Consider the following 139,258-nt stretch of genomic DNA (forward strand, 5'->3'; position numbering starts at 1 on the left):
CAGAGCTACCTTCAATGCTTACATCAGTGACTGTCTGACCCAAGAGAACAATAACAACAACTACAGTGCATCCAAGTCACGTAAAAGGGCTTTTGAAGCAGGATCATCCCAGTCCAGGGCACCCGTGACAGGGCGACAGCAGTATCGTCCCCCTGCCCCAGGTGCTAGGTTCCGACCGCCGCAGAGAAGGAACACTGGACATCCGACACAGCAGAAGCCGTACAAGGTGGCGATAGCTCCTGCCAAGCCAAAGGCAATTCAAGCTGCAGCACCTGCCGCCAACAATGCGCCCAAGGGTCCATGCTATAACTGCCACAAGATGGGACACTTTGCTAAGGAATGTCCCTACCCCAAGAGGCAGCAGCCAACATATCCAGCTCGTGTGCATCATACCTCGATTGAGGAAATCCCGGAAGGAGAACCGGTAACAGCTGGTATGTTTTCTGTCAACCAACATCTTGCAGTTGTTTTGTTTGATTCTGGGTCGTCGCATTCATTCATGAGCCAAGCATTTGCACAAAAGCATAGTCAACCAGTTACAGATCTGGGCTATGGCTACCGCATCAGCTCAGCAGGGGCAGATGTGTTGACCAATAAAGTGGTCCGAGGGGCAACCCTGGATGTAAGTGGCCGAGTTTTTCGGGTAAATCTAGTGGTCATGCCTGGGTTAGTTTTGGATGTTATCATGGGCATGAACTGGATGAGAGAATGGGATGCGGTCATAGATACTGGAAAGCGGATGTTATCCCTCAGAGAACCACAGGGCAGTGACTCTTTTCAAGTACCTCTGCCCCGTCGTCTTGACTTTGCTAACATCTCCTGTGCTACGCACGTGGTTCCTTTACCACAGATCCCAGTAGTCTGTGAGTTTCCCGATGTGTTTCCCGAGGAGTTACCAGGACTTCCCCCGGATAGGGAGGTAGAGTTTACAATCGAGTTGATACCAGGTACCGCACCAATATCCAGAAGGCCGTACCGGATGCCACCAAATGAGCTCGCAGAGTTGAAGAAACAACTGAAGGAGTTATTAGAAAAAGGGTTCATCCGGCCTAGCTCGTCGGAATGGGGTTGTCCAGCGTTGTTTGTGAAAAAGAAGGATCAGTCGTTGCGCATGTGCGTGGACTATCGTCCACTCAATGCAGTGACAATCAAAAATAAGTATCCCTTGCCAAGGATTGATATCCTGTTTGATCAGTTATCCAAGGCAAGAGTGTTCTCTAAGATAGATTTGAGATCCGGGTATCACCAAATCAAGATTCGTCCGCAAGATATCCCGAAGACTGCTTTCTCCACCAGATATGGGTTGTACGAGTATCTTGTCATGTCCTTTGGGTTGACAAATGCTCCTGCATACTTTATGTATCTGATGAATTCAGTCTTTATGCCAGAATTGGATAAGTTTGTTGTGGTGTTTATCGATGATATCCTGGTGTATTCAGAGAATGAGCAAGATCACGCCGAACATCTGAGAATCGTGCTGACACGATTACGCGAACATCAGTTATATGCCAAGTTCAGCAAGTGTGAATTCTGGTTAAGGAAAGTTCCGTTCCTAGGGCACATTTTGTCTGAAGAAGGGATTGCCGTGGATCCATCAAAGGTGCAGGAGGTCATGGACTGGAAGGCACCAACTTCGGTCTCGGAAGTTAGAAGTTTTCTTGGTCTAGCCGGGTATTATCGTCGTTTTATACCTGACTTCTCCAAGATTGCTAAGCCAATGACAAGTCTGCTACAAAAGGACCATAAGTTTGTCTGGACGGAGGGGTGTGAGTTAGCCTTCCGCACCTTGCGGAAGTTGCTAACCACTGCTCCCGTTCTGGCACAACCTAATATAGAGAAGCCTTTTGATGTGTTTTGTGACGCATCGAAGAGTGGCCTGGGGTGTGTGTTGATGCAAGATGGCACGGTGATAGCTTATGCTTCCCGACAGTTAAGGAAACATGAAGTCAACTATCCAACGCACGACCTTGAGTTAGCAGCTGTGGTGCACGCTTTGAAGATCTGGAGACATTATCTGCTAGGAAATAAGTGTCACATTTACACTGATCACAAGAGTTTGAAATACATCTTCACGCAGTCTGAGCTGAATATGAGGCAACGACGGTGGTTAGAGCTAATCAAGGACTATGACCTGGAAGTTCACTATCATCCAGGCAAGGCTAATGTGGTCGCAGATGCTTTGAGTCGCAAACCGCACTATCAAATGGTTCAACCGTTGTTTGAAAATGGGTTCAATCTTATGCATCCTGAGGTCTTATGCCATATACAACTCAGTTGTTCCCTCGAGAGTCAAGTCATTGAAGGTCAGAAAACAGACAAGGGTATTTTCCACATCAAAGAGAAGATCAAAGATGACCCAAAGACTCAATTTCGGGTTGATGAGAAGGGGGTACTATGGTTTCAACAGAGGTTAGTGGTCCCGAAAGATCGGGAGTTGAAGAATCGCATCATGGATGAAGCCCATCTCTCTAAGCTGTCCATTCATCCTGGCAGCAGCAAAATGTATCAAGATCTAAGGCCCCACTTTTGGTGGACCAAGATGAAGAAAGAAATAGCAGCTTATGTGGCCCGTTGTGACACGTGTTGCAGAGTTAAGGCCATCCATATGAAACCTGCAGGTCTGTTGCAACCGTTATCAGTTCCGGAGTGGAAATGGGAAGAGGTCAGTATGGACTTTATCACGGGTTTACCAACCACAAGGAAGGGGAATGACTCGATTTGGGTAATCATAGATCGATTGACCAAATCGGCCCATTTCATCCCTGTGAAGACTCGTTACCGACCTCCTGAGTATGCCGATATATATATGGCTGAGATCGTCAGATTGCATGGTATTCCCAAAACTATCATATCGGATAGAGGACCGCAGTTCACTGCTCACTTCTGGGAGCGCATGCATAAGAGCTTGGGGACCAGTCTGATAAGAAGCACGGCGTATCATCCCCAAACTTCAGGTCAAACCGAGAGGTTAAATCAAGTGTTAGAAGATATGTTGAGGGCCTGTGTGCTATCATCCAAGGGATCATGGGAATCGTGGTTACCTTTGGCTGAATTCTCCTACAATAATAGTTATCAAGAGAGCATCAAGATGGCCCCGTTTGAAGCTTTGTATGGTCGAAGATGTCGGACTCCGTTAAACTGGGTTGAACCTGGTGAAAGAAGATACTATGGTATCGACTTTGTGAATGATGCCGAGAAAAAGGTGCAGATTATACAGCAACATATGCAAGCAGCGCAGTCACGACAGAAGAGTTATGCTGATAAGAGAAGAAGGCCACTTGAATTCAACATAGGTGACTATGTGTACCTCAAGGTTACGCCAATGAAGAAAGTTCAACGTTTCCGAGTTCGAAGCAAGCTTGCACCCAGATATGTGGGACCGTACCAAGTGCTAGAGAGAAAAGGCCCGGTGGCCTATAAGATTCAATTACCTGAAGAGATGAGCTCGATCTTTCCGGTCTTCCATGTGTCGCAACTACGGAAATGTTTGAAAGTGCCTGAGCAAAGAGTTGAACCTCGAGGGATCAAGATAAAAGCAGACCTAGAGTATAAGGAGCAGCCAGTGGGGATTGTGGATACCAAGGAGCGAGTAACCCGAAACAGAATCGTCAGAACATATAAGGTGGTGTGGAGTCATCATGACGATAGGGATGCCACCTGGGAAACAGAGGATTACTTAAAAACAGTTTATCCAAAATTTCACAAGAAATGGTTAGTAACCCTAAGGGGGGAAGGGCTGTAACACCCTAGGTGTTAAGCATGCACTTAGCATCACCAAAGTCATGCATAAGCATTTCCATCAAGCATAAGCATCATGAGCATGACACTCTTGTCAAATTATGATTTTATGTGCTTCATTTCATGTGTTTTAAATATGTTAAAAATATGATACTTGCTTCTAAAATTGTGAAAAATTCAAATTAGGTTGATTTATGTGTGAGAAGCATTTAGAATATTTTTGTGCAATTTTTGGAGCTATGGAATTTGAGAAATGGAATTTATACAAAAATATCCAAAAAGAATTTAATTAAAACCTAGAACTGAGTTTTAACTTGTAATTCAAATTCTGTTTGGAATTTGGTTTTGCTTGTTAAAGCAAAGTGGTAGAGTTTTTGTTTTGGAACAACTTTGTTTTTGGGAGCAAGAGGTGAAAATGATTTTAAATTGGTCCAAATGAATTTAGAAAGAATTTGGAGAAAAGAAATTAAAAAAAAAGGAAAGGGGGCAGGCGCTGCTGGGCCGACCCGCCTCCCTTCTGGCCCAGCTGGGCAGCGCGGCCCGCTCCCCCCTCCCCTCTCTCCCGCGCGCGCGGCGCCCGCCTTGCTCCACCCGGCGCCGGCCACGTGGCGGCCGTACGCCGGCGTTGGACGCGCCGCGGCCGGCCTCCAACCCCCCTGGTCGGGACGCCGGCGCTGGCTCCCAGACCACTCGCCCATTCTGTCTCCCCCGCGCTCTCCTTCTCCTTCCTCCTCCGCTCGCGCCGCGCAGCAGCAGCCGCTCCTCCGCACGCCATTGCCGGAGAGAGCTCCGCCGCTCGTCGCCGGCCACACCAGAGCATCAAGCTCGACGCCGAGAGCACCAGGGCACTCGCCGTCGCTAGGGTAAGCTCGTGCGAACGTTCTACCGAGGTGAGAGTCCGTCGAGCACCGTGAATCGCTCGCCGGAGTTACCCCGAGCTCGCCGGAGTACTCCGCCGCGGTGGATCTAGCGTTTCCCTGCATCGTTTCGCTCGTTCTTTGTCGCGCTAGGTCGGTAGGAAGGTGAGGAAGCTCGGAGAGGCGTTTGCGCACGCTCTACCGCGCCGGAGCAGCCTGGCCACGGCGAGCAGCGCCGCCGTGCCGCCATGCATGCTCGTCGGAGGTGTTCCGGCCGTCCTCTGGTCGATCCAAGGGTACCGCTGGGTGCGACTCGCTGCGGGGAGCACGTTGGTGCTCACCCCGTGGCCGGAGGCCTCACCGCCGGCGAGATCCGCTCGTCGGAGGTGAGCTTCCTCTCGGTCTGACTGACTGGTGGGGTCGGGGACCCACTGTCAGTCGCAGGGGTACCGCAGTGGGTGTAGATCTGGGTGAGCGTAGCGTTTTTCGTCGGTTTTCTTGAAAAAGTGTTTTCCAGAAATTGATTTAAAGTTTGTAAAATCCATATCTTGAGTTCTACAGCTCCAAATTGAATGAAATAAATTTTGGTGTGCTCTATATTTTCAGATCTACAGTTTGATGTAATTGCATGTCATGTTTGAATAACTTTTCTGTGTAAGTATAATTAATCCATGTTTTTGTTAAACTTGGAAAATGCATAGTAAATAGAATATGGCTCAGAAAAATGTGAAACTTGTTTTGCTGGCTCTGCATGTGTGTTTACTCCCTGAGAAAATATTGTTACATATTATTTGGTGTATAAATGAAATTATGGTAATTTAAATGCTTGCATGGCAGTGGTTTAAGATTTTTAATAATTAATTGGATCATGCAATAAATCTGGAATATTTTGTGGGTGTTTCTTATGATATTAGACAAATTGTAAAAATATGAAATCTGTTGTTTGACACTTATATCACAGTAGGGTGATTATACTTACTTTATTACTTAATCTTGTGATTTTTTGTGGTTCAAAATAAGTAACCGAAAATTATGAAAAATTTACAGTGGGCTTTGTGATTAACTAGTAGTCTCCTGTAATTTTTCTGGAATTTATTGATGAACAGAATTGCATGTGATTTTTAATAGGCTTAGAAATGAATAAAGAAAATTTTGAATGGTTGTGTATATGGGTTGAATGGATTAAGTTGGGTTTGGTGTATCTTTGAAGCATCATGTAGGTTGCTGATGTCAATTGAAAAATAATTATAGAAGAGAATGTAATAGATGTTTGATTCAATTGTTTATTCTTGGATGATGATTGACTACCTTGTAATAAGCATGACCAAGTGCATTACCTATGCATCATGACATGACTCCTTTGGTACTCTCTCATATAAGCATCCACTCGGGCATCCCGCACTCCACTCATGAGCATATATGCATCATACAGGCTCGCAGGAGAACGGAGTGGGACCCGAGGAACCCGAGGAGCTTCAGGAGCAGGAACCTCCGGAAGCACCAGAGCCCGGAGAGGAACTGCAAGAGTGCCCGGATCACCGACCCAGCACGTTTGAGAAAGGCAAGCCCCGGAGCATTCTAAGTCTCCCTATTCTCGCTAACTTATATAAAGTGCTATACTTATTCTACTATATTGCATATTACGTGATAGGAGTTGCCTGATACCGTTGCTGCATATGTACTCCTTGTTATCCCTACTCGTTACCTACCTTGTCCTATGTAGATAGGCGCGGAGTCTATGCTTAGCTTGCTTAGTCCGGTAGAAGTCGGGTGATGTCCTGTCACCTGCGAGATATAGGTGGATACCTGCTTGATTAAGCAGTGGTTGCTGGGAAAAGAAATAACCAAGGGTGGAAAGTAATTGGAGACCGGGCAGGGTCTTATGGTGGGTTGCCCATAGTGCCCCTGCCTGTGTCGGTTAAGGACCGATCGTTGACGGCCCTCTTGTCATGTTGAACGCATGCCCCACACTTAGCTGGAAGGATAAGTCGTTCCGACCGCGAAGCCTGAACACTATCCGGGCCGGGAATCGAGCCGCCATGCGCTGTATTGGTGGTGGTTGAGGAGAACGACGAGGGCGCGGCGCGCAACCTTGGTATACCTTGGATACCTCGGTCGCCGGAACGGTCCTCGGGTACTGGCGGTGCCTGCCGAACCCGCGAATTGGTCCTGGATAGTGTAATATGGTGATCTGTAGCTCACTTGATCAGTGAGTGTGGTTTGTGTGGGGAATACCTCGCCAGCTGGTTAGAAATCGATTCGAATCGCCATCGCTCCTGGATAGTGAGCACTTGACATGAGCCCTGTCCTCGTAGTAAGGACTATGGAACACTTGGGTTATAATGAAACGGATTTATGACTACTGTGATGAGGTACTATCATAGTCTCATACTTGCTTGTATTAGCACAGGAGCAAACCTAGATAATAGATAATGATACTTTCAACTTGAGCAGATTAAAAGAAGAAAAGATTTATGTAGATTTGGGTAATAAAACCTTGCGGTCTCTGCAAAGTTGTTGTCAGCTACCCCACTAAATAGCCTTCATGATCCTTGATGAGTCCTTATTTTAAGTTTATGACGGGTAAGTCTAGCTGAGTACCTTCTCGTACTCAGGGTTCTATTCCCATGTTGTTTTGCAGATGGTCAAATGTACTATGGTTATTGCATCCTCTGTCTGTACCCAGCTATGGGTGATGACTAGACCAAGGGCGATGGTCACTCCGTCTCTTCTTTTGCTTTTGTGGGAATGACCGAATTATGGCACTGTATCAGACTTATCGTGTGTGTTGTATTTTCGAACTATGAAGCTTCCGCTACTTGAAGAACTTGGTTTGTAATAACTTTAAGCACTCCGATGTATTTATGAATGTTGTAATCTGGATGTGCTTGTGGATGGCGACCGCTAAACTTATTACGATCTTGGCTGTTATGCGATGTGTGGTTTGAAATCCTTCGAGATTTCACGGACTACCGGGGTTATATGGGCTTAAGCGTGATGGTTCGACTATGCAAATGGTCACTATTAGGCTTAATCTCTTATAATTTGGTCGGTTCTGTTACAGTGTCTGCTAGGATGGTGCCCACGAACTCGCGATCGGAGACGGAGAGACGCAAGGAGACGGAACGGAACGGAGGGTTATGGAGGGAGGGGGATTTTGGAAAAAGTTTACGATTAGCACAAGCTAGGCGGGAGTTAAAATGTAAAATTATCCCACCTCTATGTATAGCCATCGGATGACGATCCTAGGAGCCAGATTGTTAGTTTACAAGTTTACACGGAATGCCTGGTTTGCATAGGATCCGTTGCCTTTTACATTAATCAACTTAACCCTCAAGACCACATTTGTTGTTTGATATTTATCTAAAAAATATATCCATTTGTCTCTTTTCAAATGTTCCACGAGGCACAAATAACTATACACATGAAAAATTGCGTTGCTAATATTTAGACATTTTTTCCGTTGCAAATGCGCTCCCCCCCTAGGCTCTAATAGAATAAAAGCATCCTCAAGGCCGAGACAAAATTCCAAGCGAATTGGGCAAAAAGGCAAAACAAGCAAATATGGCAACATGTTTAAAAGCATTTAGGCTCCTAATTATGGCTAACGTTTACAGCGTGTTATTATTTAGTGAGGTAACCCAATGCATATTGATTGGGCTTTTATGATTTTCATGCCTCTAATGATGGGTTTTAATCAGTTTTCAAAGGATACTCCCTCCATATAGAATCTAGATGTCGTTTTGGATAAGATTTGGGTCAAATATTGGGAATATAAATTATCAATAACTTTTAAATTGTTGAGTTTGTAAATGTGAAAATTATATGAATAGATTTGTCTTGAAAAAAATACTTTCATAAAAGTATACGTATATCATTTTTTCTAAATATTTTTATAAAAATAAGAGGTCAAAGTTGTATTTTGGAGACCGTATCGCTGTCATAAGCAATATCTAAATCCTATACGAAGAGAGTATGTGTGAAAGCTAAGGACAGAGCTAGTTGTAAGTTTCATTTGACATTGAGAGATACTTTAGTAGTTTAGGTTCTTAATTATTTTCTCATTTGGACATAATATCACTAGAAATATGAACATGTTTGACCAAAGTGAGTCTAGTGAGTAGATGTGATTCGCAATTGTGAAAACTAGTAGGAAGAAATAAATAATATGATTTTGTGCAGGCAAATAAGAATAGACCAAATGCAAGTGATAAAAAGAAAAATGGACAAATCACAGATGAAAACATAGCAAATATTATGATTTTGTGTAGGCAAATAAGAATATATCAAATGCAAGTGAATAAAAAAATAAACAAAGAACAGATGGTGTGCATAGACCAAATGCAAGTGATGAAAAGAAAAAAATAAAAAATTAAACAAGGCAAATAAGAATAGATCAAATGCAAGTGAATAAAAAAATAAACAAAGAACGGATGATGTGCGTAGATCAAATGCAAGTGATGAAAAGCATAGACCAAATGCAAGTGATGAAAAGGAAAAATAAAAAAATATTGATGAAAAGCATAGACCAAATGCAAGTGATGAAAAGAAAAAATAAAAAAATAAACAAAGAGCCGTTGGTCCCGGCGGGGCTTGAACCCGCGACCTTCGGCTCATAAGACCAACGCTCTGACCGACTGAGCTACGGGACCAGCTGGTTAAAATATGCCGTGTATTCTATTAGTTTTATTCATCAGATGAAGCTCAACAAACAGCCAAGAACTAATACAACTCAATTAAATAGAAGGTCCTACTTCATAATCTCTACACCTAAAAGACTCCAAAGTCATCATCTACCGGGTGATACTAAATTTGGCCCCTGCTTATGTATCCGCGTTCCGTACAAATCATGCTCTACTTAGAGCTTATACGTGCACATTCTATACTATGGCCTTGATTACTTCCACTCAAAAACCCAAAATTTTTCAAGATTCCATGTCACATTGAATCTTTATACGCATGCATAGAGTATTAACTATAAACGAAAATAAAAACTAATTGCACAGTTTGATCGGAATTGACGAGACGAATCTTTTGAGCCTAGTTAGTCCATGGTTAGAAAATAATTACCATAAACAAACGAAAGTGCTACAGCGTCATGCATTCAATAGTATACATCGTTTTCATTGACAACGAGGTGTCACTTCGTCAATCTCAAGGATTTTTTGCTAGCTCAGTCTTTAAAGAAGCTCATAGCGTAGGGTTTGCGTATGTGCGTCCATAGGGGTAGATGTGTGCGCGTTGTGAGCATCTATATTGTACCGTGTGTATTTTTTAAAAAAAACAATCAATCACGAATAGTGTTTTCTTTCTGATAAATTTGCAGTGCCACCCTCAAGAAAAAAGACGTTCATGCATTCATTCACTTGTTGAAAGGAAGCATTCATTGGAGGTCTGCCCATCCCTCGCCAATGGCAGCCTGAAAGCAAAGTCTCCATCCAGATGACTGTCACCAATTTCTTTCCCTTTTTTGTCTTGTGTTTGCAGGTGTTGCACTTCCATCCTCATTATTTATTGCCCAATTATTCAGTGGTTATAATATAACTATTAACTTGTTTTTACTTGGCTTATAATAACAGGTTTTCCAGATGGAAGGGCATGGGAACCTGGACTCATGCACATATGCTGTCACAATACATCTTGCCCATGTATCAGTACTATTTTGCTTTTGCTAATACTCTCTAGATAAGCAAAAGGTAATTGATTTGGAAAGCAAGTAACCTGATGGAGTTGCTAATTCAGACAGAGCACACTGCATCAGATGACCCACATGCGCCCATAAATTGGGTAGGGCTGGGAGGTGGAGGGGCCCTTGTCCATCTCCAAGCACAAAAAGGTCCATTCCTTCACACATCAAGCACCCATTCATAGCAATGGACTCTTTCCTGAGCAACAGAGGAAGCTTGTGCAAGAATCAGGCAAAGAGGTTGGGTGGATGCAATTGACCTCCATTATTACATTCATGTCATGTGGCTCCCATTCCTGGCTAAAGGATGTCAAGTGCAGTGAAACTACTGCCAGAAGGTGAAATCATGGAGAGTCTGTGTTGAGCAGTTGAGGTGTCTTGTATATAGAACCATGATTTTTCATGTGCTATATAATACTTAGATATACTCTCTAAGTCCTAAAATAATTGCACATCTCGTTTTTTTTAGAAATCGCTTGTTTTTTTAGAAGTCAATTTATTTTAAAGTTTGACTAAATACATACAAAAATATATTAATATTTATAATATGCGATAATTATCATTAGATTAATAATAGAATATATTTCTATAAAATCTATTAGGGATATAGATGTTGATAATATTTTCTATAAATACAGTCAAATTTTTTTATAAAAAAAGTAGTCCTAAAAATGAGTATGTAGTTATTTTTTGATGGAGGGAGTTTTTTTTGCAATAAAGAAAAATAATATTGTCACAGGGTTTTGAAAGCTGGACAGATATCAACGGGGTCTGTAACTGTGCTTGAAACTGGAGCATGCATATATCTTCTGTCGAAATCAAGCGTTGACACACGACTCATTTCAACATGCCCTGTATGTCGCATGCAGTCATATTGCACACTGGTGACCAGAACATGAATCCATGTGCCACCCCTGCATTTCTTTTTCTTAATTTGGAGGTTCCAACAATATGTCGTCTTTGGTAAAGGGATCTAAAGTTGCAGCGAGCCTTGCAATACGAGCAAGCTGCTTCTTGAACACTCAAGGTCTCCAGGTCCAGGGATGACGATGTGCTTTGCATTGTAGAGAGCTTTGTGGCGAAATGGCAAGTCTGAATCTATCGAGCCCTCTAGGAAAGGAGATGCATCAACTAGTACTTGAGCAGCACTAAATTATGCATGCGTGACTTACACATTCTCGGTGCATATTCATGTTTATATAAATAGGCGCCAGTGCCTAACTTGCCATATGATTAGCAAGACGGAAGTTCTAGAAATGATGTTACCACAAGCTCCACAACCTGTTAATTTGCTGGAATTGGTCAACACTAGCTTCGGTTAACCACATGATTAGCCCTAAGCAAGAGATATGCATCCATGATCCATATGCATGGTCGCCTGCATGCATGTTGGTAGTAGGCTACCGTTCCTTTAATTTTAGTAGACTTGTCATAGAAAAAAAAAAGACATCATGCATATCGTTTGTTTTATCTACCTTTATAGCTGCCTCCTCCGTGGTTTGTTCAAATTATTCATAATGTCACTCCATTTATTTTACAGTTATTAATATTCAGCATTTCATAGATTTCTCTATCTCTAGTTGCCTTTGTCTCCTTCCATGGCGGTCTGGCATTGCTTGCACATGTGGTCACCTATGCAATGGAATGTGGTAGACTTGCTGGGGGAGAGGGGGAGTCTAATGTTATACGTTGAGCCTCTATACTCTGTCTGCAGCAGCCACCTTACAACCACCTCATACCAATGTTACCCAGCCTTGGCCCTATTTATACAGTTGTTATCAATTAATCACACGTACAACAACAACGTTATTGTCTCCATTCCTTGCTAACACACTCCCTCCCCTCCCCTCCACCCTACATACCAATGCCGGCCTTCCTTCTAAGCTCGATGATCAATGTCCTTGGTGAAAACCCCCACCCAAAACCCAAACCCTAAACGTTTTTCAAGGGTCAAGAGAATCGAATACTCCTAGGGCACGACGTCGCTAGGGACTCGCTAAGTTAGAGAATACACCGAGGCATATGGAAAGAGCGGGGAGAAATCGAGTGATGGGGTCGGCAATGCATGTGTTAGCGATAGATTTAGTCTTAAACAAATGTAAAGCAAAAGTGTCACGACAGATACACTGAGATTTGGCTTTTGGGATGTTCTGCAAAAATACCTATATACGGCTTGATTTGTGACTCAAACATGGGTTCTAAACCCTACAGTACATGTGCCCAAAAATTCAACGCTTTAGCAAAAGTTGGTTGTTAGTGCGGCGGGCAATGTGCTTATTATGTGCACGCCACAAAATGAATATGATGTGTAGATATGCACGCTAAGGCCTTGTTTAGTTCCCAAAATTTTTTGTTTTGAGATACTGTAACACTTTTATTTTTATTTGGCAATTATTGTCCAAATTTGACTAACTAGGCCGGCTCAAAAGATTTATCTCGTGATTTACAGATAAAGTGTACAATTAGTTTTTTTATCTATATTTAATGCTCCATGTGTATGCCGCAAGATTCGATGTGACGGAAAATCATGAAAAAATTTTGCTACATTTTGGAAACTAAACAAAGGCCTAAATTGGTACTAATACATGCCGTTGTTTTCCTTAATTAAAAGAGGAAATCGAGGGGACTGAAATGCATATGCACACACACGCCATGAGTGAGCAGCAGTGGGCAGTGGCACACAACCACTTACTCCCCTTCTTTAAAAGGAAACCACGCTGCACCCGAGGCTTCTCCATGCAGTTGCCCTATCTTTTTCCTCACCCCGTCCCATCGCCTAGCGGCAAGCCCTGATCCCATCATCTCTATCTCCCCCAACCCCCATCTCTCTCTCTAATTTCATCTGGTCCATCGATCGATCGGTAAGAACATGCGTTCTAATTAGATATATAGCTCTGTGTGTGTGAATCGATATGCATGATGGATCTGCCCTCGTTTCTTTTCCTGGCCATTTTTCCGTTCTTTCCTTGCTGTTTCTTTGGGGGTGCACTGGTGCAGTTTCAGTTTTGCCGCAAATGGGGAGCTGTACGTAGAACTGCGACTAGTTGCAACGGGGAAACGAACTGCAACAACAGCAGCTGCGCGACGCCCTCTGATGAGTATAGTAGCTAGATCTTTCGCGTGTAAATTTGTTGGATTTGGCTTGCTATTTTTGCCTCTCCATATACAGATCTGGCTATATGCACAACAACTTTCTTGCTTCTCTTCTTGAATTACGTGCTAGCTCCTGCTTAATTATGTCATCTCCATGGGTCTATTATCTTTTGCTGGATGTTATTACGCTTCTTCTCATAGCGCCTTATCTCTGCTAGATCCTTCAGATCTATGCTGACTTTACAAAGTTTTCTTAGAAACACAGCATGTTAATTCTTAAGGTCTATTTGATCTGAAGACTGAATGAAGCAGCAGCTATAGCTGTGCGAACCTTTGAGCCATGAATTGCTGAGAAGCTTTGTGTTTTTCCTCTACACAAGATTTTTCCCCTTTTAAATAAGCACAAAATTGATGTGACATCTCAGTATGCGCATGCTAGGGATCGGAAAATATGTTTGTGCTTTTAGGTTTAGATTTGTTCCTACATACATATACATACATCTTGCAAACAGTAACGTTGAGTTGCTGCTTAGTTTAGCAGGTACACATAAAACTAAACCAAGGTCCCTAAATCCTACTCCTACATCGGAAACCAAAGTTGCTGATTGTCACTATCTTCTTTCTTCCCATCATCATCAGTTCTGTGTATGAATTCATTGTCAGATTCAACCATGCATGTATATGACAATGGAATATATACTAATTGTTCTTATTGTAACTATTTACGTACATAAAAGGAATAGCGCTGTGAGACTATAACAGTACTGCTTGAGGATGGGGAGGGGAAAGATTGAGATCAAGAGAATCGAGAACACCACGAGCCGCCAAGTGACCTTCTGCAAGCGCAGGAATGGGCTGCTGAAGAAGGCCTATGAACTCTCCATCCTCTGCGACGCTGAGATCGCTTTGGTCATCTTCTCTAGCCGAGGTCGCCTATATGAATATTCCAGTAACAGGTGAGTACGTATATATAAGTTATGGTTTGCATTGGCTAATTAATTATCGTTTCATTTTATGTTGTATATCTTCTTAATTCAAACGAAACTGCAGGTGCTATATGTTAGTTTTGGCGGTATAGTTAGTAGATATATCTTGAATATGCAAATCATGCATTTTTTTATATTAGTACAGCTTAATTAGGCGTTTGCGTAGATCATCTAATAGTTACAGTTAAACTAGTAAAACTACCTTATATGAACTTCCAAATAAAACAATTAGTATTATTTTCATGAACTCCATGATCATTAGTTATAATTTAGCTAGTTCCCTTTTGGATTTTGGCATCACAAAAAAAAAGAAATCACTGATCGATGTGTTAATAAATTTTGAAATCAATTTAGTGGTGATCTGAATAGTCGATCAGCAGTAAACTATATTCAAGATAAATACTCCATTTTAGGTTAATTAACAAAGCCATTTATATTAGCACACTTGTATAGATAACTTTATTTCCATCATTTATGAGAAGCACTTTATTAATGACTTATAGTAAGGCTTTTTGTGACTGATCATTTCGATTTTTCGTCACTGTGTGGAGCCCATTTGGATTAGCGAAACTTTTTATAAGATGCAATATAGTTATAGAGAGCTAGTTAATAGCTTTTTATAAACTGGGTGGTTGAGAGAATAGTTCAAAAATGGGTTACTATTAAGCTGAATTGTTTGAATCACCTAGAACTTCTTCAACAGTTAGATTTTGGCTGATCCAAAAATGGCAGTTTGTGCAGTGGATATTAAAGAAGCATACTACTTGTGTGATAGTTTGGGACTTTGGTCGATCATCACTTTTTCATTCATGCACGAAACGAGCGACATTGTGGTATAAACCAGTTTCACGCACAGTTGCAAGTTCTGTCCTTGTTGGCAACTTTATCATTCTGTGCCATGCACTGATGAATCATCACATGCATGCGGCCCTCGATCAGCTCCCTGAAAAGGTCGTTGTTTATTCATTTCATGCGCCCACTGTACAGAAATCTCTCTCTAGAGCATACTGTACATTGCATGGAGATGGAAACTGTAGGTTCTCCCTGCCTTCCTTCCTTGGTGATGCTAAGGAGTTAAAGAACGCCTTTGATTGCTGGTCGTTGTGTTTTTGCACCGCGGGAAACCTCTATATATATATATATATATATATATGCTGGAGCTGGACTCACCATTATTCAAAATGATGATGATGTGCATTTCTTTGGGGCTTTTTGTTTGCATCTTTTTGTGTGCAACATGTGTGTCGTAATAAGACAACCTGAATATACGTACATACGAGAATGAAGGTTTTGTCGATCAGCACAGCACTTCTTTTATGTACAGAGATATCTACACATGCATATTAGTTCCTGGTTTGCTGTATATACATTATTCTTCTACTCTAGCTTAATGCATAGGTGGAACAAGTACCCTTTTTTATCTCCTTATTATTATAGTATGGATATTATATATAGTAAATTTCATCCAGATATAGATAACATCATACTGATAAACATATGTGTTTCATTTCACAAGACAACCTGTGTACACTGCTGGTTTCTTGTACACTATTTTTTTTATGGAACGATCTTGTAAACTACTTTTCATAAGCAAGAGCCTAATTTTATTTGACAAGTAATCAACATTATTTTATCAGTGTAAGGTCGACGATTGAGAGGTACAAGAAAGCATCTGCCAGCACTTCAGGAACAGCTCCAGTGATAGATGTCAACTCTCTTGTAAGCACTGTTGTTTCCATGATTTTCTCGATTTAATTTGTTTGCAAACGTTAAATTGTATATGATCACACACCTTATCGATCATATTAACTAACCATCTGCATCAACAAATGTTAAACAACTTTTAACTCTGGAATTTTTACAGCAATTCTTTCAGCAAGAAACGGCAAAACTGCGCCAGCAGATACAAACCTTGCAGAACTCAAACAGGTAAGCCGCCTAATAACTAGTCGTTCCTGTAACTGTTCTAATTTTATTCGATCGTCTCCATAGGATAGGCATATACTGAAGTAACTGTTCCTTTGGTAAATAATACTTTGTCAGGCACCTGATGGGTGAATCAATTGGCAATATGACCGCAAAGGAGCTCAAGGGCCTTGAAAACAGGCTTGAAAGAGGCATTGGCCGAATCCGGTCCAAGAAGGTAATAACGTAAACCACTAAACCTAGTATATAGCTAGCTAGCTAGTCGGCTGATTATTCATATGAATTTGGGAATCGCAAATTCAAGGACACCTCGCTCTTGAATCCTGTAGTAATCTATTTGCACCTTTGTGTTTTTCTCAGAACGAGTTGCTACTCGCGGAGATCGAATATATGCAGAAAAGGGTAAGCTCGTCATGACTCATGACAGCATTCTTCCTGTATATTAGTAGTATTATATGAAACATGAACGTGTGGAGAATCTCACGTGCATTTTGGTTGACAGGGCTCCTATTTAAATTGCTCTGATCTTGTCTATATTATATTTGCAGGAAGCGGATCTGCACAATGAAAACATGTTCCTACGGGCCAAGGTATACGACTGATGACCATTCACTAAACTAACACAGTCATTCAGGGCTCAGGAATAATATTTAAAGTCAGTGCTGCTGCCTGCTAGCAAGTACTAGGGGGGGTATTCTCTTGATCAAAATATGTACTTACTGCGCTGTAATTTGCAACAGGTTGCAGAGGTTGAGCGAGCTCTGCAGCAGGAGGCGGCGGCAGAAGACCAGACGATGGCAATGGGGCCGGCGGCCGTCGGCGGGGCTACGACGGAGCTGAAAGCGCTGCCGGCGTCGTTCGACCCGCGTGGCTATGGCTACTACCAGCAGCAGCAGCAGCAGCATGTGCTGGCCGCTGCCTCCGCTGCCTCGTCGTCGCAGTACTCGGAGCAGCCCCAGGGCCAGGGCCAGCAGGAGTACGAGTACCACCACCAGACTGCCCTCCACCTCGGCTACCATGTCAAGATCCACTCCGCCGCCGGCGGCAAAGGCTTCCTCTGATCTAGAGCCGCTCGCGCGCATGCATGCATCTCGATCACCTCATCAGAATCTGACGGACGGACGGGCCGGCAGTGACCGTCTTTAATTAATTAGTTGTGTCTCCATCAGCTAGCTAATTAAGAACATTTAATTGTTGTGTGTGCAGAGTTTGCAGACTATATATAAGCTACCAAACAATATTGTCGTGAATATATAGCTAGATTGACTATATGCATGTACGGTGTGGATGGAAGAATAAATATATATAATATATGTGTTGTGTGCCTACTGCCTAGATGATTTGCCTGTATATATACACATGTATGCTACGTCCCTTCTTCCGTATATATGCAATGAAATTGGGCACGATCTTGTGCCGGTTTCGTTCAAAAGAAAATGCATGCCACATCGAAATACTGCAACTCTGAAATCGTATGATAGCATATGTTTCCATCGATCAGAAAAAAGAAACTATATAACTGTACTATCTATATAATGGTGGGGCGTAGCTCTACCGCCTCTCTCGATCCGTGACTCCAAAATTTGTACCCAAAATCTATATGAGAGCCATCCTTGCGTGGTCTGATGAGATGATGATAGCGAACGACCGCTCCTTCTCGTTCCAAGAACCGCTCTACATCTGCGATGCGGCCGCTTCTGGCCAGCGTGGCCTTGTGGCGGTCAGGCCCACGAATAAAATCTGTTGGGTTTGTTAGCGGGCCGGGCCTGATTCGATATCCAGACAAATTTGGTCCTTCAACTAGTTTATAAAGGTCCCTAAAAAAACTAGTTTAAAGGTAGTTGCCTACTTTCTAAAAACAGTAAAATGGTCTGATATTTTTAAAAATATAAGTAATCTATGTTAAATTAAAATAAATATATGAAACTATATTGCTTGTAGTCATGTTTGTTATTTATTTAAATTGTTATTTTTTACTCTACTTTTTGTTGACCACATGACTAGTTGATTGCATGATTTTTTTAGGCGCTACCTTGTTTGAAACCTACAACCTAATCAATCACAATCCGTCAACATAAAGTAAAGCGCTATGTTTATATTATGTGGAGCACGGATTCCCAGAGGTTTGTGTTTTTTCCACATTCTTCTATGTACTCATGATATGCAAAACGATTATTTAAACAAATGATTAGCACAACTACGAGTAATAAAAACAATAATATAAATAAATGAAGTTCCAAATAACTATAAATAGGTTATCAACATATACGTTTCCTTTTTTAGAAAAAAATGGTGATATATATATATATATTATTTAAAATAACTCAGTTATGATATTTTAGATATCAAGCTAGACTTTTATTATTTTTTGAAAATAGAAAACCACTCTTGAACCTAGCTAGATGACCAAATTTGTCAAATTACAATAGTTAGAGGGTGAATCTTTCAATAAAAAAAAGTTAGAGGGCATCTGCGTCCTATATCTTATAGTTTAGGTTTGAAAGTTAGATTGTCATGTAAGTTGAAGGTTGAAAAATAAAATTTATGGATTAACTGATGTCTAGACTAACTCTTGATTTGGCAGCTCTTGATTAGTAGATAGGCCAATTTTATATTCAAAGATTTAAAGACTAGAAGTCTTTGGTCCCATTTGGATCCATCCAACTAATTATTTGTTTGGTACATTAGAAAAACCAGCTAACAGGTAATTATTAGTTGGGTGGTAGGTAACACATTAGCTGATTTATTAGTTAACGATTCAAACAGAGTCATAGCTAATTATTAGCAGCTTACTTATATTAGTTAAGGATCCAAACAAAATCGCATAATTATTAGTGGCTTATTATAAGTTACATGAGATCCAAACAGATCCATCTATTTGTTAATAAGACGATTTGATTCAAACAATGCTGCTTAATTGGAAAATATGACAAGGGTGGTATATATATATATCCATGAACTGAATTGTTTCAAAAGAGCATCCCACATGTTTCTTTCGCCGAACACATCGCCAAATTAAACATTTTTCAAAAGAAAAAAAAATACAATAGGAGAAGTTCCTTTTGTTTAATTTGAACATTGCCAAATCAGACAGGAGTACCATATTTTGTACTGCACGCATAGTAAACGCTGTACTTAAAACTAAATACCCCCGCGCGCCCTACCTGTTATCTGTAGCTGTCAGTAAACGATCAGGCACGGTTAATGCTAAATGCATGATGCATCGAAAAGGACTGTGCACATGCATGCACGAAACAGTGCAGGGCCGGGAAAAAAATCCCAAGATGAGAACAAGTCGGATCCACACCTAAATTATGCTGCACTAGCTAATGGCGACAGTTTAATTTCAAAAAAAAAAAAGATAATAAACCCAAATTAAAGTGACGGGTTTCCTGCTGCTGTCGTCCATGGTGCCCAGCTGGACGGACAACTCAGAAAATAACGGATGTGTGTGCCTGGTAGAAGAATGGAAATGTACAGGTCACTCCATCAATTAGTAAATCTGGCATATCTTTAATTACAGCCGTCAAATTTGAACAAAATTTGGAGGTACGTGATCCAGTGCGTTTGATTTCCTTGTGGGACGATACGAAACGTGTATGAGCTAGCTGGTAAAATTTGGAGTTTTCCGAAGCAGCATTTGATTCCCTAGCTCAAAAAATTGTTTTTAGTAATTTACAGCTAGTCGGTCAGTATACAAAATCTGTAACACTTAATATCCTAAAAAAAATACAAAATCTGTAACACTTAATATGCTAGATCTTCCGCAGTAGCACGGACGTCTCCATCCTCCAGCGATCAAGCTGCTTCTCCTCTGATCAATGCTTGTTTGGGCTGCTGTTCTAAATAAATAATTATCCTATATTTAATGTATTATTATTAGACTATGTGATCAAGCTAGCTAGCCTACTCCATTAGCCATGATTTGTCATGATGATCCATGCAAACCCATAGCTAGCTGTTCAAGGGAAACGAGCTCGATCGTCTCCAGGTGCCTAACTGGAATTCGTGTATCCTTGTGGCCGCTGCCCAACACGCCATCAGTGTGGTAATATACTAATGCAGGCGCGTCATTTGTTTGTATGCCTGAACTGTCTCCAGTGCATACGTGTATATTTTGGCTGCCAAATGATGACCTGGCCAACTATTGATCATCACCAGTTTAGTAGTTGTTGAGATTACAAACTCTAGAATCGAAAAAACAAAACAGCACAAAAGGCTCCCAAATGTGTACAAAGTTCAGTGTTTTTTAGGCCTAACTCCAAGGAAGGAAGCGGCGGCCGCGCAGGGCTAAAATAAGCTGTTCGAATGATTGAAAAACGCAGACAAATTTGTGTGCTGAAATGAAATGTTTGACAGCCCTGCTCGGTCGCGAGGTGATGAGTACTAGCTTGGACGCGTGATGAACGGCCCAGATGGAGCGGGCCTGGCGCGGGGGCGGTTGCGCTTAGTTAGCTGGAGGAGTCAACGCTCCTCAAACGGACACCTAGATTCCGTTAACTGGATGAGTACAATGATTTTCTTACTACGACCTGGCTAGGGGTACATGTGGGAAGACCCCCAACATGTTTTTTGTCAATGGTTTTAGCATGCCAACTGCCAAGTTATATACTGTGTTCGGATTAATATATCTTATTACATAGAAAAAACTATACATCTAAAAAGTCAAAGCGTCTTATAATTTAAAATGAAAGGAGTATTATTTTCTATGATACGTATCAAATAAGATCATTGAATTAATTATAGAATATATTTTTATAGTAAACATATTTGGAGACATAAATGTGTTACTCTTTTTTTTTATAAATTTGGTCGAATTTAATGAAGTTTGACTATCATAAGACCTAGAATTATAATATTTTGATGAAGAGAGTAGGCATACGTATGACTAATAATATTACAAATTTAAATTAACTTTTTTAAATGTAAATACCTAAAAAATATATTACATCCACGGACAAATTAATATTCCTCCATAGATTGGTATGGTCACAATAAAAATATTAGCAATGTATTTCGTGAACAATACACTCATATATCATTAACTTGAAAATAGCATGCGATTGTGACCATACACTTTGACGGCCTCTAGCACGGAGTATGTGGTTTAGCACAGTTTTTTTAGTTGGAACCAGTGATGGGTGCACGTATCAGAATGGCTAAAGGGACCACCAGAAAAATACAAAACAAAATAATACTTGACTGAAATGAAAGGAGAAAAATTACAGAGCAAACTCGGCTCAAGAGACCTCAATCATCTCTGGATTTCGGCGACATATACTGGAGGGAGAGAGAATCCAAAGCCCTCCTTTGGGTTTGTCTCTTCCTCTCTCTCCTCCTTCTCCCACCCACCCCTTCTCCCTTGTTGTGGGTGTGCTGTGGAGAGGAGAAAGGAAGGAGAGCAAGAACCAACACCAACAAGAGCTGCTGCCAACTCCTGCACAGCCTGGGCTCTCATCACTGATTGCCCACCTATTACCTTCCTCTTTTGTGATTTAGAATCACCCATCTATCCCTTATATATCTACCTTTTCTCGGTCCTCTGTAAACTCTCTCGTCTTCTAGGTTTCACAGGCCTCAAGATAGGCCTCTGGACCTAAGCTTGCAAGCAGCTGCTGTTCTTGGTTTTCTTGATTCTTGGTTTTGTGGTTCTTGGATTTTTGGGTTCTTAGGTTTCTTGTATCTTCCCCCAATCTTGCAAAATCTTGTGAAGTTTCTTTTCGCTGTTTGGGGACCATGGACGAAAGGATTCCGCCGCCGTCCCTCTTGCAATACTCGCAGTCCCCTGTTCATTCTTCCCCTCACCCCCTCAATTCTATGAGGTATTCTTCCTCTGAAAGAGAAAGGTGAGTGGCTGTTTCGCTATTTTGTTCATGATTTTTTTTATTTGTTTTCCACGATTGTTTTCCTATATGTTCTTGGTAAGTTTTGTTTAGTTTTTGATCCTGCCCTTTCGGAATCTTTCTGAGGAGCGATGCTGCGGTGGAGATTTCCGCTTAATTCTAAACTTCCGGATGCCATGTTTCCCCTTGATCAATGCTGCCGATTGTGATGGAGTAGTGATCTGTAATTTAGGGACTTTTTTTGTGATGGCTCGCTGATAGATTTGTTACTGCTGTTCCCCAATGGGCTAGTTGGCTATTAGTATAGGAGCTGTATGTTTGACTCGCTGCTAATGGGTGTAAATTTTGTGTGTAATAAATCGCTCATTGGCGATAGTCACATGTAAATTTTAATTTGATGGATCGTTCTGTATAAATCATATCAAAGTTCTTCCTTTACATTTCATTTTTGTGGGATTATAGTTGTTTTAGATCCTTCAAATTATGCTTCTTCTTTTGTATCACGTGACTAATAAATTCAGTATTGGCTACTGTTACACTAACGTTGATTCTTGTTTGGCAGATATCTGGCTGAGTTGCTTGCAGAGAGGCAGAAATTGGCCCCATTTGTGCAAGTTCTTCCTTTCTGTACCAGGCTGTTGAACCAAGGTTTGTCTCCTGTGCCTCCACGCATTACTAGTGTTGTCATAGTTTCTTTAATTACTTCAACTATTTTGTTTGTTAATGGTGCAAGACATTCACTATCATTAGTTGCGATGTTTAGATTTTCTCCAAGTCTTTTAGTTTGGGGCAGTTAATCCTATATTTGTGTGAGGTTTTGATGATTGCCTCTGCACTTTTGCATCCTTGGGCTTGTTCTGATCATCATGTATTTTACTGTTTGTTGATCATAAGATATTAAGATTTCATTAGAGCATTTTTTTGTGGCTGGGTTTTGTTGTTCATTCATTTCTCATGTACCCCATTATCCTATTGCCTTTTACTTTGTTTATGGTGATAGAAAGGTAATACCCCATTGAGTTATGACTCTAAGCAATAACTCAAGTTCTCATAGTTGACAATGGCTTCCGTTTATGTCAATCACAAATGACTGCTAACAATCTAGTAAACTGCTTTTTATGTCAACCATTTTTTTTATCTTGAGGATGGTCACTGGCTCACTGCAGCTTATTCCTATTTTTAGCTAAGTGGATGTTTACTATCTAATTGGTACAATGCAGTTGTTCATGTCATTGTACAAATTTAGAAATCCCGAGCAGGTTGCATTTGCCCCATTTTAGTGTGGCATGCAAGTATTGATCACATTATTGTTTCTGACTTGTAGTGTAGTTGTCTAACTGAGTTCTTATCCTATTTAATGCAGAGATTTTGCGCGCATCTTCTATGGCGCCTAACCATAACTTTGTTGATCCTGAGAGAATTGAGCATGGTAGCCCATTAAGGTTACCTGGCCACCCAGTGAATGGTCAGCCAATGGATCTGGAGGGCTGGACAGGGATTCAAACAGAGGTGCATATTCTGGCATCTGTTGTTGTTGTCTTTCTTTTGGTATTACATGCTTGCCTGGTCAGTGGATTGAAAGCACAATTTGCAAATCGGTGGTAGGATCTTGTATTTAGATTTGAGCATGCTGTTCATTTTACATTGGATCTGCAACTAATTGCGACTAGTCTGGTCTACCTATAGAATATATATTGACTTGTAAATTGTAATAACATGAGATAGGGTGAAGATTATTTTTCCATGTCAGATTTTATTCCTGGCAATCATGAAGCGTCCTGTTACTATTAATGGATGAGAGTAGGTGTTGTTGGAAATATTTTTGTTGAGGACCAAACTTTTATATTCTGCCTTAGCCTATATTGTCGCCTTCTCTTAATACGGTCAAATGTTCTCTTTCTCTCAAGGCTTCTCAGCATATGGGGGTTCTACAAGCATCATCAATGGGCTGGAATGGTGCTCCTGTACTCGCTGCCACTCCTGTTGTCAAGAAAGTCATGAGGCTGGATGTTCCGGTGGACAAGTATCCTAATGTGGGTAGCTTTCGTAAATGTTTTCCTTTTAACTTTCTTTAATATGCTATGTCATATTGCCATATCTTGAATGCTTTTACTCTTTGGTTGTGATCAGTACAACTTTGTTGGTCGTTTATTGGGGCCGCGAGGTAACTCCCTGAAAAGAGTTGAAGCTTCAACCCAATGTAGAGTTTACATTCGAGGACGTGGTTCGGTGAAAGACTCTGTTAAGGTAGCTAAATGACTATTTCACACTCTTTCTTATATTTCTGATAGTAATGATATATATATAAATTGGAATCATTTGGCACTTTTTGAATATACGATGTATTGTTGCAGTACTCTATGTGAAATTTTAGGAGTTCATTATATTTGCACATTATTAACTAGCAAGTACTTAGTTAATTTTACTTTTGGCTGGACAAAATTGTATATTGCATGGTTCTTACTGATTTGTGGTTATATACTCAGTTAATTTCACTCTTTCACATTACATAAAATTTGTATTGTGACAACATGCTATGATAGTGGCATTGGAGGAGTTCTGGAGAATTCTAATCAAGGTTAACATTGTACATTTTATTTTTAGTGTCAACTGATTGAGTTGTTTCTAGTATCAAGCTGCAATCTGGGCTCAGTAAAGGATGCATTTACTATTTAGGACTAGTTACTGTGTGACCCACAAAACTATGTAATGTCAACATTTAAATTTTACTGGGTTTCATTTCCAGTTTAGATGTAATAGAGCATTTAAAGTTAAAGTTTATTAATAAGTTGAGTAGAAATGTTATTATACTTTAGACGTCATGGCTATTTATGTGATGCAGTTTAGATACATTTATATAATGACTTTATTTATTCTCAATCGGCACACAACAGTATGATTTCATCAATGGGGTTTCCTGTATTTTAATATTATTTACCTCAAAAAATCTATAGGCATTAACAAGTTTCAAGGATAACAATTTACCCTTGGTCTCTGTTTTTATATTAAAAAAAATCTGTGGCAGCTAAGAAAGGAGTAAGATATTATGATCATGGTTTTCTTGTTATATCTTATGCATGGCTCAGTGATTATTGGTATATTATTTCTCTATACTTCTAATTTATCATGTCCACCCTGATGCAAATGTTCTGAGAAACATGTATGTTCCATTCATAGGAAGACAAGCTGAGGGATAAACCTGGGTATGAACACCTTAATGAACAACTGCATGTACTTGTGGAAGCAGAGTTTCCAGTAGATATGGTTGATGCGCGCCTAAATCAAGCTGTCTCCATCCTAGAGGATCTCCTCAAACCAATTGTATGTATCCTTGTTCCTTATTGCTGTCATCATCTCTTAGTAGTTTTGATATATACTGTTAGCTAATAACTGGAGCTTTTGGCAGGACGAGTCCATGGACTTCTACAAGAAGCAGCAGCTGAGGGAGCTGGCAATTCTAAATGGCACGCTGAGAGAGGAAAGTCCAAGCCCTCACCTCAGCCCTAGTGTGTCCCCCTTCAACTCCACCGGGATGAAGCGCGCAAAAACAGGGCGGTAATCTCTGTTCCGAAAGCTCCATCCCCCAAAATCAATCATGGTTCAATGCCCAATTACAAGCAACTGCTGTACTGCTGGAGATGATTGGTGAAGCATATGCTGGGATCATCAGTGCTGCTGGCCTATGCCTGTCATGATCTATGCTTTTTATCAACACACAACATGTCTGTGCTTGGACGAATGGTCTCTGGGCTTGTTGTTTGACTCTATTATTATTTATTCTTTGTGCTTCTGACTGCCTAAGTATTATTAACATTATTGGTTTGGGTAAGTTAACAAGGCCCGGTTGGCCAGTCACTATAGAAGCTGGGGGGTTCGATGTGTCGGACAATAATAAGGTTTCGTTGGTGTAGCTGAGATAGTTGTAATATGTCACTGTGCTGATGCTTTTGTGTGGTGCTAGTACAAGACAACCAGACAGCTATAGTTGAGGCAATGATTATTTTTCATTCATAAAATGTTTCGTTGTCGTGCCTACTTCATGGTTCATCTACCTGAAATCAGTGCAAATTCTCTGTTTGAGCTGTTGTGTGCCAAATGGTGGATGGAATCAATGTAAATTCTCTGTTTGAGCTGTTGTGTGTGCCAAATATAATAGTGGATGGAGGTGCACTATATATAAGCTTAGCTGCAAGCTTTTGTTTCCATGTTCCATGGGCAGGTTGTGGCCAAGATCTCATGTGCAGGACGGCAGTTTGGGCTATTAAAGTGCCGGCAGGCCAGGGGTACAGCCTACAAGACCTACAAGTGGGGCGCAGCGCAGAGCCGATCTGGCATGAAAGGCCAGTGCGGCAGCAGGAAGAAAAAGGCTCAATCATTCGCACGGGCGTTTTCGGGACCTTGCCAGGGCAGCCCCGCTTCGCGTAAAACGTCATGGATCTTTCGCTGGATTACTTGCCCCGCCACCTTTTTCGCTGTGGTCCACCCATGAATCAGCAATTGCTCTTTTTTTTTTGACAGCAATCAGCAATTGCTTTTGAGTCTTGCAAATTCTCGTCGCTTCACTTCTTTTTTTAGACGATAAGTACTGGTTTGATTTGGTGGGATTTGAAATTGACATGGCTTTTGAGATCTATGGAGAGCTTGGTTTTAGTGCTTGAGCAGGATAGGACAAAGACAAACAGGCAACCATTGTAGGAATATGAGATGGCCGACGAATGGACTATGACTCCAAGGATAACTACCAGTTCTATTATTATCCTCGAGAGTAGCATGGAAGAAGACGATTTCGCCGTCGTCTTATTCGACAAGCTGAAATGGACGTGTGCGTTAAAATGACACTAATCAATTGCGGCCTCTCCCATAGGGTAGGAAACACCTATTCTAAAAATTTTCTGAAACATCAGCTGCATTTCGCTTTCTCCCAACGTCGGAATCGTTTGGACTTTGCACCATTATAGAGGGGGCGCGATCGCGTTCAACATTGATTCCGCGAAATCAGGATTTCCTTCAACAAGGCAGCAGCATTATTGTTAAACACAACACAACACAAAACAAACACAGCATGATTAAGTTGATAAAGACGGAGAAGACTACTTGCTTCCGTCAACATATGGGCGCGACGATAGAAAAATACGTCCTGCCAGATATTTCGATACGAAAAATACTGGGGCGCTCCAGAAGCGCACAAGGGTTTCGACGGCGACGTCGTGGGTGATATTTCAATTCCAGGCGCCGTCGCGATCACATGGTGTCGCACCCCAGCACATGGCTGGGAAAACTAATGCTTTTGAGCATCGGCATCCACAGGCCAGAGTATCAGGCAGCGTATCTCATGAATCGCTGAAATATTCGCTGAAACAGCAAACGAGCAAAAGGCCAGTTTGGTTCCGATGGACACAGAGGCACGTGTAGTGCCTCGACAACTTTTGGTTTCTGATGACTATACGCAGTTCCTATATGCGCTGCTCGCTCTACATCCGCCTCCACTTGTCGATCTCCTTTGATGTTGCTTTGATCAGCTTCCTGGTGCTCTCCATCAGTTCATCAAACATGATATCAAACTGTTCACTGCAAAATGTGGGACATAATCTCATTAAACTAGGATATAGACTGTTGTAAATTGGTGCGTACGCCACAAGTTCACAAAAAGCAAACTTGGGCACCACATTTTGATATCTCTAATCGATTGAAACTACTCAAAAGAAAAACTCAATGCTTACGATTGCATTCAAAATAACAGGAGATGAAGTCACTTTGCATTTAGCATGAAATGGATCTGTTACTACTTACTCGTAAGCAATGCTTCTGGAGTTACGAAATGGTCTCCTGATGTTCAAATACCTTCCGCTTTCATCATATGCAACGCCTTTTCCAAAGCCATAACCAAAACCTATTCCTATTCCACATCCAGCTCCAGCTCCGAATCCCAATTGTAAACCGGGGAATCCAGCTCCAATTCCTGCACCTGTTAAGATATGTATGAAAGAGCAAGAAAACTGGAGATTCAGTATTATGTCAGCCAACAAATCATCCAAACTAAGATGGGTTCTGCCATTCTAAAATTGAGAAGAGACAAAGCAACATAATTGGAGATTTTGTTCCACCATCCATCAGAACATCCAAACTAACATGCATACAGCTGTTCCCAATCATAGTGTTACAATGTTCTTGGAAATGGTACCTATTCTGTGATTCTGTGTGAAGTTCACTTCATTCTCTAATGGACACATAATCATGTATATAAAATAAAAAGGGCAAAGACCAAAGAACATAACTTAAGTTACTCACAATCACAATAAACATTATGCATCGCAAACAAAACCTCAACATTAAAAACGAGCACAGAGTACAGACATCAATGATAACAATCACTTCCCATCAAGTACATCCAATAATATCCGCAATGGAATTCTGAACTCAAAGCAATATAATATATTGCTGCACCTACTACACTTGCTGCCCCACTCCTAAAATAGGATCAATTTGAGAATAGCAGTGGGACACATGACTAAACAGTAAACACATTATCAAACCCAAGTAGATCATGACATCTCTTAATTCATCAAGAGCTGGGTTTGATGGGGAAGATTTGCATTCTTGGATGAAACAACTGTTGATCTCTAGGATATTCAGTCTCAATTCAGCTTCAGCACCCATCTGCACCAGTAAAAGAAGTTCCTCCTTTTTTTTTCCTCAACCTACTTCTTAAGGTCCACCGAGGGATGCCTGCAAAGACATGACTCACACGACTCTCTGACACTCGAGGAAGTCATTGGCACTAGTTGTTTCCACAAGCACCTGCACCCACGCAAGTAAGCAGATGATTCTTGTTTGGTGATTGAGGATAACCACGGAATCAGGGCCGGAGGCACACACTACTCCACACCCTGTTTCAATGTCTTCGACCATGCAGAATAGGCTTTGTTGATATTGCGGGGTGGTGCTTGCTTACAAGCATCAGCTCGTTACAGCACAAAAGGAATAGGAGTATTATTAGTTAAAAGCACTTTATCACTCGTGTAATTTTATTCATATGCTTATATATCATCTAGCATTGCAGACTGAAAGGATATCCAGAAGTGGATTTCCAACTATGGAATGTACTAGGAACCTGAGGTTTGTTTCAAAATGCATGTTTCATTACTAGTAGCTTCTTGCCATAATTAACACAACTGTGCTGTGCAACGTAGTGAGATATTTGGTTTGATGTAAGTTACCACCCTTTTGTGACCATTTCTAACTCCACCGCTGACCAGAACCCATGTAGAAGAGGCAAAGATGAGGTGGCCATAGGCAGCCGGAGGTTAAGCCTACCTCTGCAATGGACGAGGACACTTGAACAGATGGTCAAGGCTGCAGCTGCAGTCATGGAAACACACAGATTATGCAACATGCATCTTGCTAGCAGATTGAAGAACGCTGCTCCTGGACACCATGACCGATTGCAAAATCTATCCTAGATTTCACCCTCCTATGATGTATAGAGAAGTATGCAGCGAAATAGTAGCAGTTTCCACCACTGCCACCATGTCACCTAATCCTATGATATGATCATATCTATAAGTGGCACCTCTGTGTACAACAAGCGCGGATTTCTCATCACTCGATCAAAAGACAAGAAACAAGCATTGATTTCGACGTTTTGTTGGCAGGCTTTTGCCATTCGTTCGGGTTGCCTAAACTGATCCTGAAGAGGAATGAACTCCTACACCCTACACCCTACACCCTCCCGAATCCCATTCCATATTCACCAACGACACGAGGAAAAGTGATAATCACAACCATTCCAAATTTCCAGTGCTTGCAACTCTAACAGCGAACAAAAAATGAAAAATAAATTACACGGCTCCCGGATCAAACAATCCAACCCCAGAAATAATCGCCCCTAGCTCAACCGTCAAAACCATCGAGAGCACTCCAGTTCGCCGGTCTGGTACGGTGCTCCGTGAGATCATGACGCGTCTATGGCCGGGACACTCGAATCAGGAGGGAGACAAGTAAACGTCGGAGAAGGGTACACACGCACCTCCGATGAGGCCGAAGCCGACGCCCACGCCGCAGCCGGCGCCGATGCCGAAGGCAGGGCCCAGCTTGCCGAGCACATCCGACCTCGCCACGGGGAGGCTCCACACAAGCCCCCTCCTCCTGCCGCCCGACATCTCTCTCCCCAGTCCGTCCCTGCCTCGCCGCTTCGTCCGCCCGCCCGCCCGGTGCGCGCGGCCTGCGCAGTGCACCCCCACCCTTCCAAAGCAAGGGGAGGATAAGTTCCAGACCAGACCTCTCGAGACGAGACTCCCAGGCCCCAGCGCGTCCCGGGCTTCCATGGGGCCCATCGCACGGAACAGAACGGGAGACGAGAGGCCGAGAGAGGCCCAATTGGCCGCGCGCGCCTCGCCGCCCTATGACCCGCAACCCGTGCGCGAGAACGGACAGCATTGCTAAGGCCCACTCGTCAGTTGCCACTTACCACTTCCGCTAACGGAAAAGGATATGACCGGCCCAAGCGGGCCTCTTAGGGCCTGTTTAGATTTGAAATTTTTTGGCCCAAAGAGAAAAAATTTTATGGAATTAGGGCCTGGGAACTAAACGAGGCCAAAAAATTTTGCGGCAAAAATTTTGGGTTGCAACTGTGCACGCACTTACATAGAAGCCTACCAATGACAACTGCAAATGCATGCAGCTCTAGTTATGTCAGAAATTTTTTTTGCCAAACTAAACACCTAAAATTTTTCGAGTGTTCTAACCACAAAAATTTTTAGGACTTTGGCCAAAAAATTTCAAATCTAAACAGGCCTTAAGCAGCGGACCGTGTCTTGTATGTGTGTAAAATCAACGCGACCATTAGGAACTGTATCAATACGCCCTTTTGCTACCATCTTTGGGGCGGAGTGTTGTACACTTTTCATTAGTATACTTCGCATTAGTTCTCACTAATCACTAGAAACTATATGTAAATAAAGACTTCTAAGCTAATTCTAAATTGTTGTTCTCTTAATATAAAAATAATAAATTTAAATTTTGTCTTTCTCTAACAATCTCCTAAATAGTTTACTAAACAAATTTTGCCGTGGAACCCTGTAATATTTCTAACTAACCAAACATTTTAAATATTTATTTGTCTCTTACCGCTTTCTTATTTGAAAACCTTTATTTTTGGAATTTATGCATCCATCCAATTTACTCTAATCTTCCTAGAAAAATACAACTCGACTGCGAAAACTTACGAGTTAGAGAGAATATTTGGCAACATTTTATCTTTAAGCTGACATAAAGATTTGACGGTGGCTCTGCCCCTTCTTGCAATCACATGCATTGTAGTTTTATGACACATGATTTTTATTTCTCACATGCTATTTGTTAAGAAATAGTCATGTTTTTTCTTATGCTTACTAGTTGCATAAATGATAGAGATTTTCGATAATGTATTCCGCATTTGGAAACTGATTCAATGTGAGATTTGCATGAATGTTTCCAATGGTTATGCCAAAGGGCTCTAGCTCAACCGGTTAAAGAACTCCGGCGACACCCCTCTAGGTCGAATTTTAGGTTGGGGGTAAAAAAAAACTCCCCTCGTCTACCCCTGTCCAAAGCCAGGTGAGATCTGTGACGGCACCCCTAGGTCCTAACTTCAACTTCTTATGAGAGCAAATTTTAGGTTGAGGGTAAACAAAGCCCCCTCGTCTACCCTCATGTCCAAAGTCAGGTTAGGAGTCCGACCCATGCTGCGTCCGTCTCCCGAATAGATGTCATTCTCACTCTCTAAAATTTAATTTATTTAAATTTTTTTTGACCAATTATATATTAAAGAATATTAATATATAATACATAATTAGTATTATTAGATAGATCGTTGAATATATTTTTATAATAAACTTATTTATAGATATAAATATTGCACATATTTTCTACAAAACTTAATCAAAGTTGAGAAAATTTAACTGATCTCATCACGTCATCTATTTTAAGATTGACGAAGTATGCCCAAGGACCGTCTTACCCCACCAAGTTTTTTTTCCCACTCGGTATATTTCTACTCCCTCCATTTCGTCTTTCAAGTGATAAGTGGTATTAAGTTGGTCAATTTTTTAAACAATTAACTATACTTAGAGAAAATACTAGCAACATTTATATCTCTATATAATTTTATTACAAAAATGGATTCAAGTATCTATCTAACAATATTATATGTATTATATATTAGTACTTTTCATATATCTGGTTAAAGTTTGGTAATTTGATTTTTCTAGGAGTAGGAAGGGTAGTTAACTTCTAACGAATTCGGGTAATACATCAAAGGCCACTAATCGCTAGCTTACCACCAACATTACATTTCACGACGACGACCAGCAATTACAATCAGCGACTCGAAGTCACAGTCACAGACCACACACTGCCACTCCACTCCAAAAACATGACACTGCTGCGTTTCCACGCGGGAGCCGTGCGGTTCAAGGCACCCGCGCAGAGAAAGCAGAGCCCGTGGGGCCCGCCACGCCACGCCACGGACTCGCCGCCACAAGCAACCACTCACAGTCACTGCTCCAGTGCCCACTGGCCACTGCTCTAGCAGCAGCAGTTAATAATAAATAAAATACTAGTTTTTTACTTGGATGCCGCTGGGCCCCGCTGCACGGCCGCCCACGCGTCTCCCGCCAGTTCCCGCCTCGAGCGCCCAAAACGGCGCGCGTGTCCCGCCAGTTCCCGCCCTGGGCGTCCGGCACGGCACAGCAGGCCGAGGCCCGATCCCCGAGGGGGTGCAAAAGGTGACGCCGTCATATCACGCTGACGGCAGCGCCGGCTGACGCCGTGAGGCCTGTCGCCGTCACGAAGTCCTCGCCCTCCCACCACGGCAGGCAGTCGAACTCCGCCGCCGCAGCCGCCTTCGACGGCGCCGTCGCTGCGCCGAGGTCGCAGAGCTCACCAAGCCCAGAGTAGAGGAACTCGAACGCCGGCAGGGCGGGCGCGGCCGGCACCTCGTCAGCGGCGAAACGGAGAACGGAGGTCGGCGACGTGAACGGGCAGATCAGAGCGGTGCCGTCCTCCGCCTGCGGATCCAGGGATGCGGGCGCCGCCGCCGGTGCCGGGGCCGGAGCCGAGGCGACAGCCTCTTGTCTCTCTTCCGCGGCACCCTCCGCCGTTTCCAGGGGTTTCTCCCGGCGAGGGCGGAGCCTCGTGCGCGACCAGGGGGAAGAAGGCGCCTCGGCGGGGAACTTGGTGACGACGTGGGAGCCCTTGAGGCGGAGCGCGGCGTCGTCGTACGCCGCGGCGGCTTCCTCCGCGGTGTCGAAGGTGCCGAGCCACAGCCGCTTCCGCTGGCGCGGGTCGCGGATCTCCGCCGCGAACTTGCCCCACGGCCGGAGCCGCACGCCGGGGAAACGCCGCCGGAACCCGGCCCCGGAGGCGCGGCGCCGCACGAGCGCCGACGCCGCTGCCTGGGACGGCAGCCGCCGCTTCTTCGGGAGCACCAGCGCCTGCGCCGCCCGCGTCGGAGCCGAGGCGGCCTCCACGTCGATGTGGATGACCTCCCGCACGCGCCGCTTGGCGCGCTCGTCCTCGTCGCCGGAGGAGTCGTCGGTGTCCGTGGCGTCGGCGTCCACGAAGTAGACGTGGACACGCTTCGGGCGGGGCAGGGGCGGCCCCTCGCGGCGGCTCCGGCCGGAGGTGAGGGAGTCGACAGAAGACATCGCCGTAGGCCGCAGATCCACCGCAGCACCTGCCAAGCCTCCGCCTCAAAATCTCATCCACCAAGAACCTCCAAGAAATCCCCAAAAAACCTCGCTCAAATCGAGCAACCTAGAACCAAAATTGCGCCCTCAAAAAGCAATACTTTCAGGGAGAACAGCATGAACCTTTCGAAAACGAATAGATTCGGAGGCTTTGTAGTGGTTAACGACACAGATCTGCTAACGACAGCAGTGAGCTAACGACAGCAGCGCACACACTCCAAGTAAGAGCCGGTCAAACAAAAGCAAAGGCAACCCAAGAATCCCCAGCACCCAAAACCTCAAAATCGGAAATGAGACCTATGAAATCGGGCTCGAGGGTCCTCCGTCTCGGTCACCCCGGACAGATCGCGGCGAGAAGCCAACAACGCGAGAAATTTTGAGTATGACGCGAGGGTTTAAAGAGGGTTTGGCAGGGTGCTTAAGGGCGGGAAAGGTGGGTAGGGGAGGAGATGGGCGCGGAGAAGCGGTCTATATTTATGGCCCTGCGAGGTGGAAACCACTACGGGCCCCCTCGGCCTCGCTTGTCTTGTTGATCTTGAGGTTTTACCGTTGTGCCCCGGGCGTGACTGGGACTCCCCCCGCTCCAGCACTCCAGCTGGATTTTTCTGACAGCGAGAGGGGGCACAGGACCAGATGCCTCGATACTTGGGGCAGTCTGCATCAGATAGGATTTACAGGGCGTTCCCAATATAATTTAAGTTATAAAAAAAATTAATAATACTTAGTTAGTATAATAAATATTATTAACTTATTATATAATTTTAATTAAATTTAAGATACTTTGACTTTCTAAAATTTTTAGAATATTTTATAATTTAAGATAGAGAGAGTAGAATTTTAATATAGTATCATGATTTAGTAAGCTAAATTCGATCAATTATAAATAAAAAAATATATAAATATTAATATTTATGATATCATATAAATATTGATAAAATTTATTTTTATAATAAATTAATTTAGAATAGAAAATGTAAATAATATTAACTAGAAACTTGGTTAATATAAATTATTTTATGGAGAGAGGGAGGATATCCTTTCCTCGTTGCTACAGAAGAGGACTGGGGCGTTGTTTAGTTCCGAGAAGATTTCGGATTTCGGTACGGTAGTATTTTCGTTTTTATTTGACAAATATTATCTAATCATATACTAACTAGGCTCAAAAGATTCATCTCATGATTTACAGTCAAACTGTGTAATTAGTTTTTGTTTTCGTCTATATTTAATGCTTCATGCATATACCGCAAAATTCGATGTGACAGAGAATCTTGAAAACTTTTTGGATTTCGGGTGAACTAAACAAGGCCCTGGAATTGAAATTCTTTTCCTCGTCCGCACTTGGATGCGTGCTGATGGACCCACCGTTCATCGATGCCATCAGGTGCAGTGCCCATTTCTCTGCCCCGACTGGCCCTCTTCCGGTTCCTTCGCCTCCCTCGGCCTCCTGTCTCTCCGACTCCTCGCCGCTGGTGAACCTGCTTGCGGCTTCCAAAGGAAGGTGAGGTGGTACCCTCCATCATCTCCATTCTTCTTTTCGCATTGCCGAGCGCCCCCGCCCGCTGTCTGTTCGACGGAATGCCTGAGGGGCCAGCGGCCAAGGAGCCGACCAGTCCGGCCGGCGCCGCCGCGGGTGACGCCTTCGCCGCCCTCCCGGACGAGATACTGCAGCACGTGCTCTCCTTCCTCCCGGCGCAGCCGGCTGTGCGGACGTGTGTCCTGGCTCGGCGCTGGCGCCGACTCTGGGAGGGCGCGGCGGGCCTGCGCATCACCGCCGCCAATGCGCCCGAGCCGCCGTGCGCCCCGGACGACCTGGTGTCCTCGGGGGAGCTTCGGGAGTTTGTGGACCACCTGCTCCTCCTCCGTGGCGGCGCGCCGCTCGACAGTTGCGAGTTCTGGTTCGATGTGCGCGACGACGTGGACGTGCCACACGTCAACCTCTGGATCCGGCACATCGTCCGGTGTCAAGTTCGGCGGCTCGTGCTCAGTATCACCCGGGAGAATGATGTCAGGGGCCTTCATTTTCATGTCGACAACCTGCCTCTTGTCTCACGGCACCTGAGGAGGCTAGAGTTGTACGACACAAAATTGAGTGACAGCTTCCTTGATTTATCAGGCTGTCCAGGACTGGAAGATCTATATATCGACAATGGTGACTTTGGCAATGCCAAGAGGATCTCGTCTAAATCTGTGAAGCACCTGAGTGTCACCAATTCCTGCTTCAATGAGCAGATCCGCACTATAATTGATGTCCCAAGTACTATTTCACTGTGGCTAGAGAGCCCATGGGACAGGACTCCTGTGCTTGGGAGCATGCCATTGTTAGCAGTGGCATTTGTCAGATTTGGCACCGATTGTATGTCGTTGGATGAGTGCTATAATTCTGAATCTGGGGACTGTGATGATGAGCACTGTCAAGGGTGTTATGGCCTGGAAGGTGATAATTTTAATGGTAGCACTGCCAATGTCGCCAAAAACAACAAATCAGTGCTTCTGAATGGTTTATCAGGAGCTAAGACTTTGGTCTTGACAGATGAATCTCAAAAGGTATACTTACATTTTATCCTTTAATTCGTTTTATATTACATGTCAATGACTCATTTCTTCAGCAGTATTTATATGGATTGTAGAACATTGATGAATCTCATCTATACAGACATTTGTGTTTTGGATATATTGCCACTAGGTTGGTTCTTAAATCATTATGTTCACTGTAAAGTTTGCCTGATATTTTTTGTTTGTACTTTCTCCAGTTCATTTTCAAACGAGATGTGAAATGGTGCCCCATGTTCAGAATGTTATAGACTTTGCTACTAAATGAATATTGGTGTGTGCCTCCAGACTTCCGTGAATTAGCTTGTCTTCTTGAACACTCACCAGTTCTAGAGAAGCTCACTCTTCAAATTTTTTTCCAAGGTACATATATTTTCTGCATGACAACTGCTGCTTACAGTATTTTGTTTCATCTATTTATCTTGTTGAAATGTTTTTACCATAGGGACCTGAACATAAGTTTGAAATCATTGGAAGCTACAGTCAGATGGAGGGATCTCCTGCAATATCAGAAAATCTTAAGATTGTTGAAGTCAAATTTGAAGTAGCTGATGAGGGAGTTCTGAAAGTTTTGTTCTTCCTGGAAACACTTAACATAGGTTTTGCTTTCTACATTTCTGCAGTTTGTGATCGTATTTGAAACTAAAGCAAGCTAAAGAAGAATCTCCTGAGTTTGTTAGGAAATTGTCAAATATGAAATAAAAACTGTCTGTAAATGCTCTTAATGTTTCTGCAAATATTGTCTATGAATCTATGCATATAGGTGTATTGATAGTGTACTCCCTCCGTATAGGATTTAGAAGTCGTTTAGGATAGCGACATGGTCTCCAAAACACAATTTTGACCTCTTATTTTTATAAATACATTTAGGAAAAAATGATATATGTATACTTTTATGAAAGTATTTTTCAAGACAAATATTTTTTTTCGGGTATTTTTCAAGACAAATCTATTCATATAATTTTTACATTTGCAAACTCAACAATTTAAAAGTTATTGATGATTTATATTCCCCATATTTGACCCAAATCTTGTCCAAAACGACTTCTAAATCCTATACGGAGGGAGTATTGAATTATTGATGTCTTGCTTAGTTCTCAATCAGCAACATGTTCGTCCCAAAATGTTGAGATCTTGGTCAATAGAAATGGTTGCGCAAATCAGTTTTTTCTCCTTGCATCATGCTGCTGTTTCCATAAGTTAAATTTTTATGCATCAAGTTCTACATATTCAGTTCAAGTTTTCTTGCCAAGTGACTCAAATATCTTGTTTCTCATATGCCACCCCTGTTACTTATTGTGCTTTTCATATTTGCATAGATTTCAAATTTGACGAAGAAGAGGAGACTTTGGTAGAAGATGTATCTACTACTACCTCTTAATTACTGCATTAAGAAATGGAAGGCTGAATTTGCTCTGGCAAGGGTTCTGATGTTTTGTATGTGAACTTTTCATGTTACTTCTGCTTGTAATAAACTAGGACTACAACTTAATCGGAATCAGTATGAGCTGTTTAGGCCATTGAGATGGTCCTAATATACTGCGCTATGTTCGGTTTTGTATCTATCTCCGTTTATGTGCCAAGGACAGTGCTTTACCGTTCTGTGGTACATTAAACTTGTTGATTGTCCTCCTAATGATCGAATGTACTGTCCTTGGTCCACGGCTTTGTTCCTCGTCCTTTATGGCTCACATTGGCAAGTCGGTTCATCGACGAACCTGTACTGTGCGATTTGAATGTGAGATGGCGTGAATTTGAGTTAAGAGTTCCATTGTTGCCAGCTATAGTAATCCTTTGTCAATGGTAACAAAGGGAAGATATATTTTTGGACAGCAATGAAAAAATTGCTATAGCTTCTAGTTCTAGTTGCAGTAAAGGGGTTCTTTCTTGAGTCGACTAGGTGGTCCTGTTCATTTTTGGAGTTTTTACTACATATATTTTATAAGCACGGAACATTAAGGAGTGTTAAGCAAGAAAGTGGAGTTACCGTAATAACACTTCCATTTGTAACTGAGTACTGCTGCTAGTAACTGAACGTGTCATTGTCCATTTACACTATACACGATGCCTTTGATAAAAAAAAAACACTCAGATTTTATTTTGATAAACAAAGTTTTTTTCTTTTGGGTACATCTCTACCTGCATGTTTCCTTAATCATTCACTCTCTTTCATACCCATCCTGATGCAGAGTCCAATCCAAGACGAAAACAGTGTTTTAATGGTCTGTCACACTCTTCGTGAGCAATATGTCCAAACACGGAGTAAAGTCCGACATAAAGCTGAATTGAGATATACAATAATTAAATAAACCTCTAAAGCTCACATGATCATAGTTAGAGCAGCACAGACATCAGAATGCATGTTGAGAACATTGAATGAATCTCTAAGCCTCGAGTCGAGTGACTATATGCACCAAGCATATCCAACGGGTGAACAAATTTGCTAGTAGATTCTGAAACCTACCACGGACAGAGCTTTGGAACACTTGATCTGGTGTGCCCTGTGAAAGTGCACCTTCTTATCATATCAGTAAATTGATGATCTTTACAATTACAACTGTGCCAACCACAATCGAGCTGCCCAGTTGGGGCAGCAGAAAAATGGGGTTGCTCAATGAAAAGGCAACCCCTGTTTACATGAAAATGGTGCTCCGGATCTATCTGCTCGTCAGAGCTCAGAAACAGAAACAAATTACAGGTGACTTGTGAGCAAAAAGTAGCCGGTCTGTGTTGGGGTAGGCATGTTACATGATGTACGAAGTTGGTCAGAACTGAGCATATACGCTTCCTCCAGCTTTTTTTTAGTTACAAGCTAACAATTCTAGACAGCATGTATGCTTCCTCGAGCTCCCCGGCCAAACCATCGTTAGTTTCCTGCACTCGATAGCAGATGTTAGTAAAGCAAAAGAAAAGCTCCATTTCAGGGCTAATTTTCACCAAGAATATAATAAGGTGAAAATGAGTGGAAAGTATATATGATCTTGATCTCCTAGTCCTAAGCTAATAACAAAATTTCATGGTATTAGTGTTTCTTGCTTGACATCAGGTATCATACCCGTAAATTCATCACATTGGTTCTTGTTATGTACTGGTCCAACGCACCATCCCCTCGGAGAATTTTAGCCCCACAACCTGGCCTATCAACAGAACCAATCGCCTCCTCATCCACCACAACAGCGTCTACTCGCTCATTTCCTGTTTTTTCGTCTGGAATCTGCTTACACAGAAGATTCAGGATGCATGGTTCAACTTTGCATCTTGTTGTGTAACAGTTCAAGAGGCCTACCTCATACATGGCCTCCAATAGAACAGTTTCCAAGATGGCTCTTAAACCACGAGCACCAGTGCTTTTAGCTATTGCCTTCTTAGCTACCAATCTAAGTGCACCGTCAGTAAAGTGCAGCCTAACCTGATGAACCAAAAGGTGCAATATAAGATCAGCAATTGATTGATACAAGATATGGTACAGTAATAAGTTTTTCTGGGCTCACTTTGTTCAGGTTAAACATTTTCCTGTATTGTTTGGAAAGTGAATTCTTCGGTTCTGTCAGAACCTGAAAGCAGATAAAATAATTTTAATTTGCTTCAGCAATGCAAGAGACCTTTTTTTCATGAAAATCATGTAAGAGCTGCTTCTTGACTAATTAGTTTTCATCATCAATATAAAAGCTGAACAAGCTACCTGAACGAGCTGACCTTCATTCAGAGCTGCCAAACTTACTAGAATGGGCAAACGACCAATGAACTCTGGAATTAGACCATATCTAACAAGATCACCACTCTCAACCTGCCAATGCAATTGGATCATCCAGTTAATGAGTATGCAAGGAACAATTATTCAGACATGAAAGACTATCATAAGATTGATGCACAAGAAATCGACCATATACTTACAGATTCTAACAAAGTTGAGGTAACCATTGGACAGCTAGCTCCAGAACTTCTCATGTTCGTACGGACAGGTGCCCCAAATCCTATAGATGAATCTTGGCGCCTGATTCACGCCAAAAGTGGTTTAGTTTCTGTGTGAATTTCTTTCGAATAGCCTATCTACACATGGAATCTGCAATACCTTTCAGAAATAGTCTTTTCCAAGTCCACAAAAGCACCACCACATATAAAAAGAATATCTGTCGTGTCTATCTGCAGCATCATGATTCATGAGATTCTGTTACAGGCATGTCGCACTGAAAACAGTGAAGTATCATGATGGATTTACAATGCCCATAATATCTAAGCAAATACAGAGTGCCAAACATATACTCCCTCTGTCCTGAAATACAAGGTATCCAAGCGATTTTCAGATAAAATAAGAATCTTGGCAAAAGACCACCTTGCCCCTCACTAATTAGGATGGAGGGAGTAGTTCAGTTGTTATTTTCCTTAATTATTGAGTGGTTGTTTTGGGTGACACCAAGTTTAAAAGCAATATCAATATTTGCTACCAAAAAAGACAAAGGAGAGAGGGGGCTGAGGACCCAAAATACGTGTATTTTGGTACAGATTTTGAACTCTGGATCCCTTATATTTTAAGACGGAGCGAGTAGAATATTTACTTCTTGCACACTTTTAACACAACCAGTGTGTTTGCTGTTATCTGGTTGTCGATGCTTTTGAGGCAACACTTCCTCTGTTCACTATGTACTCTAGTACGGAGTGCTTATGACATAAAAATTAAAGAACTTTTTTCATTCAATTGAATCCAAATTTGACCCATATAATATACAGTGCATGTATTCATCAAGGACCATATAGAGTATGTAACCTGTATACTATCATTGCGAGAATTCTTGCGCGATCCTTTCTCAGGAATACTGACAACCTGCATTAGGAATACGAATAAGTAGGCAACATACAGAGGATCACTACTGTAGTTTATTGACGGGCAGTTAAAGTCAATCAAAGATCCTTATAAAAAAGCCAATCAAAGATAGCTTCTAAACTCCTAATTCTGCAGCCACAAAATAAAAAGGCAATTGTAGTCACATACAGTTCCTTCTAGGATTTTCAACAATGCTTGTTGAACACCTTCTCCAGATACATCTCTACTAACATTTGCACTCTCTGCCTGAAACATGGTACCGTTTAGAAATTATAATAAATAAGCTGCCCAACAAAACATTAAAAGAATCAGTACCTTCTTTGTTATTTTATCTATTTCATCTATGTATACTATCCCTTGTTGTGCAGCCTGAACATTATACTCAGCAGCCTGGACAAAATTTAGAATGTCATGAGGATCCTGGAATAGTTATTTTTTTCTTTTTTCCCCCTATTTGTGAATCTATATGAACAGATAAAATGCAATTCAACAACAAGAGTAAAGGCACATAATAGCCAGCCACACTTACCACAAGTAATTTTTGCAGTATCGACTCTACATCCTCCCCTACATATCCAGCCTGTATAATGCAGCAAATTTTAAATTTTGGTTCCAACTCGAACTCATACATTCTAGTGTAACAGCATATATCCAATTTCTCCATATAGCTTCAATACAACTAATATCGCCACAGGTCCACAACAGCTGAATTATGATAAAAAGGAGGAACGGATGCAAATAATAAAGAAAAATGCCAGTTCCCAGTACACAGATGCTTGATCAGAATTACTTTTCACTTAAGCTCAAAAGCTAGTGGTAACATGTGATGCTGAAGAATTGTGTGAAACAAGAAACTAAAATAGTGAAAGAGCACAAATAAAGTTAGCAGCAGTGCCGTGTTTTGAGAATTTTCAGAAATCAGTTTAATGCATTTCAGTGGGGCTCTTCCAAGACATTCTAAAGAAAACAATGTTTGTAAGTCAGTAATGAACTTGCCTGCGTTAATGATGTCGCATCAGCTATAACGAATGGTACATTTACAATGCGTGCTAATGTTTTTGCAAGCAATGTTTTTCCTGTCAGCAGATAGGATGGAAAAAGATTTAACTGTCAGCTCCAACTTATAGTAACTCTAGTTATAAATGTGCAAGGCGTCCTCGAAGGTATGCAAGATAATTTTTAAAAAATAAAGGAATACGAACCTGAGCCAGTTGGGCCCATTAGGAGTACATTGCTTTTATCTATTTCTACAATATTTTGATCATCATGTCCAGCATCAGGAAGCCCAGAATTAGCAGCAGATCTGGATACAGCAGCAACACATACATGCAAGAAAAAAGAAGGTATGACATAGCAATCAGCAAATTTAATTTACATGCGACCATATGACTCACCCATTGCAAATGTTTAACAAAGCTTAGTAGCTTGTTTATGATATTGCAGAGATATGTTTCAAAAAAGCAAAACTATGGCAGGTAAGTTAAAGGACAGAGACTAACTCTTTCTGTACATTTGCATTATATATTCTCTTGTAATGGTTGTACACAGCTACAGATAGCACCTGCAAGGAAAAAGTATCTGTAATAAGCATGTGAAAACTATGGTTTGCTCTTAGAAAAAGGATCATGGTGCATGAGCGTTTACATCTTTATTAACTCCTCTCCATGATTGAAAAGGATGCATAGTAAGGAATCATGCTTTTAGCAACATGTGTCACTAATTACTTTCTTTTCAACTAAAAACTAGTGCGGATATTGGTGACACATGTTGCTAATTGCCACCTACTCTCTGCCCTTTTCAAAGGTTGCTTCAGAAAAAAACACACTAATAACTCCTGCCAATTTAGTCACTTATCCGTAAGGACACAGATATCTCATACAGAACAAATTACCGCATACTGTAATCGAGCTATTGATGCATCAATAAAGCCATCTAGTTTCCACGTTAGTTTTCCACAACCAAGTATTGAAACTACTGGAAACCATAGCAAACCACCACCAAAGCCCATCAATCAAGATGTGAAGTTACTACCTAACTTTTAACATCAGAAATTTGAAAAAGGGGCACAATGCCAATACTAGCATAGGATGAACAATGAAGAAACTGTGCTGGTTGCCTTGGGTGATGGTGACGCACTTGCAAATTCCATCATAGCTCATCAATTTTCTGGAAAGCCCAATCAGATATCTAAATCACATAACAGAAGTCCCATCAGTTCAAAAGGGGTGCATTCCCTAGTCTACGGGTGTTTGGTTCGCAGCCTCCCTTGGGAGTCACGGCATGGCAAGCACATCCAACCCCATGCATTCAAAATCAAACGCTTGGCATCGCTGCCTGGTCCAGACAAGATTTCCAAGGTCCGAAGCAAACACCCCCATCTGCATGTTAATGAAACATTCTCAGTTTAATGCCAAAGAAGCAGGAACTGAGATGCCTTCCATGGTCACCTACCATTCTACCACAACAACCATCTCCATCTGTACCATCTGTGCGAAAACCAGAAACTTAATATTGGAACATGGAAGCAGATTGAGATCTATGGAGGGTACTGATTCGCATTCACATCTAACATCCCGAAATTCGCCAATTCAGAACTGAAGGATCCACACTGAGCTATACGAGCTATACAGCCTACGCTCTACAGCATCGTTTCACTCAACAGAAATAAGTCACATTTTAACCAAAATTCGCAGCATTGTTAAAAAGGAAGGCAGAATTGGGGACATACGGGACACCTTTTTTGCCTTGGCCTGGCCGATGACGAACTCATCAAGCCTCCGGCACATCTCCCGAGGGGTGGGCAGCTCATCGCCGAGGCTGGCTCCACCCCACCACTCCCTCTTAGGCGAAGCGCTAGTGCCCTCCCCTCCCGAGGACGAGTCCCCGCCGTTACCGTGACCTCCACCGCCTCCTCCTCCTCCTCCTCCTCCTTCCTCCCTCTGTCTCCTCCGCGGCTTCCGCCGCGACTGATAGTGCGGCATCTGCATCGGGGGCGATTGCGGCAACGGGGGGAACTCGTCGGGCGGGCGCTCCGATAACATCCTCTTGATCCGATCGGCGAATCCTCCGCTCTCCGCGTCCTCGTCGTCGGCCCCGACGCCGCCGGGGATCTCGAGGAACGCGCCCCGGAGCGGGTCGATCCGCTGGGCGCGGAACAGGAACGCGCCCCGGCAGGCCGGGCACACGCCCGCCCCGTCGTGGTTGTGGTGCTGGGCGGCATCTATGGCCCCGGCAGCGGCCGGAGGGGGCGCGGGAAGCTGCTGGAGGGAGAATTGGACTGACATGTAGGCGTCGCAGCGCGGGCAGTTGGCCTCGGCCCGGATCCCGCTGCCGCTGCCGCCGGAGCACCGCCGTACCGCCGAGGCGGCGAGCGGCAACGCTGCATCCCGAAGCTTCGTGAAGGTCCGGAACATGGCTTGATGGCTAGTAGGTGGGTAATAAGGGGCGGAGCCGGAGAGGAGGGCGACGATGCGGAGGTGGGAGAGGATGGTGGAGATAGGGAGGGAGGGAGGGAGGAAGAGGAAGTGGGAAGTGGGTGAAGGTTCCTGGTTTTATACGACGGGAGGTAGTGGGAGACTGAGATTTGATTGGGGAATCTGCAGCCGTCGGATGAGGTGACGTGGAGGAATCCGGAGGCGTCGGCTCCTCACCAAACCGTCCTGCGGCCCGGAGCGGTTAACGGCGGGAGAGTGTCTCGCGAGGGAGGCCGACGTGTGGGGCCACCGGCTCACGGGAGAGATCCTCTGCCATGTGGGGCACGTGAGTGGGGCCAGCCATCAGCCGCTTGCACCGGATGCGGAGGAGGAACCTTATCTGTTGCGTTTGCGTACCCGCGAGGGTTGCGCGTCATCGCCGGGGCGACCGTCATCCCCTGCAGATGTGCCGTGCCGGCCGGAAGCGCTTCTTTGCATGGCCTCTCATGTCTCGGGGCTCAGCAGCTGCTTAATTAGGAAATGGGGAGAGGTAGTCCTATGCATTGTGGATGGCTTACTTAATAATACTTAAAAAAATACTGTACTCTAATCTAATAAATAAAAGGTTCAATTGTACGAAATGAATTTCTAGATCTCTTTTTTTCTTCCACAAGCCCGCGAGACCGCAAAGCCATCATCTTCGCCAACCTTTTCGATTGAACTTATATGTCGAATTTGTCAGGCCGAATCCTTTCGGCATAGTGTGGAAGCTGGCAAGTTAGCCAAGCGAACAGGAATCCTTTCGGCATGCTGTGGAAGCTGGCACAAGTTACCGGCTGCACAAGGAAGCCCATGCATGTTTGGATTAGGAATAGAGTTTGTCTGCTAGTTCTAGAAAAAGGAAAGTAGCAGTGAGCGCCGAGCAGTCCCTATCTTGAACGGAATTCAGGGGAGTGAGTGTGTTTAATGCCTACTAAACACTGATCTTCATTCATGTGCAAGTGTCAACGTCGTGAACAGCACGAGTACAGCGAAGTTTTCGCTTTCCGATGTGGAATGAGTAGGAACCAAGAAGCATATCCGAGCTGAGCCATTCATCATTCATTAGATAAAAGATGACAATCTGGCTAGTATATATATTCGCTTTTTCTTTTTATTTTGTTACATAGACTACACACTTGTATTTTTTACATCACGTGCAAGCACATGACATGAGGACTGGATCTCGATCTTCTGGGTCCAGTCGCATGTTCGTAAACCTGGATTAAGAGAGTTGGACGTAGGACGCATCCACTTGGCCATTATTATTACTCCCTCCGTCCACGAAAGAGTCAATTTCTAGAGTTGTCCTAAGTCAAACTTTTTAAACTTTGACCAAATTTCTAGAAAAAAATGCTAGGATTTATAGTATCAAATTAGTATTATTAGATTCATCATAGAATATATTTTCATATAATGTGTATTTTATATTATAGATGTTGTTACTCTTTTCTATAAAGTTAGTCAAACTTTAAAAAGTTTGACTGGCACGGATCCTAGGAATTGATTCTTTCAGGGACGTAGGGAGTACTATTTTTGGTTATCAGGAACCATTAGCAGTTGGACCACATGGCATGCGTGAAGGTTTTCTTTTTGGGAGATGAGAGTGTTGTATTAACACCCTGAATCCCTTATGACTAAGTAGTGTTGTTTTCTTTTTGTCAAAAAAATAGTGCTGGTTTTAGATGCCAAATAGGATGGTTATAAATTTGAACTACTTATGGATTACTATGAGCTGATATGGGATGATCGGTGGAAGTTTGTGATGATTAGACTATATGTTTAGCCTATTATCCCGTCATAGGCTATTTTTTAGTCCAATTGTCTAAATATGTGCTAATTAATCAGTTAGCTAGATCAAGCCTGATCAGCCAATGGACACACAAGATGCATTTGTGTGCCAAAAAACATAATAAAACCCCCTAGCTAGTTTGAGCTAACTCATGAACAACTTTGTTACACTATCTTCTATTTTTACCAACTCTGAACTCTGCCAAAAGACTCAGCATGGATCTGATCTAGAATGATCTGTCTTTAATAGTTGAGTGCCTGAGTTGATGGGAACATCGTTGTTACATGGTCATACTCGATGATCATTGGCTTGTTAATCCATTCCATCGCAAGCTCTATTTCTATTCCATTCATGTGTACCATAAGCTTAACTTCCTCCATTGAAGCACAATTCCTAATAATGCGCCATGAGGACAGAAGAATGTAACCATCATAACCTCGAATTGGCCACATTTGATTGTGCTACTCACAGAAGGAACCATCAATTAGACAAAAGATGTGACCATCTAGCCCTCTATCATCCTGAGAGGTAATGTTGCATACCATTTGATCTTTCTTTCATCACCTAATTATCAATTCCTTACCCGTGCGGCGATCCTCCTACCTTGATGTCAGAATTGCAACAACGGGTTCTGGTAGTTCTAAAGGAAATGAATTGAACCCACTACAGAAGATTTTCCTCTGATGGTATCATTTCTTAGGTACTAGCAACACCATAAAAAGGAACACAACTTATGCCCTCTCATCCACATGTATATCTGCCAACAATTGAAACATATGATGAGAGAGAGAGAGGTGGTTTCCTATGAATACACGGACTCTAGAGGATTGGAACCCTAGTTTCCTATGAATGATGAAACCCTTTGAACTGGCCTTGTTTAGATCCAAAAAGGTTTTGGATTTTGACACTGTAGCACTTTCGTTTTTATTTGATAAACATTGTTCAATTATGAAAGTAACTAGGCTTAAAAGATTTGTCTCGCAATTTACAGGCAAACTGTGCAATTAGTTTTTGTTTTCATTTATATTTAATGCTCATTACATGTGCCGCAGCATTCGAAGTGACGAGGAATTTTTTGTTTTGGGGGTAAACTAAACAAGGCCAAAGGAGTTGGTTCCTATAAATTCTAGTATGAAATTCCTAAAAGATGGTTTGTTTCATACCAAGAGGTTGTACCAAATAGAAAATGTTTCCTTTGTGTCACTATCTTATAACTGGCAGTAGTTGCAACTACAGCCAGCACTACAGATACTCCCGTAGGTACCAACAATAACAATGCTAAAATTCCGATCCCTTAGATTTTCGTCTCTTATGGATGAATATTTTAGTTGTATAATAGTAACATAGAACGTGGAGGCGCTTTTCATCTCCTTGAATTGTTTACATCATCGTGATCCCGCAAATCTACGGCTGCAACTTGTATATACGTATCACCCGTGGATGCCAAAGCCGTTTTTTTAAATTTTCAAATCAGATCTCATCCTTGGTCGTATTGGGCTTTCTGTGGACTGTCAGGCCCGAACGTAATAAGAGTGTTTTCTCGGGAGGCCCATCTGCGGTTGTGACATTGACATTAACTTGGATGCATTTCTGTGGAAGAATGAGAGAATTTCGCATACTGGCATAATAGTGGCATGGAATGGAAGGCTCGTGTCAAAAGTTTCGGTGACGGTTTCAGCTTGGGCCCCTTTTCACGAGATGGAAGCGCAGGGACCTTGATCTGACCTGTTTCGGTGATGGTTTCAGCTTGGGCCCCTTTTCCCTTGGGACCGAAAGAAGTGTAGACGAGCCTCGAGTCATCGACGACCTGCTCAGTTGAGTGGAGAGAAGAATCTCGTTCGTTTACTGCCCGTGGGGGAATGGACGATAGGAAAGGTGCAGTCACGTTCAAGTGCTCAACTCAAGTCACGCTCGAATCGATGTCCTGTCAAAGAATCTGCTCTGTATTTTGTTTACTTCTTGGGGAAAATATATATTTTTTGTTTACTGATTATTTCAGCACTGTTTAGTGAAATTGGGGGGAAAAAATGCTTGTTGTCTGCTTCTCTTGTCCACTATCATCAGCTTGACAGGTCAAGCCCATTCCCTGTTCGGCTGGCTTACTGCCAGCGGTGTGGCTGCTGATTCGCACTATGCGTATAGGGAATCGGTAATGGCTGTTGATTTCTCGTGCTTCAGCCTTGTTGAGATCCAAAATATGTTTGCATTTTGACACTGCCAACGGTGTGGCTGCTGATTCCCACTATGCGTATAGGGAATCGTTAATGGCTGCTGATTCCTCGTGCTTCAGCCTCGTTGAGATCCAAATTTTTTTAGATTTTAATATTATAATATTTTCGTTTATATTTAATAATTATTATTTAATTATGAACTAATTATATTTAAAAGTGTAAGTTACCATGTACCAGGATCCCTAAGTTAAATACTATAAAAAGCCTAGGATCCTTTTTCAAAGAACGTCCCAAGCCCAAAATCGCCTGACTCCAAAAAAAAAGAGAACAACTGGACCACACTGGGAACATCGCCAGACTAGACCAGAACCACTCTACTTCAGCCCAAGAGAGGCCTCGAGCGACAAGAGCCATTCCCCATCTCGCCCGAGGCTAGGGCTCAAGCAAAACCCTCCAACTCGCTCGAGGCCAAGGCTCGGACGAACTCTCCGACTCGTCCGAGCCCAAGCCTCAAACGGATTCTCCGACTCGCCCGAGCTCGGATCCCCCCTCATGGCTACAGTACCCATGCTTCTTGTGCACGACTGTCGTACTACAGATGGGACGCAAGACACGTCCTCACGCCCATGCTTCCATCACTGCAACACCTGACTCCTGTCATTATGCGCACGATCGGGTCAGATAGGATTGGATGATGTCAAATCCTAAGCACTGCAGCCACGAGTCCCATTAACACTCCTATACACAGGTTAGGGAAGGAGGCCTCGGGAGATAGACCTAAAGTAGAACATGGCTCGGCATGACGAGAACAGGGCAAGACATCAAGTCTATAGCATCAGGCGTGGCTCGACAGGAGCAACCACGCCGTTACCACAATCAAGCTAGAGCGTGAGGGATGGACCACCTTGACTCCTCTACGACATCACGTCCAAGCCCGCACTTTAGAATAGCACCATAGCACTGTAAACCCAAATACATGTACCCCCTCCACTCCCCTTGGGTTATAAAAGGGGAGGAAGACCCTCATTCGAGAGAGAGGCAATACACGCCCAACACATATTCACCGGACCACTTGCTTGGTCAGCAACGCCATAAGCACGAGCAAAGTCTCATTCGTTACGTTAAGCCGAGGCCTGGGACACATTCCTTCTCTCGCAACTCGTTTGTAACTCCTACTACAAGCACTCGAGTACACGATAATACGACTCTCCTCCTCACACTGGACGTAGAGCACGCTTGCCCTGAACCAGTATAAACCTTTGTGTACTTTCTGTATCACCATCTGGATTTACGAGCACGTAGACTCACATTACTCGATAGTGCATAGACCACGAGTCCAGACACCAATAAAAAGATTCACCTCATAAAATACAGGTAAAAATTATTTTTTCTCTATATTTAATACTCAGTATATATGTGATAAGATTCGATATGATTAGAAATCTTAAAAGTTTTTAAATTTTTGGGTAATCTAAGGCCTTGTTTAGTTCTAAAAAATTTTACAAAATAGGAATAGTAACACTTTCGTTTGTATTTGACCAATATTGTCCAATTATGGACTAACTAGGTTCAAAAAATTTGTCTCGTCAATTTCGACCAAACTATGCAATTAGTTTTTATTTTTATCTATATTTAATACTCCATGCATACGTCTAAAGATTTGATGTAACGGGGAATCACGAGACGAATCTTTTGATCCTAGCTAGTCCATGATTGGATAATATTTATCACAAACAAACGAAAATGCTACAGTACCGAAAACTTTTCACTTTTCGGAACAAAACAAGGCCTAAAGGCGTGTATAGGTGCACGGCAAAGTGACCATTAATGGGTCTAGAATTTTAATATTAAATACAAAAATATAAGAATGCAATTTAGTAAAAACCATTTGGTAATTCGATAACCATTATAAAATTTACAACGTGATTGGATGCATATGCACTATATAACATGATAGGCCTTAAATTCAAAGACTAAGTTTAAAACACTTACTGCGAATTACAATATAAATAGATCATACACCTTATTGATAATTTAAAATATAGGTATATGGAAGAGAGTAAGAATCGATTTATTTATTTGGCTGATAAGCCATGATAGAAAATATTGTTGACTGATTTGTATGAATGAAAGATACAGCTGAATAACTGATAGATTCGCCTGATAAACTCAAACCAATATATTATTATAATACTACTCGTCTACCTTCTTTAGTCGACACTTTTTAATGGATATGAAAGTCTCCGCTTCTCTTTGGAAAACTCACGTGTGATTGCGATGATAGAATCGTAGTTCATAGAATCACACATAATCTGTTATAATTATAAAACTCACATGATAAGAATATATTTATTTTACGACATTGATGTTTGGTGAACTAATCCCTACTGATCTCGCTGGTGTCCTTGATAATTAGGCACGTTTCTTATTAGAAAGTAAGAAGATTAAATATTTCTTTTGCAATACTGTTACCTGTCAGATCTCGCTGGTCTTCTTTTCTATCTCGTGGTATCGAGACACAATCAGACCCACACGTATATACCGTTCCCGGCGAAAACTCATCTGCCCGCTGGTGCCGACACGTTGTTCGGGCATGGAGACGACGCAACTCAGCTGGGGACGCGTCTGGTCGGTCAGGTCAGCTACTCCGAAAACCCGCGATGCCCATGCCGCGCTCTCTTTATTACTAGTGGAGTTTTCTGTCCAGGCAAAATCCATCAGTCGACAGCTCGACACGCACGCGTGTGAACGAATAAGGGAAGGGATTAGAAAGGGTAAGGGCGGCGATCATCAGCGGATCACAGCTCACAAAGCATGGGGTTCGTTCTGGAATTGCCTCCAGGTGTCAAACGGTGCGTTGCGTGCGTGCGTGCATGCCTACGCGGACGATGTTCTTCAGCTTCAGAGTTCAGAATCCAGATGCAGGCGGCGCGCCCAGACTGAAACTCTGCAGTGGATCGCACGCACCTGTTCATTGACCGCCTCGGTACGGTTCAGATACGAGCGGCCCGGCTACGTCCGCCGTGCCCGGTCATGCCGTTCTCGTCAGGCTTGACTTCCTTTCTTTTATTATCATTACTAGCAAATATGCCCGTGCGTTGCAACGGGATATAATCATCAAATGAATGTTACATATCTATTTATATTTATCTTTTTATAAAATTTAAAGTCTAAAATTTATTTTATTGATAACCATAACATCTCTGATATTGGATAGTTAATATTTACAATAATATATAGCTCGGAGATATATTTATTTAATAACAAAAATAAAAATTAGTTAAACATTATCTTACTCTAATATTACGGTTTAATATAGCTTAGTATTATGTTAAAACATGAGAAGTTTGTTGCTAGCTTTATTTTTTTATTTAGATTAGGATTTCTATAAAATATGATATATCAGTTAAATGTATATAGATTATAAACACATGGGCTTATGAAGTGTTCATATGACATAACAACACATCGTGCAAAGGTAGTGGAAGCATCCTCAAGCATAAATTTAGGTAAATTAGTAAATTAGTGAGATATGCAGGAATGGTGCTAAAACTTTTACCACAAATCAAACATCACATTAAATAGCCTATTATAAAATTTTCATAATAATTGGAGCAGATAACTACAATTTCAATTTTACACTAAAAAGTATAGGCAAACATCTCCAGCAAAAAAAATTTACTAAAATTTGTGATATTTTTTATTTACTGTATGGATCTATATATGTGCAGCTGAACAAAATTTATTTTGTAATTTTTAGATTTTGGTATGAATTACTACGCATTTATAAATTTTCAACTCATCAATTTTACACTAAAAAGCATAGGCAAGCATCTCCAGAAAAAATATATTAAAATTTGTGATATTTTTGTTTACTGTATGGATCTACATATGTGGAGCTGGACAAAATTTGTTTTATAACTTTTAGATTTTTTTATGAATTACTACGCATTTATCAATTTTTAATGTGCTTTGATATGTATAGGAGATTTTGTATTGGGAACCTTAGAAAATTTCTAGACAAAGAAAAGTAGGAATACTTAATTAGTAAATTAGTGAGATATGCAGGAATGGTGCTAAAACTTTTACCACAAATCAAACATCACATTAAATAGCCTATTATAAAATTTTCATAATAATTGGAGCAGATAACTACAATTTCAATTTTACACTAAAAAGTATAGGCAAACATCTCCAGCAAAAAAAATTTACTAAAATTTGTGATATTTTTTATTTACTGTATGGATCTATATATGTGCAGCTGAACAAAATTTATTTTGTAATTTTTAGATTTTGGTATGAATTACTACGCATTTATAAATTTTCAACTCATCAATTTTACACTAAAAAGCATAGGCAAGCATCTCCAGAAAAAATATATTAAAATTTGTGATATTTTTGTTTACTGTATGGATCTACATATGTGGAGCTGGACAAAATTTGTTTTATAACTTTTAGATTTTTTTATGAATTACTACGCATTTATCAATTTTTAATGTGCTTTGATATGTATAGGAGATTTTGTATTGGGAACCTTAGAAAATTTCTAGACAAAGAAAAGTAGGAATACTTTGCACCTAGGCCCTTATACTTTTCTTGTTTTCAATGTGTTTTGATGTGTATAGAAGATTTTGCATTGGAAACTCTAGAAAAGTTAAATTTAACAAAGGAACTAAACATGATTCAAAATCCAAAGAACCAAAATAAAAGCGGTGTGCACACAGTACGCACCGATGGCACATGCTACCGCGCATATCGTCTCTGATTGGACAGGTAGAGAGGGCTGTAGCCTGTAGGTTCGCACTCCAGGTGTCAGAGCAGCAACAGGGTGGGCTCCACACCTTGCCTCACGCTCACGCGAGGAGCCCGGAAGCCCGAGCGCGGCGTCCACCAAAACACCGTACACTGCCACCTCCTCTTCATCGTGGACTCGCATCCCCTTCCATGCAGAAAACGCCCTCAAGTCCATACACCACGTGCACGCACTTCGGTCCCCCGCCTTGTGCAAGCGGAATCTCTCGCGAAGGCGGACTCGAAAGGCAGAAAAATTTTTTGGCAGACTGAAATTTTCACAATTTAGTAGTAGGTATAGATTATTACTCGCTTTGCAGTGCCCGCGGAATTGAATTGACCATGGGAGTAAATAAAATGCAGTAAATATAGTACTACCCCAATGCTAACAACGTCGTCGTTTAGGGCACTCAGGGCAGTCCCAATGGGTAGTTTCTTAGGGCAGTTTCCAAGAGAGAATTAAAACAATTAATGTACTATAGAAACTATCGTTCCCAATGCATGATTTCTACAATAATTGCTATACAAGAGGTGACTTAAATGCAACACAAAAAAACAATAGATCAACTGTGGCAAGCAACAGTATAGCCTGATTGCTTTTGTACCTCAACAGATCAAATATCTCGTAAGTCACAACAAAATTACAGGAATACAGTACTCTGCTTGTGCTGCACATATAGTTTCCAGAATCATATATTCATAATCATACCAATCCAGAAACTTAAAAGATAAATAGGCTGCAACATCTGGTTTCATCACCAGGTTGCGCATGCAACAAAACAGTTCAAAAGTATCATCTCAGATATAAAACTAAAGTTCATGATATAAGAACAGGTTGCAAAAATCTCAGATAGTCCAGCATTGCACAGCATCATCTCAGATAGTTCACAAGTCCACCTGAAGCCATCAGGTTGCAAAAATCCTCCACAAACCACAGCATTATCTACAAGTGCAAAAAAAAATTAGAACATAGACTCATACTCAAAAAAAAAAAAATTAGATGGTACTAGTGTTCAGACTTGCATTAAAAAAAGCAATACAAGTTGAGGGCAGATTAGCCATTCTCATACCCTAATTATTTTGCCTATATGAATTCCCAAACTTTTGCCAAATATGATCAATCAAATCAGATTGAAGTTGTCTATATGCTTGGCGATCATGTAAGGCGGTATTTCTGTTAATTACATCTTCCATCTCTGGGTTTTCTCCATGAGTTATTATAGCTTCTTGAATAGTATATGTGCTGCCTTCCTCATTCAAATCAAGTGGAACCTGCTCTATATCTTTCTCATCTTCAATTATCATGTTGTGGAGAATTATACAAGCAAGCATGATATCCTGAAGATCTCCTTGCTCGTAGAGACGTGCTGGTCGACGTAAAATACAAAAGCGAGACTGTAAAATGCCAAAGGCGCATTCAACATCCTTCCTTGCCCCTTCTTGCTTCTCAGCAAAAAGTTTATGTTCCTCAGATTGTGGCTGACGTATAGACTTAACAAAAACAGGCCACTCAGGATATATGCCGTCTGCTAGGTAATAACCAATATTATATTGTCTTCCGTTGATAGAATACTGCACCTGAGGAGCTTCTCCTCTCAGCTGCTCGACAAACAAATGTGATTGGTTAAGAACGTTGATATCATTGTTCGATCCAGCAACACCAAAGAAGGCGTGCCATATCCAACGATCGTGCGAAGCTACTGCCTCTAGAATGACTGTAGGCACACCATGATCACCGCGGGTATACATACCCTTCCACGCATAAGGACATTTTTCCCAATGCCAATGCATACAGTCAATGCTGCCTAGCATGCCAGGGAACCCACGACGCTCACCAATCTCCATTAAGCGTTCAACATCTTGTACTGTTGGCCGCCTCAAATATTGCGCCCCAAATATTTCTTTCACTCCCTTCACAAATAACTTCAAACACTCTACTGCGGTACTTTCACCAATCTTAATATACTCATCAAGCTGGTCTGCTGGGCTCCCATTTGCTAGCTGCCTTATAGCAGCAGTGCATTTTTGGATTGGCGATAGGCCAGGACGATTAGTAGCATCAAATCTTAAGGTGAAAAATGGATTCCACTCACTGAGGGCATCGACAATGCGTAGAAACAGGGGCCTTCTCATTCTAAACCTTCTACGAAAGATTGTAGAATTATAGATAGGGTTCTGCGTGAAATAGTCCTCCATAAGCCGCTGATTGGCTTCTTCTCGAGGCCTTGCAACATACCTCCTTGGACCACTGATGCGTCTCCTCCCTTCTTCTAGTGCTTCAATATCATTCTTTAGTTCTGCAACCATTTCATCTTGCAGGTCTTCTAATACATCTTGCTCCGCTTCAAATTCCTCAAGTGTGTACAAATCTTCTGGGTCTATGCCGCCTTCCTCGTCATGAGGTTCAGTATCAGATGGTGGTTGCTGAGACATTAGGAGTAGGCAGAGAGAGAACTAGAGATGGAGTAGGCAGAGAGAGAACTAGAGATGGAGGGTAGTCCTGGACGTGCAGTCCATATATACACACACTAGAGGCACAACATCGTGGGCTGTTCACACCACAGATGTAGTTTCAGTTTCACACCAATTAGTGCATTCACACAAATAGTACAGTTTTCACACCAAGAGGCAGTGGTCTGTGTTCACACTATTTTTTCAGTTTCTAGAAATGTAGTGGGCTGTGTTCACACTCTTTTCAGTTTCTAGAGATGTAGTGGGCAGTGCTAATTTTACAGATAACAAGTACTAATAAATATTGCAGTTTCACATCGAAAAGAGAAAATACCTTAATTAGTATTTAGAAATAGTATTTAGAAAATACCTTAATTATCAGTAGCAAATAAGGCCAACCTCATACTCTCTAGTGCTTTCTCCCTCTCAGTCAAAGCATGAGAATTCATATCAGTTGTCGTTGCTAGCAACAGCTCTCTGTAAGTGTCCAACATTTTACACTTCAGCTGCTTTTCTGCTGCCTCATCATTCAACCTAGCAGCTTCAATCTTACTATTTGCCAAAATTTTCTGCGTCTCTGCCATCTTCGCACGATCCTTCCTAGCCACCATGCTTACTTCAATGAACTTGTCTAGCTTCTCACTAATAGCTGAATAAGCTTCAGGTGTCTTCTTTTTCCCATAGAGTTCATTCTTAGCCTTCTTATGACCCATAGGACGAATGTCAGGATTGTCTTCTAGATTCACCACTTCAGCTGGCTTATTAGTTGCACCCTTGTTCTTTTCTTTTTCCTGTTCCTTTTTAACATACGCAGACCACTTTCTTTCATTTTTTACAACCTTCCAAAAGTGCTTCAGCATGAAATCTTTATCACTATGTTCACTAGCATACATCTTTTCAGTAATTTCCATCACCTGGTCATCACTCACACCACTTCTGTATACTTTGTTGGTTTTAACCCAACAACCATGAAAATCCATGACTGGTTTCTTAACACGATCCCAACGGATCTTCAGTTGGTTTCGGTTTCTCCTGCGGCAAAGCTCTGTTGTTTTATTGTATTCTTTAGTGACATCCCCCCAATATTGGTCTGCCTTCCTATCGTTTCCATCAACTGGGTCCTTTGAGTTACGCAACCAAGCAGTAGCCTACATTCAGAAAAAAAAGATCTCAAAGTTTACAACCAAGCAAATTTTCCGCTAAAGTTGAAGCTTAAAGTTCACAAACTAAGAAAGGTTGCTTACCAATCTAATGTCTTCATCTTTCGTCCAGTTCAATCGCCTCTCAGTCCTCTCGTCTTCATTGGTTTCATCTGCATCAACATTGATTGTTTGTTTGTCCTGCTTATTGCTTTCAGCTGGTAGGGTTCTTTTCATACTTGGTGGAGTTGGTGAAATTGTAGCTTTGCTTCTTGTATTGCCAACTAAATGAAAATTTTCAGGACTGATGTTTGACTGGAGAATGTTGGTAAATCCTCCTGGTGGGTGCATCCTGAAATTCCATGTAACAGATTAATTACAATTCTAAAGCTTTTATTTCAGACATATGAGAACAAGGAGATGCAACTTTGATAACTTGCAGGAGATTTTGATACTGCGGCCTTATGTTCAGGGTACAAGCTTGGCTAGGTTCAAGGCGAGGTTCCACTTGGAGAATCTGAACACTGACCATGTGCACACCCCAAGTGTTCTGTTGTTCCGGGCATACGACACAACATGGGCTACTTGTATAGCAGCTGAGATCGCTGGGGTATCCAGGTTGGCTATCTGGGTGGCAGAAATAGTATTGAGCAGACATGGTGTGTCCGCAAACAGAAGAGCTTTTCTTGATTTAATTCTCAACACAACATTTTAAGAGATTGTGCACGTGAACATGAAAGGTGCATTGGGAGTAGGTTTATGGACACCACCACTGTCTTTGCAACCACAAAAACTAAGTAGAAAAGGATATAGCTTTGACAATATCAGAAGATCTGTGTTCTGGAGAGAAGATACAATAAGGGCCTCTAAAGGGAGGGAGAAGACAGGCTTTCCACTTAACCTTGACACTAAACATTCACTTAACCTGTGTATATGTCGACAAAGGACTGGACATGGAAAATTGACTACTGCTCATTCCATCGGAAAAAGAATAAAAAATCTGGTATATTATCCTAGCACTCCATTTGGAAAAATAGAATTATAGTACATTATCAAATAAATCTGAACACTACAACGCTTACCCTTCACTGGAGCCCATCGGAGAAGAACTTATCCACCACGCAGGAAAGCCGGCAGCTTGAAAACTTAGAAGTGATGGAGATGCAGCAGCCAAGGCAGCGTGATTACCGTCAGTAGAGTTGGATCCATGGGCGCCAGGAGCACTTCCGTCAGCAGGGGCGGTAGGAGAACGGGCAACCCTAGCAGAACTGGCAGCGACAGCAGCGAGAGTACCAGTGCCTCGCCTGGAACTTGAACTCGGATTCCTCTTCAGCTGATTCATGTTCGCTCAAATTTGGGATGGATTGGGGACGGACGATGCTAGGCCTTGAGATTGAGCGACACACCTCACTGGAGATGGAGATTTAGCGGCCTATGAAAGGGGAGTTGGCTGCGGCGCGCGGGAAGAAGAACGTGAGCGCGCGCGCGTGGTGACGAATCGCGGGAAAGCTGAGGCGGGAGCGAGGAAGATGGCGGGAGCACGCTGGAATCGCGGGAACTGGAGGCGGGAGCGCGCTGCGCGTGCAGCGGCGGTGGCGATGCAGCGGATCCAGATAGACTCGAGTAGTTTCTCCCCAACGGCGATTTGGTCGCGTCTATGAGCCTCGTTGCGAGCGTCGACCTGGTTCCGTGGAGTAGAAACCGTTTCCTTGTTTTGTACTCTCTTTCCTCATTAATTCTCTTGCCACATCGTCAAAAAGCTGAGCTGTCAACTTAATTAATAGGGATAGAAACTACCATAAATTTCCCATTGGGACTGCCCTCACAATGCAAGACTCTATCACAGAGTCCAAGACACTTAATTACATATTATTTATGGTATTTTGCTGATGTGACAGCATATTTATTGAAGAAAGAAGTAGAAAAAATAAGACTCCAAGTCTTATTTAGACTCTAAGTCCACATTGATCGAGGTAATAAATAACTTTAGACTCTATGATAGAGTCTGCATTGTGAGTGCCCTTAAAAACAGGAAGCGATTCCAAAATCTTGGGATCTCTGTGGTTCACTCGCCCCGCACACTTTAGCGATGACATAAGTGATGATTACTGCTTCGATTGGCCGCATGCGCGGCGGTGACGGCAGGTAGGGTTAAGACTTAAGACCATGCTTTGGTTTAATCGCTGAGCGTTAGACTAAAGGATGACGACCGGTGCTCCGCCACCGCCATCCGACGCCAAGCGATGGCATTACAAAAATGATGGAAAAGATTCTAAGGTGACAAAAAATGGTGGCTTTTCTTCGTCTCTTGCCTTGCTTCCATCGTTTATATTATTGTTAGCTCAAGAAAACATCATCGGACGATGCGGTGTAAGGAACCGAGTCATTTTAATTCGTCCGAGAAATCTAAGCGAAGTTGTCATCGAATAAGCATTTCTAGTGTACATTCAGTCCAACGGAGGAGTATTTATATATATTCTTCTCGTTTTTTCTGGGTATGCAACGAGGTAGCTTCTTCCTTGTGATCCAAGACAGAAAAAGAGAACGAGGGGTTTTTGTTTCATAGAACGAACCATAATTTTGTTCTGATTGCCCGCGGACAACGTGACGTGTCCATACAGATACAGTCATCACACACAAAACAGAAATCAGGCAGTGTTTATCCTCATCCCGATCGAGTGAACCGCAAGTTGGTGCTAGCACTAGCAGCACAGCAAAGTGTGCGGGGCGAGGGAACCACAGAGTCACACCGAATGCGCCGGATCCGATAACGCGTGGAGCCCGGAAACAGGTTTTGACCATGCCACCACGGCTCTGCGCCGAAACCCCCGCCACCAAACTTCACCTAGCCCTTGTTTTTCTCGTCACATCAAATTTTATGGCACATGCATAAAACATTAAATATAGTCAAAAACAAAAAGGAAAAAGTCTACGTAACCCCCAAACTATCTAAGCTAGAATACTTTACCCCCCAAAGTATAAAACCGGATATTTTACCCCCTAAACTTTCAAAACCGGTCAAATAACCCCCTCGAGTGGTTTAAAAGGGTGGTTTTGTCTTTTCTTTTTTATTTATTTCCGCTGAATCTTTAAAAAATCATAATAAATCACAGAAAAATCATAAAATGAAAAGTTCAATTTTGTTGGACTTTTGATGAGTAGATCTACACAATGAATATATAATATGGTATACTTTAGTACAAAGTTTTGGTTGTAGATTTAAATCTATGTTTTTCTATAATTAAAAAGAATAATTCATATATGTAGTTCCAATGGTTCAATTGTGGTAAATTTTTTATGGTGGACTCATTATTGTATGCTTGAACTATGATAAAAGTTTTGTATCCATTGGATCAAGTAAAATTTAGTTATAGATTTATTTAGCTTTATTCTTGTTAAATCTATGCTTTATCTATAACTAAGTTATATGTGATCCAATGAGTATGAAATTTTTATCATAGTTCAAGCATACAATAATGAGCCTACCATAAAAATTTTACTACAATTGGACCATAGGAACTACATATATGAATTATTTTAATTAATTACAGAAAAACATAGATTTAAAGCTACAGAAAAAACTTTGTACTAAAGTATATCATATTATATATTCACTATGTAGATCTACTCATCAGGAGTCCAACAAAATTGAATTTTTTATTTTATGATTTTTATGTGATTTATTATGATTTTTCAAAGATTCAGCAAAAATAAATAAAAAAGAAAAAAACAAAACCACCCTCTAAAACCACTCGAGGGGGTTATTTGACCGGTTTTGAAAGTTCAGGGGGTAGAATATCCGGTTTTATACTTTGGGGGGTAAAGTATTCCAGCTTAGATAGTTTGGGGGATTATGTAAACTTTTTCCAAAACAAAAACTAATTACACAGTTTAGCTGTAAATTACGAGACAAATCTTTTGATCCTAGTTAGTTTATGATTGGATAATATTTGTCACAAATAAACGAAATGCTACAGTATCGAAAACTTTTCACTTTTCGGAAGTAAACAAGGCGCTAGTTCTTGTGCGAGTCAATGCAGTGCGAGGGTCGAACAAGCCAAGTGAAACTCGAGCAGCAGCCAGTGCCAGGCGATCGATCGAGCTTGGACGGCGTCAGACATGAGAACGAGCGAAGCCGATGAGCAACAGCTAACTACCAACCGCGACCGTCGACCGGACCGGACGAGGCGAGAGCGACGGATGGGCGTCGGCCATCGGTCCAGCCCGCGCCACGGCGGCGTGCCGATCGAGCGCTGACGGCAAGAGGGGAGGGAGCCAAAAAAATATCAGGCGCTCGCGGAGGGCGCAGCGCCACTTGGGGCGCGTCTCGACGGGAGCCGGCGGTGCCGCATCGCCACGAGGCCACCTGCCCCGCCCGGGCCTGCCTGCCCGCCCGCCACCTAGACCGCGGCGCGACCGTCCGTGTTGCTGCACAACCTGTGCTGCGCTCGTGAGGGCGCGCGTGCAGACTGCAGACTGCACAGCGGTGTGGCCCTTTTTGGGGGGTGTGGTGCGGAGCTGGTCGGCTGGATGCGCAACAACGCTCACACGTGACGAGCCTGTTGTGAGGCCCCACACCTTGCTACGTGAACGAGGATGACAGACGGGTGTTGAGCATGTTTTGCAAGTTCTCGCCTACTGTAGTAGTACGTACCGTAAGAGAAGAAAACGCAACGAATCGATAGTGGCAGCTGTGGCTCACGTTTTTGGTCGATCTCTCTACGCTACAGTAGTGCCGTACACTACGGTACACAGCTGCACACGCGACAAGCTCACGGCGGTGCTCACCTCGTACTTAACGCCCCGCGCGCGGCGCAGCCACGGGTGCTGAATTCCAGGGCGACTGGTCGACGGCGCAGGCCGCCGCCCGCAGCGCCGAGCGGAGCGGAGCGGCCTCACGCCACGAAAATATCACGCGGTCCGTGGATGATGGACCCGGCGAGTTGACCCCTCGCCGCCTCTCCGCCTCCAGACTCCAGTGCTGTGCTGTGCTGTGCTGTGCTTCCTCCACCCGCGCGGTCCACCTGCAGCTCGCCCACCAGGCCACCACCACCTCCATCTCCCTCCCCCGGCTATCTTCCCCTCTCTTCCTACAGTGACACGCTCGATGACTGGTGGGCCATTCGGGTGTCCTACCCCACGAGCCATCCGGATGGGTACAGAACTAGGTTGGTAAACCTTGTACCCGTAGCTATATTATTGTGCTTCTGGTGCCCGACGCCAAGCTGGACCGGTCCACGTCCCTCCTGCGCTGTACATATGACGAGTGGGCCCTTACTGATCTGTCATGAGGGGGAGAATAAACCGTGTAATTGTTTGGTGCACGTAGAGATCAAGGGGAATTATAGCGTTTGTACAACAAAATCGCCGCCAAACCGAGCTGGTTTGGACGAGAAAAAAAAAAGAACATCTGTACTAACGACCAGGAGTTAAAAGTATGGAAACAATTTGCATCCAATTTTGGAATTAAAGAAACCTATTTGAACCGTGAACTAAAGGAGCTCAAATGGTTAGGCTTCTTATAGTACAGGTGATTGGTTTTGAATTTATTTTAAATCTAATAATGTCACTATTCTTCCCATGGTTGTCGATGTATGATGTGATTTATCGATATACTCCTTCCGTCTATAAATAAATATATGTCTTAGTTCTTGAAGAGTCAATTTTTTTTAAGTTTAACTAAAAATATATCAAATAATATTAATATTTATATTGCAAATAAGTATATTATAAAAGTTTACTTAATGCTTGATCTAATAATACATATTACATATGCTAAATATTAGTTCATTTCTATATATATTTGATCAAACTTAAAAATATTTAATTTATCGAGAAACGGGATGTACATTTATTTGTGGACGGAAAGAGTATATTAACTTACTCTCTCCGTCTCAAAAAGACCGTTGTTGTTGATTTTTAGACATCTTATTGACCATCCGTCTTATTAGAACTTTTTTATAAATATCGTCTATTTTGATATGACTTATTTGATTATTAGAAATACTTTAAGAATGATTTATTTACTTTAATATTTGTACAAAAATTTTAAATAAGACGAGTGGTCAAACATGATTGGTCAAAGTTAACAATGATGGTCTTTTTGAGATGGAGAGAGTAGTGTTCAGGAGGTGCTCACAGTGAGATAAAATCGTGTACTCCTTGTGTCTCAGAGAAAAAGAACTAAATTATTTTAGAGCAGAGGAAGTAATTAAAAACAAAACCGTGCTTTGAATTATTAATTAATTTCTTTCGGGAACATTTCTTCAAAAATTTAATTCCTGCCAGACGGGGCCATAAAAGCCGCTCGCGTCCTCTACATCTTGGCATTGTTCGCGTCGTCCGCCTTTTATAACTCTCTCCTCTCTCTCTCTAACCACTGCCAGCCACCTCTGCGCCCATCGCGACCACTCGCCAAGTAATTTTTCTTCCGCCCACCTGACTACGCCTCGACCTCGACCTCGGCCTCGCCCTCGGCGTCGCCTCCGTCCGCCGGACGCGGCAGCCATGGCGCCGGCAGTGGGGCTCAAGCGCTCCGCCACGCAGACCATCACTCTGCCGCCGCCCGAGACGCGGCTGGCTGTGCGCGATGTCATGCGGTCCACGATCCCGTCGCAGCCCGCCGAGGCGCCGGCGTCCACGGAGAGGCCGGCGCCAGCCGCGGCGCTGCAGGGGTTCCTGTGCCTGGAGGAGGTGGACGGGAGGCGGTGGAGCTACGTGGTGGACGGCGGGGCCGCCAAGGGGAGGGGCAGGGGCGGGGCCGCCGTCCCCGCTGGGGCCTCCGTTAGGGCCGTGCCGCTGCAGTCGCCGCTTCCGCCTGCCGAGGTGAGCAGCTGGGTGGAATTGTGGCTTCCTGTTAGGTTTGGTGTTGGTTACGGACTTACGGTTCGCAAAATGACTCTGCTGCGGTTACTAGCGTTTGATTTGGGAGAATTCTTTGCAGTTTTGGAGCAATTGGATTGGATTGTTTGCTAGGGTGTTTGTTCAATTGGTTTTTGTAAATAGAAGTCATATATCAGATTGCTGATTCGATATTTGGGTATTGATCTAATTGGTATGCATATCCACGAGGGTTGCGATAGATGTGTTTACCAGTTCATAGGACGATGCACACTAAAAGTGGAGTAGCCCCGGTAATTTCGAGATAAGTTGACACGGAATTGGGGAAGTTAGTTGTGGTCGTGAATTCCGAGGCTGTGATTTTTTTTGTTTAAGTTGGTTCTCGTGAACTGTAGAGAATTGGAAACTTGGGGTTGATTGATGTGAGAAGATTTATTGGTCTCACTACGTTGGTCCCTATGGAAAAACCAAGTGAGAGATGTTGGCCTCAGGCTCTCAGCCACTTGATTGTTGGAGCCTCATTTATTTTTATCTAGTGCTGGGAAAATTACTTCCAGCTTATATGATAACGACTTGTGTTACTATTAATTTTGGCGTTACGTTATGTTCCAAGTTTTCAAAAAAATGGAATGGAATTCACGCTTGCCTCTTGAACATTTTGTTCTGCATAGTCCCAGGCTTTGTTTAATGGCATGTGGAAATTTATGCTTATTTGTTCCAAATGATCATAATTAAGGACCTTAAAAAATGAAGTATACTGTGGAATACGTTGCAGGAAATAATGGCATTCATAAGATCGTATGTTGTGCCTGAAGGGTTTCCAGACAGTGTTACTCCTTCATATGTACCTTACATGACCTGGAGGGCTCTGAAGGTATTTTGTGGAACTTATGTTCAACAGTCAGCTTTTACTGGTAATCTGGTATTCTAATAATCAAGCGAAACATAATGGTTTGTTCATTATTCAGCACTTCTTTGGTGGAGCGATGGGGGTGTTTACAACAAGAACCTTGCTGAGTTCTGTTGGAGTCTCTCAAAGCAAGGTGACACCAGGTGCCATTGCTATCAACTGGATCCTCAAGGTAAAAATATCATGTCCATTCATGAGCTCTCATTTCTCTTGTTCACCATCTAGTTTAAATAATGTACTCAAGTCAATAATCTAACTATCCAGAAAGAATACCCTTCATTAACGTGTGTTTTTTTTTTGCACACAAGATATTGGCCATATTAACACGTGACTTTGTTCTCGTACTATACCAAACTTTAATGCTTAGGAATCATGTGGATGTCATAGCCTGGCTTCTAATGTAATATGGTTGTCATTGCATCTGTACCACAGGACGGTGCTGGGCGAGTCGGAAAAATGCTTTTTGCACGTCAAGGAAAGAAGTTTGACTATGACCTAAAGCAGGTAAACATTGCATCCACTTTTTTCAATATCCACTTCCAATTTATTGGTCCCTATCAATAATGGAAACAAACTGAAACAAAAATCATATGCAGTTACGGTACACTAGTGATCTGTTGCTGGAAATAGGAGCTGGGATAGAATTAACTACTGCTGCATTCCCTCAGTTTTTCTTGCCTATGGCTTGCGTAGCCAATGTTGTAAAGGTTTGCGCTCACCTGCACCAGCATTTTCAAATTGGACTTCTTCTGTTTTAACAGTATTGATGAAGAACATCCTTTCTGTTTCATGCAACATGTAGAATGTCGCTGCTGTTACGTCAACTTCAACTCGCACTCCAATCTATAAGGCCTATGCGAGAGGAGAAAACATTGGAGATGTCACCGCTAAAGGCGAATCTGTTGGGAACATTGCAGATCTGGTAAAAATCAATTAATCATGCTGTTACCTCTAAATCATTCTTGTTGCATGGCGGCATGCCAAATTAACATATTCATAAAACACACTCTCTTTTTTTTGCTAATATAAGGTGCTCATGTTTGACAAAATTTGGTTTGCCTTCTCACTGCACTACAATCAATACAGAATGGCTTCTGCTTGCTTTCGAATACTATTGTTCTCGTAAACATGATTTATCAGCTATACTGACTCATTTTCTTTTTATTACACCTGAAGCTTGGTACTGGTCTGAGTATCTTTATCTCAAAAAGGAATCCCTCACTGGTGACTTCATTTGCCTTCCTATCTTGTGGATATCTCCTGAGCTCATATCAAGAGGTTCACTTTCATTCCTCTAGTGTATTGCTTCAGAGTTTTGTAAAAAACTGGAACTCTATGACTAATAATTTGATAATGTTGATTAACAGGTGAGATCTGTTGTGCTGAATACCCTAAACAGGGCGAGGTTTACCGTCGCAGTGGATTCTTTCATTAAAACTGGTAGGTCAAACTTGAAAACTTATGTTTGATGCTAAAATACCTGTTTAGTGGGTTCATATTCAATTGTTCTTTGGACCATTGAAGTGGTATTTCATTTGAAAACTGTAGGGCTTTATATATCATATATAAAAGCTAGCACCTAAGATTCTTCTGATCAATGCTGAAACTTGTAGGAAAATTTGCTTATTTTTTAAATGCGATGCTGCAGTGCTGATGCATACTGAAGATGGAATCCAAAGATTTTAAAACACATCTTATTTTTCTTTTTCATTCGTACATAGTCCAGTCTTATTCCAAGCGTGAAACTTGTTTCCGACTTTTCTATATCTCTAGAAGTAATTAATTCAAAAATTTGAATTGTGTTTATCAGCTTCTTAAATCTTTATTTTTCTGTGACGCAGGTCACATTCCCTCCTTGAAGGAAGGAAACTCACAGGAGACGATATTTAATCCACCTTGGCGGCATGAGCCAGTCGCAATAGGTTTGTGCAATTGCAAGTGTTATTCAAATGGTGTTCCTTTCTTGAGATATTGGTGACAGTTTTTTATATTCTATTTCAACTGTATTTCAGGTTCAAGATTTGGAGAAGCATTTCAAGAGCCAGCTTCATTTCTTGCCATAAGACCTCTGTTTGAGGTACACCTTCTCTGGGCACCATCAATTAAAAAACATATCCAGAAACTACTCTGTGCTATCATATATGTGAAGTAATTTTTGCATTTTGAATCTGTTCTTATGACTAACATTTGGTATCTTAATTATAGGATGAGAGATACATGGTGACATATAACCCAACAAAGGATAAAGTATATGCTTTGCTCAAGGACCAAGCAAAATCAGACGACATTATTAAAGCTGCTTTCCATGTAAGCATTTGTTTCAAACTGCGAGTAATTGGTATAGTATGTATTTTGGTTTCTTACCCCTATACTCAATGTGTTTCTGCTGCACAGGCTCATGTGCTACTGCATTTTATTAATGCATCACATGCACGGAGGCTGAAGCAGAAGCAGAAGCAGGCAAACCCTGACCGATCAGAGCATCTGTACTCTAGAAACATGGATTTCCTGGCGCACATCGCTGAATCTTGCAAAATTGTTTCGTCATCATATGGAACATTCAAGAAGAAAGCAAGGGAACAGGTAAAAACTCCCTATCTTTATGATAAATGCACCTGTCCATTATATATGTGAATTAGTTCTGACAGTGACAACCAACCACATTGTGTTTTGTGTTTCAGGGTTGGATAATGTCAGAATCTCTGCTCAACCCTGGCAAGGCTCGATTATGTGCGGCAAAACCACAATGAATCTACTGTTCCAGTATAATTTCGATGAGATGATACCGATCTCATGTTTGTAAGACTAACTTTTCTAACGAGACGGGATGCTCAGTTCTTAGGAACTGAACTAACATATGTTGGGTGCCCAGCTCTAGGCATGAATCAGTGAACCTTCAATCTGAAGCGCCAAATTGCAGGAAGAGCAAGAGTTCTACGATCTGTAAGTTCCATCTCTTTCGTGTCTAGACCTCGTAGGGTGCACGTGCACTTCCAGTTTCTGATCGTTTTTCTGTTTGAAATTGTCATAAACAGGAAGAATGCCTGAACATATAATAAAACATACAGTGGATAGGTGGTGCGCTGGTTCGTGACTCGCGAGTGAAGGGCTCAATGAGATTGACTTCAAACTGCTAACTGCACAGACTAGAGCTTGTATTTATGTTTGCTGCTGTAACCTGTTTCCCGTCCGTGTTGGTCGGCTGCCGAGCTTCTTGTTTGGAAGTCTTTGGAGTTTCGGATTTCTTTTTTCCGCCACTTTGCTGACTTGCGGCACTTGAGAGTTGTTCAAACCCTTCGCTTCTAACTTAGCGCCCTAGTAAACTCCAGTTTCTCAGTGAAGAGTCATCACTCATGTCGTCGATGACTTCTTCAAACCTTGTACATACATGCTCCGTAATAACTGGAAGCCTTCTTTGTGTCGATGTTTCTATGGCGTGGACATGTACCACTGCTGTATTGTTGTGAGTTTGTGTTAGTGTATTTGTGTTTGTCAGATGGGAGAGACCTGTCCTGTCCTCCGAGCACCTCCGTTGGTGAGCAGGTGTGGGGTGTGTTAGATACTGCGCTAGAGACGAGAGGCTTGACCGCTTGAGAGCCGATTTAAACACGGCATGATGATCCAGAGGAAAGCACGACGAAGTCTTGAAAACAAAACGATTCTTCTGACTTCTGAGTCCGTCAAGTTCTCTGATCGGCATGATGATCCAAAGGAAGGCACGACGAAGTTTTGCAAACAAAACGATTCTTCTGACTTCTGAGTCAGTCAAGTTCCCTGATGGCGCTTGAATGCGTTTGCCGGTGCATTATTCTTACTAGTATAGTGCCCGTGCTAACGCCACGGGTTCATCTCAGGGATGCACAACCAAATGACGATAACTTTTTTATATAGTTTAATCCGAAAAACACTCATGCATAGCAAGACATAATAGATCATGTTATCACTCAATATATCAAGTGTCCAATTTCATCCAGGAGATCAATAAGCATCTATTTGAATCAGTTTCACAAACAGTACTTAGTTTCTATTACCAAGCCATGTTTAAACTATCTCGATAAGATTAGACAGAATCAGTTTCACAAACAGTACTTAGTTTCTATTACAAACTTAATTTCAATCAATCGAGGAAAAGACAACCTTAATTTTTTTCATTTGGAGATCAGGTCACCCCACTCCTTCAGGGATCCTTTGCGGCCATGCCAACAGTATCTCCAATTAGGACAATCAAACCGTGGAGTTTATCCAAATGCCAGACTAGGCACAGAAAAGCCCAATGCTTGACCATGAAGAGAATGGTGTAATAGACTTGCCGCCAGAAGCACCACCTGAAATACTATATATAGTCTTCATCAGTTTCCACAATGCCCAAAGATAGGGAGTTGAATAGGAGATTAGCATAATAGCAAGTCGAATGTAGAACCTTGCAATTCTGCAACAATGTAACCAACAAAGAGCATCTATATTTGCATTATGCAGATAACATGTTAAAAAATATAAAGAGCAAAATCAAAGAAATGCAACCAACTTGTTACAAGAAGAATTCAAGTAAAATTCATAGTGACACAAAATAGACAATCACAATGTACACGTGAATTTGGAAGCACTATGGCATTGAACTGTACAGCAACTCTAAAAATGAGTATCAATCCTATACTGTTGGGTCGATGGGCTTCATCAATATTAAGGAGCTTTAATTACGCAAACTAAAGCATGATTCACCAAAATGTTTAAACCAAATCAGTAAAGCTACATACCTAGAGCAATATGGCATAATGCTGATTGGACTGCTTATACATGTAATTGAGTGAACAAAGGGAAAACAGAGCAAGATTTGTAACTGGGTGGTTCAGTCAACACCAGCAGCAAGCAGCTTGACACTCTGCTTCAGCTGCAAATGGTTGTCCGCCTGTCCATCGCCGCTTAAGGCCACGCCACCAAGCAGTTGCTTGCAAACGCCCAGCACTGACACACACGCAAGCAGGTGTTGGCCGTCTCAGAAGCCTGACCCGAATGGATAAAGTCTCTTGTCGTCCAACATACATGCTAGTACTAAAAAATACTGCAGATCATGTCCGATGATTTCAAATTTAGTTATTCGTTAGGATCGTGAGTCCTGATCAAATTGATTGCTATGAATTTTATCTGAAACATAAGGATCGAAGCATTCTCTATCTCAGCTGTTGTCAAGATCATATTCGCATATGTTGTAAAAAAGGTGAGCAAGTTTAGAGTTTTAGACAAAAAGGTGAGCAAGGCAAAAGAAATTTAGGGAAAAAATTGAGACCACAGGTACAATCACCATTCTCTATCTCATGTATAGGGTGTGTTGTGTGTTCATATTACCATTTACATATTTCAATGGATTTAAGTAATCCATCTATGAACCATATTAGGCCACCACAAATTAATCCTTCTTAAAATAAGCATCCTAGGAGGGTGGGTCAGAGAGCATCACCTGGCCTCCTGCCTGAAATCCACACATGATGATGCCTTCTAGCTCTTATCCGTCACACGACCATGACTCTTAGTTCCAGCTTATCCGAACAACACCAGTTCTTGACACCAGCATCTGCCACAACAACACCTCCTGGCTCGTCGCTCCTGTAAAGCGATCTATATTACATATACTTTTCTATTACTCCTAGTGCAACCTAAATGGAACAATAGAGCATCCATTCTGATTCACGCATACTCGTTTATTAATTAGAACAAATAATTTGCCCAATTCACATTGGTTATATTTATATGGAATAAAAAGCTATAGTTCCAACCCTATCTTTTGCACAAAGACTATCCGATTTGGCTCTAGCCAAAAGTTTCACATTCAAGTTCAGATAGCCAAAAGTTAATTGGTCTCGTATGCCTACCTCAGCTTTCTTTAAATGATGAAAACACAGAAAGCCAATAATAGTAAAACAAATGGCAACGGGCACATCCTTCATAGTCAAAAACAACTCCTTGCCTTTCTTTAAAGGATGAAAATAGAGGAAGCTGAGTTTCTAACATCCTCTCTAACTGGTAAGAGAAACTTGCATAACTGTTCAATACATTGAGGGCAAGGGATCATTAAAATTTCCAGGCTGTGAACTAATAGTTGAAGCAAACTTGGAATAATTTCCCATCAAATTAATGTATTATATAAATATTCATATTTAGGCACCAAAAGAAACGTTTCTGATTTATGCATCTTTCAGGGTAAACCAATCAACCACTTTATTTTTTTTCATTATCAATTCAGATTCAGAAGGTCTTATTAGACTTAGCTAGCTAGAAATCAAGCTCTGGAACCTCAGACTTGAACAAGTCCCTCGCTAACACCACAAACCACATCACATAGACTTGCAGAAAGTACACATAAATCTCCAGACTACGTTCACACCTCTATAATTGATGAGAACTCCAAATTGGATTTCCCCTTCTTCCTTCTCCCTTCACGTGTCTTGTATTGTGAAATCCCTGAATCAAAACACAAAAAAATCAGAAAAGCTGACCAACACCGGCGTCCTGCTCTGATGCTCCATTGGCGTCGTGGGACGGTGGGGCGTGCAGAGTGCGTGCATGATTGCGGATCGGGGCTGGGGCTGGAGGAGAACAGCGTCGGTCGCTGGAGATGTCACAGTACGTGAATCCGAGCCTCTCGCTACTCCGGCTTCTGCGCTCCGCCCATTGACCACCGCCGCCGCCGCCCCTCAATCGGAGATCCTCATCCACGCAACGCCCTCGTCATGGTCGTCGGTGACATCGTTACAAACGTCCTGCTCACCTCTAGCAGCACGCTGCCACTTCTTTGTCGCCGAAACCGTAGCAGCAGTGCTGGCCCCTCGCACGCGAACCTCCGGAGGTATAAGGAAGAAGAAGAGGGCGAGGGAGGTAGAGGGGAACCAGATTCGCCCTATCACTGGCTGGCGAGCCGGCGGAGCTTGCCGCTGGCGTAGGACGCGGCGGCGGATGTCGAGAGGCGTGCGGCTTTTGTCGCTCAAGCAGAGAGGAGTTCGATGTACCCTTCATTTTTTCCCCGAGAAAAAAAGATAGGGTGCACGGGATCGAACCCTGGAGGGAGGGATCTTGGCGAGGTTGGGTGCGGAGGGAAGCCTCACGCGATGAGGTGAAGGGCGCGGGGTGAGAAGCGTGGCTTCCCACATCTAATCCTAACCGATGGATTTAGTTTATGTGTTGTGTTAGTCCTTGATTTTAATGGAGACAAATTTCTGTGTGTATTTTTTTGGTACACAATGGTTGAGGACTCTCAGCGAGGGACGTTTTACTGGGTGGACTAAGTATAATTTGAGTATTCCATTATAGTAGAGATGATTGGCACATTGCTTTGGACTACGCACATGGTACTCTCTCTCTCTGTTCCTAAAAGCTTCTAAGAAATGGTACTCCCTCTAAGCTTCTAAGAAATGGTACTCTCTCTGTTTTTAAAGCTTGAATTCTTGGAGTTCACTTAAGTTAAACCTTTTAAATTTTAACTGAATTTTTAGAAAAAAAACACTAAGATTTATAGTACCAAATTTATCATAGAATATATTTGCATAAGATAATTATTTTATATCATAGATATTGATGCTCTTTTCTATAAAATTAATCATTTTTTTTTAAAATAACTGACACGATTCTAGGAATTAAAGCTTGCATCACACGTGATCGTCCTTTGACATGGCTTTTATATGGTTTAACACATATTGAATATTTTTTGTCATCCTATATATTACGGCGTCTGCAGAGAACTGGAGAAGCACATTGTGTTGCTTTTTGAAAACAGCTATGGCTTACTCCCTTTATCCACAAAAGAATATAACTATGTAAACTGTTTTGGTCAAACTAGTTTAAGTTTAACCAAATTTATAGAAAATATTAGATGCTTTTATATCTCTAAATAAATTTATTTTAAAAACATATTCCACAGCGAATCTAATGGTGATATCATCAATATTACTATATTTTTATATAAATTTAGTCAAAATTTCAATTATTTAACTTCTAAAAACGAAAATTACATTTTTTTTGTGGTTGGAAGTGAATTCAAAAATTTTAATCAACTTTGAAAACCCAAGTTACTGCGCATATGATGTGAAATCACGCAGCCTCAAACACCACCGCACCCTAACCAAAATACTTCCTATGATTTTTTTATAAATAACACTCCATTACTATAAAAAGAATGTAATTTTCAATTTGAATAAATTATATTTCTTAAATTTGATTAAAAATTAGAACTTCAAAATTATATTTTCAAACAGTGGGGAAATAAGGACGGCGTGGATTGACCGAAGCGCATAACACACAGGCGATGCTGCCGTCTCCGCCTCCATTCCGGCCTGGCGTCCACCCTTTGTCGCTTCTCTGCAGACCATCGTCACCAACTCACCACCAGCCACCATCCCTCCCCTCGGCCTCGTGTTCGCAGCGGCCAGCGCCTCCGAGATGGAGCTCCGCCTCTGCCTCCGTCTCCACGCACGCCTCCCTCCTTCCGCGACGCCACCGCCTTTCCCGGCGCCCGCGGTGCTCCCAGCCTCCCGCCGCCTTCGGACGGGTAAGGGTTGTTTCAGCCACTTCTCCGTTTGTTTAGGAGTTCGCCCCGTCCAAATGCTGGGCCACTCGCAGCCATCTTCTGTGTCAAAAATTCAAGCGAATTCCGATTGGATTGCTCGTAGATGCTACTACACTGAGAGAGACCTTCATTTTGCTGCGGCTTGTGGTCAGGAGGAAGCTATGGGGTTGCTCTTAGGCGGCACACGAGGCGTTCGAGTCCGGTAATCCGTGCTTCAATAGCCGACGGCGAGCAGGTGCGGGTGACTATCGCGTGCGCTGTTGACTAAGAGGAGAACCAGTGACTGACATGAGTTTTTTTTTTTCCGCCAGGGTGTGTCTGTGAAGGAGAGGAGCGTCTCGGTGATCCTCTTGTCCGGAGGCCAGGGAAAGAGAATGGGGGTATCATGTCTCTTCTGCTTCAAATGTGTCTTCAGTTTTTTGGTCGCAACAGTGCCAGGGCATGCTCTCTAGTTCTTGTGCGTTGGTTGGTGATAGGTTCACCATTTTGATCATTTGGGGTCAATAAGTTTCACCATAACAATTCAGTTCCTCAGTCACTGATAATGGGGCATTTGAACAACACTCTAATTTGAAGTACAAGAAACGTAAAGCATCAAGGTTGTGTGCTCTATTGAACAAATGAATTGAGTTAACAAAAAAAAGTCACTATTGTTGCTATCGATGTAGATGAATTGCAGCGAAATGTTTCATTGAACATTGTAAAAATATTTGCATTAGCTACCTGCAAATTTAGTGTGTCCTTCCAATGGTTGCTTGACCGCTGTGTAAATTCTGCCCATCTTTTTTAACAGGCAAATATGCCAAAGCAGTATCTACCTCTACTCGGACTACCAATTGCATTGCACAGGTTCCTCTCTTTCATAAAAGTTTCGAATTCCTCAAGTCAGCAAGGTGATGTGTGGACACAGGAATCCTTACATTTTGTCCACAGTTTAAAAACATTCTGCCAGCTGAAGGAAGTCAAAGAAGTCGTGGTGGTGTGCGATTCAGACTACAGCGATGTATTTGAAGGTAGCAATATTTCCCACTCATCTATTTTTATCGACTTGGCTATGTTTTTATCTAAAGTGTATTAGAGGCTAAGAGGCAGCAGTTTCTATGACCACTACATTCAAACCATGATACACTGATGACTCAAAGTGAGTTGTCTTAAATTGTTATCTGTTTCCATAGGTTCTATTGAGAACTTGCAAATACCTCTTAAATTTGCACGCCCAGGAAAAGAGAGACAGGACTCCGTTTTTAATGGACTTCAGGTCAGTGGCAAATCACTTGTATCTATTGCTCTTTCGGCTCCTGTGCATGAATATCGTTGAGATCCTGTGTATTGCTCGTTTGCAGGAAATTGATGGGGATTCGGAATTAGTTTGTGTTCATGATTCTGCGAGGCCCTTAGTTTCTTCTGAAGATGTAAAAAAGGTTACTCCTGTTTTCCATGATCATCGTATGTCTAATCAGATTGTTGCTTTAGCTTGTTCTTTCATTGGAAGCACTAAACTACTATCTTTCCCAGCCATGAACCTGCTGGTAACTCTCCCCTGCAAGTTGCAACTTATATTTACTGCAGATCTACTATACGTTGACCGCTTAAAATATTGCCAAATAACTGGTCCTGCTTTGACATTTTTTGCGCTACTCTGAGGGTAGTTCAGGAGTTTCATATTTAATCTGCTGCTTTGTTATATTTTATAGGAAGTGTATTTCCTGAAAGCTGCAGGTTTCTTTTGTGCTTTTTAGAGGGGAAGAAAAATAGCTATAAGTGCTTTACAGTTTGTTCATTTTGATTTTGATTTTATTCATTTTGATTTTACTGACTAGGTCTTAGAAGATGCTGCAGTACATGGAGCAGCTGTTCTTGGTGTGCCTGTGAAAGCTACAATAAAGGAGGTGAGTTTTAACTTTTTATGCCATCTGGTGATGTATCAATAGGATTTTGCAAATAGAATTGCCCATCAATCTTATGCTTACCTTTTGCTGGGCAACTATCATCCACATAATAGCGTTCTGGATGGAATATAACATTCCTTTCCACTTTTATCCCCTTCAGGCCAATAGTGATTCTTTTGTTGTAAAAACTCTTGATCGGAAAACTCTCTGGGAAATGCAAACTCCACAGGTAATCATACTATTATCTCTTTCTGTGTTTCTTGTTTCTTTTCCTGTTCCCACAGACAAAAAAAGGTTCTTTTATTTTGTTTTGTTTTGTTTCTTTTTGAGGAACCACAACATTATAATAGTGTGTTTTCTGATTGTAGGTAATGAAGCCCAAGTTACTCAAAGATGGTTTTGAGCTTGTTAAACGGTTAGCTTTAGTTCTTAGCTCTGAGCAAATGAAATTTATGATACTGTTGTACTGCTCAGTTCTCTAGCTGATTTAATTTTGCCATCGCAGGGATGGCCATGAAGTCACTGATGATGTATCCATTGTAGAATATCTAAAACACCCTGTCTATATCACTGAAGGGTCTTATACAAACATTAAGGTATTCCAGAATAATCTTGAACTATATTTTTCTGAACTGCTTGATTTTGAGAGAGAGCTGTGAAATGTGAATTTATTGCAGGTGACTACTCCTGATGACTTGCTACTGGCTGAGCGCCTGATGAATGAGAAGTAGAGGTGATAGGCAAAATTAACTGTTTGCCTGATTTTACAGACAATTTTGTAGCACGGCATTCATCCACACTTCTACAGTTTTGAAAACCGAAATAATTATGGAGCTCATACACGAGATAGCTGACCTCTTTGTATTCATTCTGTCATTCTTTATATATCAATGGAAAAATGGTCACGCTTTCTGCTGAGTTCATGCTTTGGCGGAAGAACTGGAGCTCGAGCTATGGTTATAATTTCAGTTTTCACGCAATGACAATGGAATCTAAAAACAAATCCATGGTTTATTTAAATTTAAGAGCTCCAATTTGTTAAAAGCATCATCAAACGCTGATAAGAAAACAAAATTATAAGGCAATTGTATACCCATGCGGTAGTTACAGCCAATTCAATCAGCAATTCGGCACAGCCGCCTCAACAACTTTTGGCTGGCAAATACGAGTTAGTGGTTAACAGGAAGATGCCTTGGAAAAAATGGTTCAGTGGTGTTGCCCTGTTGGAGAACATTGAGGTATATGTAATTCGAAACAAGAGATACTAGCTGCCTACTGACCATATTTACGGCAATCTAAATGATGATGAACATTCCTCAGAAACAGCATGAGACACCGAAGGTTTTCCCTAGAAATCATGCCGGCTCACTTCTATGGAACTTGGCACCTATGGGATATGGTTCACTTGAAGCTGAGAATTTTACAAAGGATTTCACCTCAGAGGCTTCAGTCCCTGCAGAGAAAGATAAAACAGTTATCATGATGTTTTTGTAATTAGGGTATTGTATGTAGGAAATTAGTGAAATGAATAATCTTTAAAGCTTGGTCAACACTCAGAACTTAAGGATGCCATAACATAATTAGCCTATGTTATAGCTAACATACTCCAAACCAAATACTCTAATATTTGTATAAATCGGTTGACTTGTCCTGGATATGGGTGGATGGTGCTTGTACATTGTGCTTGCACGTAAAGATTGCTCAAGTGGCAATCAAGGCGTGTCACATTAATGTGGAATTACTAGCCATCTAATGTGCTTAACTTTTTTTTGTTAAAGTACTGTAGAGTATAAGACAACATAATGGACCTGGGCACCTCGCTACCACCAGTGGTCTGTTTAGGCAAGGACTTCATAGTAACATCTTAGCTTAGTACCCTAGGTTACTATGTGATATGATTGCTTTTCCTGGGACTCAGATTTTAGAGCCTAAAGTTTGGAATGTGCTATCCTCTAGTCAATGAATAGGCATTTGCGGCCACATTTTTGCATGATTACCTTCGAAGCTCGCAGTTCATTCGCGGCCGTTCGGAGAGAATCATCTGACAGAATCAGTCTTGACAAAGCACCAGTGCTTAGGCTGCATTACAGTCATAGTTCACTGAGATAACTATCAGGTGGTTTGAATGTAAAACTATAGCGAATATACATGCTGCCATCTAGCACCTCTGTGCATCAGTAGGATATGGAAATAATGTATTACCCTAAAATCTTTGCTGCATCTGATATGGAACCTTCAACAGCAAACAGCAGATCTAATAAAGCTTGCATTCCCTGCCCAGTGATAAACAAAGTACAAAGGGAGGTGTTTAAATATGTAAATAGCAAGGACCAAGGACAGCAAAACCCACACATAATGCATTAGCCATTGACTTATAAAAACAAGAGCATACTGGAGAAAATTTTGAGTTATTTGGACCAATTTGGGGGCCAACATCTTTCCCTCGAACGGTGGACTTCAGGGGTAATATCTGAAGAAGCTCAACAGGTGGAGTGTAGTCATCCAGGTTTATTGGCCTCCTAACTGACAGAACCACGTCATCAATGGTCATGAAACTTAAAACCATCAGGCTGGATGAGAACTTAAAATGGAAGCAAAGTGTCTTAAAAGACTAGTTATTTATCAGCACTTGAGCTCTTATGAAGCTGGGCTATGATTTGTATGCGACTCAATAGTAATATATTTGGAAGCATAATCTTAGATGGCTCTTGAATTAGTTGAACTGATCTATAGTTCCTTTTCTGAAACAAAGCATGACTTGGAGAACATTGGATTCTTTTACCTTTAAGAGCAATCAGGGTTCGAAGCCGAGATAAAGCAGACGCTCGATTCTTATGTTGTGACCGATCCTCCACAGCCTGTGTGGAATTTTACAAATAAAATAGGGGAGTTGCTATAACTTTCAGGCAACAATCTTACACAACCATCTAGCACAATTAAAAGAATATCTTACAAGAGATGATTCATAATTTTTTTTCTATAGCCAAATTATGACAAATTAAATGCGGCCTGAACAACGACAAAAAATCAAACACCTAAAATATAAATAGATAGAAGTGAATAAAATATATTAGCATGCAGAAGGAAATAACTAGTTCTAATGTTCTACTACTATAATAACATAAGAAAGTAAGAAATGGCTGCATCTAGGCAATACAAGAAACTGGGCCAAAAAAAAAAGTAAGCATTCAGTTTGTGTGAAGTTCAACTGATTCGTGATTGATTGCAACTATCCAATCTTCGAGTCATTCAAATTGAAGGAACACATGAATCATTGTATGAAGCGATCGAGTCGAGACAACTGAGAATGGAAAGCTAATTCAGCAACGTTAGCTACCTGGGCGATGATGCCGGTGGGGAGGTGTTTCAGACGAACGGCGGACTCGCGCTTGTTGCGGTGCTGGCCGCCGGGGCCGGACGCCTTGAACGTGCCCATGTCGCACTGCTCCATGAGCTCCTCGTCGCTCATCCCCAAGTAGTCGACGTGGCCGCCGCCGCCGCTCTTCGCTCCATCCTCTTCTCCGTCGCGGCCGCCCCCGCCGTCGCTAGGAGCATCTGAGCTGGTGGACACGGACGAGGGGGAGAGGGAGGAGAGGAAGCGGAACTGAGACTGGGACTGGGAGGGCGCGTGGCGGCGGAGCAGCGGCTGAGGCAGGAGACGCGGCTGGAGGAGCGCGGGTGAGGTCGGGAGAGGAGGGTAGCGGGCTACTCGTAGCAGGAGCAGCGCTCGAGCCATTCCCGGGAGGGGCGGGCGGCGGTGGGCGCAGCGTCACCGGAGGTCCCAGTTGGGGTCCCTGGCGGAGTTGATCTGATAATAGAGATGGCAACGATTTTCATGGGCTCGGCCCGGAGCCGGACGGACGGAGCCACGGAGGCCTGTTTTCCAGCAGGGGCCACGGCCCGCGGGACAAATCGCGTGCTCGGCGGCCCGGAGCGGCGGAGCCTGGTGCTCGCTGGCGGTGCTGGTGCTCTGACCAGTGCCCACCGCCGATTGCGCTCAGACGGTGGAGGTTTTTGTGGCGAGGGCGAGGCCAAAGAGCAGGAGCGACGACGCCGGACGGCCGTGCGCGGTGCGTAGAACGAGCGTGCAAGGGAATGTGCGGTCTTAGCGCAGGGCGCAGCCAGCCAGCCGGAGTGCCCGGAGTCTGATTGCTCCGGCGGCTCGCACACGGCACCGCACTGGCGGTGCACGGCCACGCGGGGCGCCGGTTGTATGCCCGGATGGGTGCGCTGGCGAGCGCCACGAGTACACTTCAACTTGCCGACCCTGCGACTTTGCCGAGAGCCTGCGACGTCGCCCTCTGTGCACTACGTAACACGCAAGCGCACGCGCGTGCTGCGGTTCCCCTCTAAGTCCCAACGCCTTGGCGCGCGGCAACAAGTCATCACGCAACCGCCAACCGCGGCAGCTCGTTCGCGGACGCCGGGCGCGTGGGCGTTCCTCGAATTCATCTTTCACCTAACGCACAGTCATCACGCGAGTGCGCAGAGGCCACCCCGGACAACAAATACTATGCACACGCAACCAACAGCATAGTATTGAGGAAAAAGAAAAGGTTTCGGGTAATCATATTAGATCCACGGAAATGCTATTCGCCATTTCCCAACATCCTTATCCTTACACAGTAAGGTACGCATTTCAGCAATTCGGAACCAGTGCAGATCCTGGCTCAGCAGCCAGCACACACGAGGAACTGGGAACAAAGACTACAGCCACTACTCATTGCACGACACCAACAATATGAAGAAATGGTCAGTTGAGAGGTACCTTCAGTGACAGCGTTTACAGACTAGAGGGAGGAGGGCCCATGTCAACGCTCAGCACAGGAGACATGTCACGTTTTAAGACACTGCTAGGTCGAACAGCTAATGAACAGATATAATAATAACCATGAATGAAAATGCAGGCTTACAGACTAGGGAGCTACGCCATATCTAGGGATCTTTGACGCCAGGAGGGTGCTTTCTTCCTTCCTAGCAAGGTCGCCGATGGGATGCTCGTCGCTCATGCCCTGGCCCTCTTGTTGGTGCAGTCTGGGCACTTGTACTGCTTGATGTGCTCAGCTCGGGCAGGTGTGATCTTGACGCACTTCCCATGGTACCACTTCTCGCAGTTATCGCAGCAGATCCAGAACTGGTCCTTGCCATCATTGGTTCCGCAGGTTCCACACAGGGTGTTGTCGTGCTCCTCCGCCTCCTCATCCCCATCGTCATCGCCGCTCTCTTCTTCATCTTTGGGAACCTTAGCCTTTGAACGAGACTCTGCTCTTGACTGCTGCAGGAACAATGTCAGTGTTATCAGCAAGAGTTCAGGTTGGATGGCAACAGAAAATGGAAGACATTTACCACTTTTGAACTAGGCTTGTTGCTCTTGCTGCTACTGTTAGGTGTCTTCTCCTTTGCCTGCTTCTTGACTGCTCCTGTCACTACCTCAAATATTGTGGGCATGTTGTTTATCATGCTAAAGAGTCGCCTCCTGCATTACAGCAACGAAGTATCAAAAGAAATGCAACTTTGGAAAGTATAGACAAGCATAACCACTAGTGACTAAACATAAAAATGCAAAATAAAAACACGTTTTAAAGTTTAAACATGCTAATGTTCAACAGAGCTCAACCTGACTAGGTAAAGTCTTAGAGGCATGCAAAGTATGTTTTTTTTTGTCAAGATCCACATATTCACCAACAGCAGTAAAGAAAACAGATTCTTTTTACACAATACTCGCTAAGGAGGTGAGATAATCAAGTAGGCAGATATCCATCATGTACTCTAGCAATTTTCATGAATAATCCATGTACTGCAAGCCTATGTAGATTTCTGACAGCCAATTAAGAAAATTATCTTTTGTGTCTTACTGTTCTTCCATTATCCAATGCTCGACCAAGGGAAGAGACGTCCCCCTGATTTTTGTCTTAGAAGATGGTGCCGTGACTCCACTTCTTTGGCGTGTTGTGCTGACCAGTTACACCGTGAAAGTGTTGGCCATTATCCAATGCGATTGTTCATTATTTAAAACTAATGTTGCTATCCACGAATGGTAGACATTCGAACCTGGATGCAATAAGTGGCTAAATAGTTGGAATAAACCCTTTACTGTTGATGGTGAGACAACAAATGAAGTGTTATGATTTATGAATGATAATGTTTATTACTAAAAGGGAAACAATAGGTTACACAATTCAGTCACCCAATACCTAATTCTTAACAGTATACTCCAAATTGATCATTCTACAAGGGAGCTGCTGTGCGTTAACTTTCAATGGTTCTAAACATGAGATTTGCTCCAATCAACTACACTAATTCCATAACATGGTGCACTATATGGTTTACACTCTACGTCCAGTTTACAGTTTCACAATCTGAATTTGCAAAATGTATTTGAGTATCTCTAAATGTGCATCATGTTGCGCTCAGATAACCACATAATGTTACCAAATAAGCAACATGAAAGTAGTATATTTACTCAAGTGCTAACAACTTCATTTCTCAAATTAAATCCATCTTTCAAACAGCAATGTGAAGGTGTGTGCCTATAGTTGGTTTACCAATTACCAGGGCATAGTAAGTACTGAATATCGATGATGCAAGGTCAAAGAGTGAGAGGTCCAGTTTAGTACGGCAAGGATACGGACAGTGTGGTAATCATGGAACTTTATGTAATGTTGATTTCTGTGTAGTTAACTAAACATGTGCCTAATATTAGTAGCATGTGAATCAATATTAGCATCATTTATCCCTACAGGTATGTGACATTTGCATTCACTTGTAGCTTTTTCCTCCATTTGATTTGATGCTTGATAGCCAGTAAATACAGGTTGACAATTTTCTATTGCAACAATGTGATGTTGTAAATATATGACGTTTGTGGCAGTAGAAAGCAGGGTCAAACACAAATTCTGCTATATGGCTATATGGGTGCTTTCACTAATGCATATATTTACTGTTCTAAACACCAATGGTCTTACCTTATACATGAAAGACAGAACTGGATGTAATGTAAGTTTAAGGTTACAGAAGGAATGCAATCTACATTACAACATTTGTTAGGCACTGATTGTTAAGGTAAAGGTGGTGGGACAATTATGCTAAAATGTAATACCCATGTCTGATTTGCTACCCATAGAAAGTAGGTGAAATGATTGCACATGAAACCCGTATGATTAAAAAAATGTTAAATTGCATTTTTTTTAAGTAAAATGGTATTTCTAAAGTATCAGATCTATACACATTATAGTAGAGGAATTCAAATTCCTAACTGAGAAGAGAAATGTAAAACAAGCATAATAACAGAACAAAAGGAAGGAGGAGAATCACCCACAAATACCACGATAGTTACTACAGGGATATGTGATATGGTGACTAGTATTCTACCTAGCTTAACTTGCCAAGTACACAAATGCAATCCCATTTTATTTACACAATCAACACTAAAACATATCTACATATTATGTTTTACAATCCCAACATTTAACATATTGTTCAGTTGTTCAGAATTCAGAATGTAGATACTACTGTGTGAAAGCATTAAGGATTGGTCATATCTTGTGTAATGAATTTGCTCCTAAACTTGGGTGGAAGCCATTTCCATATGAAAATAATTATAAAAGATGCACTAACGTAAGAAATATGTAAACTAAGATGCATATGTACTTTCTGGTATGCAAAATTCAGATTAAAACATGCCAGCATAGGAAGGAACAAACAACAATGACTGATTATGAAAAGTGCTTAGTTCAATCATAGCAGAAGAATTACCTAGCTTCTCTGTCAAATCCAAACCGTGCACCAAAGTAGAATGCAACAGAGAGTAACCAGGAATCGCTGTGGACTGCAACTAGCGCCAGCCAGTCCTTCTCATTCATGCCATCCCTAGCAAAGTTGATTCCTAATGCTGGTTCAGGGATCTCTGGGGGCACTTCCTCAGCTGGCAAGGTCACCTCCCACGTCTCATTGGGATAGCCATAAAGGCACAAGTTCTCCTTTTCTGTTCAAAACCATTGGAATTAGTAGCTATAACAAGATACGGCATAGCATCATCGAGTAGCTATAAAAACCTAGAGGTAGTTCTACACCAACTGGGCACTGCTGCAAACAAGAGTGCAAGGCTGAAGCAGAACTAGGCCATAATATTTAATAATGAGAAGCAACCAAACTCAACAATAATAATAATTACATGAATAGGGGCAAGCAGCCACGCATTCAGCCAGTCGTACAGTGCCATCAATGCACTAAAGAAAAAAGATTTGCTGAATCAGTATACCTATCCACATTATGTCACTGACTCCACTCTCCAGTAAATTGACTGCGCCAACAACTAAGTAGTAGCATAAGAAACAGCAGACAAGACATACTAGTTCAAAGCAATCATAATCATATAGAAACCAAGCACGCAGTAGACCAGTCGAAAATCCCATGGCACCAATCAGTCAAAAATCTCTAGTGATTTTCTGCAATCAAGCTATGAATACAAGATTGATGGCAACACCCATAGTACTAACAACCAAACAGCAAAAGAAATGGCAGCCACTAGTTCCACAGTTCCAACCAACACACCAAAAAAAAAACGCTTTTCACTCGACAAAACTGTCATATTGGGCCCCAATCTCTCACCAAAATCGAACAGCTACAATCCAGCACAAGCACAGCATTAACGAAAGCTATAAGGCCACCAATAATTCGAATCCGAAGCGTGTAGAGCGAGTGAAGGTAGAGGAGACAGAGAAAGAGGAAAATTCTCCAAATTTAGCTTCCAATCTCCCACCAAAGCAACGAAACCCAAGCAGCAAAACCACGGAAGTCTCCTCGGCTACCAATCCCCACCCGCGGGCGAGGAACCGAAGAGATCGAACGCACTCACCGGGGTCACAGAGCTTGAAGAACCTCTCCACATCTGCACAGCACAAGAGAAAACCCCGCATCAATCGCACGAATCCACGCAGCCGGGACAGAATCAGGAGGCCCAATCGGCGGGGCGAGCGGAGGCGTACCGGTGGTGAGCGCCTTGATCATGCCGGCGCGGCGGGCTTTGTAGTCGCGGAAGACCTCGTCCGCGGTGCGCGCGGCGTTGGGCGCCGGCCCGGAGCCCCCGCCGTCCATCGGGCGCGCGGCGCGCGGGCAATGGCAGCCGCTAGGGTTCCGGCTCGGGGACGGTCTGCGACGAGACGAGCAAGCGGTCCCGCGGTGCTGGTGGTAGAGGGAGCGGGGGGTGGAGGAGACGAAGAGGAGTTGGAGGAAGGGGAGGAATGGGTTTATATCTGCTCGCGGAGAATTTCCTGGGCGTTTCGGGGAGGATTTGGGCCCGGTTTATTTGAGGTCTGTGTGGGTGCTCGGCGCAGAGCCAAACCGCTGCCGTCGTCCTCGTCGTGCTGTTCCGTTTACGGCCGGTAGACTCGGTCTACCGTGGACTAGGAGGGTTTCCTCTGGTTTCAATAGGTTGGTTTTGTTTTTCCACGTTCTTTTTTATAACCGCCAAATTAGTATATAGTTGTCCTAGAGTATGTACGTACTCCTTCCCTTCCAAGGTCATAAGTTTGTTTTAGCTTTTCTATGTATATGAACTATATATATACATATTATAATTATAATATATTAAGATACAATGTATATCTAAAATATACATATGAAAAATTACATATTTAAAAAATTAAAATATCATATAATTTAGAATGGAAAGAGTACCCATAATAAAAAGGTTTAAGGCTCTACACCGCTTGTATGAAAGAACACAAACTCTAACAAGGGGTAGGTTGGGCGCGACTCGTCGCCCTCCTTGCGCTCGCCTCCTCCCTCTCTCCCTAGCAAGACCTGTTGCTCCTTGTGCAAGCTCCTTTCCGCACCTACGCTCCACCTTCTCCCGTGGCTGCCCCTACCTGCACCGACGAGCTCCTCCCTCTCTCCCCTCCGGTGGCGGCGGCGCCGGTGAACTCCTCCTCCCTATCTCTCCTCTAGCGACGCCGGTGCCAATGAGCTCCTCCTTGTCTCTCCTCTGGCGTTTGCACGCTTGGTAGGCCTTCTCATCCTCCTTCTTGGATCTGCTCTTAGGGTTCCAGTGAGCCTCTCCCATCTTTCCACTCCTCTTGGATCTGCTTCTTAGAAGGGCTCACCAAGGGGGAGGCAAGGTGGCCAGAGCAGTTGGAAAGGAAGTCGAATAGTTTAGGGGACTTGCTGGTGGTAGCGCGACCGAGCCAAGGAGGGTGTGGTTCCATTGGTTGAAGCTCGAAGCTCCAGCGAACCCTAGCGCCTGCAGCAGGGGGGTGATTGGCAATGGGGGCGAGGACGATGACGGTGCAGCCAAAGCGGGGGGTGAGGACGGTGCAAGATGGTGGGTTACTCGTCTCTGTCGACCCGTCACGCCTTATCTTCCTCCCTAGAAGAAATTAGGCTCACATAATTGAGATAAACAAGAAATACAAGTAATTTAGGGTTTAATGTTGATAGATATAGTTGGCCATGCTATATATCTATATATTACAAGGGTGTGTCTCCTCCTAAACCATCAGTCACTTTCAGCCTCCTAGTGCCTCTTCTCCTAGCTTCTTCTTGCTCTTAGGATAGGCGGCCTACCTCCCCTACCCACGCCTCATCCCTCGCTACCCTTGGCCACACCTGCCTCACCGCCAACCATGCCACTCAATGACCAGTCCTCCCCTAAATACAACCAAGGTCGCTGACGCCGTTCTCGTTCTCTCCTCACACTTGCCTCTACCACCGGCGGTCGACGGTGACCTACCTCACCGCACCACCCACAATCCGCCCCCGCCCCTCGACCCCCCACCTTAACCTTAGGGCAATGCGCTGGGCCGCTGGCGAACTCACCACAACACGCCAGCCCCCCTCCTTGGCTCGGTTGTCTCCACCGCCATTAGAACCCTAACGCCATCCGACAATGTCTCTACTGCCTAGTTAGTCTGCCTTCCCTAGAAACCCCTTCTAAACCTATCGGAGTTGGAGTTTTACTAACCCTAGCCACTGCCGTTGCCGCTTCTTCTACGTCTCTAGTAGCAATCGCCACCTATTCTTCTCCATCTACGGTGTACATGGGCGCAGGAGAATAGGACGTCAAGGATCTCGCGGGTGTGAATGAGACGGAGGAGGCAGGTGACTAACGGATAAATCGTGTACCAGGCGACTGTGAAGGAGCATTTGTGATATTACAAACCGACCTTTTAGTTTCTAACTAAATTTTGGTTTGTTCAAGTTCATCTGATATCCAAAAGGAGGAGTTGAACAATCGAGTTTGGGTCGATTTGATCTTGCTAAGCTTTCAGTTAGCGACGCTATGAACCTGAGTTAGGGTCTGAACACAGGAATTCAGTTGTACTACTCCAAAGGACAATGACGCTCTTGAGGCTCGCCCTGTAAAGCTGTAATAATCGACCCAAAACTGGTTCTTTTAACTTAAGCTAGAGGACTTAAGTTAGAGGAGACTCATCCAATCGACCTGAAATGGAGAAATACTGAATCCACTCAATAGCGCAGATTTGATTTGATACGGTGCTGGATTGGCTTGGTGATAGGAGTAGGAACGAGAGGCGCTAGGGCCAAGGACAACTACTGAAGCCGGGAGGCTCGGCAATGGCAGATTAATTAGCAGCTCATGTCCCTTCCCCCCCTGGTTCCCCTTCATCCTCCCGACCCAAACATCCGAAGCGCACCGCAGCTTCTCTCTCGACCTCGCATTCTCCATCTAACCATCTCAGTTAACGTCAGTTTCTGGGTGATGGCCATACATGGCTTGCAATTTCCCTTTTGGACCAAAGGAGGTCACCCGGCTTGCATCAGGAAAGGTGGATTTGGTTCTGCCATAGCATCAGCAATCTGATTCCTGCTTTCCTTTATCCAAAAGCTGTGCATTCGGTCATACAAAATGTTCGCATTTTCTGCGGATCTCATGTTCACTGACACTGTCGTGGCCTCCACTGTTTGCCGGACCGTTTGCCGAGCTGGGACGGGAAGAACATCAAGAGATTCTTATTTTCAGTTATTATGGACGACAACCAGCATCCTGTAGTAGAGTACGTGTAGATGATCGTTACCATACACCATACTGTCCATACACAATGAAGAGACGTGTCACTGCAGTGTCAAAGGACACCGATGCGGTTCCGAAGCATCTTCCAAGATTCCAAACTTGAATTAATAAAAGAGGAGGCCTGACACCCAAGAAATTACTAAACAACAGTTAAACATCAAGAACACAGTTACACATCAAATCACATCTACCATTATTACTTCTTCCCGTTAATTAACAACATCATCACCACACTGCTCCGGCTCCGGATCTCTTTTGCACTCTCACGTCATGGGCCTCTCCAGCAGAGCCGAGATGTACCACTCGTCGGCGTTGGGCCCCTTGTCCAGCTTCCTGCCGGTGTTCCACCGGAGCTTCCGGAATCCCACACCCTCGATGATGGGCACGTACACCTCGGTCAGCTCCTTCCCGGTGCAGAAGAAGTGGTCCAGCCAGAATATCCCGCCCGGCCGGAGCACGCGGTAGATGTCGTACAGCTCGGCCTCCAGCACCGCGCCGGGGACCCAGTTGCCGAGCACGTGCATCGAGTGCACGATGTCTAGGGTGCCGTCGAAGAACGGGAGACGCCCGGCGACGGCGCCGAGGTGGAGCGGGACGAGCCCGCGGGACGCCACGAATGAGCTGAACGGCGCGCCGAGGTCCAGGGTCGTGGTGACCACGGTGACCCCGCGCTCGGCCATGCGCGCCGCGAACGTGCCCGTGCCGCCGCCGATGTCCAGGCCGATCCGGATCGTGCCCCGCGGCTTGGACGCCAGCACGGTGTCGATGTCGTAGTCGAGATCCCCGCCCTGCCCGACCCACCGCCGCTGCTCCTTGCCGGCGAGGTCGAAGCACGCCTTGCAGTCGAGGTCGGGGTCGTGGCTCCCCGGCGGGCGGCGGGCGCGGTCCACGAGGCACGAGTAGTTCTTGCACGCGTAGGGCGCCCACGAGACGGATTTGTCCGGCGGGATCAACCACAGGCTCTCCGGGAACGGCGTCGGGTCCGGGAACCCGGCGGGCCCGCGCGCGCGGCACCGGCGCCTCGGCAGCGGCTCGCACCCCTTCAGCATCAGCCGCTCCGCGAACGCCGCGTCGGACGGGCAGTCGCCGCTCACGTTGTACCGCATGTACTTCTTGAGCTCGTCGCGGTGGCGGTGGCACGCGGCGCCGACCGCCGGGTACAGCTTGTCGGAGTCGAGGTTCCGGGTGTACCCGAACGGGAGCGTGTGTGGGCCGAGCGCCACCGTGAGCTCCTCGTCCGGCGTCAGCTTCGGCGGCGGCGCGTCCCGCTTCATCTTGCCGGAGTTGGAGATGAGCCTCTTGATGATCGCGTCGGTGGCCTCGATGCGGTTGTGGAGGTCGACGGCGAGGCTCTGGCTGGAGGAGAGGACGCTGAACGCGAAGTCGAGCGCGGAGTCGCCGTCGTCGCCGCTGCCGCCGCTCCCAATGCCGCCGGTGACGTGCGAGAAGGCGACGGACAGGAGGATAGAGATGGAGTTGGTGACGACGAAGAGGAGGAGGGTCTTGGTGCGTCCGGAGTGCTGCCTCTTCTTCGCGGTGGCATGGTGAGGCGCCGGCGGTGCGTGGGTGGTGCTGCTGGTTGCGCCGGCGGGGGTGCCGTCCATCAGAGACTGGTGGTGTTGGGTGTTTGGTTTTCTTGGATAGCCATCCATGATGCCCATCTGCAGTTCATGCAAGAGTGCGTGTTGGTTGCCATCTTCATCTATATATATATATCAGGACTAACTTCTTCCTGTTTCTTTCTGTTTTACGGCAGTGGCGGATCTAGGATTTTAATCATGGGGGTACGAACGAAAACGATATAGTTCATCGATATGAACATAATATAATTAGATCGCTAAACGGTGATAAAATAGTTGTGAATATAAAGTGTTAAGGTTGTTATATAAGCTGAGTAGACTAGCAATTATGTATAACAATGTATTATACATGTATATATTAATATATTATTAAAGAGTATATATATAAAATGTTTTTCAAAAAAATTTGGGGGGACAACTGTCCCCCCATGCTACTACTCTAGAACCGCCCCTGTTTTACGGGCATTTGGGACTAGAAAAAACCATGTCATGTTAGTGTTTGCGTAAACGGAAGTGATGTCAACAGCGTTGGAGCATTATTGTTGCTACATTTGGGTACTACAAAAATCCCTGTTACTAGTATGAAAACGAGCCGGATGGCAGTGGATGGTTCGCGTTTGAGAGTTGAAACTTGAAAGTGGTGGAGAAAGGATGGACAACCTGCACTCATGCAGGAGAGTATTGGGGTATCCTTTGCGTATGTCCTCAGCCATATGCGTGGACTTCGCGGTTACCATAGCATTTTACCTCCCAATTTGCATTTTACTATTGTCCCTCTTGCGCTAGTGTGTCCGATAACACAGGTTATCCTTCAACCAGCTCCATTTTTCTGAGCTACTGCTTTTGTGTGAGTTACATATTGCCTTGTTTAGCCAACTGCTGAGGACGATTCACCGCAACGAGATCCTCTAACTTTCGGGTGACATAAACGGAAAGGAACCGAATGAAAGGAGACATTATTACTAGAATTGGAAGGGGCGTGTCGGTAACTAGTTGAGCACACAGAAACACAGAATCCGTTTTTGATGCAAGCAAGTTGATATGTCCTTCATTCAGTTCCAACACAGAAACACAGAGAGTAAAGAGTGCGCACTTGTTCATCAATAAGCGGCAACCCAGCGCGACTGCGCGAGCATCAGACGAACATGTGGCCATAAGCTGTGGAGCACGAGCACTCTCGCGCCAAAAAAAAAACAAAAAAAAAAGAGCGGCAGCCACGCCCAAAATGCGTCGAGCGAACCTGTGGCCAATACTGGATGATGGCAAGAGCAGAGCCGTGCGATCATCAGTGGATGGCTATGCGTATCCGACTGCACTCTATCATCGCGCAGGCTGAAGTTAGAGGATCTTGTTCCCCATTTTTGTTCCTAGGCCTTGTTTAGATGTGAAATGTTTTTGGATTTCGCTACTGTAGCACTTTCGTTTGTTTGTAGTAAACATTGTTCAATCATGGACTAACTAGAATCAAAAGATTCGTGTGTATAATTAGTTTTTGTTTTCGTTTATATTTATTGCTTCATGCATGTGCCGTAAGATTCGCTGTGATGGGAAATCTTGAAATTTTTTTGGTTTTTTATGGTAACTAAACAAGGCCCTAATTGTTTGAGTGTGCAAAGAACAAGAACAGAGAATGATGAATGAAGTGCAAGTTTTCATTGATGAGACTTGAGATTATGTTGAAGAATAACCCAAAATTTTGCATGATGTTTAGTTCTATTTTGTAAATTGATGGACTAAAACCCAAAATTTTTTAGAAAAAAAGGGAAACTACACCCCCTCAATCATCATCTTGAAGTTTGTTGGTGTTTGTTCGAGACTCTGCTAATGGGCTAGGATCCAAACTGTAACTGCACTAATCCAATCTAGGCCTTGTTTAGTTCACCCCAAAAACTAAAACTTTTTAAAGATTCCCTGTCATATCGAATCTTGCGGCATATGCATGAAGTATTAAATATAGACGAAAACAAAAAATAATTGCACAGTTTGTCTATAAATTACGAGATGAATTTTTAAACCTAGTTAGTCCATAATTGAATAATATTTGTCAAATAAAAACGAAAATACTACAGTACCGAAATCCAAAATTTTTCGAAACTAAATAAGGCCCCAAAGTGCATACCTGTAGACCCACTCTAACGATTTTCTTCGCCCGTGGAAACCACACCACACCAAAGCATTATGGTTTTTCAACCCACACTAAAACAAACTAGTGGTCTAACTATGGATCTGAAACCAAAAATTGTGTGCGCATTGCAGCTAGAACCAACGACTCACATGCTGGTCATCAGTCCTTCCGGCAGTAACGGATTTTGTCATAACAGTTGCCAAAATTAATGTAGCATGCCATTAATAATTATAACAGTAAGCTATATTGGTTTGAGCTTATCAGCCGAATTTATCTGCGATTTAATAATATTTTTCTTCCACAATAAATCAGTGAGCAGTACTTTCTACTATGTCTTTTCAGGTAAAAAGTATTATTCGTTGATTAGTCGTGAGAGAAAAATGCTATTGAATGACAGACATATTTGGCTGATAAACTCAACCAATTCGAAACCAGCCAGGCCATTACAAGTTACAACTGCTACCCCAAACTGAACCAATCCATTAGATCCTACAGCCCGTTCCCACAACAAACTATGCAGGTCTAAATTAGAAACTAAACCAGATAATGCAGTTTTTAGACCAACTATTACTAGGTTTATTTGGGAGTGGTGCTCGTGAATAGACATGACTGAATCTGGCAATGTTGATGCTTTACACAACGTCTAATCACACAATTAGATTAATACTAGTCCTTAACTCATGTTTAGCCTTAACATGTGGGATTAGTCACCGGCTTCTAGGAGGCTCTTAACACTCCCCTAATCGAATCATGTTACATGTTAGTCAATTGCTTTTAAGTTTTCAAAAATTCTATATAAAAAAGATAATTATATCACTAATTAAAATCCTAAAAACTCAATATCTGTGATAAACCATGAAAAGGTTTACAACAACAATATTAGTTGTTTGATATTCGTTCAAAGACTTTTTTTAAAAAAAATTATGAAATGTGATGCCCTTGAATTATCATTGTCTCATTAAAAACTTAATTATGAAGATTTTTTTAAAAAAAACTCATTAATATTATAAAAAAAGAAAAGAGTATATATAATGCCAATAAGAAGTGACCACAGATGGCTCTAGAACCACTTGGGCTGACTAGTTCAAAGGTTCTAGTGGGCTGTACTTTTGTTTTAGTAGTAGGGCTGGCCTTATAGAAGGGCCCAGAACCTTTTAATTATAGAACCCAAACATGTGAAGACTTGGGAGGTTTATTATCACGAAATAAAGTTAAGACATGCAAGAAAGGCAAGGGAAATTTGATCCTCTCTCCCGTGCAAATCTTAGAACATCTCCAAGAGACTATCTATATTCTTCCTAAATGCTAGGAATAGAGATTTTGATGAAAAATTACTCTCCAACAGCTTCTCTAAATAGTCATCCAAATATAGCCATTGTCTATTCCGGATTTTTCGCTAGCCAAATATAGAAGACAAGAATGACTCTCTAGAGTGCGCATGAGTTTTAGCAAAACTGTTGGAGAGTGAAAAGATATAGAAAGCGATTTTTATGCAAATGACTCTCCAAATGATGATTTAGAGAGTGTGATTTAGAAAGGCTCTTGGAGACTCCAATATGCAAAACTCACACGTCCATAGGATTAGTAATCTGTTGGACAACAGCATAAGCATCCACGGTCCAACGCCCTGGAATCACCACTAACCGGATGCCCAAGTCAAACCGGACAATCGAAGCCATCTCGTTCTGGCACTCATCCTTGGCTCCGCCCGGCCCATGGGCTCGCCAAGGCCCAAGGGCAGTACATGTACAGCCATGAATAGTTGCTGTGTGGCCTGTGTGCAGTCTCGCGGCAGCACCAGCACAGGTCCACGGTGCATGCAGTTGGGTGCACCCATCCCATCCATCAGAGACCCGGGGTCAACAGGTCAACATGCAAGTCACCAATTCTAGTCAGCAGCCATGGCGACCGTAGAAAAGTCAAGCGCAGAGGTCAGCAGTCAACAGATCTAGACAAGCACGAGAAGCTCGACCATGACAGCAGGAGTAAGAGGCCTCACCTCACCTCTGAACATTACTACCGCCACGACTCTTCTGCATCTAGTAGCTAGGGTAGTTATGGCGGCCGTGAGCTATCTCACCGTTGGGGTTTAATGCTCGTTTCTGCTTACGTACTATCTGAATGTCCTCTGAATCTCTCTTCCTCTTACCATTTTTCTCGACAGAGGAGTGCAACAAATTTCCTGTGAACGCACAGCAAAGAGGCTGCTGCTTGAGCTTCAGTGATGTTTGCGTCTGCATTCACACATTATGCATTTCAGTTCAGGTCAGCCAGTACCGGCATCAGCTCTAGCTGCACTGAAACCATGATGATGAGAAGTGCTAGCTCTAGCAGCAAATATGAACCCTCTGTCAGTTTAGTTTTCCATCACGAGAAAATGATATTCAGTAAATTTTAGTAATAACAGAATCACACAACTAACAAATGGCAAGAAGTCAATTACATGCATGCCCTACGTACGGGATCTCATTTCATATTGCTCTCTCTGTCTCTCTCTCTATCTCTCTCTGATCGAATTCGTATTGTTCTCTTACTCATGATCTGCAGTCGTCTAATGTTGTTTCATATTCCTTCATATTGCAGTCGTATATGAATCCATTCTCTATCACATCAGGCTTCTCTGCTCCTGGTGCTATCTGAAGAATTGTTCGCCGTTCGCCCACTGATTAAGATTCTTCTTCTTTGGACCACCCCAGACACATCGGCCGTACGTCGTCGCCGTAGTTTTCATGCGCATTTACTGACATTTTTTTTCCACATCTGTCGAACTTTCTGGCGTTGAGATAAGTTGGAGTTAATGAAGAAGACGACGACAGATTATTGTACGATAACTTCTGGTCGATTCAGTTCACCTGTCCAAGAAACACTTGTGCAGTACTGCTCCATCGATCTGATTGACGTAAGCTTTGTTTACTTCCACTCAAAAACCCAAAATTTTTCAAGATTTTCCGTCACATCGAATCTTTAAACGCATGCATGAAGTATTAAATGTAGACGAAAATAAAAACAAATTGCACAGTTTGGTCGAAATTGACGAGACGAATATTTTGAGCCTAGTTAGTCTATTATTGGACAGTAATTGCCACAAACAAACGAAAGTGCTACATTGTCACAAAATTTTTCTCTTCACGAACTAAACAAGGCCCTAGGCTCAAGACAAGAAATGACTAATTCCGTAAGGTCTGTCGTGTACTCGTTTTGCTGTGTTTAATTTAACTAAAAAGAAACATAAAAACGGCCATAATTTTTACACGAAATTTGTTTCTGCGCCCGTGTGCGCCGTGCTCACACGCGCGCGCATGCATGCGTGTGATGATAAGGCCTTGTTCAGTTGCTGCAATTTTTTATTTTGAGTATTATTGCACTTTCGTTTATATTTTGTAATTATTGTTCAATTATGAACTAACTAGTCTGAAAAGATTTATCTCGTAAATTTCAAGTAAACTATATACAAACAAGAGAGCCGCATCATCCGATCCGATGAATAATGAATGAGATGCGTCCGGGCACGAGCTGCACTGCATGGGCGCATAGTTTTGGAGCCACCCGCTGCCTGCATTGACCTGTCAGGCGCCTTCATCCCCTTCTTCCACGCAAATAAATAAATAATGGACTGTGCTGTATACATACCCGGTTACACGTACGTTCGTACGTACGTACCGGGACACGTACGCCAATGCACCTTCACACACGCAGAGGCAGGTGGTCCATGGAGGAATCCACGTATATACTACGCAGAGTGCATGCATCCATGGAGGCCTCTCTTTAGGCCGTATAGTTGGTGAGGAGAAAAATTTCGTGAGAGTGTAGCACTTTCGTTTATTTGTGGTAATTATTGTCCAACTATGGACTAACTAGGCTCAAAAGATTCGTCTCGTACACTTCGACCAAACTGTGCAATTAATTTTTATTTTCGTCTACATTTAATACTCCATACATACGTTTAAAGATTCGATGTTACAGAAAATTTTAAAAAAAATTAGGTTTTTTGCACTACTACAGTCAGGTACTGCAGGGGCGGCTAAATAAGCTCTGTAAGGGCGGCTGGCCCAGCCGCCCTTATGCAAACGCTCTTACAGTGGAATTCACTGTAAGGGCGGTTCAACACCAGCCGCCCTTACAGAGGCCCACTGTAAGGGCGGTTGGAAACAACAGCCGCCCTTACAGTGGCCTACTGTAAGAGCGGTTGGTGCTTCCAGCCGCCCTTATAGTGAGCCTTAGTAAGGGCGGCTTGTGTCTCAGCCGCCTCTATTATCTGTATTTGCAAGGGCGGCTCTATCTAGAACCGCCCCTACAGTTATTTTTCAGAAAAAAAAATAAAAATTACAATAATCGAGTTGACAGCACAGCACAGCACCACATACATATATACATATATAATCAGAGACAGAAAACATCACAGATTCACAACATAAATATCCATACATATACACAGCACCACATTTCAAGTCCAAAATGTTTCCATGTCCAAATCCATCCAAAAGAGTCCGAAATTTTTCAGGTACTAATACAAATCGATCACAGTCCATTCCAACAAGTTCACATGTAATCAACGACCTAGACATAGCCTATCCCACTGACGGAGGTGCTGGTAAAGAGGATTGCTACCTAAGTCGGACTGTGGGTTATGGTAATCACCTTTGTAATAAACAACATGGTCCATTATAAAGTTGCAAAGGTCACCGACAATCTCTAAGAGGTCATCATCCCTGTAGACATCCCTTTTTAGTCCTTTTTCTTCTTTCCACTACAAGATCGTAAAAGACAAGTTTAGGTCTAGTGTAAAGAAGAGATTGCAAAGCTAAGTGAGAAATACTATGTTTTCATACTACAACCCACTAAGAGATTCAAACTTACCAATTCAGGGTGTCTCCTGTAGCCTTTTGTGTTACTGATGAAAGCACATACATAGTATCCACAATGCAGACTCCCTGGCCTTTGCTTGGGAAACTTTGTTTCAATTTGCAAGTGGAGATGTGTCAAGTATAAGTACTGAAAAAATTAGTAATTTTATGCCAAACTAAGTCGCACTTACCGAACATAGAGATTTGAAACGCAAGTGGCTCCCCAGACCTGGATCATGCCTTCCTTTGTGATTCTTGACATAGGCCCTGAATGCCCTGTTTGAATGAGAATCGATGTGACTTGTAGTATGCAGAAGTCGATATTAAAGTGAATCATATAAGGTTACTAGGATTACAAATTTGCTTACGTAATGAGAATTGACATGAAGTCTTTATATGTGTGAGGGTCAAAATCTGCAGAATCACAAATCCATGCCATGTTCATCCCGACATCGAGACCTATGACTATCCAGTGATTGCTACAACAATTTTAAATAAATACATAAGTACCTTTGCATCAAAATAAGATAAACCGAACAATCGTTAAGTATACAATTAATCGAACTTACTTGAAGTGGTATGGAATCCATATTGTTTCGAAGTGTTGGAGATTCTTTAAACATACGGCAAGCCATGCCGCAACCTTAAGAGACTCTTCTCTTATTTTGGCCGCACGGATCTTTTCTTTCTCCGCCAACGTCCCTCCAGCAGCTAGCTGTGGCGCATCCAATTCCCATCTCGATGGGTAATTAAAATTTATTTGTGCTATAGGCATAGGGTCTACATACCCGGCTTTCGTTGAGCGTGTAGATTTCATAAAGTTTGCTTGCATTCTAAAAATCATGACGTAAGTTAGTTTTAGCAAAATCCAACTAGGTTACTTTCAAATCATATCAAGAGGAAGAGGACTTACAGGCACCAAGTGCGAATCAGATTCATCGACATTGAACTAAGGTGAAAGCATGATTGGATGTCGCTGAAGTCAAAGGCAATACCCGAAGCAGGGCCTCCAAATGTGCGAGCAGGTATTACTGCTTCCAACACATTCAGTTCTGTACGTGAAACATGCAAGTAGTACCAATCATGGAACCTTCTCATTCCATATGGCATCTTACACAAGACCCGGTTTGGTAGGAAACGTTTGCCTTTTACATATTCTTTCGGGCAATCCTTTGACCACTTGATGGTTTCAACATCTGGATACTTTGTTATCGTTGTGTAGTCTGAGGTGTCAGTGGGCATCCTGTAGGCAAATTTGTTCGGGCCTTGGTTCTCAGGCTTGAACTGGTCATGAGCATACCACTTGTACATACCCGAGACATTCATATCCACAAAAGATTTTGACCCTGTCGACCTTATCATGATGGGGATCTTTTCACGAGCTTCACATACTAGAGGGAGTAGTTCTTCATGTGTCGGCGGTGCTTGTTGAAAAGTCTGTGCCATCTCATCATGGCCTTGCTCGGGGCGAGCTGGAGAATGTTGTGGCTTAGGAGGCACATGTGGTGTCTCGTCATGCTCTGACTCGGCACGAGCTGTAGAAGGTTTTGGGCTATGAGGCACATGTGGTGTCTCATCACGCTTTGGCTCGGCACGAGCTGTAGAAGAATGCGGACTATGAGGCACATGTGGCATCTCATGCTCTGGCTCCGCACGAGCTACAGAAGGTTCACCTATTTGAGGCTCATGTGGCGTCTCATCATGCCCTGGCTCGACCCCTTGCTCACCAGCGGTTGGAGAAGCCGGTACCCTCTCATGCATCAAGTGGTCCTCATGAGACGGTGAATACACCGCTCCATCCTCAAGGTGGACTCTCTCCAGGTGTACATCACTTGGAGTTGGCGAGGAAACATTCAACACAATATCCTTTTTGTACCATAGGATGAACTGTTTCATGAGTAGTCCAAGCTCACGAATCCCCTCGCTAGTTGGGTGTTCAATCTTATGCTTCGCGTACTCGGGATTCACGGTATGCACCTCAACCTTACTATAGTCGGCCGGGACCGGTTTATGGTGCCAGATGTCGCCTGGAATTGGAGGATGTGCCAGACCCGTTGCGACCTCAGCCATCTCCTGTCCCCTACCGATGGGAATCAACAGGATGCAACGAGTTGGCACCCGTATGTGATCGACTGAGGCGGAGGCTGCATTGGAACCTTGGCTGCTTTGAACATTTGGAGGGCTACCAACTAGAACCAAATCCCTAGGCGGCTCCATTTGTGACCGTCGCTCAGTAGACAGTCCTTGCTCCTGTAGTTCCTTGGCAACTAGGGTCTTCACTAGGGTGGCAAGACTCTCCTCCCGGTTTCTACCATGTTTCTTGTACATCTCCACATCCTCTCGAAATCCTTCCTTCCAGGTCTTATGTTTCCCTAACCCCCTGACACGGCCTGGGTGCTCGGGGTTTCCCAAGCCAAGGCTAAGCTCGTCCTTCTCTCTAGAAGGAGTGAATGAGCCCTTCTCGATGTCTTCAGAATATTTCATTATCCTTGACACTGCCTCCTCGGTCTCTGGCTTGGCAAATTTCAGACTGCTGCCTGATTCTTCAAGATTCCTGGCAAAGAGCCAACGCTTGGTGCGTGGCTTCAATTTCATTACTTTTGTATTCCCAGCAGCTACGGCCTCCTCTTCCATCTTTCTAAACATCTCTTCCTTGCCCTCGTAGCCACCGGGGCCTAGACGAGGGTGGTGGATGTTCTTCTTCGCCTGCAAGCTGTTCTTTTCACTTAAGGCCAAAGATTCTGGTGCAGTCTTCTCAGCCACGAGCAACGCCCAGATAGCAGGAGTGATGTGTCCATACTTATGGTACGGAGTTAACCCCTTTTTGATGTACTCGGTGTTCAGCTCATTCCTCCAACGTCGGAAGGATTCTCCCATCATCTTCATAGCACGTCGTCTTACTAGGGGTAGCTTCTCTGCCGGAATCCTAAAATTAAAATTGACCAACAGACGATTTTTCCATAGGTCATCCTTTATGTCCTCTGGATAGTCGTGCCAATTACGGATTGATGGGTTCAACTTGTCTCTGACTAGGGCCCCAATTGCATTGCGGAATTTTGATTGGAACTCCTTTGGCTTAAGGATCTGCCCTTCTTCCCCAACCTCATCAATCACATAAACCATTTTTGCATTTGGATAGTGGTTTGGCTTTCTGACCCCTCCTTTCCTTTTCACTTTGGTAGTTGAGGCCGAGGTTGTGCCTTCAGGTTGCGGAGCAGAGGCCACAATCGTAGTCTCTGTGCCTGTTGCCTCTGCCCTCCTTTCCCTTGCCCCGTCGTGTCCGGCGAAACGTGTCGGACGCCGACGTGGTCTTTTTGGAGGTTTAGGAGGGACCTGTATAAACAACAGGTCAAAGTGTTAGTAGAGGTAACACAACCATATCGTTACCAAAATTTATGGTTTACTAAGTGACCTTCATATCCCTACCTCCTCGTTTGGGTCAAAGTCCTTGTCCAACTCATCCGTCGTTGGCTTCCGTCTAGGTTCACATGGGTGTGGATCCTCAGGACTTTCATATCCCGAGGTTGAGTCATCGTCCTTGCTAGATCCTTCATCAGTCTCTCCTCTTCCCGCTTCTCCCCCTTGCTCCTCGCCAGACTCCTCCTGAGTAAGCATAAATGCTACACCATTGCCCACTTCTTCATCAAACTGTTCCTGAGAAAACTGATCATGTATTTCTTGCTCTCTAGGGCTAGGGTGCTCTTCATGTTCGTTGGATCGGGCTGCATTGCTTGTTGTCCGTGTCATTTCGTGATTTGTTCTAACAGATGAAAGGAATAAAGTGTGCTTTAGTAGTAGTAGTAGTAGCAGCAGCAGCAGCATTAGTAGTAGTCGTAGCAGCAGCAGTGCTTTAGTAGTAGTAGTAGTAGGTTGAAGAGAGGAGAAGAGAGAGCAGCAGTGCTTTAGTAGTAGTAGTAGTAGTAGTAGTAGTAGTAGTAGTAGTAGTAGTAGTAGTATTAGTAGTAGTAGTAGTAGTAGTAGTAGTAGTAGTAGTAGTAGTAGTAGTAGTAGTAGTAGTAGTAGTAGTAGTAGTAGTAGTAGTAGTAGTAGTAGCAGCAGCAGCAGCAGCTAGGACTAGTAGTAGACTAGTGCAGCAGTGTTGGAGAGAGGATGAGAGTAGAAAATAGAAGAGAGACAGAAAGAGCAGAGAGGAAGGAGAGGTGAGGAGAGGGAAAGGTTTTAAAAAGGCCTTAGAAATATGTCTACCATCATTTGATCAAGAACTTGGAGCATCAAGGCATCAAAACAGAGAAGTAGGTTGAAGAGAGGAGAAGAGAGAGCAGCAGTGCTTTAGTAGTAGCAGCAGTGCTTTAGTAGTAGCAGCAGCAGCAGATGAGAGGAGAAGATAGGAGAGAGAACACACAAAGGAGACAAATTAGTTTGGTAGTAGTAGAAGAAGAAGAAACAAATGTGCCCTCAAATTAGCGGGTTGCTGCTTTATAGAGCCATCCGCTGCTCTGTGGTGATCATAGATCATAGACTTATATGACAGTCAGTAATAGGTTAAGAGAAAACCCATTTGCACTACAAGACCGAAAACCTCTGGGGGAGGCTAGTATCCAATGGCACTCCATTCGAGACGAGTTTCCCCCAGAAGCTTTTGGTCTAGGAGAAGCTATGGGTATTTGACTGTCATGTTGTCTCACTACACCTTTAGTATCATCGAGCAAGAAATTTTGAAAGAAAAAAGTATTACAAGTAGTGAAGGCCTCAGTACCATGTCAATCATCATTTGATCATGAACTTGGAGCATAAAGGCATCGTAATAGAGAAGATGAGGTCATATAGGGGCCGCTGGTAACGATGCCAAGTTCCTCACAAGTTCCTGATCATCAGCTCATATTCCATATAATGAATGGACTTAGACAATCTAATCATCGGCAAAACAAAGGAGAGAAGAAAAATCATAGAAGTAGGAGAGAAGAGTAGTAGAATTAGGACTAGAGTAGAGCAGCAGCTAGCACTAGTAGTAGACTAGTGCAGTAGTAGTAGAGTTGGAGCACAACAGCAGTAGTAGTAGGATTACAGTAAGCCACAAATTATAATGACAGTAAGCCCCAACAGTAGTGTAGTACTAGTAGAGTACTAGAGTAGAGCAGCAGCTAGGACTAGTAGTAGACTAGTGCAGCAGTGTTGTAGAGAGGATGAGAGTAGAAAATAGAAGAGAGACAGAAAGAGCAGAGAGGAAGGAGAGGTGAGGAGAGGGAAAGGTTTAAAAAAGGCCTTAGAAATATGTCTACCATCATTTGATCAAGAACTTGGAGCATCAAGGCATCAAAACAGAGAAGTAGGTTGAAGAGAGGAGAAGAGAGAGCAGCAGTGCTTTAGTAGTAGTATTAGTAGTAGTAGTAGTAGTAGTAGTAGTAGCAGCAGCAGCAGCAGCAGCAGCTAGGACTAGTAGTAGACTAGTGCAGCAGTGTTGGAGAGAGGATGAGAGTAGAAAATAGAAGAGAGACAGAAAGAGCAGAGAGGAAGGAGAGGTGAGGAGAGGGAAAGGTTTTAAAAAGGCCTTAGAAATATGTCTACCATCATTTGATCAAGAACTTGGAGCATCAAGGCATCAAAACAGAGAAGTAGGTTGAAGAGAGGAGAAGAGAGAGCAGCAGTGCTTTAGTAGTAGTAGCAGTGCTTTAGTAGTAGCAGCAGCAGCAGATGAGAGGAGAAGATAGGAGAGAGAACACACAAAGGAGACAAATTTTGAAAAAAAAAGTAATCGATCGTAGTAAAGGCCTCAGTACCATGTCAATCATCATTTGATCATGAACTTGGAGCATAAAGGCATCGTAATAGAGAAGATGAGGTCATATAGGGGCCGCTGGTAACGATGCCAAGTTCCTCACAAGTTCCTGATCATCAGCTCATATTCCATACAATGAATGGACTTAGACAATCTCATCATCGGCAAAACAAAGGAGAGAAGAAAAATAGAAGAGGAGAGAGGGTAGTAGTAGTATAGAGGAGCACAGTTTATAAAACTGTCATAGAGAGGGTAGTAGGAGAGTTGGGCACAACAGCAGTAGTAGTAGGATTACAGTAAGCCCCAACAGTAGTGTAGTACTAGTAGAGTACTAGAGTAGAGCAGCAGCTAGCACTAGTAGTAGACTAGTGCAGTAGTGTTGGAGAGAGGATGAGAGTAGAGAATAGAAGAGAGATAGAAGGAGCAGAGAGGAAGGAGAGGTGAGGAGAGGGAAAGGTTTAAAAAAGGCCTCAGAAACATGTCTAGCATCATTTGATCAAGAACTTGGAGCATCAAGGCATCAAAATTGAGAACAAGGCACTATAGAGGCGGCTAGTAATGATGCCAAGTTACTCATAAGTTTTGGATCATCAGCTCATATTCTAAAATAATGTATTGAATTAGACAATTTCATCATCGGCAAAACAATAGTAGAGGAGAGAGGGTATAGTAGTAGTATAGAGGGGCACGGTTCAAAAAATGTCACCAATTCAAAATTATCCCAGTAAGCCACCACAACAGTAGAGTAGTAGTAGTAGTAGTAGTAGTAGAGAGGAGTGGCATATAAGCAGCCTGCTATATAAACAACAGTAATTATGCCTCAGTATATAAAACTGTCATAGAGAGAGTAGTAGTACAGTTGTAGTACAAAAGCAGTAGTAGTAGGATTACAGTAAGCCACAAATTAAAATGACAGTAAGCCACCAGAACGAACTAGAAGTAAACAGATTGTCTATAAAATGATAATGGAACAAACTAGAAGTCAAAGATCATACAAATAGAGTTCAGAGTCAAACATAAAGATAATAGATGATTGAGGGAACATTTCCTGAATCTATAATAATATTCATGTCAAATATGACTCAGGCAAAAGCATCATTAACCAGACAACATAGCTCTAAAAGACAATTACAGTAGTATGATCGACATCGATTATGACATCAGAGCCCCGGATTATAGCTATCTGCTGATAGCAGAAATGAAAGAGACTTCTATTACCAAAAGTTTGATATATTCAGAACGTGCAAAGGTAAAACCATCCAGCTGCTTCAACTACTGCAGCAATGTCTACAAGACTTCAAACACAGAGCTACCAGAATTTCAAACATAGTTATAACCCTCGCAGACACCAGTACAGACAACAAGTATATATACCTTTGTGACTTTGCTAGGCACCTAAAATCTACTGCAGATCATGCATATAGAACTAGATGGTTTCAAAAAAGCAAAGTGAGCAAACTCACATACCTGAGCAGCCTATGAAACTAGATGGTTTCAAAAAAGCAAAGTGAGCAAACTCACATACCTTTGGAGGAGAAGGAGAGAGTCGCGGACGGGCGGCGCCTAGGGTTCCTAGCAGGCGGAGTGCCCAGGCTCACCGACGGGCGGGCGGCCGCGCGTGGATCTTCGGCCCTCGGCGACGTCTAGGGTTCTGACAGGGCGGAGCGCACGGGCTCGCACATGGACGGAAGCAGGTCGCCGAGCTCGCGGAAGAAGAGCTCGTGGACGCGCCGACGAAGAGCTCGTGGACGACCGAGGTCCTCGGCCAGACTCGCCGAGCTCGTGGAGGCGCGCGTGGGCGGGCGGCCGTGTGCAGATCTGGCTCCCGGCGGCAGCAGAGTGGTGGCGTGGCACGGGCACCAGCGAAGGGGGAGGGGGAGGAGAGCGCGGGGAGGAGAGTGGTGGCGTTGCACGGCACCGGCGAAGGGGGAGGGGGAGGAGAGTGGTGGCGTGGAAATCGGGCGGCGGCGGCTAGGGTTCCGATCGGGGGGAATCGGGCAGCCTGACGGCGTCCAACTGCGAATGAGAACGCCCTGGCTTAGGCGCTGCGAACGGAAGGGGGTTTTATGGAGGGCAGCCCCACTGTAAGGGCGGTTCAGATGTGAACCGCCCTTATTGTGGTTTTCTTGAAATTTAAAATCATTTTTTTAATTTAGTTAAAGTTCAAAATGTATTTATATAATAATTTTAATTTATTCCATGTATTTTTATACTTAATTTATATATATTATATAATTTCAAACTATTCCAAGTTTTTGTATCTTTAATTTATATACATTATATAATTTGAAACTAAATTGGTTTGGAATTAAAAAATAAAATTGTGTAAACTTAAAAATTCTTTAGTGCCTCACTTGACCTAATATGTAATAATTTTGAATTATTTCATACATTTTTATGATTAGTTTATATATATATATATATATATATATATATGCAAAGTTTATTCATTTTTGTCTACTTTGACCAAGTCAAACATTGGATTTTTGACAAAATACACTTTGACCGGACCCGAGATGGTCTCAGATGCAAAAGTCATGAATACAAAGTTTGTTCCCCTTCTCAAGACACACATTTGGTGTAATGGTCAACTTTTCATATGAGATGGTTTGGACCACTCAAATTTTGAAATTTCAAATTTTTACTGCTACACGCACGTTTTCGGGACCCTAAATGGCCCCAACTCCGAAAGTCATGAATAGCAACTTTGTTCCACTCATCAAGATGTACATTTGATATATAGGACATTTTTGCATTTGACAAAGCGTTAAGAAAGTGCAGTTCTAAATCCACAAGTCCCGCATGTAGTTTCATAAAGTCTATGTGTGATTCAAGACTTTGTGACTAGAGTTTACAAACACTTTCTCAAATGCAAAAATGTCCTATGTATGAAATGTGTATCTTGATGAGCTCTAACTACCTTGTATTCAAAAGTTTTTCATTTGAGGTCATTTACTCACTCGTTTGACCAGGTTTGTCCAAGCCACGCCTTGGGTTTTCAAAACATGTGAACTGAGTTTTCTGTAACTTTTCCAAATGCAAAAATGTATTGTGTACCAAAGGTAGACCTTGATGAGATCTAACTATGTTGTATTCAATTTTTTTTCATTTGAGGTCTTTTATTGCCTAGTTTGACCTAGTTTGACCAAGTCAAACATTGGATTTTTGACAAAATACACTTTGACCGGACCCGAGATGGTCTCAGATGCAAAAGTCATGAATACAAAGTTTGTTCCCCTTCTGAAGATACACATTTGGTGTAATGGTCAACTTTTCATATGAGATGGTTTGGACCACTCAAATTTTGAAATTTCAAATTTTTACTGCTACACGCACGTTTTCGGGACCCTAAATGGCCCCAACTCCGAAAGTCATGAATAGCAACTTTGTTCCACTCATCAATATGTACATTTGATATATAGGACATTTTTGCATTTGACAAAGCGTTAAGAAAGTGCAGTTCTAAATCCACAAGTCCCGCATGTAGTTTCATAAAGTCTATGTGTGATTCAAGACTTTGTGACTAGAGTTTACAAACACTTTCTCAAATGCAAAAATGTCCTATGTATGAAATGTGTATCTTGATGAGCTCTAACTACCTTGTATTCAAAAGTTTTTCATTTGAGGTCATTTACTCACTCGTTTGACCAGGTTTGTCCAAGCCACGCCTTGGGTTTTCAAAACATGTGAACTGAGTTTTCTGTAACTTTTCCAAATGCAAAAATGTATTGTGTACCAAAGGTAGACCTTGATGAGATCTAACTATGTTGTATTCAATTTTTTTTCATTTGAGGTCTTTTATTGCCTAGTTTGACCTAGTTTGACCAAGTCAAACATTGGATTTTTGACAAAATACACTTTGACCGGACCCGAGATGGTCTCAGATGCAAAAGTCATGAATACAAAGTTTGTTCCCCTTCTGAAGATACACATTTGGTGTAATGGTCAACTTTTCATATGAGATGGTTTGGACCACTCAAATTTTGAAATTTCAAATTTTTACTGCTACACGCACGTTTTCGGGACCCTAAATGGCCCCAACTCCGAAAGTCATGAATAGCAACTTTGTTCCACTCATCAATATGTACATTTGATATATAGGACATTTTTGCATTTGACAAAGCGTTAAGAAAGTGCAGTTCTAAATCCACAAGTCCCGCATGTAGTTTCATAAAGTCTATGTGTGATTCAAGACTTTGTGACTAGAGTTTACAAACACTTTCTCAAATGCAAAAATGTCCTATGTATGAAATGTGTATCTTGATGAGCTCTAACTACCTTGTATTCAAAAGTTTTTCATTTGAGGTCATTTACTCACTCGTTTGACCAGGTTTGTCCAAGCCACGCCTTGGGTTTTCAAAACATGTGAACTGAGTTTTCTGTAACTTTTCCAAATGCAAAAATGTATTGTGTACCAAAGGTAGACCTTGATGAGATCTAACTATGTTGTATTCAATTTTTTTTCATTTGAGGTCTTTTATTGCCTAGTTTGACCTAGTTTGACCAAGTCAAACATTGGATTTTTGACAAAATACACTTTGACCGGACCCGAGATGGTCTCAGATGCAAAAGTCATGAATACAAAGTTTGTTCCCCTTCTCAAGACACACATTTGGTGTAATGGTCAACTTTTCATATGAGATGGTTTGGACCACTCAAATTTTGAAATTTCAAATTTTTACTGCTACACGCACGTTTTCGGGACCCTAAATGGCCCCAACTCCGAAAGTCATGAATAGCAACTTTGTTCCACTCATCAAGATGTACATTTGATATATAGGACGTTTTTGCATTTGACAAAGCGTTAAGAAAGTGCAGTTCTAAATCCACAAGTCCCGCATGTAGTTTCATAAAGTCTATGTGTGATTCAAGACTTTGTGACTAGAGTTTACAAACACTTTCTCAAATGCAAAAATGTCCTATGTATGAAATGTGTATCTTGATGAGCTCTAACTACCTTGTATTCAAAAGTTTTTCATTTGAGGTCATTTACTCACTCGTTTGACCAGGTTTGTCCAAGCCACGCCTTGGGTTTTCAAAACATGTGAACTGAGTTTTCTGTAACTTTTCCAAATGCAAAAATGTATTGTGTACCAAAGGTAGACCTTGATGAGATCTAACTATGTTGTATTCAATTTTTTTCATTTGAGGTCTTTTATTGCCTAGTTTGACCTAGTTTGACCAAGTCAAACATTGGATTTTTGACAAAATACACTTTGACCGGACCCGAGATGGTCTCAGATGCAAAAGTCATGAATACAAAGTTTGTTCCCCTTCTCAAGACACACATTTGGTGTAATGGTCAACTTTTCATATGAGATGGTTTGGACCACTCAAATTTTGAACTTTCAAATTTTTACTGCTACACGCACGTTTTCGGGACCCTGAATGGCCCCAACTCCGAAAGTCATGAATAGCAACTTTGTTCCACTCATCAAGATGTACATTTGATATATAGGACGTTTTTGCATTTGACAAAGCGTTAAGAAATGTAGCCTCACACACATACATAAATGTAGTCTCACACACATACATAAATGTAGTCTCACACACATACATAAATGTAGTCTCACATGGATACATAAATAAAGTCTCACACACATACAAATGACTATTTATTAGTATCCGCCGCCGTAACAGTTTTCCACTTCACACCTTTTCGTTCCCATGGCAATACATCTTTGGGTAGGCTTTTTTCCACAACACCAATCTTGTTAATAAAGTCTGTGAATAGCGGCATCTGATCGCACTTATTGTAGGCTTCAACATCATCAACGCCATCAACTCCAATAATGTGCTGTTTTCCAGGGATAACCACATGCTTAGGTTTCTTCTTTGGGGGGACAATGCTGAGCGGGTCGGTCATATAGAAAACCTGTGTAACATGTGAAGCAAGGACCCATGGATCATCCTGGTAGCCTATGCTGTGAAGGTCCACGACCCTCAATCCGATTTCATTGAATTCATGTTGCTTGATCCAGCGACATCGAAATAGGGCCACATTTAGTGCCTCAGTTCCATAGTCAAGTTCCCATATATCTTCAATTATGCCAAAGTAATCGATCTTTTGTCCCCCTGCGCCGATAGCCACTGCTCGAACACCACTGTTTTGGTTCACACATTTACTATCCTTTGCGTGGGTATAGTATGTGTACCCATTGATCTCATAAGAACTCCAAGATGTCACCTGTCTTGATGGCCCCGCTGCCAACTTACTGATGGTAATAGAATCTATGGTTTCTCCAGGCTGTATGTTTTGGTCCTTCAACCATGAAGTTAGGCGTTGCTTGTGTTGTTTCATGACCCAATCACCTGTACGACCATTTCTCTCTGATTGGATGATCTCCATGTGTTCATCAATATATGGTTCCATCAGTTTTGTGCTCGCCAAGACAGCGTAGTGCGCCCGACTCACTTCAGCGTATTCATTGTCGATGAAGATTTTTCTACCATTTGTGCCCTTCCCGGCCAGCCTACCCTTGTAGTGAGAATCGGGAATACCAATCCCTCTCTGTACTTTTAGGTACTCTTGACAGCACTCGATGACTTCTTCACTACTGTAGCCCTCTATCATAGAGCCCTCTGGGTATGCACGATTATGCACATATCGACTTAGAACCGACATGAACCGCTCATACGACCACATTTCATGCAAGTAGCAAGGGCCCAACGCCTGTATCTGATGAACCATGTGAATCATGAGATGTACCATAGGGTCGAAGAAAGCGGGAGGTAAACACATCTCTAGTTGGTTTTGGGTCTCTACGACAAAATCATGTAGGTCACTCAGCTCTGTCTTGCTAATCTTCTTCTGTGAGATCTTCGACCAGAAGTAGCACATGCGGGTGATAGCCATCTTCAAAAACTCTGGCTTGATAGCCCTTATTGCGATTGGTAGGAACACCGTCAGCATCATATGACAATCGTGAGCCTTGCAGTGTGGAAATGATAGGTCCTTCATCGACACTAGCTTCTTCGGGTTTGCCGAAAACCCAGTCGGGACTTTGATCCCCTTCACAGAAGTGCATAAACCTCTCCTCTCTTCTAGGTCCAGGTTGTAGCTAGCCGCGGGTAGGGTGTATTTTCCAGTTTTTGTCTCAAGTACCGGGTGAAGCTCTGGCATCACATGTAGCTGCTCCATGTCTCTCCTTGCTTTGAGACTATCCTTTGACTTCGGTGTGTCCATCAAGGTAGCGATGAGACTCTCAAAGACATTCTTCTGCACATGCATAGCATCAATGGCATGGGGGACCTCCAATTGTTGCCAATATTCAAGATACTGAAAGAAGATTGACTTTTTCTTAAAAGGCACGCCTTCAATAGGAGGTGTGCTTCTATCTCTAGGTGTTCCATCCATTTTCTTCTTTCCATAGATGACACTTATATTTTTCACCATTTGGAACACATATTGTCCATCATGACGTCTCTCCGGAGGTCGATCTTCATCCTCTGGGATGTTGCCAAAATACTTTAAGTACACTTTGCTGCGGTACTTGTGACCTTGCTTTAAAAAGCGACGATTCCTGATGTAAACAATCTTCTTAGATCCATCTAGGTACACCCATTTAGTATCATCCAGACAGACTAAGCATCCTGTCTTGCCTTTGATTTGTCCAGACAAGGCAAACAATGCAGGGTGGTCGTTGATAGTCACAAATATTATTGCTCTTAATGTGAAGGTCTCCTTTTGGAAAGCATCATACATCAGCTCCCCTGTCCTCCATAGTTTCTCGAATTCTTCCATCACAGGCTCGAGGAACACGTCCATATCAAAGCCTGGTTGCTGAGGGCCAGAAACAAGAACAGTGAGGAAAAGATACTTTCTCTTCTGACACAACCACGTTGGGATGTTGTACATGGTCAAGATCACTGGCCAAGTGCTATGGTTGCTCGTCCTCTCGTTGAAGGGATTCATTCCATCGGTGCTCAAGGCAAACCGTACATTCCTTGGGTCCGAACTGAACAGTGGGTTGTTATTATCGAAGTCCTGCCACTGACTGCCATCGGCCGGGTGTGCAATCACATCGTCATCGACCTTGCGCTCATCGTCCCACCATGTCATGAGCGCGGCTTCCTTAGGGTTCAGGAAAATACGCCTCAAGCGGTCGGTCACTGGCAGATACCACATTACCAAGGCAGGAATTTTTCTCTTCTTTGCGTCGTTGCCTAATGGGGTGTCCTCTGGAGGTCGAGATTCTTGTACCACCTTTTTGGAACCCTTCTTACTCCTCTTGTTCCCGGTGGAGGCTTCTCCACCACTGTAAAGGTCATTGTCCTTGTACCGACTTGCCCCACAACGAGGACATTTATCCAGACCTTCGAACGTTTCACCACGAAAAAGGATACAATGGTTGGGGCATGCATGGATCTTTTCAACACCCATTGTCAATGGACTTATGACCTTCTTAGCATGGTATGTGTTGGAGGGAACTAAGTTCGGCAGTGGCAGCACAGATGAAAGAAGATGCAACAGATCGTCAAAACTGCAGTCTGACCAGCCGTACTTAGCCTTCAGGATGAGTAGCTCAAGCACAAAACGGAGCAGTGTCCAATGTGTTGGACAGCCCTTCTCAACACCATACACAGTCTCCTTTGACGCTGTTTTCACCCGCTCTAGATTTTCTAGACCCTTCTTCTGTTGTAGTATTTCTGGTCCAATGGCCCGAAGCATTTCCTCTAAGTTGTCAAAGTTTTCTGCATCCCCCTCACATGCTCCAACATCATTATTGTCAACACCGCCAACATCCCCATCATTATTGTCGACACCACCGACATCATCACCACGTGCTTGTTCATTTGCTGAATCATGTTGCATTTGTGCTTCAAACATGTCTGCGTATTGGGACAACAATTGGCCTTCTTCAGCATCGTCTTCTTGGTCATCATCGTTGCCATCAAGAAACATTACTTCACCATGATGAAGTCATACTGTGTAGTTCGGGACAAATCCTCGCCTAATCAGATGTGATCTGATGATTTCCACATCATAAGTTGCTAAGTGGTTCTTGCAATCTTTACAGGGACAAATAACTGAACAATTATTTCCTGTTGACAACGTCTTTGCATGATTCACTGCGATTGTAATAAATTTGTCCACCTCATCAGCATAGGCTTGTGAGTACCTAGGCAAACCATACATCCAAGTAGCCCTATTCTCCATCTTTACATAAATAAAAAAATTAATTAGTTGAGAATAATTATTAGCAACAATTAATAAGTAACAATTATTATCTACCATTATTAGCAACAATTAGTAGCTATCATTATTAGCAATAATTGTGTTAGAAATGATTATTAGACATAATTAATAGTACCAATTATTATCTACCATTATTAGCAACAATTAATAAGTAACAATTATTATCTACCATTATTAGCAACAATTAATAAGTAACAATTATTATCTACCATTATTAGCAACAAATAATAAGTACCAATTATTATCTACCATTATTAGCAATAATTAATAAGTAACAATTATTATCTACCATTATTAGCAACAATTATTAGCTATCATTATTGGTAATAATTGTGTTAGAAACGATTATTAGACATAATTAATATTACCAAATATTATCTACCATTATTAGCAACAATTAATAAGTAACAATTATTATCTACCATTTTTAGCAACAATTATTATCTATCATTATTAGTAATAATTGTGTTAGAAACGATTATTAGACATAATTAATTTTACCAATTATGATCTACCATTATTAGAAACAATTAATATTAACAATAACTATTAGTTTACCAATAACTATTCATGCCAACCACATTCCAAATTCATGAAACAAAAACAAAAAAAGGAAACCCTAGATCTAGAATGCCTTTTCTCTCCATACATGAAACTACAATTAATCTCCAATAAAATAAAGCTATATCACCTAATTGATGGTGCAAGGTGGTGTCTCTACCTATTCTACACTAATAGCATCATAGATAAGCTCTAATTTGGTCAACACAAAGCTCAAGCTCCATGGAAGAGAGAGAAAACCAAAATGTAAATTGCTCACTAACCAACCAATAAAACATGGATTAGAGGGTGGGAATAGCATTTTCTTACCTTAAACAAGCTCCCCACCAAAGGATTTAAGTTCAAAACCTCCCCCCTTCCTAGAGTGATTTTAGGGAGGTGCCCAAGGCCTCCCAAACCTTTTTTTTGCGAGTGGAAGTGAGTGGCTCGGGGAGGAAGAAGAGTGGGCTGGCTACTTATGCTACAAACCTCTGTAGGGGCGGTTGGTGTTACCAGCCGCCCCTACAGTGCCTCCCCCACTGTAAGGGCGGCTGGTAACACCAACCGCCCCTACAGAGAACACTGCAAGGGCGGCTGGCTTTGTGCTTGGCTGCCCACCCACTGTAAGGGCGGTTCAAATGTTAACTGCCCCTACAGTGTGGGGAGGGGCGCTCTCTTAGTAAGTTTTTCATGTAGTGTTGGTGGAAGTAAACGAGGCCTTAGAGCCTGCAGCGGCTGCAGTTGTATATATGTACGACGAATCGAGCGACGTGCGATAGATCTAGAAGACTAAGCATGTACATGTTACGTACATCCCTACGAGCTGCATCGATCACATGCATGGCCATACAAAGACAGCACTGTTGGATCGCTCCGTACATTCATGTCAGCATGCAGCCGGCTGTGGTTTTATTTGGCTACAGCAGCAGATCAGACGACATGCTCGGAAGAATAACCACTGTCCGCACAGCATCAGATGCTGTTTTTAACCATGAACAATCATATCAGATTTGACCCTCTAGCTAGCTAGCAGCTTTTGTTGTTTCTTCTTTCACGAGGAGCTACATAGTACGTGGCAATAATACAATCGAGGCCCCAATGCTGTGCCTTTGCATGCCCTAAATGTATCTATGCAGAGACCACAGGAGTACAGTCGTCGTCGACACTGAACAGATCGAGCTATGGATGATGGAATCTCTCTGAGTCACAGGTAGGGCTCACGGCCGGTCTTCTGACAGTGATGCGCTAGTTAATTATAGTTTCGGGGGGCTTCTTTAATTGCTTGCATCCCTGCAGTACGTAATTTGTCAGTACGCGAATGTCTTTTGCCACCATGTCTCTGTTCTTTGGACTGATCTCTAATTTGACACAAATAAAGCTAGCTAGCTAGTTTTTTTTTTTGCAGTGTTATCGTCTACTCATATGGAATTAAATGGAATTAGTGCTTTTGACACTTTACTGCATATCAGTGTTCGTCTGATCAAAAAGTGGCCACAATTTTAGATGCTCAAGAAGCTCTTCTCTTATGTAAAAACGTCCTAGCATTCAAATTATGCACCCAAAAGAATGACGTTTTAGCTCTCTCTTCGTTAGTGCAGGTGCAGCAGGCTGGCCTGTAAGCCTTTGCCTCCTCTACAAGGAGCATCTACTCGGCACCCACCCAGTGCACAGTTCTATTTGCAGCAGCCGCCAACACTCTCATGGTGCAACTGGTCAGCATAACACGCCAAAGAAGCGGTTGGCTGAGCCAGGCCGGGCTCGAGTCACGGCACCAACTTCTTAAGACAAAAATCAGGGGGACGTCTCTCTCCCCTGGTCGAGTTTTTTTTTGGCAGCCGCAACAGCCTTTGGTCATCCAATTGATTGCAGTATAAGGGTAATCAGGTTCATTACTTCTCTTCCTTGGTAATCTTGTCAGCTCCTAACAACCAGTATTCTGGCATGGAGGGAGAATGAAAGCTTAGCAAGATCAAAAGTGGCCACAATGTTTCTTCACCTCTGGTTTTCCTTTTTATACAAGTACTCCCTCCATCCCCACAATCTTGAAGAGTCAAAGTATCTTAAGTTTGACCAAATTTATATGATAACATAATAATATTTATAATACTAACTAAGTATCATAACATTCTTCATTAATTATATTTTCATAGTAATATCTATTTGATGTCATAAATCTTTCTATTTTTCTATAATGTTGGTCAAACTTAAGATACTTTGACTCTCCAAGATTCTTGGAATGACTTATAAATTGGAATGGAGGTTTGCCAGTGGAGAGAAAATGAAACAATTGCTGACAAGTCAATAAGATATTTATTAACTAACTGAGAAAACACAATCCAAAAGAAAAAGGAATGAATAGCCAGTTATCTGACGTCTTACTTGCACACTAACACATGAGAAATTATTTTCACTTTGGACCAAGCCACCATAGGAACGAATATAAAGTACTCTTCCAATGGATAGTGCCTTGATGTTGTTCCATAGACTTTCAATGCAATCAACTATTGTTTTGTATGATGTTGTGCATATGACAGTGGACCTAAGATGGCATCTCCAACACCTTGGCTAAAATTACTAGCCAAATTCCATTATCTAATCATTTTATAAAATAAAAAAACTTTTCAAAAAAGACGAGGTTGTTAGGATTGGGATTCTAGCTAGGTAGAATCATTTTTTCCCGATAGCATCAAATCGTAGAATCTGATCCTCTTGAATTCTACAAAATATATCTTTAATTATTTTTTTGTAAATTTAGGTGGAACTTAGTGATATTATTACCAATCCATCGCAACTTTAAGTAATACTTCCTCCGTTCCAGTATATAAGACGTAACCACTTTTTGTTCATGTCCTATAATATAAGGCGTGTTCTCTCACAAACATTAATACAGTAGTACTAGTGTTGAGAGAGAGAATTAAATGTTTTTTTTGGTCTTTGAACTAGAGGTGGTTACATCTTATATATTAGGACAAGTGAGTATTTCATCACAATCGGATGATTTAATAAGGTCATTGATGTCAATCATTATGTCTAACAGGGTCCTATGTAAGACAATCCTACCGATCTTAATTGTATGCAACTTTCAGGTATAGGATCAGGGTTCTTGGAATTTAAGATATATAAGATATATAGTGGAGTTGATATATTTTGGCTTGGTAGGATTGTAGTACCGTAAGTTCTAGGATCTACTTAACTTTGGTAACCAATTGTTTCATGTTTACAAAAACATATGCATATGTTACTGACCATCACAAGTAAGGCGAGCATATGTTCCAAGTCAAGACCTGAACCACCACGATAAACCTAGCGATACACTCGCACACATACCATTAGAAAGTAGTGCTGATGAGTCTTGGAATAAATCTAGGAAAATACGAGCACTAGTGATAAGTTGAGGACTTGAACCTATATGTGGATTCTACCGTAAGGAATCTAACCAACTGAACTACGCTTAAATCATGTCTCGGGCTTTGTAGCTATATGCTATGTCCATGTTTTCATGTGGATGTATGTTTCATTGAAACATTTTGTCAAGTCATTTTCATTTCAAAAAATGTCACTGAACGATGCTAAAGTTTCCTTGTTTTTTCCACCAGTAAATTCTAGAAGTATGACAAATACTACAACACCAGTGCAGACCTGTTAGACGTAAAAAACATATTTACCATCTTTATTGTAGTGTGCGGCTTGGATCAAAGGAGAATTATTTTCTCTTTGTAATTTTTTGCATGGTAATATTGCTTTTGAATGTTGAAGATGATCATATAAAGTTAGAAGTCCTTAAGGTAGATATGGCAATGGAAAATTCTCCATGGAGGAATTGCTCCCTATCGTTGGCCCCACAATAGCTCGCGGGGGAGATTTGGTCCCCATCCCTATCCCCACATCGACGTTATGGCAATTCAAATTTAACATTAAGTTAAGCGACATTTTTAGCACAAGTGGACACTTGCTGACAAACTACATTGAACATACATATCTCGTTTAAATCCCCATGGGATGAGAATTGGATCCATCCTCATCCCCTTAATAGCTGAATTCTCCATGAAGAATCAAGGATCGGGGCCCATTGACATCCCTACCTTAAGGTAGCTGATCATTTAAATGTTTTTTAAGAAATTTATTAAATTCTCAAAATGTTACATCAAGATGATATAAGACCTTTGAGAATTCTTCTGGCCTTTGCCTAAGACACATAGCATAACAAAGATAGAATTTCCGTAAGGGTTAGTGATAATCAAGCCGGTGACCTGCACCAACTATTGCGACATTGCCACAACCAACCCTATGGGGGGGTTTTTGGTTGGGTTTGTTAAAGTTTAACATGTAATGTAGTATTTTTGTTTTATTTGACAATTAATGTTCAATCATGGACTAATTAGGCTCAAAAGATTCGTCTCGCAAATTACTCTCTAGCCATGTTTTTAGTTTTATAGATAGTCTATATTTAGTACTTTATACATGTGTCCAAATATTCGATGTGACGGACGATAAACTTTACCGCCCGTAATCAAGCAGACCCTATAGCACCGGCTTCTGGAGGATAGACCCGTTGTGTAACCAGTGGAAAATTGAATATATAACCTACACAGGAGAAGTTATACTAGCTTTTTCCCTCAACACACCAACAAGTATAGGAAGACATTTAATCAACAACAAGGTCAATTATTGCCATATATTTGGCTGCACAAATATGCAGTGCTGCAGCTGTTGCTACTTTGCCCTCCTGATCTGTATAGTATTATAGCTAGCGCGCTGCTCCTGCTGCTGCTGCTGCTACAGTGCTGTAGGGTATTCTAGCAGAACAGGTCAATTGCAAAATGATTTAGGCCTGGTTTAGTTCCAAAAATTTTTAAGATCTCCATCACATCAAATCTTTAGACACATGCATAGAACATTAATTAAATATAGATAAAAATAAAAACTAACTGCACAATTTGCATGTAATTTGCGAGATAAATTTTTTAAGCCTAGTTAGTCCGTAATTGGATAATAATTATCAAATATAAACAAATGTACTGTAGTAGCTAAAGAAAAAAATTTCGTGAAGCCTTGTGTACGGTACACGCGTACATGTTGTGTGTGCTAGTGGTGGAGATAGAGATGGAGCTACAGGCCGGGCAAAGCTAGAAGAGGTATAGAGATAAATATATGAGGTTAGAGTGGAGTGGTGTGACATGTGTATCATCGTCTGCGCCTCAGCTTCCAACCCAAGTTTGTTAGCCCCCAGTACGTGTACGTACGGCCCATCGCTCATTTGCAATCAATGTAAAAAGGTCCTGTTGAAACACATTGTGTGTGTGGTCTCAACCACACCGGCCAAGATCCATCCATGAAAACGATAGAGATACGAAAGAACTATTCGACAATAAAAGGGCTCCGCAATGGGGACTACATGTTCTGATCGATGAGGTAGCTGGGTGGCATCTATTGCAGTCACGGGCTTCACTTGACTCGATCTACATGCATGCATATATGCACCGAATATATATAATCACACAAGCCAGCTGCTGATTTATCCTGCTGATGAAACGTACATTTAGGCCTTGTTTAGATCTGATTTTTTTTTGATTTTGATACTGTAGCACTTTCATTTTTATTTGACAAAAATATTAAATTATAGAGTAACTAGGCTTAAAAAATTCGTCTCGCAATTTACATACAAACTGTGTAATTAGTTTTTGTTTCCATCTATATTTAATACTCCATGTATGTGCCGTAAGATTGATTTGACGAGAAATCTTGAAAAGTTTTTTATTTTTAGGGTGAACTAAACAAGGCTATACATGCGGAGAGCAAGTATCGTCAGTTCTAGTAGCAGTAACTACTAATTAATTAAGTGCCAAGCTTTGAGGAAGGATCTGAGCGTCTATGTAAAATTTTGCTAACCCTCTAGGACGTCATTAAGATGTTTTGTATCAAACAATTTTTTACCTTAATATAATACGCGTAAACCTTTTGTGTGATGAAGAAAAAAAAATACCACACTCTAGAGCTACTTTGATCTTCTGCGCTAATTAACTTGTCACAACTTTTGGGATGGTTGGCCTGGCTTGGTGCATGAATGTAACTCGGTAGCGCTATAGCATAGATAGTTTAGTGGTCACTCAGCAGTGTTCAGAACATTGTTATTTTTATTTAGTCCCCAAAGATAAAAAAAGAAAAGAAGAGAGAGGTTCAGAAAATGACAATAGCTAGCTAGGAAGAGTACGCAGACGACATGCAAAGCCATGCTGCTCCCCTTTCTGAAATCACATCAAACGGCCGGCGGGTCTTACATGTCTGTCACGAGGCACAAACTTCTTGCGAAGAGCATTCGTTTTTCCCGTAGGCACACATGCATCATGTAGATGGGACGTGGCAGTAGGATAAAAACGGCCTAACCATCTCATCCCTCCTAAAGCTGTCTTTGGTAGTATTATATGGTAGAGACCGGCTTGTGTTGTATGTGCAGCAGCTACGCTGGCGGCTGGTAGCAATGTCGTTGTTGTTACTGTTTTTCTTTTTCTTTTTCTTTTGGCGCGGCCCATCGAATAAAGGCTTGTAGGCCAAAGCCTAGTAGCAATGGCTTATATATGACCATGGTCCATGGCCATTCACCATCAGTCCATCACCAGTGCAATATGTGCACATGCCGCCTTGTCGAGTTCCTCGATCTACAACTTGCTAATATGCCATTCTTCGGCGACACTGTTCCTTACTGACTCTGAATTTCTGATCGATCCTTCTCTTGGAAAGGTCAAAGTAAATCTGTCCATCTTTATCCTAGCTAGCTTGTCCAGGAAAAAACATAGTAAGTACTTTCTCTGTCCCAAATTACGAGCCTTTCACTACTACACAAATAATTAATGGAAGATGGCAAAGTAGATTAATAAAGACAAATATTGCAACCGCCTTCAATCAAAGGTCATTATTAATGGAGGATTTACCAAAGTGGTAGCTTTGTCCACCTCCATTAATCGATTAATGGAGGCGGCGGGCTCTTTAGAATACCCGCATCGGTTAATCGATAATAAAAAACAAAAAAAAAATCCACGAGTCCACCAACGAGACCGTTCCAAGCCGGACTGACCCTGTTGTGCTACACGTAGGAATAGGGACACAGACTGCCGCCGTCACCGGATCCATGTGCATCCGACCTCCTCCTCGCTGGATCCGAGCATGGCTGGCCATCTCCACACCAGATCCATAGATGCCCTTCCACGCCATAGCCAGATCTAGTGCCCTAGGAGAAAGAGAGAGTGAGGGAGAGAGGAGCGAGGAGAGATGGAGAGTGAGGACGAGAAGAGCGGATCCAGTTACCTATGTCCAAGAGCGGATCAAGGCCGACCTCCTCCATGCCCGCCTGATCCAGTGGAGCTCACCACCAAATCCGGTGGAGCTCGATGAGAAGAGCGTATCCTCCATGCCACCACCAGGTGTGTGAGCTGGGGGCTATGTCGGGCCACCACATCGCCACTAGGTGTGTGAGCAGGGGCCACGTCGGGCCGCCACCATCGTTGAGCTCCACCATTGAGATCCATGCTGACTCCACTGTCGTGGGGGAGAGAGAGGGACACCGTCGTAGGAGGCAATGCTAGGGAGAGGATGAGCATTGGGGAAGGGAGAGGGCGCGGGGGAGAGGGTGGTCCCGAGTTGGAGGGGGGGCAGCGCCACTCGAAGGGAATTAAAGGGAGGGCGCTCGAATGAGTCGGTTGAGGAGGGAGAGGGAGAGGAAGAGAGTGGGAGTGAAGAAAGAAACCTTAACTTCCTTTATTTATATCGATGATGGCTACGGTGCCTCGTTTGGGTCTATTGGGTCTCAGCCTTTTTTTTGGAGGTAGGTCTTATAGTGTGCCCCCCTCCGAAAATAGATTTATGGAGACGGACACCTTAAGACGACCGCCTTTGTAAATAGGTTATTTTTGGATGCGGTTGTCATAAGGCCTCACCTCCGTAAATTAATTTTACGAGGCGGACAAACATGATCACCTCGGTAAATAAAAGTGACCACCTTCGTTAATAGCCTAACATTTTAGAAGGTCGTTAGATATCCGCCTCCGTCAATTTTGGGCTCCATCTCCTAAAATCTTTTGTGTAGTAGTGTTTTACTATGAATCTAGATATAACACATATATCTATGTGCGTAGCAAATACTATAAATCTAGGAAATCTAAAACACCTTCTAGTTTGGAATGAAAGTGCTTTATTATTTGCTCGTACTGTTCCGGGATACGTAGAGCCTTGTTTCCAATTATGAATTCATGCTGTATCATTTCCATGGCTCATGGCATCATCCGTCCATAAGTCAATGGAAACATCTGGTCTCGTCTATCCTTCATGCTACGGATACGATGGACCCATGATTGGTTCAGGGTCCATGCATAAATGTCGTCCACGCGAGCTAGAGCTATCAGTATCAGCTGATGAAATATTAATACTAGTACACTATATGCATGCAGTCGCAGACGTGCAGAGAGAGATAGTTGCTGGTTTAATCCTGCCCATGCTTTTGGATCTGCTTTACCTGTAGCTCCTTTTTGCGCGCCAAAGTGGCCGTCGAAAGGAATGTCTCAGAAGAGTATCGCAGTGCGCGCCCTCCAATTCCACGGACACGCACCACTGTAGTGTCTCTGTGTGCCTTCATGCATGCATGCTTACCTAATTCAAGCAAGCGCGTGACGAGAGGAGATCGTCGGATTGGAATCCAAGAGAGATTTCACTTCATCACTCTCTGTGTGCATGCAGCACGCCATCGCAAATCGCAAATTAAAGTCAGCAACTGACACGGGTAGAGAGTAGCGATCGAAAAGATGTGTGTGCATGCGTCTGGCCCTTTAATTTCTCCTATTTTTCTACGGGCGGTCACACCGTTTTGTACATAAACATGTGGAAAAGGAAGCTAATATAGCAGTATTAATGTAGGTTACGTGACAAGACGAGAGGATGCTTGGCAACAAGCTAGGATTATTAGTGTAGCTATCGTGTAGAGCTAGCACATCAACGACGAAAACAATGGCCGGATCAGAATCAATCTAGCGCCATCTCGATCGGCCGGCGGGCGCCGTGTGTGTATGTATCTTGTATATATCATCATCGGAAAGCGCCGGCCCCCCGGCAGGCAAGATTGAAGACACGTACGCGCGCGCGTCCGGGGCCAGGGCGCGATGGGTGGATTGATGCCTGCCGGCGGCAACCGCCCACAGCTGTCCGCTTCCTGAGCCGTCCCTTTCCCCGCTATTAAACTCGCTCCGCCGTCGCTGTCCCCGGCCCTCCCTCCCTCCACCGCTCCGGCCGGCGGGTCCCCCTCCGCCCCGCGACTCATAATTTCCACCTCCTCCCTCCCGTCGCGCGCGTGTGGCGTCAGGCCTCGCTCATCGCCTTGCGTGCGCCTGCTGCGCTGTGTGTGCTCCCCGCCGCGCCTAGCTGCGGCTAGAGCGTGTGTGTAGACGAGTGGTTAGAGAGACCGACCGGCCGGCCGGGACCGACGTAGACTAGCTGCAATCACTCGTCGGCCGGGCCGAGCGAGCCGATCGATCATCGAGCGGCCGCGCGCCCGGCACGGCTGGTTTTTGGTCGATATATATTGCCCCAGACACTAACCCTCTTATCCTTTCCCCATCGTCTTCCCCCACTTGCACTTGCACCCGCGACCGCGCGAGCAGCAGCAGCGAGCGACGCCCCTCCTTTTCTTTTCCCAGAGGTAGTAGGAAGCAGCCACTGAGCTCGCTCGTGCTCGTGCTAGCTACCTACGTATCTAGCGCAGCTACTACCTAGCCACAGCAGCTACAGCCGCCTCGCCTGTCGTAGCGACTGAGCATCTCCGGCTGCAGGCAGGGTAGGTAGGTACTACAAAGATATGCGGAGGCAGCAGCCGAGGCGGCCGGGGCAGCAGCGGTAGTACTAGGCGACGACGTACACGGACGCACGGTCGGCCATGAGCGGCGGCGGCGGCAGCAGGAACGAGAACGGGCACGGCGGCGCCGCGGCTGCCGCGGCGGCGGCGGCGGTGGTGGCGGCAGGTGGAGGTGGAGGCGGCGACGCGCACGAGGACGACCTGGTGATGCCGGGGTTCCGGTTCCACCCCACGGAGGAGGAGCTCATCGAGTTCTACCTCCGCCGGAAGGTGGAGGGCAAGCGCTTCAACGTCGAGCTCATCACCTTCCTCGACCTCTACCGCTACGACCCATGGGAGCTCCCTGGTCCGTGTCTCTCTCTCGTCTCGTCCCAGCTGTCTGATGTCGCTAGCTTACAATTGCGACACCAATTACTCGCACGCAACTCGATCTTCTCTCCCTCTTCCAATCTCTCGCTCCGATCCCCGACCTGATGAATTAGTTACTAATCTTCTTCTCTGCTAGCTAGAAATCAAGGGAGACAAATAATTAATCAAGGCTAGCTGATGGATGTGCAGCAATGGCCGCGATTGGGGAGAAGGAGTGGTTCTTCTACGTGCCGAGGGACCGCAAGTACCGGAACGGGGACAGGCCCAACCGGGTGACGGCGTCGGGCTACTGGAAGGCCACGGGCGCCGACCGCACCATCAAGGCCGACAACAGCAGCCGCCCCATCGGCCTCAAGAAGACGCTCGTCTTCTACTCCGGCAAGGCGCCCAAGGGCGTCCGAAGCAGCTGGATCATGAACGAGTACCGCCTCCCGCAAGACCACACCGACCGCTACCACAAGGTACTATATGTGTACATGCTCAAGCTCATCCCGTGCACCATGGCCTTCGAAACCAGCTAATTTGCCACCGAATCGTTGTGTCACGAACTAGGGTTTGGGTTTACAATACTTTGGGCCTTTGGGGTGGGTTAATTTTTTTGCAGGGTTTCAATTTTGGCCTATCCAAGTTTGCCTGGTTTTCCCTTGAATGAATCGCGCAGGCGCCATCGTTCTAAGAGAAACTACTACCAGCTAGTTATAGATTAGGGTTTGTTCATCTTCTTTCGCTTGCAAATACTTCTATCTTAATTTGCTGTTCCTTCCATGACCAATGAGCAAATGATGTTCATACTATATATATTTGAGCTCACACAGTACACATACCTAGAAACTCACCATAACATTCGATCAATTATACTCTCCCCTAGATGCTACTATCATGCAAAGAGAGTTTGTGACCCTATAGAATCCTAGATTCCACGATCCTAGATGTAATCACTGAGATCTGGACTAAATTTTGGGGGCAAAGCCATCATCTCGTAGCATCTCCTTTCTGGGCTTTCCGATTCGAGCCTGACTATAACTATCTGGTTCATTGCTAGCTACTGCAGTTCCTCGCCCTCCTCTAACTAACTAGTTATTGTTTCTAGCTTATTACTAGTCGATCGTTCAAAATTAGCATAGTGACACCTCGATCTTCATGCGTGTGTCCATGAATTACTGCAGACCGAAATATCCCTCTGCCGCGTGTACAAGCGCACCGGGATCGACGACGGCCACGGGCATCATCCCGCCACGGCGCGCTCGACGACGCCCTCCCGCGGCGCCACGGCGGCACAGCAGCAAGATAACAAGCAAGCGTCGTCGTCGTCGACGCCGACGCCGCCCACGACCCCGTCCAAGATGATGCACCTTCTCCACGGCGAGTGCACGTCGCCGCCCACGGCCATCTGCAGGAACAACAATCACGCCGCGGCGGCACACAGCGACAACAAGACGGCGGCGGAGCCACGGCAACAGCAGCTCCCCATCAAGCCGTACTGCAACGGCTACCACCACCAGCTGTCCACGGCGAGCTCTACCACCGCCGCCGCGGCCCGCGATCAGCAGCAGGCTGCAATGGGAACCGCGGCGGTGTCGTCGTCGTCGTCGTACGAGCAGTCGTCCAGGAACGCGAACTACGCGTTCGCCGCGTCGACCTACTCCCTGCTCAGCCTGGTGAACGCGGCCTCCATGGGCGGGTCCGGGTCTGCCGCGGCCATCGACGAGCTCAGCACGCTGGTGGGGCACGTGCACGGCCAGCCGACGTACTTCAACCACCAGCCCGGAGGCGGCGGTCACGGCCACAGCTTCCTCCCTGGCCTGACGACGCCGTCGTCGCAGCAGCCGCCAATGGCGGCGCTCGGGACGCTACCCATGTCCCTGGCCGCCATATCTGACAAGATGATCTGGGACTGGAACCCGATCGTCCCCGACGCGGCGGCTAGAGATTTCAGCACCGGCGGCGGATTCAAGTGACACCTAAAATGAGCCGCCGGCCGCGTGCATGCACGCCGCGCGCAGCTTTGCACGGGTGGTGGATCCAATGGCGGCGCGCATGCATTACGATCCTAAGTGGTACAGCTACTGCAGCCCTTGTAGATCTTATTTCTCTCTCCCGGTTAATTTGTTCACGGTAAATTCTGAGGAAACAATCAGTGTAGAGAACTATACCCTATTAATCAGATCCTAGATCATACGACCAGCTTGTACCAGTAGTATGATCAAGAGTTCAGGATATATAGTAACTACGTAGTATATATAAGCTGTATGTAATTCATACTGAATTGCATATAATGTCGACATTGCCTTTACTTTGATCGATGTCGTCATGTGACAGTTGATTACTGGTACTTTCAGGCCTTGTTGTTTAGTTCCAAAATTTTTTGTCAAATATGAATAGTAATACTTTTGTTTGTATTTGACAAATATTGTCTAATTATGGACTAACTAGGTTCAAAAGATTCGTCTCGTCAATTTCGACCAAACTGTGCAATTAGTTTTTATTTTCATCTATATTTAATACTTCATGCATACGTCTAAAGATTCGATGTGACAGAAAATTTGAAAAATTTTGTAAAATTTTTGGGAACTAAACAAGGCCTCAGTAGTAAAGTACTCCATTCAGTTTTTTACTCCTACTGTCAGTGAGTCAGTCTAGAAGTACTCCATCCATGAACCATCAGGGGAGTTCAGGGACATGGTAATGCGCAGGAATGTGGTACACCGTACTAGTGCTTGCGAATGTTTGTCGAGTCAAAAGTAGCTCTTTTTTAACTGTCTCTGACTTTGGACACTGCACTGCACATGAAATAATGCTGGATGGTTGCATGATTGGGAGAAGACCGTGGCAGAGATTGCCTCCTCTTGGAATGATTGCGAGAGGACCTGCTGGGGCTGCATGTCGGGTCGGCCGTCTCGGGTGTGCGTGCATCCCTCTGGGCTCTGGTGGTCTCTGTAGACGCAGGACTGTGTCAGAGAGACGATGTGAGGATCTATCGAACAACTGGGGACAATCATGTGATGGCAGGGTTTGTCTTTTCGCTCTGCCTCTGTACGTACGTGTTCTCTGTCAGGGGGCTTGGGGGGGGGGGGGGGGGGGGTGTCAAGTCTCAGGGTAGGACTAGACACCGATCGAATTACAACTGTAGAAAAATGATTATTCCTCTTAGTTTGTCTGCTCGTGCTGGCTGTAACTTGTCTTGTGTGTCATGGGCTGAGCTAGCTAGTGATGATCAGTCATGGTTGGGGTTTGGCTGCTGTACTGTGTGGACTCCATCCCCTGGTCTCTCAAGACTACAGGACGACGTTTTTCGAAGGATTGGACACGGAAGTCTACTTTGGTAGGGCTGAGCTAGCTACTTAGCTAGTCGTCCATCTGTTTTATCTGGCACCTTTTGATTTCTGTTCTTTTTTTGTTACTATGCCAGCTGTGAGATGACGTATTAGGCCAGTCTCAATGGAAGATTTCATCTCCCAGTTTCCAAGACTATGAAACTAAATATGAAATAGGTGTCTCTCTCAGTGTATAGTTTCATTGCACGGTTTCATAAGTTGTTTTAGCTTTCGTGGGTCCACTAGTGTCTCTCTCATGTGTTTCAAGATGTACTACCTGCACACATCGCCGTGAGTGTGCGCAGCATGACGCCCGGCGAAGCTCGCACCCGCGGCCAGCGGACCCGCGCCGGATGGAGCTCACGTGTAGGGGAGCTCGCCAGCGAGTCGAAGGGAATCGGGCTGGCGCCGACGTCCAAGTGCTAAACCAATTCCTCCAGTGTATTGAATCAATTTGGCATGAGCTTCTAGATCAATTCGAATTTCCTTTTTCTCAGAGAAAACTCCATTCTTGCCCCCAAATCATCTCTCCCCGGAGTTTGAGTTAATCTTAGGCAATGATTTTTTAGGGATTGATTTGTTCCTAATTCAATTCCATCTCTGCAAAATTTAAGAATGAATCATGGAGTTTTGGATTGGTTTTGGTTGATTCTTGGTCCGCTCCTTTTCTGCTAGTTGGGCTCTGTTCATAGGTAGGAGTCACCGTACCCTCCTGCTCTCGCTCTTTCTGGTTTGGATTCTCATTCTAGGCACCGCAACCACCGGTGTTCACCGGAGTGTAGCTAGGCGATGCACCGCCTGTTCGCAATCAGTGTTGTTCTGTGCCTTGCCTTTGCCTGCCTCGCTCAGGAGAGTTTTGTGCCTCCTCTGGTTCTGTCGCATGGGAGCCCGCGGACGGCGGAGCTCGCGCGTGGGGGAGCTCGCGGCCGGTGAATCTTCTGCGCGAGAGAGCTTGCGGCTGGCGGAGCCGTGCTTGTGGGCGGCGCTCGTGCGCGGCTGTGGCAGTGGTGCTAGTGGTGGTGAGGGCGCGGGACTTGTGGAGCAACGCGAAGAGCTTGGAGCAGAGGCTCATGAAGCCCGATAGAGCGGTGATGGCGACGGACACCGAAGGCGGAGTCCTTGCGGCCGGAGGAGCCCACCGTAGAGCAACCGTCTGCTCCCGCTCGCGTCAAAGAAGACGGGATGAAATGAATCTGAGCCCTCAATGGGGGTTTCATGCGATTACCAACGTTTTGGAAACCGGGCTGACTCGTTTCATCCCCGTGAAACGTTTTCCCTCTCTCTCCTCCCAGTTTCATGCAGAAAGCTGATGTGGCATTCTATTTAATGTGCATGAAACCCTCCATGAAACCCCATTGAGACTGGCCTTAGTATCATATCAACTTAACCGAGGCAAAGAACAACTATTGGATGTAAGCGTGGGGGGGATTCTTTGGCATTTCTTAGGTTTCCCTAACCTGCAAAAGTTTATTAGTGTGACAATTCATCAATGAAAGAAGAACATGATAGCATATAATAAGACCTGTGCAATCAAAAATAAATTGATGTTGCTCATGCATTGGCCATATAAATGTACTGACCAATGTGAATGGAATTGTGTGTATTGAATGACTAGCAGTTCTCAAACTTGGTATGGGGTAGCATTCCGATCCAGCAACTCATGGAAAATGGAACTTTTGAGTCCCTAAACTTGGCTTCATCTTTCATCCAAGCACCCTAACTCAAGAAATGCCATTTTTGGACCTTGAAACTTGGCTCCAGGAGTCATCGTCTATCCAATCGGCATCTTCATAGCTGTGAGAAGCCCACACATGTCAGATTCACCTCTCATCTATCCCTCTAGCGACGACCGACGAATGAGAGTCGACTTTAGCTGCTACTATAGGATGGGGCAGAGGCATCAAGGGGAAGGAGAGCATGACGACAGCGAAGAAAAAGTGGGGCACCAACATGGTCGGTAGGCGACAACAATGAGAGTGGATGGAAGATAGATAAGGAAGAGAAATGATAGATGGATATGATATATGTGGGCCCCACATGATGGGCCTATGTCAAGCATGGTTAACATGCTACTTTCATAGGGAGTGGGTTCAATATGTGTTTGCACTCGGATAACACCCGGAGCGAAGTTTAGAGATCTTAAAATTGTATTTCCTAAGTTGACGATTTGGATGGCACCTAAAGCCGGTCTAGTGACCCAAAATAGCATTTTCAATCCTTGGAACCGGGATGATACCCCTGCCAAGACCGACGACCCCTCGATGAAGAATTTTATCCATAATTTTTTGCTAGACTATACATATATATAACACAAGTTATTAAATACCAAAAAGTCAACATAGACTTGAATGAACACTTAATGTGAACTTGAATCCACTTAACTTAATGTGAGCTTGAATCCACCTAATGGTTTAATTTGTTTCCAAATGAGTGCATTGCACAATATGTGCTGGTCCAAATTAATTAATGAGCTAATATCCATCATGTCGATTCAATCCAATGTTGTGTAGACACTCTATATATAGTTCATGGTATAGAGCCATACTAGTACCATATGGTGTATGCACATATAGGTCCCAAAGCATATGCACTATTCGTTTTACATGAGTTCTAAGGTTGTGTTTAGTTCCTGAAGTGAAAAATTTCGCGACACTGTAGCACTTTTCGTTTGTTTGTGGTAATTATTATCCAACCATAAACTAACTAGGCTCAAAAGATTCGTCTCGTAAATTTCGAGCAAACTGTGCAATTAGTTTTTATTCTCATCTATATTTAATACTCTATGCATACATCTAAAGATTCGATGTGATGGGGAATCTTGAAAATTTTTAGGGTAAACATAAACAAGGCCTAAATCACCAAAATTTGAGGTAATCTGCTTGCGTAGCAAGCTGATTGCACGATGGCATCTCACCAAAATGTGGTGCTCACATGCCAGCGTCATCTCTCAGTAGTACTAGCATGTGGGCAGTCAGCCCCACATGTTGGCGTCATGTCATCACAATTAGCAATGCCACACAAGCTAGCGAACTCACTCAAGTTAACTATTTAGAGCTCGAACGGTTAGTAAGTTTAGAGTCCTATATATGCATTTTATTAGGGACTTCTCCATGCATGACACCTCAAAGCAAAACCGACAGGTTATTTTACTATTGTTTTCTTTTTTTTAAGGTCTTTACTCTGTTGTTTTCATCATACACTTTGAGTGATCGGTGCTACATCATATATATACTTTTTTTAGGAGATACGTACAACACACACACATATAAACATATTTGGAAAGATCTATACTTATTATATAAACATGCAAATTGTAGATGGCGAACGTGATGCGAGACTCGGCTGTACATATAGATGCCATGTACGTGATTGGTTCTGAAAAGCGGATCGACGAGAGTTAGAGAAGCACTTGATGTATTAGAAGACATGAGTTGTGTATCTATCACCAGACAAGGATTTCAAACTTGGGTATTTCTACTTCCATAAAATCGAATTCATAGGCTTAAAATATAGCTAATCGTCAGCAACTTTCAACTAATATTTGCTTTCTAGAATGTAGACTTCTAAGTAAAATGCTAGTTTTTTTTACATGTTTTGAGCTCAAATGTGTCAAAATATTATAGCGCGTAGCATTATACATTTATATATAAGTATATACACATATTTATATAAAAGTGTATCAAAATTGTTAGATATTCTTAGAAACACTACAGAATACCTCTAGATCCGCCCATGAGAGCACGCGGACACGTACTACCAGAGGAAGGCGCGGCGGACGGTGAAGCGAATAAAAGGTAGGGACATAAACATATACTGTCCAGTAAAAGCTGGGGACATATACATATAATTTCAGTGTTTTTGCCCGCAAACAAAAATACCGTATTTATGATAGAACGGTTACACGAGTGTGTGCTGTATTTTGTACTAGCTCCAGCGGCCGCTTAATTTGGGAGGAGTGTACTGTACACAGTATATGGCCATGCATATGTGTGCAATGCCCAATGTTAGTACTACTCTCCAGGGCCGCCTTAATTAGCTAACATTTGGACACAAAACAACTAAACTAGTAGCCATGTATCATGCATGAATAATCGTACGTGCTTTAGACACGCGCGCGTGCTAAAGATCCCCTTTTGGTGAAGGCGAGCCGAGTTGGATCCATCCATGGGCAAGGGGCACAGGCACAGCACGTACAGGCCGGGACGCAGGCGCGCCATGATGAGCCGAGCACCACAACCTCCGCGCAACTGAGATCGATCCACCAGCCGATCGAGGCCCCTGATCAGGCTGTCCGCTCTCCCCCCTTCTTCCCCGGCAGGCGATCGATCCACCGGACGCTCGGCGGGCGGGCGGCCTCGATCGATCTCGGACGCTTTTTGGCCCACGCGCTGCCCATCATCTCTCACTCACGCGCGCGCGATGCTACTATCTCCTCCTGCACTGCACCACGCGCGCGCGCGTGTACATGGGTCGGCCCGGCCGGTCGGATCGATCGGCCGGATTCAGATCAGCCGCCGCCGCCGGCTCTGATGATTACTAAACTAGGCGCAGGTTTAGGATGCAGAAAAGGGAGCTTTTTCGGGGTAATAAAGGGCTCGCCTTTGCGCACGCGCGCGGGTTACTGTCCCGCGCCCGCGGCCGTGTTGCATGGCGCATGATTAGCTCGTTGAATCCAAATAAGCCGCTGCTGCAACTGCATGTGTGCGTGCACTACCTCCTAGTATATAGTAGTATAGTAGCAGTAGCTCATCGGTCGATCGATCGATCGGTGCCATCATACAACTTTTCTTTTCTGGTGATGCATCTGCATGTAGGAGTAGTAGTAGACCTTTTTGTTTGGGCAGTCAGGGACCATGCAATGCGACAATTAATCATCATCCGGCAGCTGGTACTGATGATCCGGGGACGGGACTACGGGAGCCCGGAAACCACGCCATCGGCGGGCGGGCGTTACGCACGGAGTACACGTACGCTGAGTTGGAATTGTTCCTGGGCCAAATTCCAAAGAACCAATTGGTTTGGCTAACAGGGCCGGGTCCTGCAATATGGCTAGCTCTCACGTTCACTGGAGTATGAATGAAGCCTACGCGCTGTTGGAAGGGACTTTGGGGGAGGAGCCTGGATCTGGGCCGGGCCTAAACTGGGCCACATTACCTATTTTGTATAGCGTGTGAAAATCAGCCCAGCCGGCCTACTCGCTTGTCGTACACGCCTGCAAGTCACTGAGATCGGCGAATGATTCGGGCTTGTATACTACGCAAATACTGCAGCGACAACAACGCAAATAATAATATGCAGCTCAGCGCGACGGCCGGCGAGCAAACACCCTATGCCCGCGAGTTGCCGACTTGCTGGTGTCACCGGTGGCCACCATCATCGGTGATGTTCGGATGACCAACGGCCCCTAATAAGTCAACTGGGCAGAGAGAGGGGAAATGGAAAAGGTACGTGCAGATTTTGTATCGCTGTATGTATGAGTTCCAATCATCATGTCACGATCACAGAGAGAAAGAGAATTGGGAGAGTTTTGGGAAGTTTACAGGAGGAAGAATGAGAGGAACAGAGAATTCTGTTTTAACATTTCGGGCATAACCGAACCATTCGTTACAACGGATTTTATTCATAGCCACAACTGTACTGCCTTCACAAATTGGGCCGAGCCCCTACAGCCTAATAGGCCAGGCCCAAATCTGACTCCATAGAGTGCTTCTCCTCTCGCGCTCGGTCGGTGCTCTCTGCTTATCCACTTTCAGTTTTAGATACAATCATGGTCAGGTTCGTGATATTGACGCTCCCTTTGGCGATAGCTTGCCTCCAAGCTATCGGATACTCTGAAACCTAGACATCCACTCCCTTCTATCACTCTGGATTGACAGATTCTGTAAGTTGTCATTAAAGCAATCTATCTCAACTTTTGTTTATTTTGCAGAGGGTGTTCCCATCTTATGACTTTTAGGACTATGGACCGAAATCGCACTGGCCTTCAGTTTCTGAATTTGTAGAGTTTCAAAGTAGACATTAAGCCATGGCCATGTGCAAAGATGTTGCACCGCAAGTGCAAGTGTGGCGCGATAGGTCTGTCGCACCGGAGTCGTTGGCGCGACAGTGCGGGCCCTACGCTCCGCCATGCGGCTCCGGTCAAAGACGTGTGCCACCACCATGGCCCTTGTCACGTCAGTGCATTAGCGCGACAAAGTGGTGTTGTCGCACCTAAAGATTCATATTTGCAAATACTTTTTTTTTTGAATTATTATTAAAATATTGTTTAAAAAATAATTATAATTTAAAAAATTCAATCAAATTTTGGATGTTTAAAAGACACTCTTTCTTTATAATATCAGTGAAGTGTAAGGATTTCGTAAAAGCTTTCTATATATATATACTATAAATAATTGCCTGGCGCTGATTGGGATAAGCTAATTGACGAAAGAAACCATGATCTCCGTGGCAATTAACATATACTAGCAAAACATGCCAACGGGAGAAAAGAGAAGCTTTCAAACCTTAATGGGAAGGGACCATGGTAATGATATAATTTCTATTTATAATTTATTCTTTCTATAAAACTTGAAATTTGTAATTTATTTTATGATGACTATGATATCCATAATATAACCTAGTGTTGTCATTAATATGACAATGTCTTATTAGACATAGAAAGAAAGATTTAAATTAAATATTGAGCTCTATGACTTTTATAGAACCCATAAAATGTTTAATTATAGTCTACAAGGAGTTATTTGCCAACGTGTCGAGAATTGGTTTATGTGATGATGATTATGACGAGAGACTGCTCTTGATTTTTTACATGGTAGTCATCCATCGATGATTCTAGAAATACATTTATTTAGACTGGATTAGACAACAAACCATAACAAATTAATCAAGATTTAGTTCATGGACTATTGATTAGTTTAGATTTTAATGAAAACAATTTTTTGTAATCAATACCGCATCAACAATTTAGTGATAAAATATTTTGTAGGGGAAATTAATAGTGATCTTGTTTATTGTTCTTTCAACGTTTATATCTATACGTGATGAGAGACCTCTCTTGATTTTTTACATGGCAGTCATCATCGATGATTCTAGAAATACATTTATTTAGATTTGATTAGACAATTAACCAAAACAAACTGATCAAGATTTAGTTCATGGACTATTAATTGAATTACATTTTAATGAAAACAACAACTTTTAATCAATACTGCATCAACAATAGTGACGAAATTTTTTGTAGGAAAGATTAATAGTGACCTTATTTAATAGTGTGCCACTGTCTAATGGAAAAAACAGAGGGTCTCGTCTCCTATCTCCTTGAGAGGGGCTGATTCATGGAAGGGGTCCCTGCCGGCGGTAAGACGGGGGCCTCATGTGATTGTCAAATGGCAGCATACCTTGCACAGATCGTGGATGGTGGCGTCACAGGTCGTAGCGAGGAAGCGTCGTGGCCTGACACCCTCCCGCCCGGCAGCCGGCTTTAGGCGCCGCGGCAAGGCCACTTCGCCCAGGACCCCACCGATGGCGACCGGATGCCGAACCTAGTGAAGTTCCCCGCAACGGTGACCTCGATTTACCGAGATGGCGAGATGAACGAGGAAAAAGAGAAGACTAGGGAAGTTAACGAGGTAGGGAGGTTAGCGATGCGATTTGTGCCGAGTTGGGCTCGGCTCGCGCTGGGGTTTTGGCGGCGGTGGCAGCGGGAGGAGGGGGTGGGAGCGTTCGTGCGCGTGTACGGTTGGAGGATACAGAGCAATCGTGGGTGGCGGACAGAAAGGTAGACTGAAGTTTTCCCTCTTAGGTATAGACTAGCAAAACATGCCCGTGCGTTGCAACGGGAGAACAAAAGTTTTCAAACCTTAATGAGAAGGGACCATGATAATAATATAATTTCTATTTATAATTTATCCTTTGGTAAGTGTTTTAAAATCAGAAAAGGCCGATGAAAACATCTTTCATTGATAAAAACGGGATCGAGAATTTTTTTAAGCTAATGGCCAAGACCAAGTCAATTTATGATTATAGGTTGGATAAAAATCTAAGATGGATTGAAATTTTGCGTTTTTATTATTAGAATACATTGCAGCGAAAAAAGTAATTCTAACAACCATAATAAAATTATAAATTATCAAAAAAGTTTTTATTAACAATACAAAGGCTATAATCTTGAATAAACTTGTTATGGATCAATAAGATAGACTTTTGGTAAGAGAGAAACACTAACTGCAGCAGATCTAGCATTGGGTCAACCAGGACTTGAGCCCCTATGTCAGTGCCACTGTATGTATGGACGCCCTTGTCCTTGCTACAAATTTATAGTCACTAAAACTTATAATGAAAGAATAAATATACAAAATAAAGAAAATATGCCTCTCCTAGCATATATTTATAGTTCCGCCACTGAGCACTAACTTAAACTAAAGCTTGTTGATAATATGTCTATTCAAATAATGCATTACTTTAAAAAAAACAAACTCTAAATCAATTTTTTCATAAAGAAAAGTTTCATTGGAGTAAAGTATCGGAACCTTGGCCAAGACTCAAAAAATATTACTGCACGATTTGTTTTGTTATTATTATGAATCTTAAACTTTGAAGATTTTTTGACACGTATTCAGACAATCACCTTCCCCAGCCACACATGCATCCCATGCACCGCCGCCGAAGCTCCTCCTACCATGAACCGCCACACGGCCTGGCCGTCAGCGACGGCGTGGTGCACGGAGAGCCCCAGCGCGAGGCGCCGCCGCCGCCGCGGGGGAGCCGCGTGGCCTGCACGGACAGCACGGGTGCCGGGAGCACCTTGGTGGGGAGGTCCGGCACCAGCGCCAGGAACGCCGGGATGTCGTGCGCCTCGTCGTCGGCGAGATGGCGCACGTCGAAGGTCGTCTTGTCGGCGGCGTCAGACTCCGCCTCGACGAAGGCCACACCGAGGTCGTCCGCGGCGGCGCAGTCGACGACCACGTCACCGGTGCCCGCGTCGTACGCCAGCTTCCCGGCCAGCGGCAGGTACACCGCCAGCGTGGCGGCGAGGGAGGTCTTGAGGGTCGCCACCGCGTCCGTGAACTCGTGACAGTCGGCGTCACCGCCCCCGGGCAGCGAGTAAAGGAACACCTTTTCTTCTTCCCTATCGAGATGGACGGGCGGATTCTAGGGACCGAAACGCGGGACGGAGTCGGACCGAGATGGAAGGAGGCAGAAAAAGTTTTGGGCAGACTGAAATTTTCACAATTTAGTAGTAGGTATAGATAAAGAGTTTGTAAATATTATTTTTCTTAGATTATTGTACCCATATTAGAAAAGAGAGGTTCCAAAAGTCTATGACACTACAAACCTAAATTTCAAATAAGGCGACAATGACTACAACACTTATTTAGAATTTGCTAGCAAATCCTAAATAAGTGTTGTAGTCATGGTCGCCTTATTTGAAATCTAGGATTATAGGGCCCAGCAAGGATGGAAGAACACATATTCTGGAGATCAACTGACTTGGGCCAACTATGCCTTAGAGGATCAATCATCGTTGTTGAATGCAATGTCAGTGGATCCATGTGTTGATTGACCCTATAGGGGGTCGCTTGACCCCACCTGTCTTGTCCACCATGTTACACCCAATTTTAAGAACAAAACTAAGACCTTGTTTAGTTTCGAAAAGTGAAAAATTTTCGCTACTGTAGCACTTTCGTTTGTTTGTGACAAATATTATCCAATCATGGACTAACTAGGATCAAAAGATTCGTCTCGTGATTTACAGCTAAACTGTGTAATTAGTTTTTGTTTTCGTCTATATTTAATGTCTCATGCATGTGCCACAAGATTCGATGTGACGGGGAATCTTGAAAACTTTTTGGTTTTCAGGGTGAACTAAACAAGGCCTAAGTGCAAAACATATATGTGTCCAAATTATCAAATTACACATATAGCGATAAATTACTATCAGAGACCATGTTTTATTACATATTGAAAAACAATGTTACACGGAGACAGAGTAGTAAACAAAAAGAGGAAATATAACTTCTAATCTTCGAGTGAAGGCTCAAAAACCATAGGGATAGTTAGCTGGGGGAAGCATACGCACAACACTTCTAGTACTCCTTAGAAAAAGCAAAAAGATCCATCTTCTGGTACCCATTAGGAATTTTACCAAAGTAATTGAATAAAGCAAGCGTAAGCAAACCACGGCTCAAGCACAATATGAGAGGATGTAGGCTCAAAAGGTTAGATACGTTTGAACTATGGTACACAATTTTAGTTGAAGTTTTAACTTTTATAAACCTACGTAGCTATGTTATACTTAAGCTCCCAAGTGTAAGTAATAACTAAAGATAACAACAATATAATGTAACCAATCCATCCAAAGAAACAACTATTTAATAGGGATCCAAGCCACTTATATACAAGATAATATCTAATATATCAATTTACAAACACTCTGTAGAACTGAAGTCGTACATCGTATATCTGAGGTTTGTTCTTCTGGCTAGGTCGTTTACAACTCAACAAAACGGGTGCAGGCGCTTGGCCTTTGAACAGATGATAGATGACCGGCTGAGGGATGGAGCGCGCCTGTTGAGAACTCCGTGCTTTCTGCTCCATTGTCCGGGATATTCAATTCGTGGCGCCATCAGATTATCGATCGGACTGTATCTGTCCTATCCTACGTTGCCTTTTGCCAGGACCGTAGCAGCAGCTACAGAGCTACGACTTGTCACCTGCTGCGTACCTATTGATCGATTAGTCGCTGAATTTCTCCCCAACTTTCCGTTCTTAGTACTCGTACTATTAACGGTGTCAACGTTTACGTTTCTTCTCCCACGGCTCACGGCACAAGAGAATGAAGTTTGTGACCGTTGATCAAGGGCCAAACCTTTTTCTCTTCTTTCGGCGTGGTTGGCCAGCCAGCCCTTCACTTCACCGACGCCCCCGTTGGGTCCTGTCACCTTTACGTGAGCAGGAGCAGCCATGGAAGACAGCAACGGGACACGCCATGGCGCCACAAGAAACAGGAGCCGTGGTCATCTTTCACAACGACTCGGACCCGTCCTACTGGCGCCAAGCAGTTGGGTGGCCTCCGTTCCATCCATCCGCAGCTTTCGCTTATGCTGAGGCCTTGTTTAGTTCATCTAAAAACCAAAATCTTTTCAAGATTTTTCGTCACATCGAATCTTACGTCACATGCATGGAGTATTTAATATAGACGAAAATAAAAACTAATTACACAGTTTACCTGTAAATCACGAGATGAATCTTTTAAGCCTAGTTACTCCATGATTGGATAATGTTTGTCAAATAAAAACGAAATTACTACAGTTCCAAAAACTTTTCAGTTTTCGGAACTTTGTTGCGACTGTTGTATGACTGAAAAGCACTGCTGAGCCAACAGGGCCTCGACGGTGCTCGTGCCGGCGGACCGGACGGACGCCCGCCGTGCTTCCAAAACCGCCGTGACGGTACCGCGCGCGCGCGCCGGCCTCTGCCCGGACTAGCTAGTGCAACGTTAAAGCGTTCCGCGTTATTTCGAACCATCGTACGTTTGGAGTACGTATATTGGGCCAACGACAAGAAAACGCGCTGCGGTCACTCAGAGTCAGCAGAGCAAACCAAACCTCACTACCGGGGTTCCAGGCGAACCACTCCACTGCCGCTCGCCCGGAGCCGCGGCGGCGCCGCTCAGCGCACCTGCACCTGCAGGCAGGACACCGTGCCCGTGGTGAGGTGCCGGGGCGACCGGGCGAGAGAGGAGGGGAATGGCGGATGGCGGCGTGGATTCGGAGTCGACGGCGCTGGAGTTCACGCCGACGTGGATCGTGGCGGCGGTCTGCTCCCTCATCGTGGTCATCTCCCTCGCCGCCGAGAGGTGCCTGCATCACCTCGGCAAGGTAAACCGATTGACGCTTCCTTGCGTTCCTGTTCCTGACAGCATCGAAACGCCTCGCCTCCTCGTCTCCCTCCTGAATTTAATGCCGCACCTTGGTGGTGGTGTCTGTCTCTGTCCACTGCTGCGATGGCTGGTTGGCAGACGTTCAAGGCGAAGAACCAGAAGGCGCTCTTTGAGGCTCTCCTCAAGGTCAAAGAAGGTATCGATCTGTTCTTTTTTTCCTCTCGTTCAGTCCATTTCCAAGTGATGTTCTGTTCTGGAGAAGCTGAGGTTTATGCGCTCCTGTCACTGTCAGAAAAGGGGGAGTTTTGTTCATCTTGACCTGTGGTGTCTGCTACAGTAGAGTTCTTTGATTTTCCTCAATACAGTAGAGTTATTCGATGCTATTTTTTTTGCAGAGCTGATGCTTCTGGGGTTCATCTCCCTGCTGCTGACGGTGTTCCAAGGAATGATGCAGAGGACGTGCATTCCTCGGGAATGGACCATCTACATGCTCCCATGCCGTAACGCCAAGGAGCAGACCGAGCTGAGCACCACGGAGGCGCATGGCCTTGCTGCCGGAATCTTAGGCCTCACCCGCCGGCGTCTGCTTGCCGAGAGCGGACCCATGGCCCAGCATTGCCAAAAGAAGGTCGGTGGACGAATTACACCTGCACTCGTTGGTCTATCTGATGCTTGTTATCATTATAACAGACTATGCTTCCAATCATTGAGAAAACAACTTGCTTTTTTCTAGATTGTATCATTAATATCATGTCTCGTGTTTGATGTAAGTCGGGAACTTACATCAATGAACACGTTGCGGGGTCTTTCTTTACTTTCCCAGTTGCATTTTAGACAAGGTGAACACGCTATGGGTTTCCCCAGACCCCAGGTGCAGTTTTATTGGCTACTATTATCTGATTAGAATTATCCCAAATCATGCTTGCATTTTTCATTGCACACGACCTTCCATATGTAGAAATTAGTGTAAGTAGTAGTATATTCTTACAGCTTCTCCATTCGAAAATAGCAACTTATGTCATGCGGTAGCTACTGATATTGGCTTCCTGTATTCCGTCATGAGATTAGTTGTCCTTGCCTTGCTAGATTGATGCTAATAGTACAGGAAACACAAATACTTGTCAATGATCATGATGTTTCCTTAGGATACCGTCTCTGTAAGATTGAAACTTTTCTTTCGGAATCTGAAAATGTGTGACATTATAGAGCAGCAGAGTTAAGGTTTCAAGGCAACCGTGATTTTAGTTCTAACTCCAGCATATTTGTCAACAGGGAGAAGTTCCTTTGTTGTCAGTTGAAGCACTACATCAGTTGCATATCTTCATTTTCATTCTGGCCATTGCACACGTGATTTTCTGTGTTTTGACTATGCTTTTAGGAAGCGCAAGGGTAAAGTATCGATGACATTTCATTCATTCATACGTATATTAATCTTAGTTTCATGTAATTTTAACTTTAGTTAATTCCATCTTGTCACTCAGATTCGTCAATGGAAACACTGGGAGGATGAAATTCAGAAGGGTACTACAGAAAATGGTAGTAGTGTCTTGTTTTTTTTTTTTTGATGAACCTGGAGGGGCCAAGGCCAGTAGTGTCTTGTTTGCTGCTCATGTTTTGTTCAAATGATATAGGAGTACTTGTGGTCTGGTGGTAGCAAGTAGCAATTGTCCTTTTATAAACAAGTTAATGCTCATGTTAATTAATGAATAATTAAGGCTCCCTTTTTGGTACAATCCTATGGGACTACAGGGCCTAGGAAGGTGACCTATGTGCATCAATCTGAATTTATCAGGGAACATTTCAAGGGTATTGGCAGAGATTCCACAATGTTGAGCTGGCTGGTAAGAGATGGATCGCATGTTGCTTTCAGTCAAAATAATGTTTCTTCTGTCCGAACTACACCTGAATTAATTTCTAAAGTTTACACTATCCTTTTTATCATACAGTCTAGTTCGGGCTAGACAGACTAGGTTACCTAGCTTTTCTGACCAAGTTGTGCAACCTTTCTATGTTGTTGTTTCCTCTTTTCCCTCTTACACAGTTCCACTTATCAATTGGATAACTTACTAACAATGTTTTAAGAAATAGTCCCAAACCAACATGCATTTGAATGATTAACAAGTAATTTTTTACTATCGCATTATTAATTCATTTTATTAAGTACCTAATTATCAAGTATCAGTTTAACCAACTCATTAAAATTATCAAGTATCAGTTTAACCAACTCATTAAGCTTTTACTTTCAGCATTCTTTTGTTAAGCAGTTTTATGGGTCGGTTACTAAATCAGACTACACTACAATGCGACTTGGCTTCATCACGGTAAGGATAACACAACAAAACCAACCTTTTGTTCCCTACACAATCATAACAGGTGACAATTTTCCTTTGCAGACACATTGTAGGGCAAACCCAAAATTTGATTTCCACAGATACATGATGCGAGCTTTGGAGGCTGACTTTAAGAAGGTGGTTGGCATAAGGTACTCCAATCAGCAAAGTCATACATTTACCAGTTCATGTACCAACAGTTGTTGAGCACAATTGGTGAACCTAACTATCTTGCCTTTTCTTACCTCTCTTAGCTG

At 43.3% G+C, this 139,258-nt stretch overlaps 15 protein-coding genes, 1 long non-coding RNA gene and 1 other non-coding gene across 26 annotated transcripts in view; 7 read left to right on the forward strand and 10 right to left on the reverse strand.

Moving 5' to 3' along the window:
* On the reverse strand, window positions 9,174-9,247 carry TRNAI-UAU. The gene has a single exon. It is a non-coding gene; the product is annotated as a tRNA-Ile (tRNA).
* LOC8062442 (MADS-box transcription factor 21) lies at window positions 12,965-17,614 on the forward strand. The gene is made up of 8 exons (XM_002456713.2): window positions 12,965-13,142; window positions 14,112-14,330; window positions 15,998-16,079; window positions 16,225-16,289; window positions 16,404-16,503; window positions 16,647-16,688; window positions 16,835-16,876; window positions 17,027-17,614. Exons 2-8 carry the CDS (start codon window positions 14,149-14,151, stop codon window positions 17,345-17,347), a joined length of 834 nt encoding a protein of 277 aa, XP_002456758.1. The 5' UTR covers window positions 12,965-13,142; window positions 14,112-14,148; the 3' UTR covers window positions 17,348-17,614.
* Window positions 21,542-26,169, forward strand: LOC8063152 (KH domain-containing protein At1g09660/At1g09670). The gene is made up of 7 exons (XM_002456714.2): window positions 21,542-22,132; window positions 22,692-22,777; window positions 23,493-23,638; window positions 24,037-24,162; window positions 24,260-24,376; window positions 25,307-25,450; window positions 25,536-26,169. The coding sequence occupies exons 1-7, from the start codon at window positions 22,023-22,025 to the stop codon at window positions 25,686-25,688; spliced, it is 882 nt and encodes a 293-aa protein (XP_002456759.1). The 5' UTR covers window positions 21,542-22,022; the 3' UTR covers window positions 25,689-26,169.
* Window positions 27,154-30,483, reverse strand: LOC8063153 (alanine and glycine-rich protein). Its single transcript, XM_002458835.2, has 3 exons — window positions 30,156-30,483; window positions 27,920-28,094; window positions 27,154-27,697 (listed from the first exon to the last, which is right to left on the reverse strand). Exons 1-3 carry the CDS (start codon window positions 30,460-30,462, stop codon window positions 27,601-27,603), a joined length of 579 nt encoding a protein of 192 aa, XP_002458880.2. The 5' UTR covers window positions 30,463-30,483; the 3' UTR covers window positions 27,154-27,600.
* Window positions 32,413-34,334, reverse strand: LOC8062443 (ethylene-responsive transcription factor CRF3). The gene has a single exon (XM_021456668.1). It carries the CDS (start codon window positions 33,811-33,813, stop codon window positions 32,902-32,904), a length of 912 nt encoding a protein of 303 aa, XP_021312343.1. The 5' UTR covers window positions 33,814-34,334; the 3' UTR covers window positions 32,413-32,901.
* Window positions 35,187-38,168, forward strand: LOC8062444 (putative F-box/LRR-repeat protein At3g44810). The gene is made up of 4 exons (XM_021456667.1): window positions 35,187-36,399; window positions 36,606-36,768; window positions 36,851-37,004; window positions 37,725-38,168. Exons 1-2 carry the CDS (start codon window positions 35,431-35,433, stop codon window positions 36,654-36,656), a joined length of 1,020 nt encoding a protein of 339 aa, XP_021312342.1. The 5' UTR covers window positions 35,187-35,430; the 3' UTR covers window positions 36,657-36,768; window positions 36,851-37,004; window positions 37,725-38,168.
* Window positions 38,882-44,744, reverse strand: LOC8063154 (CLP protease regulatory subunit CLPX1, mitochondrial). Of its 2 annotated transcripts, none has more exons than XM_002458837.2 (15): window positions 43,963-44,744; window positions 42,727-42,788; window positions 42,430-42,530; window positions 42,224-42,303; window positions 41,757-41,807; window positions 41,543-41,617; window positions 41,396-41,473; window positions 41,171-41,227; window positions 40,478-40,548; window positions 40,300-40,399; window positions 40,088-40,192; window positions 39,897-39,959; window positions 39,692-39,814; window positions 39,461-39,619; window positions 38,882-39,279 (listed from the first exon to the last, which is right to left on the reverse strand). In XM_002458837.2, exons 1-15 carry the CDS (start codon window positions 44,638-44,640, stop codon window positions 39,211-39,213), a joined length of 1,872 nt encoding a protein of 623 aa, XP_002458882.1. In that variant the 5' UTR covers window positions 44,641-44,744; the 3' UTR covers window positions 38,882-39,210. The 2 variants fall into 2 exon arrangements, with proteins under 2 accessions (XP_002458882.1, XP_021312341.1); XM_021456666.1 differs by having other exon boundaries at window positions 43,956-44,720.
* LOC110433770 (putative nuclease HARBI1) lies at window positions 54,505-55,566 on the reverse strand. Its single transcript, XM_021456340.1, has one exon. The coding sequence runs from the start codon at window positions 55,564-55,566 to the stop codon at window positions 54,505-54,507; it is 1,062 nt and encodes a 353-aa protein (XP_021312015.1).
* LOC110433811 (protein root UVB sensitive 6-like) lies at window positions 63,351-68,205 on the forward strand. The gene is made up of 14 exons (XM_021456489.1): window positions 63,351-63,848; window positions 64,639-64,737; window positions 64,832-64,945; window positions 65,206-65,277; window positions 65,370-65,480; window positions 65,576-65,695; window positions 65,950-66,051; window positions 66,141-66,213; window positions 66,615-66,695; window positions 66,786-66,850; window positions 66,979-67,080; window positions 67,168-67,356; window positions 67,455-67,716; window positions 67,809-68,205. Exons 1-13 carry the CDS (start codon window positions 63,531-63,533, stop codon window positions 67,521-67,523), a joined length of 1,515 nt encoding a protein of 504 aa, XP_021312164.1. The 5' UTR covers window positions 63,351-63,530; the 3' UTR covers window positions 67,524-67,716; window positions 67,809-68,205.
* LOC110433812 lies at window positions 68,724-71,898 on the reverse strand. 7 transcript variants are annotated; one of them, XR_002451150.1, is made up of 4 exons: window positions 71,153-71,816; window positions 70,229-70,374; window positions 69,612-69,735; window positions 68,724-69,106 (listed from the first exon to the last, which is right to left on the reverse strand). It is a non-coding gene; the product is annotated as an uncharacterized LOC110433812 (long non-coding RNA). The 7 variants fall into 7 exon arrangements; XR_002451147.1 differs by having other exon boundaries at window positions 68,724-69,098; window positions 69,528-69,735; XR_002451146.1 differs by having other exon boundaries at window positions 69,528-69,735.
* On the forward strand, window positions 73,074-76,134 carry LOC8062447 (2-C-methyl-D-erythritol 4-phosphate cytidylyltransferase, chloroplastic). The gene is made up of 12 exons (XM_002456716.2): window positions 73,074-73,309; window positions 73,480-73,562; window positions 73,639-73,707; window positions 74,121-74,176; window positions 74,261-74,340; window positions 74,503-74,585; window positions 74,671-74,748; window positions 75,148-75,216; window positions 75,377-75,445; window positions 75,585-75,631; window positions 75,722-75,812; window positions 75,894-76,134. Exons 1-12 carry the CDS (start codon window positions 73,201-73,203, stop codon window positions 75,945-75,947), a joined length of 888 nt encoding a protein of 295 aa, XP_002456761.1. The 5' UTR covers window positions 73,074-73,200; the 3' UTR covers window positions 75,948-76,134.
* LOC8063155 lies at window positions 76,269-79,411 on the reverse strand. Its single transcript, XM_002458840.2, has 6 exons — window positions 78,554-79,411; window positions 77,999-78,074; window positions 77,609-77,739; window positions 77,419-77,489; window positions 77,214-77,295; window positions 76,269-76,669 (listed from the first exon to the last, which is right to left on the reverse strand). The coding sequence occupies exons 1-6, from the start codon at window positions 78,950-78,952 to the stop codon at window positions 76,649-76,651; spliced, it is 780 nt and encodes a 259-aa protein (XP_002458885.1). The 5' UTR covers window positions 78,953-79,411; the 3' UTR covers window positions 76,269-76,648.
* LOC110433568 (PHD finger protein ALFIN-LIKE 6) lies at window positions 79,912-84,463 on the reverse strand. 2 transcript variants are annotated; one of them, XM_021455952.1, is made up of 5 exons: window positions 84,204-84,463; window positions 84,074-84,106; window positions 82,972-83,200; window positions 80,563-80,692; window positions 79,912-80,491 (listed from the first exon to the last, which is right to left on the reverse strand). In XM_021455952.1, exons 1-5 carry the CDS (start codon window positions 84,310-84,312, stop codon window positions 80,222-80,224), a joined length of 771 nt encoding a protein of 256 aa, XP_021311627.1. In that variant the 5' UTR covers window positions 84,313-84,463; the 3' UTR covers window positions 79,912-80,221. The 2 variants fall into 2 exon arrangements, with proteins under 2 accessions (XP_021311627.1, XP_021311628.1); XM_021455953.1 differs by having other exon boundaries at window positions 79,912-80,488; window positions 84,204-84,312.
* Window positions 87,203-88,912, reverse strand: LOC8062448. Its single transcript, XM_002458841.2, has one exon. It carries the CDS (start codon window positions 88,906-88,908, stop codon window positions 87,511-87,513), a length of 1,398 nt encoding a protein of 465 aa, XP_002458886.1. The 5' UTR covers window positions 88,909-88,912; the 3' UTR covers window positions 87,203-87,510.
* On the reverse strand, window positions 95,411-110,762 carry LOC8062449. Its single transcript, XM_021455826.1, has 7 exons — window positions 110,330-110,762; window positions 96,710-98,537; window positions 96,366-96,629; window positions 96,165-96,275; window positions 95,988-96,072; window positions 95,810-95,902; window positions 95,411-95,699 (listed from the first exon to the last, which is right to left on the reverse strand). The coding sequence occupies exons 1-7, from the start codon at window positions 110,436-110,438 to the stop codon at window positions 95,502-95,504; spliced, it is 2,688 nt and encodes an 895-aa protein (XP_021311501.1). The 5' UTR covers window positions 110,439-110,762; the 3' UTR covers window positions 95,411-95,501.
* LOC8062451 (NAC domain-containing protein 35) lies at window positions 120,618-123,802 on the forward strand. Its single transcript, XM_002456717.2, has 3 exons — window positions 120,618-121,453; window positions 121,666-121,937; window positions 122,643-123,802. The coding sequence occupies exons 1-3, from the start codon at window positions 121,189-121,191 to the stop codon at window positions 123,432-123,434; spliced, it is 1,329 nt and encodes a 442-aa protein (XP_002456762.1). The 5' UTR covers window positions 120,618-121,188; the 3' UTR covers window positions 123,435-123,802.
* Window positions 136,330-139,258, forward strand: part of LOC8062452 (MLO-like protein 1) — a 4,513-nt gene continuing 1,584 nt past the window's right edge. Inside the window, exons 1-9 of one of the 2 annotated variants that reach the window (XM_021457625.1) lie at window positions 136,330-136,669; window positions 136,810-136,867; window positions 137,067-137,299; window positions 137,944-138,060; window positions 138,153-138,192; window positions 138,421-138,512; window positions 138,918-138,992; window positions 139,065-139,153; window positions 139,256-139,258. The exon at window positions 139,256-139,258 is cut by the window's right edge and continues 47 nt beyond it. In XM_021457625.1, the coding sequence (XP_021313300.1) occupies window positions 136,538-136,669; window positions 136,810-136,867; window positions 137,067-137,299; window positions 137,944-138,060; window positions 138,153-138,192; window positions 138,421-138,512; window positions 138,918-138,992; window positions 139,065-139,153; window positions 139,256-139,258 (839 nt within the window). In that variant the 5' untranslated portion in view covers window positions 136,330-136,537. Of the gene's footprint in view, window positions 136,670-136,809; window positions 136,868-137,066; window positions 137,300-137,943; window positions 138,061-138,152; window positions 138,208-138,420; window positions 138,513-138,917; window positions 138,993-139,064; window positions 139,154-139,255 lie in introns of both variants that reach the window. The other variant, XM_002456718.2, reaches the window with a different exon arrangement.

The sequence above is a fragment of the Sorghum bicolor genome, chromosome 3 (genome assembly GCF_000003195.3).
Source record: "Sorghum bicolor cultivar BTx623 chromosome 3, Sorghum_bicolor_NCBIv3, whole genome shotgun sequence".
Lineage (NCBI taxonomy): Eukaryota > Viridiplantae > Streptophyta > Magnoliopsida > Poales > Poaceae > Sorghum > Sorghum bicolor.

Bases quoted from the DNA above. Each gene is read 5' to 3' on its own strand.
- LOC8062442 (XM_002456713.2), top strand. From the start codon at position 14,149: ATGGGGAGGGGAAAGATTGAGATCAAGAGAATCGAGAACACCACGAGC. The intron at 16,290-16,403 runs GTAAGCCGCCTA...ATACTTTGTCAG, and splicing joins ACCTTGCAGAACTCAAACAG to GCACCTGATGGGTGAATCAA. The intron at 16,689-16,834 runs GTAAGCTCGTCA...TTATATTTGCAG, and splicing joins TCGAATATATGCAGAAAAGG to GAAGCGGATCTGCACAATGA.
- LOC8063152 (XM_002456714.2), top strand. From the start codon at position 22,023: ATGGACGAAAGGATTCCGCCGCCGTCCCTCTTGCAATACTCGCAGTCC. The intron at 23,639-24,036 runs GTGCATATTCTG...CTTTCTCTCAAG, and splicing joins GGACAGGGATTCAAACAGAG to GCTTCTCAGCATATGGGGGT. The intron at 24,377-25,306 runs GTAGCTAAATGA...TTCCATTCATAG, and splicing joins CGGTGAAAGACTCTGTTAAG to GAAGACAAGCTGAGGGATAA.
- LOC8063153 (XM_002458835.2), bottom strand. From the start codon at position 30,462: ATGGGCCCCATGGAAGCCCGGGACGCGCTGGGGCCTGGGAGTCTCGTC. The intron at 28,095-30,155 runs GTGCGTGTGTAC...ATATCTTAACAG, and splicing joins CGGCTTCGGCCTCATCGGAG to GTGCAGGAATTGGAGCTGGA. The intron at 27,698-27,919 runs GTAAGTAGTAAC...CACATTTTGCAG, and splicing joins TCCAGAAGCATTGCTTACGA to TGAACAGTTTGATATCATGT.
- LOC8062443 (XM_021456668.1), bottom strand. From the start codon at position 33,813: ATGTCTTCTGTCGACTCCCTCACCTCCGGCCGGAGCCGCCGCGAGGGG.
- LOC8062444 (XM_021456667.1), top strand. From the start codon at position 35,431: ATGCCTGAGGGGCCAGCGGCCAAGGAGCCGACCAGTCCGGCCGGCGCC. The intron at 36,400-36,605 runs GTATACTTACAT...TACTTTCTCCAG, and splicing joins TGACAGATGAATCTCAAAAG to TTCATTTTCAAACGAGATGT.
- LOC8063154 (XM_002458837.2), bottom strand. From the start codon at position 44,640: ATGTTCCGGACCTTCACGAAGCTTCGGGATGCAGCGTTGCCGCTCGCC. The intron at 41,474-41,542 runs GTACTGATTCTT...ACCATGTTTCAG, and splicing joins TAGATAAAATAACAAAGAAG to GCAGAGAGTGCAAATGTTAG. The intron at 40,193-40,299 runs GTAAGTATATGG...TTGCATTGGCAG, and splicing joins CCTCAACTTTGTTAGAATCT to GTTGAGAGTGGTGATCTTGT.
- LOC110433770 (XM_021456340.1), bottom strand. From the start codon at position 55,566: ATGAGAAGGCCCCTGTTTCTACGCATTGTCGATGCCCTCAGTGAGTGG.
- LOC110433811 (XM_021456489.1), top strand. From the start codon at position 63,531: ATGGCGCCGGCAGTGGGGCTCAAGCGCTCCGCCACGCAGACCATCACT. The intron at 65,696-65,949 runs GTAAAAATCAAT...TTACACCTGAAG, and splicing joins TTGGGAACATTGCAGATCTG to CTTGGTACTGGTCTGAGTAT. The intron at 66,851-66,978 runs GTACACCTTCTC...TCTTAATTATAG, and splicing joins CCATAAGACCTCTGTTTGAG to GATGAGAGATACATGGTGAC.
- LOC8062447 (XM_002456716.2), top strand. From the start codon at position 73,201: ATGGAGCTCCGCCTCTGCCTCCGTCTCCACGCACGCCTCCCTCCTTCC. The intron at 74,177-74,260 runs GTTCCTCTCTTT...TTTTGTCCACAG, and splicing joins CTACCAATTGCATTGCACAG to TTTAAAAACATTCTGCCAGC. The intron at 74,341-74,502 runs GTAGCAATATTT...CTGTTTCCATAG, and splicing joins CTACAGCGATGTATTTGAAG to GTTCTATTGAGAACTTGCAA.
- LOC8063155 (XM_002458840.2), bottom strand. From the start codon at position 78,952: ATGGCTCGAGCGCTGCTCCTGCTACGAGTAGCCCGCTACCCTCCTCTC. The intron at 78,075-78,553 runs GTAGCTAACGTT...AATTCCACACAG, and splicing joins CCACCGGCATCATCGCCCAG to GCTGTGGAGGATCGGTCACA. The intron at 77,490-77,608 runs GTATGCTCTTGT...ATCACTGGGCAG, and splicing joins ATAACTCAAAATTTTCTCCA to GGAATGCAAGCTTTATTAGA.
- LOC110433568 (XM_021455952.1), bottom strand. From the start codon at position 84,312: ATGGACGGCGGGGGCTCCGGGCCGGCGCCCAACGCCGCGCGCACCGCG. The intron at 84,107-84,203 runs GTACGCCTCCGC...TGTGCTGTGCAG, and splicing joins GATCAAGGCGCTCACCACCG to ATGTGGAGAGGTTCTTCAAG. The intron at 80,693-82,971 runs GTAATTCTTCTG...GCTGTAATGCAG, and splicing joins GGATTTGACAGAGAAGCTAG to GAGGCGACTCTTTAGCATGA.
- LOC8062448 (XM_002458841.2), bottom strand. From the start codon at position 88,908: ATGGGCATCATGGATGGCTATCCAAGAAAACCAAACACCCAACACCAC.
- LOC8062449 (XM_021455826.1), bottom strand. From the start codon at position 110,438: ATGTTTCTTGATGGCAACGATGATGACCAAGAAGACGATGCTGAAGAA. The intron at 98,538-110,329 runs ATGAACAAGCAC...AGACTGCACCAG, and splicing joins AATGCAACATGATTCAGCAA to AATCTTTGGCCTTAAGTGAA. The intron at 95,700-95,809 runs GTAAGTTTGAAT...ACGATCTTGTAG, and splicing joins ACAGGAGACACCCTGAATTG to TGGAAAGAAGAAAAAGGACT.
- LOC8062451 (XM_002456717.2), top strand. From the start codon at position 121,189: ATGAGCGGCGGCGGCGGCAGCAGGAACGAGAACGGGCACGGCGGCGCC. The intron at 121,454-121,665 runs GTCCGTGTCTCT...ATGGATGTGCAG, and splicing joins CGACCCATGGGAGCTCCCTG to CAATGGCCGCGATTGGGGAG. The intron at 121,938-122,642 runs GTACTATATGTG...GAATTACTGCAG, and splicing joins ACACCGACCGCTACCACAAG to ACCGAAATATCCCTCTGCCG.